Source organism: Triturus cristatus, chromosome 5_2, assembly GCF_964204655.1.
Source record: "Triturus cristatus chromosome 5_2, aTriCri1.1, whole genome shotgun sequence".
Lineage (NCBI taxonomy): Eukaryota > Metazoa > Chordata > Amphibia > Caudata > Salamandridae > Triturus > Triturus cristatus.
Window position 1 is genome coordinate 1,014,655,902 of NC_140588.1, and position 144,179 is coordinate 1,014,800,080.

Here is a 144,179-nt window from a genome sequence, read left to right on the forward strand (position 1 = left end):
TTGCTCTTGCTCTGTTAGCCTTGCACTCGCAGGAAAGGGGCAGCTTGTTTTCTTGAACTGTGATGGTTAGCATTCAGCAGAAATCACTTTCTCACAAATGAGAGGCAAATGCTAACACATTTGAAATTAACATGGTACATTTTCCTTCCACTTTTAAAGTTGTCTTTTACATTTTATGTTAAGGAAGATATTTAAGTGCCTTGAACTTGTAAGATATTATGGAGTATGTCTTCTCCATAAGTTAAGGTGTACTGGTATCACCCAGGAATACTGTTTTCTGCCTAGAATCACACCATGAGTCTGTGTGCACAAAGGAATTTTTGTCAGAGATTTAATTTGTGTTGTTCTGGTTCTGTAAGAATGGCATTCGTAGGAAAGGGGCAGCTTGTTTTTTAGAACTGTGATGGTTTGTATTCAGCATAAAACAGTATCTCACAAATGGGAGGCAAATGCTAACACATTTGAAATTGATATGGTAGATTTTACTTTTAATCATGCAATGGGTAAGGTTGTTCCTACATGTATAAAACTCCAATTAACCCTTACCACACATGTACTTTTATATACATCACTCCAATGTTTATGCTGTTGTGGAAGCGTCCATGCACATGTCTATTGTAACTGAAAATACACAGTCTGCAGAAGCAGACTCTTAGCACACACCCAGCTGCTTATCCTGTACTATCATGCTTAGTATTCACAACTGTGTGGTGTTTCAGATAGTAGTGAGTAACGCTAATACATTCAACATCACCAAGGCTCATTTCCTTTGCTGGAGTGTAGTCAGTCACCCAGGTTACACATGTTCATGGTCTCAAAAAGCTGTTTGGGCATGTGCTCTTTTCTGCTTTTGAAAACTATAATGAAAATGTGTTAGACTGTTAGAGTAATTATCACTTGCTCTACCACAGTAGTAAGTGTGCTTTCAAATTGCAAATCAAATTTCGTTTTCTGCCTAGAATCACACCATGAGTCTGTACGCACACAGGAATTGTTGTCAGAGATTCAATTCGTGTTACTCTGGTTCTTTTAGAATTGCATTCGTAGGAAAGGGGAAGCTTGTTTTCATGAACTGTGTTGGTTAGCATTCAGCCCAAATTAATATGTCACAAATGAGAGGGCAATGCTAACACATTTGAAATCAACATGGTAGATTTTCCTTCCACTCGTGCAATGGGTCATGTAGTTCCTACATGTTCAAAACTCCTATTAACCCTTACCACACATGTAGTCTTACATACATGTCTCCAGTGTTTATGCAGTTGTGCAAGCGTCCATGCAGATCTCTCTTGCACCTGACAGTAGACAGTCTCCAGAAGCACACTCTTAGCAGAGAGCAAGCTGTTTCTCCTGTACTGTCATGCTTACTATTCAGCAGTGTGTGGTGTTTCAGATAGCAGGGAGTAACCCTAATACATTCAACATCACCAAGGCTCATTTCCTTTGCTGTAGTGTAGTACGTCATCCAGGTTACACATGCTCATGGTCTCAAAAAGCTGTTTGGACATGTGCTCTTTTCTGTTTCTGAAAACTATAATGAAAATGTGTCAGACTGTTAGAGTAATTATCACTTGCTCTACCACAGTAGTAAGTGTGCTTTCAAATTGCAAATCAAATTTCGTTTTCTGCCTAGAATCACACCACGAGTCTGTGCGCACACAGGAATTGTTGTCAGAGATTTAATTCGTGTTACTCTGGTTCTTTTAGAATTGCATTCGTAGGAAAGGGGAAGCTTTAATTTGTGTTGGTTTTATTGTGTTTTTCACTCGTAGGAAAGGGGTAGATAGTATTATAAGATTTGAAAAGCTAAAAAAAAATATAGTAATATATTTAAATTATATAAAGGTATTTTTTTTTAGTTTCTTTCAGGTATTGCTGAACAACAGTGAAATAAATTAAATATGCCTATAAAATCAAGAAAGAGAAAAGAACAGAAAAAACATTTATATTTTAAGACAACTGGAGGACCCAAATTAGTTGAAGATCCTCATGTTGGAAAAAAAAAAAGTCTTCTGGTAAGCAGACTAAGGATTTTTTTCAAAATATCTTCAAAAAAAGAAAAAAATTGAAAAATGTCCCCACTGCAAATAGTGTTTCAAGTAGAAAACAACAGGACAAAAGTGAGAAATTACTAAATGCTAATGTACAATCAGAAGCAATAAAGATTGACTTAAAAAGAAAAACAGCATTTAAAGACATTCGTAGAAAAATGTTTCAGAGAAGAGTGATGTCCAATTTGCTAAAGGATGTGAAAAAATATAAGAAGAAAGCGAAATTTTATAAGAGAAAGAAAGATATTGAATCAATTGCAGCTAAGGCTTTAGATTTAAAAAGAAAACTATTCATTTTAATTTTGAACAGGATCCGTACATTAGATAAAATGGTCAATGTAATGAAGTCACAAAGCAAAACGAAAAGAGTAGTGAAAAGAAATAACTTTTGTAAAGTGTTTTTAGGAGAATGGATGCATAGTTCAAGTACTGAACCATTTTTTAATGAAGAGAGTTATCTTCAAAGTAATAGTTTGCTGCATGCAGTTGACACCAGAGGTCGTGCTTATGAAGTGAAAGATGGTTGTGTAATGGAAAAGGAGAAAATGGTTCCAAGAAATGAGGAAGAAGTGATAGCTGATGAGGTTATGGGGAGACGTCCTAAAGCCCCAGTGTACACTTGGAATTGTAGTAGTATTTGTACTGTACGACAAGAATCTATTGATAAATTACGTGAGTTTCTAAGAGAATATAGTAAAAAAAAGTGTTAAACAGAAGATTAAGGTGCTTCAAAGACTAGATCCACGTAGAGTGAGAGAGAATACTGGTTTGCAAGGACATTCTCTGGCTTGTCTTTCTAGGAAAGTTTGCCAAAGTGTTTTTCACCATTTTAGGATGCTGGCAGTTCATCATACTGAAATGAGAAAGTTTGTGAGAAGATTGTATTTTGCTAAAAGTCCAGCACAAAAGTTAAATGAGTTGAATAGGGCTCTGTTCCGTGGATCTGTATCAGATGTACAGAAGGTTACTGATGAAATTCAGTTTTGTTACTTTGGTCCGGAACAAGAAAGTGCAGGTGATGACACAGTTATTGAAGAAAATGTGGAAGAGAATGTAGAACCCACTGTTAGTAAAAAGTTTGAAGATCAAATTACAAAATGTACTATCATCTCTAATGAAAGACCAAATATTACTTGTATTTGTTGCCGGAGAAGCCATTACAAAATTCAAACAAGAAATGTTGATCTGTATAAAAAAAGTGAAAATGAAGATAATTATTAGTGGAAGGATTTTGCAACATATATATTTCTGGAAACTAGTTTTGATTTGGGTGAAGATCAGCGTATTTGTAAATACTGTTATAACAAGTTAGAAGAAAATAGAATGCCAGCCAGAGCTGTACATAATAATTTAGAATTGGTTGATATATATTCCTGCAGAACTTTCTGATTTAAATACGTATGAGTCTATACTCATTCAATGTGTCCATCCGTTTCAGACCATAGTGCGTATGGAGCCAAAAACAGGTAAATTACCTCCTTCGGATTTACAAAGAGGTTTAAAAGGAAGAGTTGTCTATTTGCCATTGGATTTGAAAAAAATATGGAAACAATTGATGCAGATAGATTGGAAACTGAACCATTAGTTATTCTGGTTAATGGAGTACCAACAAAGAATAAGAAAATTTGGCAGGAGCTGGTAGATGTACGAAAAGTAAAAAGAGCAAATTTATATTTGAAAAAAATAATAAATGGTATGAAACAATTTATATGGATGAAGATGAAGAAGTTTTACTACCAGACTCAGGAATACCAGCTGGGCAAATTGAAAAAGTGGATAAATCAAAAGAAGAAGAAATTTATGAACATTTCAGCATACATCCTCTTCATTCAAAAGAAGTTATGGCAAACACTATTGATCTGTTTCAGATGAAAAAAGCACAAGGAACTCCTGTGAGTGTATGGGAGGAGAGCTTGGAAGCTCGTTGTTTTCCCCAGCTGTTTCCTACAGGAAAAGGTGGACGATATGATGAACGTCCAGTACAGATTCCTGCTTCTGAGTATCGGACTACAAGATTATATGAAGAAGATCCAAGATTTCATCAAAGTATTCCTTATTTGTTCCATCTTTTATTTGAAAGTGACTTGTCTGCACTATCTTATGCAGTAAATCACATTTTAAAAAGTGGAGTACATCTACATAATGTGTCTGCAAAGGATTTTATGAACAAAGTGCAACAGCGAGATGATCATTTGGAATCACAATTGATGAATCTGATGGCTTGTCAGCGTGGAACTAATGAATATTGGTACCGACGCCAAGGAGAATTGAAATGTATGTTACGGAATTTAGGAACTCCTACATGGTTTCTCACCCTAAGCTGTGCTGAGTACGCTTGGGATTATCTTCTCGATTTTCTTCGAGAGGCAAATTCAAATATTGAAAACATCCAATACAAAACAGCAGGAGAATTGTGCTCATTGGATCCGGTTAATGTTTGCAGATATTTCAATCATAGATTTGAGGCTATGATGTCCTTCATCTGCAATAAAAAAAATCCACCTCTTGGAGAAATTGTGGATTTCTTTTGGAGAAAAGAGTACCAAGCAAGAGGTGCTCCTCATATTCATATGCTGTTGTGGATCAAGGATGCCCCAAAATTTGGAACAGATTCTGATGATGCAGTTTTATCTTTCATCGAAGGATATGCAACATGTGCTATACCTAAAAGCACAGAAGGGAAAAACTTAAAAAAGCAAGTTTTACGTTTCCAAAGTCATCGGTGTGGAAAATACTGTCGACGAAAGTACAAGAGTAAAGAAAAATTCTACACAAAATGTCGATTTGGATTTCCATGACCTGTTCTTTCAACAGGAAGAGTCAACAGTTTTATGTCAGCTGTGCGACATACTATTACAAGAAAATCTCCCAAAAATACGTACAACCTAAGAAGAAAAGAAGAGTCAAAATATATAAATGACTACAACCCAGTCATTTTATCCATGTGGAATGCTAACATGGATATACAGTATGTTGCTGACAATTCTATTGCTGTTGCTCGGTATGTCACATCTTACATCACTAAATCTGAGAAAACGGAATTGAAGGAAATGTGGGAAGAGATTTCTCACGAGAAGACTGTCAGTAAGAAGCTATACAGTTTCAGTCTAAAGATGTTATCGCATCGAGAAATTAGATCCTACGAATGCTCAGATAGGTTATCATCTGCAAGTCTGTACTCCAAATCCCGAAGAATAATTTGGGTAAGTTTAGGCCTTGTAGGAATGCGAAATCGGGTACTGAAATCTGTTGGAGAAATTGAATATTTGGCAGAGAACGACCCGGAAAGTACAGATATTTTGAAATCAAACATGTTGGACACATATTACCCAAAAAGAAGTCGTCATCTTAAGAACATGTGTCTCTATGAAGTGCTGCAGAACTACATTTTTACACGGAAAGCCACAGAAGACATCAACAATGGAAAATATAAAGTCATTGGTGAGGAAGGATGTTTGGTGAAGCAAACAAAAGGAAGTTTGATTAATCACAGGAAGCTGAGTTGCGACACTCCTGACAAAAAGGAATTTTACTACTTAGCACTTTTACAGCTGTTTAAACCATGGCGTTCAGAGGATGAATTACTTGGAGATTTTCACAGCTATGAAGATTCCTTTAATGCATGTAAAGATACGATTGAATGCAGTACTTTCACAAATTATGTACAAATGTTAAATGAAGAAATTGAACAGGAAGCTACAATTGCAGCTGAAGTAGCTAGAGACAGTTCTCAAGACATCCAAAGTTCTGGAATGCTCAGTCAAGATCCCCTAGGACAACCAATCGTAGAAAATGAAGCTGCAATAGCAATGACTGAAGTGGAAACAGCTATGAATCAAGCTCAGGAAGATTTAATAGACTTACCAAATTTGGAACAGCAACTGAATGAAGAACAACAACAAATTTATGAAGAAGTCACAAAAAAAATTGATCATGGATTACTACATGAAAAGAAAGAGTGTTCATGCACATCATTTGAACCAATCAGGATGTATGTGAGTGGACAAGCTGGAACTGGAAAAAGTTTCTTAATTAAAGTCATCAGAAGCTACCTACAGCAAAAAACAGATTCAACTTTGTCTTGTGTTGTTACTGCTCCAACTGGGTTAGCAGCATATAACATAAAAGGAATTACCTTACATCGCTTGCTAATGTTACCAGTGGAGCATGAGAACAAAATAGAATAATACAAGCTAACAGGAGAAGCATGCTTCGAAGTTTCAAGAGGGTTGAAGAAGATGCAAGTTCTCATTATTGATGAGGTATGCATGGTATCAAACTTAATGCTTGCCTTTGTGCATTTAAGAATGCAGCAAATTCTAAAGAGACACTATGACGTGTTATTTGGTGGAAAACATGTTATAGTTTTTGGGGATCTTCTGCAGCTCACTCCAGTTAAAGGACAACCAGTGTTTAATACTGTGACACATGAAGACACGAAGAAGTCATTAGGAAGTATTGGTAATGCGAATATTTGGTCATTCTTTGAGTACAAAGAACTCACTACCAATATAAGGCAAGCAAATGATGAAGATTATGCAAGTATTCTGAAAGATATCAGAATTGGACTACTCACAGAAGTTGGCAGAAAAGCATTACAGAGTCGGTTGCTACATAATTTATTTGCAAGTGAAGAAATAGTTGCAGAGAAAATATACCAGAACATTGCAGAAAAAAATACTGTAATCTGCTTAATGCCAACACTACGTGAATGCTCGATATTCAATGAGGAACTTTTGAAATTGGAAAACGAAGAGATTAAGAAAATGGAAGCAGTGGACAAAATTCAGCATGAAGGAATTACTATTACATTAACAGTCAAATTGAAAAATAAATTGGATTCTCTAGAGAAGAACATTTCGAAAACAGCTGGATTAGAAAAAAATCTTTATGTTTGTATGAACTGTCGAGTATTTTTAAGAAGAAATTTGGATGTAGAAAAAGGTTTAGTGATTGGAGCTATGGGTAAAGTTGTGGGTTTTGTGAAATACCAGAAAAAAGATGGGATTGAATTTTTAAAAATAAAATTTGATCTGATTGAAGAGGTTAAAGACATTAGTCGTTGTTCAGTCCGTTTTTTGCTTGTAAAAGACTTATATGTACGTATGAAGCAGTTTCCGTTTTCTCTAGCATATGCTGTAACTATTCACAAATCTCAAGGATTAACTGTAGATAGTGCTTTTGTAAACATTGGTTCTACTGTGTTCAAAGAAGGTATGGCATATGTTGCTTTGTCATGAGTGAAAACATTATCTGGTTTATTCATGATAGACTTTGATGACTCAAAAGTTAGTGCTGATGCAAATTGTGTAAAGGAGTATAATAGATTAAGAAGAACCTATGCTCCTCGTTTAGGTCAGTATCCTGTGTTTGAAAAACGTGCTGTTTCTCAGAAAAGGAGAATTGAGAATATCTGTAATGAGGATGTACAGAAGAGAAAACAAAAGGAGAGTGATGTGATTGCAAGCAAAAAGAAAAAGGACAATGTTCAAGAGGTTGTTGGTTGTCATTTTGAAAATAGGTCTGGTGTCAACTGCTACGCTAATGTAGTGCTGAATGTTGTATTTTATCTTGAAAGTTTGCAAGAGCAGATAATAGTAAATCATGAAAAAAGATTTTGTTCTCTGATGAGTCGGTTGCTACATAATTTATTTGCAAGTGAAGAAATAGTTGCAGAGAAAATATACCAGAACATTGCAGAAAAAAATACTGTAATCTGCTTAATGCCAACACTACGTGAATGCTCGATATTCAATGAGGAACTTTTGAAATTGGAAAACGAAGAGATTAAGAAAATGGAAGCAGTGGACAAAATTCAAAATAAGGTACAAACAATATACGATGACCTATTAAAGTCAGTGAACAGCAGGCTAGATGATAATCTTTCAGACATAAAGGCCTGGCCAATTAACAGCAGATTGGGCTGTTTTACGACACTCAATAATGAGGAAGTTAACGATCTCCCAACATCCATTAAATCTGGCTCTCCAAATGATCCGTGCCCCCCAGCAGTTTTCCATCTGGCCGCTAAGGCTATTAGTAAAGATCTTACTCCTCTCCTGAATCAAGTGATAACAACAGGAAAGTATCCTGAGGTTTGGAAAAAAGCTTGTATAAGACCGATCTTAAAAAAACCGACCGCAGATCCACTTGAACCAAAAAACTATAGACCTATCTCCCGATTGCCACTACCAGCTAAGATCCTGGAAAAGGCCATAAATAAGGAGCTAATCCAGTACTTAGAAGACAACTCTTTACTGGATTGTACTCAGCATGGATTTAGGCCTTGTCACTCAACAGAGACAGCGCTGGTGCTGGCAACCGAAGAGATCCGGAAGACAGTAGATGGGGGCAGCAGAGCAATCTTGGTTCTGCTAGATCTCTCGGCGGCGTTTGACACCGTGAACCATCTGGTATTGGTGCAACGCCTGAATCAAATTGGGGTAGAGGATATTGCATTAAATTTACTTGCCTCCTTTTTAGAGGATAGACAGCAGAACATACACTGGGAGAATATGCAATCAGGAGCATTTCTCCTCCCATGTGGGGTTCCACAGGGGTCTGCTCTGTCTCCAACTCTTTTTAATATATATGTTGCTCCCTTAGCCAACCTGGTTAAGAAACATGGATTTTCTATAATCATGTATGCTGACGACTCACAGCTCATTGTCTCAGTTACTGAACCGTCTGAAATAGCAGCCAGTGGCTTTCATGCGTGCTTGACGAACATTATGGAGTGGATGAGCGTAAATTTCTTAAAAATAAACACTGAAAAAACCGAGGTCCTTGAATTCGGTAAAGGGCCATCGGTCTGGAGTACTAGCTGGTGGCCAAAGGAAGCAGGGGTGTGTCCCACCCCCGTGGCTAAGGCCAAAAGTCTAGGGATAACACTAGACAATCAATTAAAACTATCCGCCCATATTAACCAATTAACGTCCTCTTGCTTTTTCCTCTTAAAAACTTTGAGGAAAATATTCCCATTTCTAGCAACTGAACTCCAAAAAACTATAGTAGTTGCACTATTTTTATCAAAATTAGATTATTGCAACGCTCTTTTTGTAGGAATCGATAAAGCACAGGAAAGGAAGCTTCAATCACTGCAGAATATGGCAGCTAGACTGCTTATGAATATTCCTAAAGGTCATTCTGCCTCAGAGGCTGTCAAAACCCTTCACTGGATTTCAGTCCGTCAAAGGGCCAATTTCAAGGCTTTATGCTTGGTACATAAAGCCCTCTATGGTGGTATATCCAGGGATTTTAGAAAACTTTTCACAAGATATCTCCCTGCGAGACTGCTTAGATCGTCCTCAGAAGGATTTGTCAGTGTTCCAAAAACACGGAAGGCCAGATGGGGAGGACGCACTCTATCCTTCTGTGCAGCAAAACTATGGAACCAGATGCCAAACCCTCTGCGCGTTCAACCAAACCTGATGCAATTTAGGAAGGATCTAAAAACATGGCTTTTTGGGCAAAACTAAGACACATTCCATATGGTATTACCCAGATTTCACAATCCCAGCGCCAAGACGCCACGGCATTCGCGCGCTTTATAAATAACAATTCAAATCAAATCAAATCAAATGAGTTTTCTTTTTGAGAAGCTGAGTATTGATAAAACTAAAACAGAAAGTGCTTCTGATGTTAGAAAACTTTTAGATGTATGTTCAGGATGTACACAGTTTACTCAAAATGTCCAGCAAGATGCACAGGAATTCTTGATGTATATCCTTATGGTACTGGAAGAAGAAGGGGTAGAAATAGAAAATATGTTTGGTCTCTCTTATAAATGGGAACATAGTTGTGAAAACTGTTTCAACACATGCAGCTCTAATGTTGATTCAGAAAGGTGTATATATTTAACATTACCAGAGACTAAATCAGTGACTTTTAGTAAATTATTTAAAGATGCCAATCACAACATGGAATGTTGTAAATGTAAATCAGACATGTTTTCAACGTTATTTTTAAAGAAATATGGACAGTATGTAATTTTAATGATGCAACGTTATAGAGCTGATGGTTCAAAATTGGACACTTTAATAAAGAAGTTTACAGGACATCAATTATCAATATCTGGAAAAACTTTTGTTGCAGTTGCAATAATTTTCCATGATGGACCTTCTATAACTTCTGGTCATTACACAGTTTATCTTAAATGTGAAAAAGACTGGACACTGTGTAATGATTCTCAATTGATTTTCAAGCAACGTTTGCCTGCATAATTACCAAATTCCTATTTAATTTTTCTGAAACCAAAATTTTAGATACAAATTGCAACATCTGAACAAATCATTTTTGCGATTTTATTGGATTACCATTGGATATTTCATTAAAAAAAAATGTAAAAATTACCATTTGGCCTCATGGAAGGGTAAAAATTTCTCTTGTGGACTTCTTTGACAGATATTATTTTGGTGTATGTGCTTAAGCAACAAGATTTACAGACGATATTTATTGTAAATAGTTATTGTTTTTAGATGATGTTTTTATTAAATATGTTACATTTCTATAAAGGTATGTTTTACTGAGAAGAGATTCAGGGCTTTTTTTAAACAATCTTTCAGATTGTTAATTTTTTTGCCTGCTGTTAAGTGATGAATGCAATTGGTTTCACGATTTACAGTGAAATTCAATATATTCTGAAAACAGCAAAAAAAGGGCAAAATATTGTTTTTTTCAATATATGAATATACGTGTACTGTATTCTAAAATGTATTGTTAAATATTAATACTTTTTTTCTTTTTTTACAGATTGAGAAAGAAAATTTAGGAAAATGAATCCTTATTTCTAGCAATTAAAAAAAAACATTTATTCATAATTAAGTTATTTTGTTGGTCAGGTAAGTTTGAAATATCTGTATTTATCACACATTTACTTTCATACTCCCTTTTTTTCACTTCTCCTCACTCTGCTTTTCACATTTCCCTTGTGGTCCTTCAAGTACCTTGAAGGGTGAAATAAAGATTTTATTTAAAAACCAAAAAAAACAAAATGGGTGCGCGTACCGTGCGCGCAGGGTAGAATTTTTTTTTTAAAAAAAGTGATTAAAAAAAAAAAAAAAAATTGTGAGGTAAGGTGGCTCTTAAAAGAGCCGTTGTGTTAATACAGGGACAGAGGAAGGAAAGAATGGCAATATTATAAGGTACCGCACTTGTGCTGCTCTATCTTATTGTCTATTAGAGGAATACTAGACTCCCCAAAAGCAATAAGAGAGTAGCAAGTATTGCACCTTATATGTACTCTCTGAAACCGAGGGTAAATGTCCAGAGGAGCAGAAGAGGGTGACGCTCCCACCGCAGAGGAAGTGCTCGGCTGAGTTGCCGAAGATGTACTCGGCTGAGCAGCTGCGGATGTGCTTGGTTGAGCTGCTGAAGGGGTTGCTGCAGTAGCTCGAGCAAAAGTCTTGGGATGTACATCCCTAATGTGTCTGAACATAGTGAAGATTCCAAAAGAGTACTTCTTCTTTGGATCTCCTCTAGACAAGACACGCCCACAAAGTTTGCAGGTGACTAATGGAGCATTGACTTTCTTCTGCCCCTCTGGAAATGTAAAATATTGCCAGACAAAAGAATCCTTCTGTTTCCTCTTTCTCTGTCTGATAATGCTGTCCTGCTCACTCCCAGAAGAGGACTGCTGCTCTGCCATTGTATCCCAAAGACACTTCAGCTCCTTCTCCTAGGGAATCACAAGCAATAATGAGGGGAATGGGTGTGGTGTTGGAAGTTTCTGGAAATGAAAGAAGTTTAAACCAATGAAAAGTGATGTTTCTGGATCACATGACCTACCGTGCGCGCTCCGTACGCTTACCGTACGCGCGCGGTAAAAGTACGCATGCGCATACGTAAGACACGCGCACGCGCGCATGCGCATTAGAGGCACGCGCGCATGCGCGTACGGCGGTTACGCGTAAGGTGCACGCGCGCATGCGCAAAAAATAAAACGTGCCCATGCGCGTAGGAAGCAAGCGCATATGCGTAGCAGACGAAGTACGGATGCGGACCGTAAATCGCGTACGCATGCGCACATTGAGCATAGATATTACGTACGCGCACCGTACTTATAGCGTACCGTAAGCTTACCGTACGCGCACGGTAAAAACTCCTAAAAAAAAAAGTATAAAGGTTTGTAGAAGATATTAACTATGTTGTTCAACTATATCTAAACATTTATTTAAAAAAGGTGAACCATTCCATATTGCAGGATACAGTAAATCTATGATTATATACATAGGTAGCATATCGTTTAAAAAAAAAATCTCAAAATAAATAATAAAAAATAAAAATTGGATTTAAAAAACCTTGCAAATTCATTAAAAAAAACATAGGTTTCACACACGTTATAGTTAGGAACTAGCATTTAAAAAACCTTGCAAATTCACTGAAAAAACCATAGGTTTCACACACGTTATAGTTAGGAATTAGCATTTAAAAAACCTTGCAATTTCACTGAAAAAACCATAGGTTTCACATACGTTATAGTTAGGAATTAGCATTTAAAAAACCTTGCAAATTCACTGAAAAAACCATAGGTTTCACACATGTTATAGTTAGCTGGACATTTCGCTCGTAAAAAACCCTGGAAATTCCCCCGTTATAGTTAGTTCAGCTAACTATAACTCGCGCGCCCGCAATCCACTGCTGATGACGTCACATATTACATCACTCATGGCATGGTCAGTGACATTACTCATGACATCACTGATGACATCTCAAATGACATCATTGATGACGTCATTCAGTGAATATGTGTCTTTCTGAAAAATAAATATATTTTATATATGTATATCTAAAGGTTAATGGAAGAATAAATGGGTAAATAAGTGTCTAAATGGATGGGTTTTTTTGTAAAATTAATTGTATAACTGACTTATTAACAGTTTGTTAGTGAATACTGATGACATCATCGATTGAGTATGTGTTTCTGAACAATTTTAATATGTTTAATATATATAGGGAAAGGCCAGTTGAAGAATAAGTGGGTGTACAAGTTTGTAAATGGATGATTTTCTGTGGTGCGTAACTGACTCTATGTGAATCATTAAATGTATCTTACTGCAGACTAGTGACTAAACTGTGTAGATGTTTCTATGTGTCTGTATGTTGGTGTATAAGTGGCTGTATGGTTTTGTGAATAGCTATATGAGTGTCTATTTGAGTTATTGATTGTTTGTCTCAGTATCTGTATGGGTTCCTGAGTGTTTGTGTGGGTAGGGTGTGTGTTACTCTGTGACTAGATGTGTGAGTGGGTGATTCTATGGGTGCATGGTTTTAAGAGTGCATCTGTGATGGACTGTATGGTTGAGTGAGTGTATGTATGGGTATGTTAGTGATTGAATGTATACCTCAGTGGTACATTTGTGACTAACTACATATTTGAAAGGCAGTATATATGCGTGTAAGAGTATATAAGTGGGTAGATGTGAGAGTGTGTGATTGTGAGAGTGACTGTATGGATGAGTGTGTGCTTGTATCAGTGATTCTATAAGAGCGTAAGAATGTGGTACTATTTTTGAGTAAGTGAACTTGAGTGTGTATAACCGCATAGATGAGTAAATGGGAGTGTGATTATTTGTATGACTGACTAGGTGTGAGAGTAGCTCTATGGATGATTGGTGGTTTGTGAGTGTCTATATAGGTGTATAAATGCATATGATAGTCTTGTATGGAGTGACTGTAAGTATGAGTGATGGTACAAGTGAATGAGTGGAGGTGTATGTAGACCTATGAGTTAATAAGTGGGTATGTAGTTATTGGTATTGCAGTATGTATGGTTTTGAGAATGGAACTCTGAAATTTTTAGTCGGTGTATCAAAGGTTATATTAGAGTGTGAAAAGATGTGGTAATTTATCACATGGATGATGTCATCAGTGATGTCATTTGAGATGTCATCAGTGATGTCATGAGTGATGTCACTGACCATGTCATGAGTGATGTAATATGTGACGTCATCAGCAGTGGATTGCGGGCGCGCGAGTTATAGTTAGCTGAACTAACTATAACGGGGGAATTTCCAGGGTTTTTTACGAGCGAAATGTCCAGCTAACTATAACATGTGTGAAACCTATGGTTTTTTCAGTGAATTTGCAAGGTTTTTTAAATGCTAATTCCCAACTATAAAGTGTGTGAAACCTATGGTTTTTTCAGTGAATATACATATATATATATATATATATATATATATATATATATATTCAATGAAAAAAACAAAGGTTACAGGGACATTATAGTTAGGCCAGGTTTTGCATGTACAGAACCAGTGAAATTCAGTAGTTATAGTTAGTTTAGCTAACTATAGCTCACACCCCTCAATGAACTGCTTATGACCTCTCATATTGCATCACTCATGACATGGTCAGTGACATCACTGATGACATCTCAAATGACATCACAGATTACATCATCCAGTGACTGTGATTTTAAAAAGTTTACGAGTGTTAAATTAATATACCAAAGTATATTGGTGAATCAGTGGGTGTATGAGTGCCTGTATGGAGGATTTCATAGGAGCATGGCTAACTGTATAAGTGAGTGATTAGGTGTCACAGTGAATGTATGGGTGAGTGACTGGTAGTGTGAATGTTTGTATCAGTCTGTTAGTTGGTGTCTAAGTAGCTGTATGGGTGTGTGAGTGGGTACGTGAGTGGCAGGATGGGTGACTGATTGGTTTTCTGAGAATCTATATGAGTGTCTGAGTGGGTGGGTGAGGGGGTATGTGACTGCCTGTATGGATGAGTGAGTGGGTGAGTCAGTGGCTGTATGGGGCAGTGAGTATGTGTGTGAGGGGCTGTATGGGTGAGTGAGTATGTGTATGGCTGTGTGGGTGAGTGAGTGGATGCATCAGTGGTATATGGGTGAGTAACTGGGTATGTGAAAAGCAGTATAGGTGAGTGACAGTATGGGCGACTGAGTGAATGAGAGACTCACTGTATGTGTGAGTGTTTGCTTGTGTCAGTGACTGCATAGGGGAGTGAGTATGTGTTAGTATATGTATGAGTAAGTAAATGCATGTGTGTAACTGTATGAGTGAATAAGTGGCTGTGTAATTGATGGGTGATTGAGTAGGTAGGTGAGTACCTCTATGGGTGTCTGACTCAGTGTATGAGTGGCTGTATGGGTGTAGGAGTGGATATGTCATTAGCTGTATTAGTGTGTGAGTGGCTGTATGGGTGAGTGAGTGGATTTGTGTGTAGATCTATGAATCGGTGAGTGGGTGTGTACTTGCTGGTATGGGTCTATGAATGGGTTTGTGAATGGTTATGTGGGAGTGGGAGTCAGTTTATGAAAGATTCTATGGAGGTGTGAGTAGGTTTGTCAGTGAGTTTGTGGATGATGTCATCAGTGATGTCATTTGAGATGTCATGAGTGATGTAATATCTGAAGTCATAAGCAGTGTGTGAGTTATAGTTAGCTCAGCTAACTATAACTGCTAAATCTCACTGGTTTTGTATGAGTGAAACCTGAGCCTCAATATAACGTACCTGTAACCTTTGGTTTTTTCAGTGAATTTCTACATCTTGTTTTATTCCATTTCCTAACTATAACGTCCCATGAAACTTTGCTTTTTTCAGTGAATTTCTAAGGTTTTTTAAATGTTAATTCCTAACTATAATATCCCTGTAACCTTTGGTTTTTTCAGTGAACTTTTGTGTTTGTTTTTAGGTAGTAATGGCGTTTGCAGTGCGGTGGTGAAAGGGTGCGGGCCTCTGACCAGCTCTCAGAAATCCCGCTGTGTAGGATTTACAGAAAGTACTAAGAGGGCTTTTTGGTCCCCAAGTCCCTCATCATCCAAGAGCACTTAATTCCTCAACCAGACGTGCCTCAGGAGGTGCATTTGCAGAGTGGTGGAAAAAGTGAGCGTGGCCTCCAAAGACCTCTCAGCAATCACACTGTGTGGGACTTACTCGAGGTAACAGAAGGGCTTGTTGGCCCCCTAGGACCCTCTGGAGGCAAGGGAACTGCATCCCTCAACTGGTAGTGCACCAGGAGGCATGTTTGCAGAATAGGGGGAAAGGAGGAGTGGCCTCCAGCAACTTAGCAAGGTTTTTTTCTTTTTTTAAGGGAGGGGGCCCCATCCCCTTGGGCCACGCCTTACAGTGGTGGAGGGAGGCCATGAGGCCCTCCTCTGATTTCAGCCCCAGTGACCCCATCCCCCGGGGCCTGGCCTTTTCTTTTTTTTTATTTAAAGGGAGAGAGGCCGAGTGGCATTCCTCCGGGTCCATTTTAGGCCCCGGGGACCCATCCCCTGGGGCCTGCCCTTCATTTATTTATTCATTTTTTTAAAGGGAGGGTGCTCTGTCCCCACCCAGGGCACCCACTTTTTAAAGGTTGGTTACCATGGGGGGAGAGCCTAATGGACCCCGCAGTCCCTGCCGGCTCCCCACCTCCTGCAGGAGACGGCATTGCTTTTACATAGGGAGCTGCTAACATGCAGCTCCCTGTGTGTAAAAGCAATTGTGGTCCGCTTCTAGAACAAATATGTTTTTGAAAAAAGCAACAGATTTGCATGATGTCTTACTCCTTCACGAATGTGCATGTAAGCCAGTCTGTTTTTTGAAAAATGAATTTGATAGGCATACATTTTTTAAAACAACAGACTGGAATGTGAACACATTGGTGACAGAGTAACATATACCCAAAAACATTATCTTTATGTCCTTTGTCATTTCCAGATAATAAACAATAATGAACAAAATGTATTACTTAAAGGGAATGTTCCGTCACATGTATGTTGGAGTATCCCATCTGAAAAACTAAAAATCAGGCACAAAATATTACTCATTAGGATATTTCGGAAATACATCTAGGTTTAACCTTTTCATATTGTAATTTGCATTTGTTTTTAATATATTTGAATGACTATATTTTAAATTTACTGTAATGTTGTACCATTTTTTGACTAAACTGAAAGCCAGAATTTGTTTTACATTTTTTCACAATGGTAAGACAAACTGAAAATAACTTAAGATATTTTGGAGTCAAATTTTAAGATTCTTTTTAGCTCTGTTGTGAAGTTGATTAGAAATGTATCAAGCCCTATGTATTACTAATGCTGTAGAAGTAATTTAAAACTACCCAAAAATGTATTTCTGCATTTTATTCGACACCATAAGTAAAGACATAGGGCGTGATACGTTAATAGCCACCTTCAATATTGAATCCATAAAATTAATTTTAACATTTGAAAAATACTTAAGTTACTTCAAGTAAGTTTTATCATTGTGAAATGCCCATACAAAAGCAACAGCCTCACTGTTTATACAAATATTGGAACGACATTGCAGTAAATATTAACACACATTGCGTCTTTTTTATATTTTTAAAAATAAGTCTAAATCAGATTTTATTTGCCTTGTAGACAATGTACAAAGTGATTTTTGCTTTATATTCTTTTTTGTGACATGAGTTCACCATTCAAAACAAGAAATCAGAACTATTCAGAGGTGTTAAACAGTTCCTGGAGAGATTTAAAAATCGTTAAGAGAAATTATCAAAAATAATATGTGAGCAATAACGGGAAATTATAAAACTGTGACCAAATGGTTTCTGAAGATGTTCCCTACATGCAGGAGATAATGATAAAAAATAAACTAAAGTTTAAAAGCCTTGACGCAGGTGAAATCTGAAAATGTGGAAAATATGTTGAGAAAAGCTTCATGATCAGTTATATTTACACAGATACAATAAAACAATTGTCTATGTCCTTACACCATCTTCAAGAGCAGGAGCAGGGGACATTGGCCAAGAAAACAGGGAAGCAGTTGGGGTTTCAGGTGGTGAAACATCTGACACTGATGGACACAGTAGAATGGAGGGTGAGGGGACTGGATCGGAGGCCACCACCTAATCATCATCTTTGGAGTCCCTAGTGGTCATGAACCCTAAAGGAACTGTACCAACCTAATCCTTGTCCACCACCCAGAGACACATATCCAGTCTCCCTCTTGCTCTCCCCAGTTGTCCAAACCAGGCCCCCTAAAAAGGCTGTGGTCTCCTTTGCCACAGGCACCTCACCTCCTGTGTGAGTGAGGAGGATATTGACTTCCTATGCAGCATCTCTGTAGGTCAGACTGCGATAAAGAATGGCATCCAGGGACTTGCCTGCCAAATGCATAAATGGCTGCATTTCAGGATGCCATTCACAGTTCAGTGTCCTGCAAGCCGAGATTGCTTGACAAAATGGCCTCCTCACTCACCACAGCCTCCCAAGTAGCCCAACCTTCTGCCCCAACTCAGGTCCCTTCCTCAACCCAAATCCCAATTCACACTCCAAACCCAAGCACACTCACTTCTTTGCAGGCACCCACTCCAAGAGACACATGCAGCACATTTACACACACACACAAACAAACACAAACGACATATACACACTATTGACATTACACCCACAGGTACCACAAGCACAACATCCACAACCATCGTAACCTCTGCCGCACCCACACCCACCACCACACCCACAAGCACCACAACCACCCCAACCCACAACCACCACCACATTTACATGCACCACAACAACACACTCATCAAAACTGACACTCACGCAAAACTACACCTACACACAAAACAACACCAACCAAATTCTAATGCACACACTCACCAGAATACCAAGCTTGACCCAAAAAACACATATTCAAAAATACACAACATACACCAGACCCACATGCAACTGCCAAACATATAGACACGTGCACATCTCCCACTCCAGCTCCCTCTACCTCCAAAAACTCCATCCTTTACCTCCCATCCTATCCATACTCCTCCTCTAGAATTCACCTCTTACCTGTCCTTAATCCCTGTCAAACGCAAACCTACCCCTCCCAAGAAAGATACTTGAGGAGCCTGCTCTGTCCCCAATCCATGCCACTTCCTGAGGAGGTTACCCTTTGGCAGTATGCTTAGGAAACAAGTTATGGGCAACAAAGTTACAGGCTGTTGTATATACTGTTTGTTTTCCATTTGTCTTTATATTTTAATAACATCTTTATGAGTGAAGTAGCTCATTTATAAATGAAAAAATAATAATGTTATAAAGTTTGTCCTAATATTATTATTCACTTAGAAGTCATTGATTATTGAAGAATTAATGATGAAAATGTGAAATACATATTTATACTTAGATTTATGACATAAAATACAAATATTTTTTAAATGACATATGTATATAGATTTTTTTTTAAAGTGTTAACCCCTTCACTGCTAGGCCTTTTCCCCCCTGTACTAAGCCTTTTTTTTTTAGCTATTTGGGGTAGTTCGCGCTTAGGCCCCTGTAACTTTTTGACCACATAAGGTTTCTATGCCAAATTTGCGTCCTTTTCTTCCAACATCATGGGAATTCAAAATTTACCCAGGGTTTGTGGATTCCCCTGGAGGGGACCCACAAATTAGCCAAAATACAGCTACATTTTGTTTTTTGGGGGAAAAATGGGAAAAAAGGGCTACAGATGAAAGTGTCTGGTATTTTCCCTGCAAATGATATCAACAAAGAGGTTGTGGTGTTGAAATCACCATCTTCCCAGCTTTCAGGGACAAGCAGACTTTTGTCAGAAAACCAAAGTCTTTTTACACAGTTTTAGCATTTTTCTGGGACACAGCCTATTTTTGCTATTTTTTGTGCTTTCAACCTCCTTCCAGTTAATGGTAGAAATGGGTATGAAAGCAATAATGAATCCTGGAAAGCTATACATTTTAGAAACGTAGACAAAATTCCAAATTTATCAAGGGGTTATTTGTGTAGATCCTTCAAGGTTTCTTTAGAGAAACTAACAGTTGAATATAGGAAAAATTGAAAATGAGTTGAAAAAAACAGCCATTTGTGTCAAGGTTTTCACCTGTAACTTCTTCTAATTATGACAGCTGTTTGAAAGCAATATACTGTTACATCCGCTGGACCTTTCTGGTTGTCGGGATGTATAGGACTTGTAGGTTCACCAAGAACCCGATGAACCAAGAGCCAATAACTGAGCAGCGTCTTGCAATTATTTTCTATTATGTACCGAGTATATAGCAATTAATTTGGGAAAATATATACATCGAAAAATACGTATGAAAGACACCTATGTATTTCTGAAATTGGAACAAAATAAAGAGTTTAGAAACAGTAGATATTTGCACATTTCTGAAATTGTGAGTACCCATACTAGCATGAGAATAATAGGTCATTTTTCTAAATGACTTCTTTTTTACACGTTGTCTTTCATTTGGAAAGCAGAAATGCATCAAAAGTCAATAGGTAAAAACAGTTACTCTACAGTTCTGTGTTACCCTAAGTCTCCTGATAAAAATGGTACCTCACTTGTGTGGGTAGGCCTAGTGTCCGCAAAAGGAAACGGCTCAAAACGCAACGTGGACACACTTTATTTTTACAGTGAAAACTGACCCTTTTTTGCAAAGTGCCTAGATGTAGATTTTGAAACAGGATGGGGTGACTTGACTGGCTTTCACCAGGTTCTATTACCCAGAACCCTTTGCAAACCTAAAAATCTGTAAATAAAAACCAAATGTTCCTCACATTTCTGTGGTGGAAAGTTCTGGAATCTACATGGATCCACGAAATTCCACCCACCCTGTGTTGCCTGAAGTCTTCCTCACTTGTGTGGGTAGGCCTAGTGCCCGCGACAGGAAACGGCCCAAAACTCAACGTGGACGCATCACATTTTCACAGTGAAAACTGACCTTTTTTCTGCAAAGTGCCTAGCTGTAGATTTTGAACCCTAGCTCTGCCGGCACCTATGAAAACCTAGCAAACCTATACATTTTTAAAACTAGACACCCAGGGGAATTCAGGATGGGGTGACTTGACTGGCTTGCGTGGATCACCCAACGTTTTCCTACCCAGAATGCCCTGCAAACCTCATGTTTAGCAGATATTGTTTGTGTGGAATCACCATGCCGGCACAAATGTCCTACCCCACAGCATTCCCCTCAGTCTCCTGAGTAAAATGATACCTCACTTGTGTGGGTGAAGCAAGGGCCTGTGACTGGGAAGAGCCCAAAACATATGGATTAAGGGTATATCACAGAGAATTCTAAGCGCTACATTGTTTTAAAAAATACGTTTTTAGCCAAATCTACATTGGACACCCACACAAGTGAGCTATCATTTTACTCGGGACACTAAGGAGAACGCTGTGGGGTAGGACATTTGTGCCGGCACGGAGATTCCGCACAAAAATATGTGGAAAATATGTTTTTTTCAGCTAAATTTGAGGTTTGCAGGGCATTCTGGGTAGGAAAACGTTGGGGGATCCATGCAAGCCATACCTAATTGGACTCCTCCCGGGTGTCTAGTTTTCAGAAATGTTTGGGCTTGGTAGCTTCCCTAGATGGTCGCCGAGCCCAGGGCCAAAACCCCAGGTGCCCCCCCCAAAACCAGGTAGTTTTATTATATGTAATTTTGAAGTCTCCACAGTACCATTTGGTCCATTTCCTGTTGCAGCCACTATGCCTACCCACACAAGTGAGGTACCATTTTTATCGAGAAACCTGAGGGAACGCTGGGTGGGAGGAAATTTGGGGATCCACACAGATTCCAGAACTTTCCAAAACAGAAATGTGAGAAAAAAGTGATTTTTTCAGCTAAATTTGAGGTTTGCAGGGGATTCTGGATAGGAAAACGTTGGGGTACCCACGCAAGCCATACCTCACTGAACTTCCCCGGGTGTCTAGTTTTCAGAAATGTGTGGGTTTGGTAGGTTTCCCTAGATGGCTGCCGAGCCCGGGGCCAAAAACTCATGGGACCCCCCTTGCAAAACCATGTTGGTTTGTTATAGGTCATTTTAATTTCGCCTCAATAGGTTTTCGGCCCTTCCCTGCCGTGGGTCCTTGACCCACCAATGCGAGTGAGGTACCATTTTTATCGGGAGACCTGGGGAAACACTGGGTGGAAGGAAATTTGTGGATCCACGCAGATTCCAGAACTTTCCCACACAAATTTAGGACAATTTATTTTTTTCAGCTAAATTTGAGGTTTGCAGGGGATTCTGGGTAGGAGAATGTTGGGGGATGCATGCAAGCCATACCTTGCTGAACTCCCCCAGGTGTCTAGTTTTCAGAAATGTGTGGGTTTGGTAGGTTTCCCTAGATGGCCACAGAGCCCGGGGGCAATAACTCATGTGACCCCCCTTGCAAAACCAAGTCCTTTCAAAATAGGTAATTTTGATGTCTCCACAATACGTTTTGGGTCCTTCCCTGCCGCGGGTACTTGGCCCACCCACACAAGTGAGGTACTATTGGGATACTTGGATAAATGCTGGGGGGTAGGAAATTTGCTCTTTCTGAAGTGTGAAAACTTTGGCACATTAATGCAAGGAAAATGTGACAGTCACATTTTTAGGTTTGCAGGACATTGTGGGTAAGATATCTTGTTGGGATCCACAAGAGAGACATCACCATGTACTCCCATGGGTGTTTAGATTATGACAATATCTAGAGTTGGTAGGTTTTTCTTAGATGGAATGTACACCTTGGCAGAGAGACAAAAAAGACAAATATTACTACACAGCCATCCATTCCTCAACCACACACACATACTGGTTGGATTTGGCATGAGGGCGAGTGATGGTTCTGTATATAAAATTTTATTAACGAGAGATTTCACAAAAATTAAATGCACTGTCAATAATTGAATGGACAAAAAACTGAACCAGTGACTTGCAGCTCGTGAGCGGTAAAGCCACGTAAAGGTCCCACCCATTTTACAGGCCATTCACACACCTTTCATACGGGATTCACACAAGACCATTCACACCACTAGGCACGAAACCAACACATTACAACATTCACAAAAATGGACAAGCGAAACCAACACATTACAACATTCACAAAAATGGACAAGGTACACCCTGCTTGAGTAAGATAGAAAAAAACAAATATTTCCACGCAACCATCTATTACTCTAGCACACATACATACCGGTTGGGTTTGGCATGAGGGTGAGTGATGGTTCAGTATATACAGTTGTATTAACAAGAGATTTCACAAAAATGATATGCACTGTTAATAATTGAAAGGACGGGAAACTGAACCATTGATTCACAGCTGGTGAGCTGTAAAGTCACGACAAGGCACCAACCTCTTTACAGGCCATTCATACACCTTTCATATGTGTGACACATACAAAACCATTCACACCGCCAGCCCAGCACATTACAACACTCACACCAGCAGACAGCGCCATTCAAGGGCCCATGTTTTTCACACGCCCACATTCCTGACACAGCAACCACACCAGCTCACGGATTGCGTGGAGTGGCATTTGGCTAGCAGTGTGTGTAGTGACCAGCAGCAAGTTACTACTCACACACTGCCAGCCAAGCGCCAGTCCACGCACACCGCCAGCCGAGCGCCAGTCCACGCACACTGCCAGCCAAGCACCAGTTCACGCACACCGCCAGCCAAGCGCCAGTCCACGCACACCCCCAGCCAAGCACCAGTCCCCGAACACCACCAGCCAAGTGCCAGTCTACACACCCCCATCACATTTAGGATTTTTTAATACAAAAAAGAAGACACAAACAAATTGCAAATAGATACAAATCTACTAACACAAAATCTGAAACTAAATACATTGCACAAATGCCAACCTTGAACAAAAAATATAAAACAATAGAGACCAGGCAGTTCACTTTACCACTGATGGATGATTCCAAAAATTATTTTGTGTGGTACATTCTAAAACCAGCAGGCACACACAGCGCAGGGTTAGAAGGACACTCGGGGCAGTACATAAGAGTCTCCTTCTGCGTACCTCTTCGCCAACAGACGCTACATCTCCTACCGGGAAAGTCTATTGAAGCTATGGGTGGAATGTGATCAGGAAAGTGGCGATCTTTCATTCTAGCCACATCCTCCACCACTCCAACTCCAGGAACACGTGCCTGTTCCACTACAACAAGGTTGCCTATTACAGACTCTGAAACTTAATAAATGTCATCTTTGAATCTGGAGAACAATTCTTAAAAACAAGAAAAGCATTAAAGGTTGTCAAGTGGAAAAGATGGATAGCCAACTTCTATATCAAATGTAAGTCTTACGAAGAGCAGTGTAAGGTTCCAACCTCTGATCTACTCTATCAACACCACCCATGTGCCTATTATAGACTAAAATGCTCACAGAATTGAACGCTTTAGCAACCTGACCCCAAACAGTCACAGGTGAAGTGCTTTCATCATGGATGGTAGCCAGCATGTAGACATCTCTTTTGTATGAAAACTTCACAGCTAGAAGTTCCTCGCAATGCAACGCACTGCTCTGTCCCCGCACAAGCTTTTGACAAACAAGTTCTTTTGGGTAACCTTTACGGTTAGAGCGGATTGTGCCACTAGCAACAGTGTCCACTTTGGCCAATTCCCTGAACAACTGCACACCAGCCTAGAAGTTATCTACATATAAATTGTGACCTTTGTTTAAAATGCCTCTACCAAGTTCCCACACAAATTTCTCAGTCACTCCAAAAGTGGACGGACAACCAGGGGGGTTAATCTTGTAATCCTTACCGGTGTACACCCTGAAATTAGAGACATATCCAGTCCTACTGTCACACAGCATATACATCTTAATTCCATAGCGTGCCCTCTTACTAGGAATGTATTGCCTAAAAACCAAGCGGCCCTTGAACAAGACCAAAGACTCATCCACTTCTATTTTTTTCCCTGGAGCATAGATCCCAGCAAATCGATCTACAAAGTGATCAATGACAGGCCGAATCTTAAAAAGACGGTCACAATCAGGGTGATCTTGTGGCAATGCTAAACCATTATCGACAAAATGAAGCATCCGAAGCAGAAGCAGATACCTATCACGACTCATGACTGCCGCAAATATAGCCGTTGCCATCAAGGGACTAGTAGACCAATATGAAGACATTGATGGCTTCCTTAGCAAGCCCATCAAAAAAGTTAAACCTAAAAACGTATTCATCTCTTCCAGATTTGGGGGAGTCCACCGGGTAGCTCTTGAGTGGGGCCTAAGGCTAGCACTGTTGTCCCTCAAAAACTGTTTGGCATACAAATTAGTCTGCTCAACAATCTCTGCCAAAAATACATCGTCCATAAATAACTGAAAAGAATTTACCCGCAAAAAGCTTTCAGTATTCCCTCTACACCTTGGAACACCAGTAAAGTCTGGCAATGCCAGCTGCACCATGCCTGGGGCAACCCAGAGGTGAGCACTTCCAACGGGAAGCCTTGCAGCCCCAGGCTGCAGCCCAGATGCCTCTTGCTGTACTATTGGCACATCAATGACCTCCTCTAAAACAGGCACTTCATCCGCACTAAGAGTAGCTTCATCCGTACTAAGAGTATCTTCATCATCCGATGATTCCTCGTGGACAGAAAACTCACTGCCTGAATCTTCCACTCCCTCCTCTGCCTCAGATGCAGAGTCAATCTCCAAACCATGGTCAGAGGAAGACTCAAAAAGCATACCAACAACCTGCTGAGCAGTAATCCTGTGGCTAGCCATTATCCTTACTAAGAAAGGAGACTGCACAAACAAGTCAACAACAACCAACACTATGCAAAATAAGTAAGTAAAAAAAATGTGCGCCTCTATCACAGAGATCTATATACTCAAAAACGATACGATTCACTTGCAAGAGACAGCTACACTCACCAGCACCTACTCTGCAGATACACAGCAAAAACGATATCCCACTAGAAAGAAAAAAACAAAACCAATTACTCACAAGACAACAAAATACACATCGAGCAAAAATGCAAAAAGATTTTGACACTCAAATAACAGAAGCCAAACATACTGCTATTATTACACCATTTGCAAAAAACACATTCATGCAGGGAAATGAAACTCGTATAGAGTAAATAGCACCAAAAAAAAGTCTCTTACCAAACAAATATAACTACGCAAACTGCAGCACCACCAGTAACGAAACCGCAACGTGGAACATCAGTCTAAAGAGCAAAAGCCTTGAACTAGAATAAAAAAAATAAAAAAAATGTTACAATTGCAATTCAGAAGAAATAAAACAATTAACAATATAACACGCTATGTCACTTCTTTAATGGTCAATCTGCCAGATGGGCCTTCAAATAGGGCCGAGAAAAATGGGGATGATCTTGCCCAAGGGATCTGGTGGGGTTTTCTGCTAGGCTGATCTGTCCCCAGGTGGGGCAGAAAACAGCAGGCAGAAATGTAATACCCCATGCAAAAGAAATAAATCCCTGGTGCCTAGTAGTGTTTTCAGCCTCTCTCTCGCCTGGGGGCAGAAAGGCCAACAAAACGGGCAGATCTGTCCCCATGGTGGGGCAGAAAATACATAAACTTAAGCCCCTAGGAAGCAATCCTTGGCCAAGGGGTCGCTTCCATCTGCAATAAAAAAAAATCCCTGGTGCCTAATGGGGTTTTCAGCCTCCCCTGGGAGCAGAAAGGCCTTCCAGTAAATTTTATGCCCTTAGAAGCAACCAGGGATTTAGTTTTTTGTTGTATGAAAGCCTTGGGTCGCTTTCATACAACAAAAAACAAAATCCCTGATGCCTAGTGGGGTTTTCTGCCCCCCCCTCCCCTGGGGGCAGAAAGGCCAGAAAAAGGGCTAAACACACCCAAAATTAAAATGCCCCCTTGGAAGTGACCCTTGGCCAAGGGGTCACTTCCATGCATTAAATACATACTCCCTGGTGCCCCCGGGAGCAGAAAGGTAAAAAAAAAGGGCTGATCTGAACATCCAAAACCATATTGACCCCTTGGAAGCAACCCGTGCCCAAGGAGTCATTTCCATGCATTGCAAAAAATATCCCTGGTGCCTAGTGGGGATTTTTGAAAGGCCACAAAAAGGGCCAATCTGCCCCTTTGGAAGCGACCCTTGCCCAAGGGGTCGCTTCCTTGCAGTCAAGCAGTCAATAAAAAAATCCCTGGTGGCTAGTGGGGATTTCACCCAAGGGGTCGCTTCCATGCAGTCAAAAAAAACATCCCTGGTGCCTAGTGGGGATTTCTGCCCCCAGGGGGCAGAAAGGCCAAAAGAAGAGGCTGATCTGCCCCATGGGGGGGAGGGGGGGGGGGCAGAAAAACATCCAAGATATTCATGCTCCCCTAGGAAGCAACCCTTGCCCAAGGGGTCGCTTCCATGCATTTCTAACAATATCCCTGGTGCCTAGTGGGGATACAAACAAATGGGCTGATCTGGGGGGGCAGAAAAAGGTCTAAAATTATTGCGTCCCTTAGCAAGCGACCCTTGCCCAAGGGGTCTCTTCCATGCACTGAAAAAACATCCTTGGTGCTTAGTGGGGGTATTTATGCTGCAAGATCGCGACACTGTGCATGATCGTGCAGCACAAATGCCCTTCAAAGAGACATTAGGGGAGTGGAAAAACTCTTTCCTCTCCCCTGATGCCTTGATGGGTACAGAACCCCCCCCCCAGAGCAGGAACACCTATCTGACTCCGTGGACGTCTGAAAGCAAATGGCTTCCAGCGCATCCAGGGCTTCCTGATGACGTCAGTGTGCGTGCTGACGTCATGGGATTGCCCGTGGGGGTCGTGGGTGGTAGCGGAAACTCTTCCACTGCCATCCCCTTTGTGGGGGCTAGATGGGCTGCCCATGGGTGGCTGCCATGACGGAACGGTTCCGTCATGAGCACACGCCCACCGTTGCTCATAACTGAACCGCTCTGTCATGAGCATAGAAAGGGTTAATACATGTGTGTTTATTTAAACATAATAAGTGAAAATAATAAACACATATGCATTGCACCTTAAAAATAGAAAAATATTATTGGATTTAATTAAGTACAGAAAATACACTAGACAAGGAGAAATATTACATAAATAAATATATAAAATAACTTAAGTTTAAAACTAACATTGATTTTACATGTATTTGTAAAAAAACATTTGACAGTGTCTAATTATATTACATGTAACTTATTCAAAAAATTGTGTAATTCATATGTTTATAATGTGATAGTTTATGAAAAATAATTAAACACACCTGTATGAATACATTATGATTTTTGATTAATGTCAATTTTTGTGTTAGTGTCCATTATCATGAAGGCAGCTTGCACCAAATTTGAGAAATAAACAAATAAGAATTTAATACAGATGTGTTTCTTTAAATTTCTTAAACGACAACATTACACAATGATGTATTGGACAATAGAAACATATTCCTTGTAAGAGAGATTTAAAAATGTGGGAGACCAGAGCTAATGTAAACAGACTATTCAAAAGGAAACAAGTAAAAAAATATGTTTACCTTTAATTTAATTCTTGTGACAACATGGTTGAGTTGCTTTGTGATCAAGTAGCAGCAGCAAGGGAGGGACTTGGATGATCGGATTCATGATGGAAATGGAAGAGGAAAAAGAAAAGAGTTTCTACATTATATTCTTTAAAACCTCCAACTCAGGTGTGGAGGTTTACCTGCCACAGTAACGTCGGCGGGAAGGCACATTGTTATTGTCCCGGAGGTAATATAGACTAGAGTCCCTCCGACAGCCGCTTTTGCCTATGGCGTCGACAACGCAGGTGTAAAATTCTGGCGTAGACAGCGGGACTCGGACAGACTATTGTCCACAGACCCACCAGCATCTAAATTGAGCAGGTAGATCGCCTAGTAGGTGGGCGGAGAAACCAACAGAAAAGTGATCCGGGACCAGATCCGCCAAAATCTAAATCAGGATCTAAGTGGTTTGCCCAGAACCACAAGACGTTAAGCAGATGCCGAGACTCAAACAGGTTCAAAGCTGAAGGTGACCCCAAGCACTACTTCTCTCCTTAGATCTCAAGCATTGCATTCCCTACATACCTCAGTAGGTCACCTAGCTCAAGGATCAGTGAGGGAGTGCAGTCCTACACATAGCAGCCTCCCAAGCGCACTGGTCCGTACCGACTCTACCCCAGACCTACTGCATTTGTCAATATATTTTTAAGACATGTTGCACAGCGGCGCTAGTTGCTGTACAACATGGCTTAAAGTTAATTAAAAAAAGAGCTATGAAGTGGCCAGCATTGACCACATCATAGTGTTTTTTTTACTTTAAAACATGCTGCACATGTAACATCTAAAAACCATTGCCAATGCTTTGTTTTATTAGTAAATATTTGTTGGCCTTAACTTTTGCGCTCATAAAGTTATGTGGAAGCTCAGTACATTGTTTGCATCCGTGCTCCTGTAATGAACATTGTGCTGCCTACAGCCATCTCGCCTACACTGAGGTCACTGGACTTGCCTTTCCCATGGCCGTGAGCACAGAACTTTTCGTTTTTTTTATAGAGCTAAACCTTCTTTAAAGACTTGCTCACTTTTCCCTGTTAAATGCTTCAAATTTCAGTTCATATATGGGCCTCATTATTTTTTTATTTGATTTTGTAGACTGTTCCCATTACCGCACACTTTGGCCCAATATCTCCTACCGACCCAGCACAATCAAGGTCACCCGGATATATTTACCATGGTGATCACATGACTCTTCCTGGACGTCTTGTCTCCTTGTTTGTGTCACCAAGATGATCAAATTATTCTATGCTGTCATGTTCCTTTTATGAACAGTGCATGCCTGAAAAATGAAGTGAATTTCTTTTTCACAGGTATTTATTGGGAAATCTATTCATGATTGTTAGACCTGGCATCCTGTGTGTGGTTTCCCCAGAATTTTTGCTTTCTGACCTCCTATTTTGCTAACTTAATTTTTTGCTGGCTTTAGGATTCTGGGCCCTTTACAACTGCTAACCTGTGCTAAAGTGCATATGCATTGTACTCTAAAAATGGAAAAATTAGATTATCCATATTTAATTTACTTATAAGCCCCTAGTAAAGTTCACTACATGTGCCCAGGGCCTGCACATTAAATGCTACTAGTGGGTCTGCAGCACTGATTGTGCCACAAACTGAAGTAGCACTTTAAACATGGCTCAGGCCTGCCAGTGCAGAGCCTGTGTGTGCAGTTTAAATTGCCATTTCGACCTGGCAAGTTAACACTCTTGCCAGGACCAAACCCTCCTTTTCAATACATATACGTTACCCCTAAAGTAGGCCCCAGGCAGCCCCAAGGGCAGGGTGTAATGTAGTGAAAGAGTTGGACATGTACTTTTAAGTTTTATATATACTGGTATGAAACACCCTTAAATTAATTTTTCATGATTGCAAGGCCTATCTCTCCCATAGGTTAACATTGTGTCTGCCTTATAGGATTTTATAAGTGTAGTTTACCATTGGGACAAGATAGGAAAATCAAATTTAGTGTCACCGGAATCACAATTTAAAAACACACCTTATGGTGAAGTTCGTTTTTAAACTACAGTTCTGAAAATGCCACTTTTAAGAAAGTTATATATTAACAATTACCCAAACTGAAATTATTCAATTTACTCTTTTGATCAAGATTAAGTAATTGAATTACCTTGGCCCGAATTATTATTTTGATTTTCTTTTTTATTATGATGCAAAAACTTCATATGTACTTTAACATATCTTTCAGACTAGATTGAACTGTAAGGCACGTTATTATATCATCCAAACATAATTCAACACAACCTATACAGAAACATATGGTACATACCTCAAAAGTGATCTCACTTAGAACCAGTCTGATATTTAACATTACAATGAGGTTACATTTAATAGAGTTTTTGGGAAAATGAACCTCTTGTTTATATTGTCCCTTGGGGGTTATAGAAAGCACTGTTTAGATAGGTCTCCAAAGTTTTTTGTACGATTGTGTACTGTAGATAATTAATTCAACTGTGAAACACCCCAAGTGTAGCCATTGACACGTTTCAAACCTCTCATTGCTTTTGGGTTCTCCTCAGGACCATGACTGGTTGATTCTGTGAAACAATGAAAAAAATCTCTTTTAGTGAACATTTTCTTATACTTCTTTATTGGTTTTCCCTTTAAGCTTCAAATCTTTGTTTTATCACTTTGGTTCTATTGTCACATCAGTCTTCCTTTAGTTAAAGTTGTTGTATAATATTAGTGGAGCAACGTCTGTCGCATATAGTTGCCTTTTTTTCTTTTAGGGTGATTATGCTGTTGTGATTGTTTTTTTAACTCCCATTGTGTAAGAGAAAAAAGTAAGAGCTAATTTTGTATGTGTAAACTTGAATTAGCAGAGCTCGCGCTGTTTCAATCCTCTCATTGCTTTTGGGTTCTCTTCAGGACCATGACTGGTTGATTCTGTGAAACAATGAAAAAAATCTCTTTTAGTGAACATTTTCTTATACTTCTTTATTGGTTTTCCCTTTAAGCTTCAAATCTTTGTTTTATCACTTTGGTTCTATTGTCACATCAGTCTTCCTTTAGTTAAAGTTGTTGTATAATATTAGTGGAGCAACGTCTGTCGCATATAGTTGCCTTTTTTTCTTTTAGGGTGATTATGCTGTTGTGATTGTTTTTTTAACTCCCATTGTGTAAGAGAAAAAAGTAAGAGCTAATTTTGTATGTGTAAACTTGAATTAGCAGAGCTCGCGCTGTTTCAATCCTCTCATTGCTTTTGGGTTCTTCTCAGGACCATGACTGGTTGATTCTGTGAAACAATGAAAAAAATCTCTTTTAGTGAACATTTTCTTATACTTCTTTATTGGTTTTCCCTTTAAGCTTCAAATATTTTTTTTATCACTTTGGTTCTCTTGTCACATCAGTCTTCCTTTAGTTAAAGTTGTTGTATAATATAAGTGGAGCAACGTCTGTCACATATGGTTGCCTTTTTTTCTTTTAGGGTGATTATGCTGTAGTGATTGGTTTTTTAACTCTCATTTTGTAAGAGAAAAGAGTAAGAGCTAATTTTGTATGTGTAAACTTGAATTAGCAGAGCTCGCGCTTTTTCAATTTTTTATAGTATTGAATCTGCTTTGCCCTTGTGTGGTGCATGCAATGAAGAGTGTACGGTGAGATCAGATTTCGTGATAGCGGTTTCTCACTCTATTTCCTTATATATATTTTAGGCTATGCGCCTTTGTGCTCTCTTTCTTGGCTTAAACATAAGGTTGACCACACTTTTGAGCTCTTGCATATGTATGCTGTTAGATTTCGCATTTCGCGTTAGATTTCCCGATCGATGTTGCTGGCGTGTAACACTTCACCTCGTCTTTCCTGTCGCTCTTCAGTTCTACATCAAAAAGACTTAGGGGCATATCATCAAGGCGGTTCTATGAAATGATCGCTGCTTTTGCGTCCGTTTTCGGGCGAAAAGCGGCGATAATTTCATCGCCTTATCAGCAAAGACACGCTATTGCGTGTTTTGCTGACTTAGTGCCCGTCACAACAACGCCCAGCTTTGCATCTCTAATGAGATACAAAGTGGGTGTTCCTTCCCAAAAAAACTGGAGAAATGTTGCTAACCGACATTTCTCCAATTATCAATGGGCACGCTAACAAGCATGGCGATAAGAAAAGTAGCGCTAACCGCGGTTATCGCTACTTTCCTTACGCCTGCTTTTAGTTTGACTTAGCCATGATATCCAATGGAAGGTGGATATCATGGCTGAGTCTGCCCTGCCTTATCAGTAAGCTATCGTCAAACATTGTGCGATGATCGCTGGATTTCCAGCGATAAACACACATTTGCCAACTTGCACCTGGAATTTTAGTGCTTTTGAGATAAGCGTTGCTGATAGTACACTATCTCAACGATAAAATTCAGCGTTAGCCGGAGATAATTATCCTCGCGCTAAGCGCGCTGAGCGATAATTATCGCCGGCCCTTGCTGATATGCCTCCAAATTACTGGATTGTGCTTGTGTATGCTTCTATGTTTCACAGTGTTTACCTTAGCTAATAAATTTCTTTGCTGGCTTCCCTTTCAAAACTGCCGGCGTGCGACATTGTATCTTTTTCATGCTCCGGTTCCTCATTGACGAGCTATATTTAGTTACGAGTTAGCTAGTTGTGGATCGATTTAGCCATTCTTTACTGAAGGCTTCTGTCTACTGCAGAAATTTAGTAAAAGTGTCACACGCTTCATATTTGGCCAGCGTGTTATGGTGGGTCCCGGTTTGTAAAACACACTATCAACAAAGTCTTGTAACTGTGGTATAGTTATTTTTAAGTACTCACTTGCCTTCCTCTCATCTCCTGTTATTTGAAACATACTTTTAAGAGTTGCCGTCAGGGCTTTCGTCTCTCAGTCTGTGTAATGCTGACATTTCATTGAGGCCATTAACTACCACATTATATCTCAAAATCAAGTATGATTGTTTTCTCATAAGGCTTTGTTCTAAGTCTCCTCCTCTCGGAATTAATAAAATCACACTTAGTACTGTTGAATGGAAATCTTTTTCCGGGTGGCCCTTGGTAAGGAAATGATTTACCAGGGAGGCTGTAACAGTTTTTTTAATAATCCGGGACTTGTAATGTCCTATTCTCTTTCTTATTTTTTGTATGGTTTTGCCAATAGATATTTTTCCACATGGGCAGAGGACTGCGTACACAACATTTTTGGTTCTGCAGTTCGAAAGTTAGTATGTTTCCATAGTATGTTGTCTTTTTAGAACACGCTACCTTCAATTGTTTGGCTGTAAGCTACACAATGGCTACATTTGTGGTGGCCTTCAAGGAGTTTCCTATTCCACTGAGTTCTTAAATTGTTTTTTCTTACTTTCTGGTTGCTGCAGGCTCCTACTAGGTGTTTGCCTAGACTTGCATTATTTTTCATTGCCAATAGTAGACACTCAAACACACATTCAGATTTTTTTAGCAGATGTCAATTATTTCAAATAATGTTTATTAAATTGTTCATCTGCGGACAATATGTGGAAACACATTCTAGATTTTCTAGGGGTTTCTTTTTTTTCATGACAAGAAGGCACTTCCTTGGTGTATACCAAGCTCTTTTTAATGAATGTTTCAAGAGCTTGTGTGGATAACCCTTTTCTTTAAGTTTACCCTCTAGTATAGATGCTTTGATGAAATATTCTTCTGTAGTCTTTTGTAGTGCAGTTACTTCTGAACCTCAAATATTGCCCATAAGGCAGATTATCCCTTACCTTCCAGGGGTGGAAACCTTTATAGTGCAGGGAATTGTTCTTGTCAGTTGGCTTTCGGCGTAGGGTAGTGGCTAACTTTTCATCCACTACCTTGACTTCCACTTCCGGAAATGACAAACTTTTTAGATTTTTTGCCATGCTGAATTTAATGTCTAGGTTTCTGTTATTGAGGCATGTGTAGAAAGAAGACTTAGGGCCTGAATATGATGTCAGTGGGACCACCACTGACAGGCCATCTGTGGTGGTCCCACCGACATCCAGCATATCGATCCAACCGCTGTATTAGGATGCAGTTGGTTGGACCGCACCGGTTTTCCTGGGCAGCTTCTCAATCCGCAATGGTAAACAGAATTTTACAACCGCCTCCATGGTGGTCATATCGTAATTGCGCTGTCGGGACCACCGACTCCTTGTCAGATGGTCCCGAGCCCATAATGATGGCAGTCAAACACTCGTCTGACCGCCATCGTAATAAGGCCCATAGTTTCTTTATATTCACTTAGAGATACCAAATGTCATCTATGTACCTAAGCCATTTTGTTATGTAGATAGATCAAGGGTTGTTGTTGTAGATGAATTTATCTTCAAATAATGCCATATAAAGTACTGCCATTATCGACGCGAAAGAACTGCCAATGTCAGTTTCCTTGGTCTGAATGAAATACTAATCCTCAAATTTCGAATAGTTTTTCTTGAGGGCTATAGCTGCCAAATTTAGAACATAATTATGTCAGGACCCTGTGGGGTCACAGCCTTGACTCCAGTCAGAAATCCATAGCTTCTAATCCTTTGTCTCGGGGAATTTGTGTACACAATGAGACAACATTAAATGTGGCCATCAATTGTGTACTTGGATTGAATTGTTGTCCATCTACTTTATTGATATAATCCACTGTATCCCTCAAATAGGATGGTACATCATTAATAAAAGGTTTTAAGAATGTGTCTACGTATTGAGCAACGGGTTCCAGGATTAAATCACATACAGAAATGATCAGTCGTCCTGGAGGATTTTTTTCATCTTTGTGAATTTTAGGTACGAAATAAATAACAGGAATTCTTGGATTAAATTTCTTCAAAAATTAATATTCTTTGGCGTCAATTAAGTTATTGTCAAAACCATCTTGTAGGATTGTTGAAATTTCATTTTGAATTTCCTTCGTTGGATCAGTTGGTATTAAGCGATAGAAGTCTTGATTATAGACTTGACTTTTACCTTCCTTCAGGTACCGATCTTTTGCCCATTAAACTATTGCTCCAACCATGTTGGCTTGTTTTATGACTATTGTACTGTCATTTTTTAAATCTTGCATAGTCTTTGCTTGATTTTTTGTTATGTTGTTTTTAAAGAAGTCTTTCTTTCTTTCTAATTGTTTCAAATCTGAACAGACTACTTGCTGAAACACAATGGCCTCCTTCGGTACAGTATTTTGGGGTGGGCAGAAAGTTGCCTTTTTTTCTCAGGCCTGATGGCTCCTCAATGTGATGGTCTTCTTTATTTGCAAAGTATGACTTTAGACTGATCTTTCAAAACAAACCCAATGCTTTTGTTTTCAGTCGTACATAGTCTGTGTGATTCAGAGACACAAATGGCAGTCCTAGTTCAAGTATTGATTTCTCAGCTTTAGTTAAAACTTTTGATGACAAATTGACAATTGATGTCTGATTCATTTCTTGTAAAATTGACGTCTCGTATGCCTTTTCCATGGTTGAGTTTTTTTTCACCCCCTGTTTTTTTGTTGACCTATGGCTAAAAAAGAGTTCTGTCTTTGTATGTTTTTGCTTGAGGATCCTTCTCCTGGATCAGATTCTCCAGTGAATTCACATGATGAGGTTTCTGAAAAAGTGAGAAATCTGTTTTTAGATCTTCCTTGATATTCTGGCAACACTCTCCGTGATTCAGGTCTTGTGTAAAAATCTTCTTTTAGGTACGGATAAACTGTCTCTAGGCTGAATGCTTTTTTATCTCTTTCAAATGTATTATTTTTTAGATTTATGGTATCGTCTTTAAATGTATTTATCACTTTTTCAATTTTTTTCTAGCAATGATTTTGTTTCTCTTACTGTTTGGCTATCCTTAATGGCTTGTTCCAAAGCCAAGATTTCATACAATTGATTTTTACTTTAGGCTACTTCGATTGAATGCACCATCCAGTCTCTGCTGCACTTAGTTCCAGTGTAGCTGAAACCCTTTTTATACTCTGGATCTTCAATGAATATCACCGGTGTGTTCTTAACTTGAAGACCCCAAGAGATTGTTCCTGCTTTGAAATGTTCCAATAAAAAACATCTGTGGAGCTTGGTTCGTATAAGCTTTTTTCTCAAGCTTGTTAATTTATGTTTTATTCTATTGTTTTGCAGCTGTACTCAAAGTGATTGAAGAAAAGGGAGAAGGGTAGTGATTCATTTTTTAATGCGATCTTCGAAATATGAAAGCGTCTCCTTCTCTGACTTTCTATGTGGCTTGCCTGCTCTGGCAGACCACTTTGTTTAAATCTTCAAAACTTTATTTTTCACCATTTTCTTGCATGCTCTGTAGTGTATGCACAAAGGGGTTGGGCCTTTATAAACAGCTGGGTTAGGCCACTGTAATAATTTTGTATTAGCAACTACCCAAACTGAAATTATTCAATTTGCTCTTTTGATCAAGGTCCAGTAATTGAATTACCTTGGCACGTATTTTTATTTTCAATTATTTTTTAATATTATGCAAGTACTTCATATGAACTTTAACATATCTTTCAGACTACTTTCAAATGTAAGACACATTATTACATCATACAAACATAATAAAAAACCTCCAAAGTTTTTTGCACTGATTGCCTACTATAGAGAACTAATTCAGCTCCTTGCATGCACCACACCAGGTCAAAGCAGAATGCATCCTATACAAATTTAGAAAAGCACGAGCTCTACTAATTCAATTTTACACATACATAATTAGCTCTTACTTTTTTCTCTTACAGAATAAGAGGACAACCCAAAGGACTGGACTCATCAATGGCTAGAGCTACTGATGAATCTGAGTTTTATTTAAAACCTTTTAAATAAAGAGTGGCCAACTGGGCATGCTTAGCTACAGACAGACTAATAGTAGTAGTACAGAGAGTCATAGCAGAGGCAGTTAGAGGCAGGGATAACAAGAATCTAGAAACAGATAGTCTAGATCGAAGGGTAATTGTTGGTAAAAAATAGCATTAGGAAACGGAAACAATAGTTCGGGAAAAAAAATATGGTGCAGTAAAAGTTAGTGAATAAGAATTAATATTAAAAACAGGAAGACTTACTGGGGCCAGCAGAAGAGCCCTTGTTCTGGTCCTCCTGTCCAACTGGAACTGCTCCCGCAGACTCTGCCCCCGTCTTCTTACCCCTGGGTGCTGATCATGATAGATATAAGAAAGGAAGAGACAAACATTAATGATTGGTGTGAAACAAATAAAATATTTTAATAAGACTGTCAAAAAAACATTTGTGTAAACAACAATTGCAATAAAATTTACCTATCTAATCTGGTTGACAAGTAGTATCTGGGGATTCGCAGACCCACTAGTTATTATTTATCTACACTAATCCAGTGTTCCATTCTGATTCCAGAATACTAACTAAACCTAAGTAGTACGTACTACCTGACCGAGCCCACCTATTCCAGGCGTGCCAATTGTACATTAAGTAAGCATTTCCACTTCTTTTAGTCCTCAAAAATGCATAAATGGAGGACATATGCCTGTATTTTTGCATACACAAAATTGTTGGTTCGTTGATGCAGATGTCCTGCTAGTGCTAAGCCTATTAGCACTCACTGAACAAACTACAAAAGGTTCTACTAAGAACTGGGGTAAGCGCTAGCAGCTATCCTTAATGGCTTGTTCCAGGGCCAAGATTTCATACAATTGATTTTTACTATAGGCTACTTCGATTGAATGCACCATCCAGTCTCTGCTGCACTTAGTTCCAGTGTAGCTGAAACCCTTTATATACTCTGGATCTTCAATGAATATCACCGGTGTGTTCTTAACTTGAAGACCCCAAGAGATTGTTCCTGCTTTGAAATGTTCCAATAAAAAACATCTGTGGAGCTTGGTTCGTATAAGCTTTTTTCTCAAGCTTGTTAATTTATGTTTTATTCTATTGTTTTGCAGCTGTACTCAAAGTGATGGAAGAAAAGGGAGAAGGGTAGTGATTAATTTTTTTATGCGATCTTCGAAATATGAAAGCGTCTCCTTCTCTGACTTTCTATGTGGCTTGCCTGTTCTGGCAGACCACTTTGTTTAAATCTTCAAAACTTTCTTTTTCACCATTTTCTTGCACGCTCTGTAGTGTATGCACAAAGGGGTTGGGCCTTTATAAACAGCTGTGTTAGGCCACTGTAATAATTTTGTATTAGCAACTACCCAAACTGAAATTATTCAATTTGCTCTTTTGATCAAGGTCAAGTAATTGATTTACCTTGGCCCGTATTTTTATTTTCAATTATTTTTTAATATTATGCAAGTACTTCATATGAACTTTAACATATCTTTCAGACTACTTTCAAATGTAAGACACATTATTACATCATACAAACATAATTCAAAACCTCCAAAGTTTTTTGCACTGATTGCCTACTATAAAGAATTAATTCAGCTCCTTGCATGCACCACACCGGGTCAAAGCAGAATGCATCCTATACTAATTTAGAAAAGCACGAGCTCTACTAATGCAATTTTACACATACATAATTAGCTCTTACTTTTTTCTCTTACAGAATAAGAGTTAGCAAACCAATCAGTACAGCATAATCAGCTTAAAAGAAAAAAAGGCAACTATATGCAACAGAAGTTGCTCCACAAATGTTATAAAACAACTTGAACTAAAGGAAGAATGAGATAACAAGAAAAGCAAAGTGGTAAAAAAAGCCTTGATGCTGATAGCAAGATGGAGGGCCAAGCAGCTTGAGCGGAGACGGAGATGCCACGCTGGTGCAGGAGCCACAGGAGTGACCGGTGAGCTCACCAGCGAACGTAGCTGATGCTGTGCAGGGTTTAGCCTGTTTGATATGCCACCCGCGCGAGGCTGGTGGTGGTCAGAACCCGTGCCAGTCCCTCCAGTGCCGCATTGCGGTTGCGGCCCGTGACGCCTCCCGTGGAGCACAGAAGTGGAGGAGGGTCGCTGAGCAGATCGCATGAGCACGGAGTGCCCCTCTGCAGGACTGGGGGCGAAGGTGAGAGGGGGTGCGTTCGGGGTGCTTTAAATTCAGCAGGTAAACCGCCCAGTGGGAGAGGGAACAGCGATGTGACGTCACCACTGGGTGCCCGGGGTGCATTGAGGACACTGTGGTGAAGCAGCCTGTGCCTGGACAGCGCCCATCTGGGGCCAGGGCCTCACTGACAGTGCTGCATGAAAGGGCCCACCCACCGGCCTGTGTGAAGGTGGGCCTGCAGACACATGCTTAAGAGCCTGGGAGAGACATCTACAGGCAGTGGGGGGTACCTGTGGTTGCACACCCCCCTCCTCTCTCCCCTTTCCTTCTTTCTCTCCCCACACACCGGCAACCTTACCTGCACCATTGGGAGGACCCCAGGCAACCAGTGGGCACCTGGTTGGATACACTGCGCAGTAACACCCCTGAAATTGATGCTGCTGGCCATCTGCAACAACGGACCGTGGATTGTGTCCCCCCATGGTGGGTGGCGATGCATTGACTCGGGAGCAGTGCATTGGGCGGTGGGTGTGTGGGCCCCACCTCCTTGCCTGGAGCACTTGAACTCACTCCGCACTCTGGGGGTGGCTAGTGGTGTGACGACTAGGGACCAGAAGACGCGCAAAGCGTAGCCACTGCCATGTCTTGGTGGAGGAGACTGGGAAGGCTGTGGCATTAGTACGCCGTGCCTGGACACTACAGAGGGAAGGGGACGGTAGCCCGGGCAGGGTGCTGGGCCCAAGTGACAACATCTGGGACCACCAACTTGTTAGATCACACGCCCCTGTGTGGGACTCACAGAGTGGAGCCTGGGCAAACCTGATGCGCAGCAGCCTAAAATCGCTTTTGAACAGCTCAAACCCCATAGGGGCACCTACCTGCCGGCCGGAAAGCACATTGCGACCAGCATGGACTCATTGTCTAGCGATGAGCCCAATATTTGTGAAATGTTCTCAGACTTGAAACAATCCCTGTCTGCGATTGACCTCAAAATAGACTCCATGTCCTACCGATTGGATCGGCTCAGAGACAAGGTGACAAATCATGACAAGCGCATTGAAGAGGATGAACAGCGCACCTCCTCGTTGGAGAATGAGAGCAATACCACCCGGGAGAAACTGCTGCAAATGGAGAAGGTGCTGGAGGTCATCCGTAACAAGAATAAAGACCTTGAAGCCAGATCAGAGCGTAACAATTTACCGGTTCTTGGAATTCCTAGAAGCCACAGCAATGACCAGGGTTGAGGATTACGTCGAAGAAATGCTCCATTCCCTCTTTGGCGTCGCTTTATCAAAAGTGTGTATAGTTGAACGCAACCACAGATCACTTTGCCGGAGATCCCCCAGGGGCCCCGGACAGGCCAAAAATCGCGAGACTACTCAATTATGGGACCGCGACACAGAGCTCCGGAAAGCCAGAGACTTGCAGGAAACCAGATGTCAGGGCAACGCGATCTCCGGACTTTACTCTGTCCAGACCACCAGACGGGAGTTTGTGCCAGTGAAGCGCCTGCTGCAACAACAGGACATTAAGTACTCTCTTCTTTATTCTCCGAAGCTCCGTTTCTTCCACTGTGGCAAAACTTCGTTTTTCACTGACCCCAAGCTGGCTGCCATGTTTGTGCGCGGTCCCCGGCCTGCCAAATCCAATGCGCCTAAGGACAAGCACTGGTCGACTGAAGATCCCCTCAGCAAAAATGACTGAACCCTGAATTAGTACAATTAAATGGGCTACCAGGAATCCCCTGTGGCTTGGCGGAACCTGAGGGGAAAACACTTCGCCCCTTTACCAGCTGCATCATCCTTTTCTAATTGATAATGCCAAGAACTGCCTGAGATGGCCTGATGGCAGGACAAGCAGCCCCTCACTGTATCACCTATCCAGCCACCCAGCACTGCAACTGCTGAGTTATGCTAACCCCTTGGCACTACCCTCTGAGATGAGTCCCATTTCTTGCTGTACTGTTGGCCACTGTTGGCCTTTTTGGGGCAGGGAAAATCTCTTTCAGCCTTGTTGGGTGGCTGTAGTGGGTTGGGGGTGGGAATGTTGGGTAACGGGTGATGTATTTCTGTTCTTCTTTGGTCCTCTTTGTTCTATCCTCTTTCCCCTTCTCCTCTCCCCTTTCTGGCCTCCTATCAGCACACGGGGAGGGTTGCTCAAATGCCTACACATTTGAATTCTGTGAACACCTGCATGGTTGAGAATGTCACACCGGGGGCTACTTTGAAAGCGGTAACCTGGAATGTGTGGGCATTGAATAACTGCAGAAAGATGCGCCTAGTAGCTTCATACCTTAATCGCCATGGGGTGGATATTGGTCTCTTGCAAGAGCTGCATTTAATGAACACAAGCCACACACGCCTATGTGCGGAATGGATGGGTGAAAAATTCATAGCATGGTATTCCAATTAGGCTAGAGGTACTGTTATTATTCTGAGAAGGGGTCTTCCATGTCACACGCGAGCTGTGATTTGCGATCCCATGGGTCGCTATGTTGTGGTGGCGGGGGTACTCGGAGGACGAAGGGTCCGGCTCATATCAGTGTAGGGACCCAATACCGACGACCCTTTCTTTTTCGCTGAAGTTTGGCATTTGGCAAAATCCCTGGGCCCGGGTGTGACACTATGAGGGGGGGGAGATTTTAATGTAGCTCTCGACCCTGAGAAGGACAGATCGGGCGGACCCCGCAGACCGCATCTGCGAGCAGCTGAGCAGCTACAGGTCCTCATGGATGACTATGATCTGGTGGATGTCTGGTGTAGCCGACCCCCGCACCGCAGAGAGGGAACCTGTGTTTCGACAGCTGGATCCTCGTCATCTAGAATCGACTATTGGTTGATGTCATGTGACGTGAACACCTGGGTGTGCAACAGTGCCCATCTTGCTAGATCCCTCTCTGACCACATGCCGGTCCCACTGGAATACATGCTGCCTGATGCTCCTAGCAGAGCGTTCTCTTGGAGGCTTCCTGCCGGGGCTCTCCGGGCCCAGGTTTGTATGGAAGGAGATTAGATCGGCAATCACTGAGTACTTTGAAATTCACTCAGGATCAGTGGAATCCCCGTACACGCTATGGGGGGCCTTCAAGACCGTCATCAGAGGCCAGTGTATCGCCAAACAGGCCGGGGTCCTGCGGGTGCTGATGGGTGACCACCGGCGTCTGGAGGGGGAGATGCGGGAGCTGGAATCTGAGTATTTCGCTTTTAACCACCAAACAATCTTAGGACAACTCAAGGGCAAGATGGCTGAATTCGAAGAAGCAGTGCATAGAGAGACACTTTTTCTGGGTAAGGAGGCCCGTGCCCATCAGTACTGTGAGGGAGACCGTGCCGGGAAAACCCTCGCGGGACTTCCAAAAAAACATGGGGGAACAACTACATTATTGAGTTACAGATTGTCGAGGATGCTTCTGTCGTAGGTCAAGAGACGGTGCAAGCCGAAATAATGGCCCTTTATTCCTCATTATACGGCGCATGCCAGACTGAGGCACACCCGGACCTGCTCACTTTCCTCGACACACTTGAACTGGTATGGCTAAGCGACACTCAGCGTAAGTACCTAGATGAACCATTCTCTGAAGAGGTGATGGGGTGATCTGGGAGATGTTCTGGTCTGAATGGGCTAACGTCCCCATTCTATAAGGAGTTCACACCACTTCTTGTGTCCCACCTCCTCAACATGTACGAGGAGGCACTGTAGCAGGGATTTTTCCCCCCCTCCTTCCAAGAGGCACTGATCGTGACTGTTCTTAAGCGGGACAAGGATCCCTTGCGGTGTGATTCATACAGACTGCTATCTATGAACAACCATGATAATAAAATACTCGCCAAGCTACTTGCCTCCCGGCTACTTCCCCTGCTCCCTACAGTGCTTAGACCTGATCAGTGCGGCTTTGTCCCTGGCAGGAGCACTATTATATTCTATATAGGTATCATAATATAGTCCCCGGTAACTTCATTGCCCTTCACCTACATTCTTCACTACATTACACTACAGGGACTGACCTTTTACCTAGATACGACACTGTATTCAGAACACGGGTTTTCCCTAGTTCAAGATCTCATACATTATACATGAGGATTCTTGGAAGCACAGCAGGACGACCATCTCCTGTATAATATCTATGTATAAAGTTCATGTCCGACGTCATCCTTAGGCCGTCACAGTAATACAGCGAGGTAGGACCCCTGGGGAGACCTATGGGTCTATATACATCACATCTTGCTAAGATAGTGTAGAGAAGACTGAGACTTCCCGGCCGACACACTGACCAGAGACGCTGAGGTTCCTGCATGCAGAAACTCCAACTCGCAGTGGTCTAATACATCCCTTGCGGGGTGTCCAGCTCGGGACCAGGACAGGGTCCCACAGTCTCTTACTTTAGGTAATGGGGTTGACTAAATCCTAGAGGGATTCTTGACTTAACACCTATACACATGCAAGGTACATTTATGCACGTCTAGTTAGGGAGGCATCGTAGGAGTACGCATCTCTTTAGCATGTGTTTCATATACCCGTATGTTTTCATGATTATTGTAAGATAGTAGAGCTATTCCATCCATTTACCTTTATAGTACTGTTAATCATTTATATCTTTTACTGTATAGTGGTTGTTGAAGCTCATCTATTCTTCACCAGAATAACAACTGTTCAATAAATACTTATTTTAAAACGCCCAGCCTGTTTATTCTGTGAATATCTCTGAGACAGACTAAGTAAGCACGAGTGACTGAGCGAAAAGTAGTATATTGTTTCCACGGTCCTGAGGGATCAGGGTTGCCAGGAACTATTCTCTCCTTGGTAAAAGGTGATTCTAGTGGCACTGTGAGCTAGTTGGTACAAAGGCCAACATACCTGGCAGTGGTGTTCAGAATCGTTCTGACATCAATCCTACAGTGTATGCTGTCCAAACGTGCAGATCCTGTATAATTATTATAGGAACTACACGACAGCACGTCGCATAACCTCCGCACCCTTTTCGCCATCATGCATGAGATCAACCCATTTGTCCCGGCAGCTGCCATTTTTCTGGATGCCACCAAGGTATTCGACACCTTGGAATGGCCTTACCTTTTTAAACTCCTCGCCCCTATTGGTATGAGCCCATTTTTTATTAAAAAGATTGCTCTCTTGTATTCCTCTCTGACTGCGAGACTGCGGATAAATGGCGTAATCTCACCACCTATTAAGGTGGCACGTGGCACCAGGCATGGCTACCCGCTGTCACCTCTGCTATTCGCTGTAGCTATGGAGCCACTTGCAGCCAGGCTACGGCAACACTACGAGCAACGAGGCCTTAATTTCACGCCCCGAGTGATCCTGGTATCACTGTATGCGGATGATGTGACCCTATATGTCAACCACCCGGCAACAAACTTGGACCCACTCATCCGCGAGATTACTCAGATTGGTGGTCTCTCAGGAGTTTTGATTAACTTGGGGGAAGCCCAAGATCTTCCCGCTGATCGCAGCTACAGAGGAGTGCCGGTTTGAGTTCCCATTCAGCTGGGCAGACTCCCCGGTATGGTACCTGGGCATTTGGATCTATCGAGACCCAGAAGAGCTCTGGTGCTACAATTACGGCAAACGAATGGAGTAGCTTGATTGCCGGCTACATCGGTGGAAGCCACTCCCGTTATCATTGACGGGCCGGATCGCCATTGCCAAGTTGGTGGTGCTTCACAAGTTTTTATATGTTTTTATCAATCTTCCACTGCCCCTCACTGTGGAATTCAAGAAAAGACTCCGGTTGAATCTAATCTCTCTTGTCTGGGCAGGCGGACAGCAGCGTATCACACGGGAGATCCTCAAGCTTACGTTTGAGCAAAGGGGACTGGGTGCCCTGGAGATGGAGCTGTACTATAACTGCGCGCAGGGCCAGTTCAGGTTTCACTGGGTTTACCCAACTCAATTTATGGCACACACCGCCCCAGAGAGCAATCAGGTGGACCCGGTCCCATTGCATATGGCACTCTTCCAGAGGCAAGGCTGGCCTCGGGCTGGAATCAACCCGGTCGGCCGTACTGTTTGGGCTTGGAGTGAACTCCAATGCATGGCATGGTCGGGCACTCTGCACCTTCTGTGCCACTCACTAGACACCCCGCATTCCCTTTTATGGCGGAGGCAGGCGTCTGTCGTCGATTGAGAAGGCAGCAGCTTCACACACTAGGGAGTGCATTCCTTGATGGCGCTTTCATAAGCATGGAGAGAGTGCTGCGAGATGACCACACAGGACTGATGGAGAGACTAACATATTTTCAGCTCAGAGCTGCGTTGCGTCCCGCCTATGAATATTTCCCGATAGCGCCACCAACATTACGAGTCCTGGAGGAATTTCTGACTAACCCGTTCCCTCGTAAACTCATTACCCGCTTATTCTCGAGTACGAAGCAGCGAGTCCCCGATATGTACCCCACCGGCACGGCGCAAATGGGAGTATAGCCTGGGAGCCCCCTTCGGGGAGGTAGTATGTGAATACTGCAGCACGCAGGCCAGGGAACTGTCGCCTAATTACAGATTGCAATTGATTTATTTTAAATTCCTCCACAGGATATACAGGACCCCTGTGTGGTTGCATGAAGTGGGTATGAGTGATGATGCCTGCTGTGTATGTTGCTGAGCTCCAGATGCTTCCTTTTTGCACCTGGCGTGAGAATGCTCAGCCGTCATGGAATACTGGGGGATTATCTTCAATGTACTGGAAGCGATAACAGGGTATGCATGCGAGCGAACCCCGCTGGTTGCCCTGCTTGGCTATGTGCCTAATGTACCACCTGGTGGCCATGCTTCTTCTGCTTGCTAAAAGGGGGGGGTCGTGATCTGCTGGGGCCGCAACCGGAAACCACAGGTGGCTGACTGGCTTAAAGACGCAGTTTTCTGTCATAACCAGCTGGTGGAATTCTGGGCGCTTATGCCAGCGCAGTCGCGCCCAACGAACATCTGGAAACTGCTGTAGAGCTATCCTGCTGCCCTGTCCCCTGACCAGGCAGCGGCCCCCAGTAATATGGACTAGGGGGCGCAAGAAGTACAGCCTCATAAGTTTTGAACGCGCTGTCAAATTTCTAGTGCATTTTCTAACTGAGGGCCAGCGAGAGACCCCCCCCCCCCACACACACACACAACCCTTCTTTTTTTATTTCTTCTTCTTTTTTCTTTCTCGGCTCTTTCTCTGCTTTCTCTTAATGTAGAACACACCATGCTTAGCGTGAAAATTCACACAGCCTTGCTCACCACAAATGTTACTAGCTGATAACACCTTCAGATTGATGCATACGATGCATGCTGACAATGCGCAGTTCTAATGATATTGTGTGCCCTTTCTGTGCCTCTGGTATGAGAAGGCTGCTTTTGTAGCTTGTAACTGTTGACAAACTATAAATAAAAGATTTTTTAAAAGTATTTGCATAATAATCAAAAATTAATTCAAAATAAAAATATAGGCACAGGTAATTTCATTACTTTACCTTGATCAAAAGAGCAAATTGAATAATTTCAGTTTGGGTAATTGTTAACACATAGTATTACAGTGACTTAACCCAGCTTTTCATAAGGGCGAACCCCTTTGTTTGTACTTTTAGAAAGTAGGCATTTTCTTTCTTAGACCATTTGGTGCCTTCTGCCTGTCCCTGGAATACACGTCTAGGGTAAGTGACAACTGGCTTCCTGCATTCCCTCCAGACAGCCACACACAAAGGCAGAGTAGGTGTGACTGAGCAGCCATCTGCATGTTGATGGGTCATCCTAAGGCAGGATGAGAGGGAGGAGCTGACACTTGCACCTGAATAGGGCAGTTCCTGTCCCCACACAAAGGGTTGCACACACCCCTGTAGTGAGTCTGGGGCCTGGATAGCAAAGGCAGGGCCTTGTGCACTTCAAAGCATCTCATTGAAGTCTCCCTACTTCAAAGGCCAAATTGGGTATAAGTACTGGACCTCTGACACCATGAAATGGGAACACTAATGGAACTAAGGACATTCACCCAGGAAAAGAAGAGCTGCTGTGCTGTAGGAGGAACTTCCACTTTTCTAACTGCTTTGCTGTGTTGGCCTGCTGCTTGCTGTGCTATAGGAGGGACTACCACTTTGCTATCAGCTTTGCTGTGTATGCAGGCTGTCTGCTGCTTCTTGCCTGGGAGTGAGAAGGACTGGACCTGCTCTCCAAATCCTTGAACCCAGGTTCTTCAAGGACTTGCCCCCTGTATTTGAAGTCCCAGGGCCATCAAAGACTTCCTTCAACTCTGCTTCAGCTGCTGGACTCTGCCAACTGTGAGTTCTGCCTTGCCAAAACGTGCCAATCTAGTCCTGTGCCTTGAAAAGGGTTCTGCAGCAGTTTTTCTACAGCAATTGGTGCAGTGATGACTTTGTGCCAATCAGAACCGACGCAGTGCTCTTCAACGCCAATGCAGTGCCAATACGAGGACATGCCTGCTTGGTTCGACTTAGGCACTTCACCCAACTGCAAGGTTGACGATGACGCAGTGTCTGCATCGAAACCAGTTTGACCCCGACGAGGGACCCAACAACGAGGTTTGACAATGATGCATCGCCTGCATCGAAAGGGGTTTGGTGCCGATTGGGGACCCGACTGCGAGGCTTGACACCAATGCATCTACGTGACTGCGTGGATCCGAACCGACACATCGATTCTTCAACTTTGATGCTTGCTCCATTCAAGTTACTTTTTCAGCAGGTCCTGCATGGGTTCTGTAGCTTGCATGTCGTCCATCACAGTCGGCCTGTACTGGATTTATCCAGGTCCACTCCAACCTCAAGTAACCCCTGAGCACTATTTGCTTTTAAGCACTATATTGCAGTATATTCTTTAAATTTTCATATCTCAAGTTCTACTCTTTGGATTTTTGTTCTTTCAGTCTTGTTTTACTCAGATTAATAGTCTCTATTTTCCTAAACCGATGTGGAGTCTTTTTGTGGTGCTTCCACTGTGTTACTGTAATTTAAGTGTTGCACATATGCTCTTTACATTGCCTCTTAATGTAAGCCTGACTGCTCAGTGCCAAGCCAAGGGTGAGCACAGATTAATTTAGGTTTTGTTTCTGACTTACAATGACTAGGATTGCGGTCCCTACTTCACAGGGTGCATACCTCTGCCAATTAGAGGCCCAATTTTTAACAATGATGAAGTGGGAAACAGAGTTCCAAGTCAGCAAGGTGACTTTTTAGGCTTTGTCTGATCAAATAGAGCGAGACCCGTGCATTTAAAAAAAGATGCTGAAAGGAACACTTTATCATTGCTTGAATAGTTCCTCTTGGTGCACAATGATACTTTCCATCCATAGCATGAAAAGGAGCTGAGTCTTGGATGCCCCTGTTGTCTACTCACCAGGAGACTGATGTTTATTAACCATTCAGAGGCCAATGTCCCAAAATGAACTCTCATGCTTTCCTGAAAGCACAGACACATTGCAAACGACCTGGTGCGCTCTCACTCCCGTCACAGACTAGCAGTGACAAACTACCGAAAACACACTCACACACCCCCACGTTAGCAGTCTCACACTACCAGCAGCTCTTACACCCCTCACAGGGTAGAAACCTCGAACTGCCAACAAAGCTTCCACACCCCTCAGTCTGAAACTGACAGCAGTTTCACACCCTTCAAACACAAGATATCAGACGCTACTGGCAACACTAAAGCAGTCTTACCGTTCCAGCAACACTCACACACTAGCAGTCTTGCAGTCTATCGCTCTCACACCACTCACAAACTAACAGTCTCACATGACGAGAAGCGTTCTTACAACCCTTACAGATTACAGCAAAGGTAATAGAACAGGAAGTGCTTCTTCTTTTTATGGGTGAGATTCTGCGTGAAGTGTTGCGGATGGGCGAGTGGACAGATGGGTGAATAGTTGTTTGCATGTATGGATAACTGCCTGCATGAGTGGTTCCATTGGTCAGTTGTTGCTTCATTCACATTTTCTTCTGCCCCTATGACATGCAGCATGGGGCAGTGAGAATTACAGTATTTTGCTTTTGTAATAAGGAGCACTTCCGCACAGGGGCGTAGGAGACACTAAATTTCTGGGGGGGACAGGGACAATCTTGTGGACTTTCCAGTGATCCTATACAAATCGCCCATTGTGTGAGACCGTACGCCCGTTAAACGTATACAGTTATAAGAGAAATATTGAGAAAGGCTGGCATGTAGTCACAGATTGCAAGTATGCTTTATTTTTATTTACATTCACAAAGTAATTAGACCAAATGGGAAAAAAGTATGTATATGAATCTTGTATCTTCATGCACCAAGCAAAAAAAGGGGATGTCGGGGGGGTCGATAGGACCCGCTTTCTCCCCTCCAGAGGGCTGCTCTCGGGAGGCGCACTGACAGTGCACCACATTTTAGGTGCGCCTCCTGGGAGCTTCTTTGCCTCTGCACCCACGTCTGTAATACAGCGCGGGCACAGAGGCAAAGGAATCCCCTCATTTGAATGGGACAGTACCCCCACGCAAATGAGGGAACGCTCTCTTGAGGTAGCGCTGGTGCTTTACCTGCTCCAGCGCTATTGGTATTACAGAAGGGGCCGCACAAGTGTCTGTGGCCCCTTCTGTAGTACCAGAGTGCCATGTGGACACGCACAGTGGGTACAAACGCCTGTTGCGCCCCCGGATCACTTTCTGTAATAAGGCCATTGGGCTTCTAAGGTGTAGCATGTGAATGTGCTCCCTCATGAGAGTGAACTGGTCATAAAAGCTGAGCCTGGTTCCCCAGTTCCAAATTCGAGAGCTCTAGCCAGAGTGCCACATCCTCTCTCCACTGAACACCATACTGCCCCACTGAGAAAAACTCGCAGTGACTTCAGCTACAACCCAATTGTGCCCCGCTATAAACACCTGGATGTGACTCAATTCAACTTATGCGCTAGACAAGATCAATATGCTGCCTGAAAAAACAAAGTAACAACATCCTGGAAAAAGCAAACACTCATAGGCAATGCAAGTTTAAGTAAAGCATGTGAATGTAAGCAGGAACATGGTAACCTTAACGCTTTTACTCTCATTATTTAGAAATCAGTGAGTGATTTTTCCTGAAAAGTTAGGGACATGACTACAGGGCCCGGAAGGGACCTGTTTCAATGCGCGTTACTTATATTCTTACAAAACCTAAGCAGTTTGGTTTAAAAAGACCACATTTTTTAACACAGAGCTGCGGTACAAATTTTATAAGCTAAAATAAGGAAAAAACACTTAAAGGGATCACCTCAAACGTTCTCCACTCCACCCATCAACCAGGTATTGCAGTCCATCCAGGAATGGTGCACTTCCCCACCCTGGGAAAACAATGTTGTGCAAAGAAAGAAGATAAAAATAGAGTAGCGCTTCACTGGTAAACTTTGTAAAGTGGCGCTAATGTGTGAGGGTGTGAATAAAACCAATCTAGCCTGTCTGCGACCCCTCTGTAAATAAAGGGCTTTCTCCTACCAGCTGTGCCAGGCAGGACACGAGCAGCGCTGGTGCTCAGCTGATGGCTGCCTTTCCTTTCCTGGCTGTAACCGCGCTGCAATCACAGTGATGGTGCTATTTCCCTGGACTTTTATTTATTGAATGCGCCACAATGACTTTCTGCTCCACCGTGTCCATGTTAATTATCCCCGTCCTTCTGCACTTATGCACAGCCCTTCATTTGCATTAAGTCACGGTGGCGTTGCAGTGATTTTGGGCTCAATGGTTTCATTCAGTGTTACTTAGCCCTGCCCTTCCCTCCTTCACGTAGGGCAAAGTTCTGTTGTTGCACACCCCTGCCTTCTGCCTGTACATGCCATCTTGTTTATTTATCATCCTATAGGGCCAACATTACATTACCCCCAGGTCCCTACGTCCTCGACACCGTCATGGACAAGTGGACACTGACAGAAAAAAGAACGAAGGAATGCTGGACCTACCCTTCCCCCTCCCACAGGGGGTACATAAGGAGTACCAGTCCCAGCATTCCTCCTGTTCTTTTTTCTGTCATCCTGACAGTGTGTGGACGTGGCAGGAGCGGGGGCGCTCCTGCCTTTTGATGGATTTTGTTACTTTCACGGAGGTGCTGATTCTTCTTATGTCGGCGATCCTTCGTTGGAGGCCTCTCCCTCCCTGCCGGGCTTGGGGGGAGTGGCGCGGGCTTCACATGGTTTCTTCGGCCGCGCGGCGGTGTAATACCGCATTGGCTTTGCTCCGGCCCGATGTCCGCCCCTCCTGGCCTGCCGGGCTTGCTAGGGGGCGCGGCCGGTGTGCTGCTCCGGGATAGGATGCGGCCTCCTTCCCCTTCCGGTTTCGACATGCCTGACTTCTGGTTTTGGATAGCGGGACGGAAGTCAGGCGCCTCGAGGATTCCGGCTGTGGGCTGCTCGTTCCAAACGGGCCGGTGGGGTGAGTACCGCGTAGCGGTTTTCTGCTGTAGCGTTTTTGGTGTTTATTGTGTGGAACTACCATGGGTAAACGTTCTAGGATGAGACATCATCGTGAGAGGTCTTCCTTTTCTTCTTCTTCCACGGCTGCTTCCAGGTCTCCTTCCCCTGCCAGGTCAAGACGCCGTGATGTTGGTGGTGATGCGCATCTTCGGCACTTGTTCCGTGAGCCTTTGACTGTGATGGGTGATGTTGGGTCCCGTCGCAGGTGCCCTGCTCCAGTTTCTTCGGCCCCTTCTGGCGATGAGTCTGCTTGGTTGGGGGACGGTGGATTGAAGGGCATATAGGTGGACAAGAACGCATTGCCATGTCTTCTGTAGCTTGTTGAGGTGGACATGGGGTTCCCTGACGAGGACGCTCCGAGTACCTTTAGGGGGCCATTGTTGTGACAGTTTCGGAGTGCTGCCACGTTTGATGTTCCTGTTCATCCCTTCATTTGGGATGTTCTGGAGCGGGAGTGTGCTGATCCTGTACGCATTTTGATTCCGCGCTTTATGGCGCGCCTTTATCTTCTGCTTGATATGGCTTCGGCCCTTCCGGATTCTATCCCTATTGACTTCTTTTGGGCTAGTTTGGTGGGGCGTGCTCCCTGGCTGTGGACGCTGTGCTGTAGGATCCTGTAGACCAGTAGGCGGGTGTTGTGCTCCGGGAGGTTTATTCTGGTTCCCACCTGGCCTTGCAGGCTGGCATCTATGGCACATCTGTTTCACAGTCTCTGCTGTCTGACCTACCGTCGCTCTATCAATCTGTGGACAATGCCGCTGATTGTTCCGGGTTGCTTGTGCAGATCGAGCGTCTGGTGGAGCTTCTGTCCGTTGTCTCCTTTGACGTTGTGCGTGCTTCTGCACTGTCCGGTGGGGCTTGTGTGGCGGCTCGTCGCAGTCTTGTCCTTCAGGGCTGGTAGACTGGCTCTGCGCAGAAGGCGTGCACTTTGCGGTTGCCTTTTCAGGGTACTATGTTGTTTGGGGGGGAATTGGAGGCCTAGTTGCACAACCTGTTTAGGGAGAAGATGCATTCTTCTTCGTTTAAGGTGTCCTCTTCTGCTCCTGTCCCTTCTAGTCCAGGTCTTTCTTTCATCCTGCCTCTCGTATACAGTTTGTGAGAGGCCAGGGAGGGTTTGCGTCAGGTCGGGATCGTGAGGCTGAGTCCCCTCCGCTTGCCGAGCCGCGTTCCTGACTCTTTGGCGGTGGTTCCCGGGTTTTTGTTCGGAGGCCTCTTCGCTTCTTCCTGGCTGCCTGGGTTCAGTCTTGTTCCGGCGTCTGGGTGTTGGAGATCATTCGCCTGGGTTATACTCTGGAGTTTTCGATTCCGCCTCCAGATTCCGGGGTTCGGCCAACTCCCGGGCCGTCGGGCCATTTCATGCGGGTTCATCTTTCTCAGGGGATTGTGGATCTTCTTCAGAAGGGTGCCATTCAGGAGGTTCCTCCTTTGGAGATAGGGGAGAGCTTTTCTTCCCTAATCTTTCTGGTTCCCAATCATACGGGGGGTTTCCGCTTGGTTTTGGACCTGCGGGTGATGGACGTATGGGTGACCTGGGTTCCTTTTCGCATGGAGACTTTGCAATGGTTGTTTCCTTGGTGCTGCCGGGTCGCTTCATGTGTACCCTGGATCTTCAGGATGCGTGTTGCCATGTTCCGATCCATCCTCGGTCCCGCAGGGTTCTGCGGTTTTGTGTTCTGGGGCGTCATTGTCGATTCATGGTGTTGCCATTCGGTCTCCGGTCGGCGCCGAGGGTGTTTACGTGGGTGGTGGCGCCTTTGGTCGCGTGGCTTCATCTCCAAGGGGTGTTGGTGTACCCGTACTTGGATGACTGATTGCACCATGCGCCGTCTCGGGTCCTGTTGCTGGAGGCCGGGGAGGTGGTGTGCTCGGCTTTGCGGGCCCATGGTTTCCTGCTCCACTTGCCCAAGTGTCAATGTAACGCCGTCTCAAGACATGGTTTTCATTGGGGCCCGCTTCCGTTCGGATCTGACCCGAGTGTTCCTCCCCGAGCCTCGGGTTGTGACGTTGGTGTCCCTTGCTCGTCGTTTCCGGGTGGGGGGTGCCTTTCCGGTATGCCTTTGATTGCGTCTTATGGGTCTGATGGCGGCGACTGTTTTCCGGTGGCCTGGGCGCGTTTTCATCTGCGCCCCCTTTGGGTGTATCTCCTGTCTCTCTGGGATCCCCTGTCCCGCGATTTGGATGTTCTGATTCCTGTGTCTCTGGTGGTCCTCCCGGTTCTTCTGTGGTGGTCTGTGTGGAGTCATCTGTCGCTGGGTCTGCCCCTGCAGTCTTCTCCTTCTCTGGTCTTGACGACGGATGCCAGCGCCTTGGGTTGGGGTGAGACCTTGGGGTCTCGCTCCCTTCAGGGTCGTTGGTCCCTCCTGGAGAGCCGCTGGTCTTCCGCCCGGAGAGGGCTCGCGGCAGTGTCCCGGCCTGTGATGGGTTTTCGGGGTCTGTTGATCGATTGGAACATGTTGGTGTGGTCCGACATTTTGGTGACAGTGGCTTCTCTCATTCATCACGGGGGGATTCGTTCGGCCTCTTTGAATGTGGTGGTAGTCCCCCTGTTTGATTGGGCGGAGGGCCATCTGCTGTCTCTGATGGCGGTTCATCTTCGGGGAGTGGAAAACTGTGTGGCGGATGTCCTGAGTCGTTGCTTTCCGGATTCTCTGGAGCTGTCTCTCACCCCGGTTGCGTTTCGGCTTGTGTGCGGGTGGTTTGGGCGTCCCTTTCTGGTCCTCTTTGCCTCCCGGCACGATGCTCGGCTCCCTCGCTTCTGCTCCTGGTTTCTGCAGGAGGGGTGCTGGGGGGTGGACGCTACCTTGGCCGTCGCGTCTCCTCTATGCCTTTCCTCCTCTGGCTCTGGTTCCCCGTTTTCTGGCCCGTCTGTGTCGGTTAGTTCGGGAGGTGGTGGCGGTCCTGCCGTTTTGGCCTCGGAGGTCCTGGTTTCCGACGGTTCATCTTTTGGCGGTGCAGGGTCCCTGGTTTCTTCCCCTGTCTCCGTCTCCTCTATGGTCTTCCCCGTCCCTGTCTCTTCTCCGGTTGAGGTTGTCGGTGTGGAGGTTGAGAGGCAGGGTTGGCGGCGGCGCGGTTTCCCGGAATATTTAGCTGTGGCTCTTCAGCGTTCCCGGCGGCCTTCTACCCTCAAAGCTTATGATCGGCATTGGGGTGACATTGGTCGTTGGTGTTCGGCGTTGGGCCTCTCCCCTTTGTTCTGCTCCTTGCAGGTGGTGCTTCAATTTTTGTGGGGGGGTTTCGAGAAGGGTTTGGCTGTGTCTACTCTGCGTGCCCAGTGGGCCGCGGTTCGGGCGTTTCGTTCCCCGTGGGGGAATGTTTCGGTTGTTGAGGGCTTGGTCTCTCGTTTTTCTGGTGGCTGTCACCTCTGCTCGTCGTCTTGGGGAGTTGGGGGCCTTGATGGCGCGTGCTTCTTTCTGTCCTTCACGGAGGGTGGGGTGGTGATGCGCCTTGATTCTTCTTTTGTGCCGGTGGTTTCTTCGCAATTTCACCGGTGCCGGGAGTTGGTGTTGCCTGGCTTGGGCTCTGCTTTGGTTCTCCTGGTGGTCCCCAGTGGTCCTTGTTGGATGTGTGCAGGGCTTTGCGCGTTTATCTTGCCCGCTCGGCTGTGTTTCGCAAGTCGGACTCCCTTTTTGTCTCCTTTGGGGGGGCTTCGCTTGGGGGTTGGGATTCTTCTGTGTCGATCGGACGTTGGCTGATGCAAATCATTTCCTTGGCCTACTCTCTGTCTGGGTCTCCTCCTCCTTTGGGGGTTCGGGGTCGTTCTACGAGAGGGGTGGCTCCCTCTTGGGCGGAGGTTCGGGGTGTTCCTCTATCTGAAAAGTTGTGGGGCTGCTACGTGGGCCTCTTCTAATACTTTCATCAGGCGTTATCTGCTCCTCAATCTGTTAGGGGTTGATGGAGGTTTTTGCATTGGGGGTGTTGAGCTCTGTTCGCTTCTGATGTTTTTTTCTTATTTGTTTCCAATGAATCTCTGGGTTTGTTTGCTGTCCTGGTGGTTTGTTGTGTTTCTGATATGAATGCCGGTGTTTGCTTTGGTATTTCTCACTTGTCCATGACGGTGTCGAGGACGTAGGGACCTGTGGGTAATGTCCTATTACTTTCCGGTAATCTTCATTACTACGGGTCCCGTAGTCCTCGACACCGTCATGACTTCCCTCCCTCCCTCGCTGTCTGCCGGCCTTCATTGGGGCTTGGTATTTCAGGAGGAATGCTGGGACCGGTACTCCTTATGTACCCCCAGTGGGAGGGGGAAGGGTAGGTCCAGCATTCCTTCGTTCTTTTTTCTGTCAGTGAGATAGTTACATCTCACTTGTCCATGACGGTGTCGAGGACTACGGGACCCGGAGTAATGAAGATTACCGGTAAGTAATAGGACATTTTACATCACCCTCAATAAAGGAAGAAATAGGGTGCTCTGAGGTCACGGTTTACTCTAAAGCACCGAATTGGGTAGAAGGCAGAGTGCAGGTTGTGGCAGTTATTGCTGGCCATAGCTTTCTCCCCTTCTAAGCTGCACATGAAGCACATTTAAAATTAAAAAAAATTGTTGTTACAATTTTTTTTTGACAGAACATTGCTGTAAGTTATATAAGCGAACTCTCAAACAGCCAAGACCATTCTGCATTGTTGCTGGTACAATTCTTTAAACAGCACCTCAAAATCAAATATATATGAAACCCCCGCTCCAGACAGGCCAACCATTCACGTATAAACCTCTCGTACCAAGAGCAGATATCAAGAAAAATAAGGTTAATGTGTTCCTTTTTACTTCCACTATTCCTTGGGTGGGCTTACAGTGCTTAATTTGTAAAAGATTAAGTGCCGGAGCTCAAAAACGGCATTTGAGGTGCCCTGGAATTTTGCATTTTATGTGTACTGGGTGCGAGGAATCATGACTTTTCACAGTGCAGTGGAGCAGGGGGAATAAGGTGTCTCACATCTCCTCAGGCAGGGTGAACTGGGCCCTGTGCAAACTGCCCAGTGCAGGAAGTAGTGTCACGAACCAGACGGGCAGCCGGCCAGCGTGGGGTCTGGTGCTAGGCTGGAGGGGCTGGAAGGGAAAGGGGCACATCTGGGAACCATGAGGGGGCTAGGCGCTGGAGATTACATACATTCAGGCCTTTTTCGGTGCCAGCAGGCAGCTGAGGCGCAGGTACCAGTACAGGTCTGACAGGAATTTCCCACCTGCTCCTGGTAACTGCCGGCCGACAGAGAGCCAGTAATGGGACACATGTAGCAGCTGGCACCGGGGAGAATGAAGAACCCGCTGGAGTGCCAATACTGGAGCACAGGCAGCCTCTGGCACCGGGGTGATGCTGAGTTTGCCGGAGTGAGGAGAAAAATGTATACCTCGGCCCTGTGAATTAAGTCTTGGTGCTGAGCACTGTAAACCACCGGCACAAATTAAGCACTGGGTGAGCAGTATTTTTATGGCCACTGTGTAGCCCACTTCCAGGTTTGGCAAGGACAAAAAAGGGCGATACGAGAGTAGCTTCGACTAACAAATCAATGACACCTCGCCTCTTCTGAAGTCACCCAGGTAACCAACCCCACTGAGAGCCTGCACTTTCTAGCAAAGGCGGAAAATGGGAAAAGGAGGGAGGAGAGAGGAGACATTAGGGGCTCTCTACATGGACATTGGGGAGGAGAAAACATGAGAAGTAACGAGACTAAAGCACCAAGTGAGAGAAGTGAAAGATACCCTTAGAGTGCTGGGGAACATCTTTTTTAAAAACGGAAAATTGTGTACTTTATACTTTATAGCACAATATTTTAAAGATTTTTCCCAAAGCGTAATGCTTTTTCATTTTTTCCCCACCTGCGTTGCCCTTAGGGTTCTGTCTTCAAGCCGGCAGCAGACACGGGCGAGGTCAGATAGCAATCAGTGAAGTGCAGACTGCAGGCAGCTGTGGTGGAGGTGAGATAGAATTTCCAGAGCCTCAGGGGTGCAACAGTTGAGAAGGGCAGAGGGCTGGTGGCATCTGTGACGTCACCTTTATGCTGTGACTATCGATTGGTCACAGGTAACTGGAGAGGCAGGTCACAGCCAGGTCAAGTGCAGGGCCATTAGTTCTATCTTTTGCGCGCTAATGGCCTGCCTAATGGCAATTTCAGAAGGAAGAGGGGAAATTCTTTTGTCTCCTCGTCCTCCCCACCCTTGTCCCCTGTGTCCCCAACTCCAAAATCTGGGGAGGATATGTCCCCCACGTCCCCCACAGTTCCTACGCCCATGCTTCCGCACACAAAGTAGTCCCCGTACTGCCAAGAATTACAATAACATGTGTTTTTTGGAAAACTAAAATACACATGTTTTGCTTTAAGCCATTTTTAAAAAATATATTGATGAGTGCCCAGCAGCTCTCCTAAACTTGGGGGCATATTATCAAGCCAGGCGATACAATTATCGTCGTTTTAGCGGCAGAAAACTGACGCTAAAACGGCGATAATGGGCTTGATAATATGCTCTATGGAATTCCAATTGAAGCTCAACTTAGATGTCCTTCACATCTAACCTGGGCTTCAATTGGAATTCCATAGAGCATATTATCAAGCCCATTATCGCCGTTTTAGCGTCAGTTTTCTGCCGCTAAAACGGCGATAATTGTATCGCCTGGCTTGATAATATGCCCCATAGTGTTTAACAAAAACATGTCAAAACAAGCGTGGATAATTCCAAAAGGGTGGGGCTAACCCCAGAACTAATGGCTTTACCAGTGCTTAATTTATAATAGAAAGATGGCCAGCGCCCAAAGCTCTGCTCAGAAAGTCTCCGTGAACACCAAGATTGGTAGTCTTAAAACATCATCCTGCCTCTTTAAGTAATTGCCAGACTCTCCCTGCCCCTTGTCTCATTCTTCCACCCTGACAGTTTTGGCGTCTTTCGCTTCCTCCAGCTTTCCCAATGAGTGTGTCCCCCCACCCCCCACTTCCGCTCGGCAAATACCTGATGGGGTGAAATAAATGCTGCAGCCCCCACCGGCAACCACCAACTCAAATTAAGCACTGGTTTTCCAATGCTTTGTTCTTGCTCCTACTACAATACCTAACTTTCATATAACTTTTCGAACAGTACGTCTGCCATTCTGCGCAGTGAGCAGCAGGTGGCAGTAGCGTGCCATAAAATGTTAACCTACTTACTAACTTTTGAACAATGGAAGCCGAGCTGATTTTTAGGTCTCGCTTGAGCCAGTGCTTTAGCGCTGCTCTGGCGAGAGCTTTAGTTAACGTGGGATTTGGAAGTGCAAACTAGTGCTTTTCAGGCCTCCAAATACAGTGCATGTGCGGCCACTGAGAACATCAAAGCGACCGCAAAAGTGCTCACCATTTGCCACCCCCTCCCTCGGTGGCTTAGTAACAAACCAAACAAACTCCTGGCCAACTTCCTCAGAGCGTGACAGGCAAAAAGCTTCATACTAGTTTCAATTGTCTCCTGTTGCAGTGGTTTGTAAATGGTTGCTTCTGATTCATTTACAGGCTTTGTTAGTCCCTGCTTAGTAACGCCATTGTTTAACTCAGTTTATCGAAAGAGAACTGGTGGGACGCCAGCTTTAGTAATAGCGGGCACTTTTAATTTATTTAGAGCGCTATGCACGCTTTTACTTTTACAATGGGGCCACACAATGCACCCTTTAAGATTAATAGCATGGGAACACATGATTGCACACAAACATAATTTTTTTTAACTTAAATTACGTACAGACCTATGAAAATGCACCCTTTTAGAATAATAGCACTGACCCACATTCAGCAATCGCACTTGCCCCCTCCCTCGCCTGTCACGCTGTAAACACTCAAACTATCAGCGCCTGTTCCACAAGTGCCATGCCTTCTTTTACTGCTCGCCAACCACAATTTCCATAGCTTTCATATTTGTACTCTGAGTTTCCTGTGTTGAAGGATATGAAAACCATCAATTGATTGTGTCCGACGTTCGTTCTGTGATTGAGTTGGTTTATTGGAGAGCAGCTGATTTTCTGAGATTAACATGTGCAATAGTTAATCGGTGAGCTGTATAAATTAGTGTCAAACTACGTTGCGTCCAAGAGCTTTATAGAGTCATGAAGCTTAGCGTCGGCATGCGCCCAGGCGGTGGGTAACTAGTCCTTAATAACTTAGAAATAAGATAATAAACAGTAAAATATTCTCTTTACTTTCATCATACTCGTCACTCTGGATCAATATTCATGCAATGAGGAGGGTAGTCCAAGTCTTTCCCTTGAGCCAATTACCTGATTCACTCCATATTCAAATTATCTTTCGCAAACGTCATGATCGTTCTTCAAGTACAGAATTAACAAGCATTTGCAATGCAATAGGTCTCGCATTTATGCGAGTTTATGCTACTGACATTGTAAATGACAATGCCTTTTATTTGTTTTAAAAACCAAAACATAAATAAAAGGCATTGTAATTTTACAATGCCAATAGCTCAAACTCTTATAAATGCGAGACCTATTGCATTGCAAATGCTTGTTCCTTTATTCAAACGCAAATTGTGACCGATGGCACCAAACATCGGCAACATAAGTGGGGAAAAAGTGCCAGATCAGGCAGTCGCAGAAGTATTATCTCTGTTAATTGTATTGTATGGATATTTATATATTTACACAGCTTCTATATCCCTGCAGTGCCCTGAAAAACATGCTCGCAAAGTTAATGGTGCGCCCTGGGTCACATGGACTAGTTTTTATTTCTAAAAATGTGAAAGGATTGCAGGTGGTGAGGTATGTAATGACTTTAGCACCGCCCGCTGTGCCAATGTGACCCGGAAAACGCACCTTGTACATTCTCTAGCCAGGCGTGGTCAGGGGCTATATAATAAAGGGGCTACGACCGCACGTAGCCTATCTATGTGTCTGTGGCTCAGTTATTGGTGTGCACTGCGACACGGCCCCTCATACACCCACACCCAGGGTCCATCACAGGGCCCTTCGACTCACAGTCATTCTCAGCTTTGTTTAGAAACTTCTGTCTTTGCTCACCCCTGTAATGTCTACCAGAGGAGTAACTGGTAGACATGTTAACATTATGAGCTGATCTGGAATCGGGGTACCGGTGGTGGCACCCAATGGACAGCGTTGGATTTGTAACGTTGGCACTTGGGCAATGCCCGAGGGGCCAGTATCCGAATTCCAGCTGTGAGCTGCTTTTTTGAGCAGCCTGGGGGCCGATTTGGGCGGTTTCTGTGTTGTTCAATGCAGCTAGCAGCCTAGTGGGTGCCTGAGTGGCCTTTCTGGAGGCAGATGGGTGCCCATTACCTCCCTTTTATCAACAGGGCAGATGTGTCACTCCCTTTCTCTTCTGGGCCAGCCCATTAATAATATACATATTGAGCGGGGGCAGGGGCCTGAGCAAAAGTGGACTCACTTGTTTTCAGGTGTGTTTCACCAGTGTAAACTATTCCGTACATTTTTTTAAGCCTCAACCTCCCCCCCCCCCTTTTTGTATAATATTTTGCTGAAGCAGTGTTTTGAGGAAAGGCAATATGCAACAATATGTAAATGTGGACCACTTTTTTCAGCGTACCCTGGCCGATTTTTAATCCCAATCCAACCCTGCCAAAGGATATCCACCACCTGGATCTTTGGGCGGATGGCGAGTTCTAGTCCTGCTGACCCATTGGTCAGTTCAGGCTCGGATGGGATGTTAGTGACAGTTAAGGTTCCTGGTCACTTTAGGAGAGTCCCCAGTCAGTACATGTGGTCCTGGAAGTAGGAGGTTTTAGTTTAGTTCCCACCCACCCCAGAAGACCACCGGCAGCAGAGCCGATCACACCACACACCCTTGTGTCCTATACATGGTTTCAGCGTCGCCTGAAGAGGCCGAGTGTTTCCCCCTCGCATTTTGCTGCCAGCACTCCTCACCTACTATAGCTCCCATCATTACAACTCCCACTTCTGCTCACACCCTGGTCTCTCTGATCACACTCTGGCCTCTCTGCTCTACTTATGGCCTTTCTGTTTATACTCTGGAGCCTCTGCTCACCTACTGGTGTAAGGCTTCATTCACCTCTTTTCTTTCACTCGCTGCCGGCAGCATTCAGGGAGTAGTGAGTGGTGTCTGGCATCGTTGCGGGCCTAACTTGTGGCAGCTGAACAAACAGGGCACACACAATGCATCTCTGTTCAGCAAGTGGTCACTTGCGACCCCTGCTCCTTTATATATCGCCTCCGGCCGATCCCGGCAACGAGGGGTGCAAATGGATACATTTTTTAGACAGGGAGGCCGGGTGGCTCTCTACATCCCCTCATCTTTTAATCAAGAAAAACATATGGCAATCAAAAATCTTTGAACACATTAACACAAAGTCTCTTAGCTTCTGGCTGGGCACCGGGCACAGTTGATATCGCTGATTTCTTGGCACCGCACCCGGCTCATGTTCACCTTTGGGACCTCCACCCGATGCACCTCTGGAACGTGTCGACGGAGACTCTTGTGGCTGGTTGCCCGGCACCTCACTTTCAGGTGTCTCCCCTGTTTCTAGCTGAGGGGTGGGCGGCACACCAGTTCCATTCATCTTGTTGAGCAGGTATTCCACGTCTTCCGGACCATTTGCTGCATACCTCTGGGTGTTTCCGGGGACGGTGTTTATCGGGCATTTCTTTGGGCCAGGCCATATTCCTCACCACTGAGAGCCAGCCACGTCTGGCTGTTATCATGGTTCCGGCAGCCTGCACAACTGTCCATAGCTCTGGCTCGTAGGGGGTGCGGAACTTCCACCCCGGGTGGCAGTCCCTGATCACTAATCGTCACCCTATTTGCAGGTATGGGACCCTCGCATGTCGATCTTGGAAAGCCTTCTCGTTAGTTGCCTGCCGCTTCTGCTGTGCATTTTTCACATCCAGGCTTGGTGGCACCCACTCGGAGTCCTCCGGAATAACATCCCCTGGCAGATGTCTGAACAGTAAGGTTGCAGGTGCACACTCCGTGGTGGAATGTGGGGTCTGCTGGTGTGCTAGGAGGAATTGCTGAAGACATACTTCTGCATCTTGGTGCTGGTCCACCCCGATCCTGAGGGCTCAATTCAGTATCTTCATGAATCTCTCCACCTCTGTGTTGCCCTGCGGCTATTGGGGTGTGATTCTTCAGTGTTTGACTGCTTTTTGTGACAAAAAGTCCTGAAACTCTTGCCCTTGAAAGGGGGGCCCATTGTCGAACCTCATCTCTTCAGGCAGACCAAACATCGCAAAGATTTTCTCCATTGTGGGACGTACATGGACGAACACAGTGGTGGGTACCAGCTTGACCAGTGGAAACATGGAGAATGAATCCATGATCACCAGAGTGTTCTGCCTGTCAGTAAAACTCCCAAAGTCGATGCTGACCCTTGCCCAAGGAATGAGGCACAGCGCTTCTGTCAGCACGGGCACTGGAGCAGGGTCCTTGCCGGTGATGGTTTTGGGGTCACGGCATTGGAGTTCTTCATCCACAAGCTCAACCATGCCTGGAAACCAGACTTTCGCCCTGAGCCTCACTTTGGTCTTGGCTGCCGTTTGGTGACCTTGGTGGGCGAGCATGACCATCCGACCCTGGAGGCTCTTGGGGATGACAATTCTCTGCCCTTGGAATACCAGGCTGGAGGCGCTCATGCTCAGCTCATGTTGTGCTTTCCAGAGCTGCTGATGCATGTTCTGCTCGTCTGCTACCATCAGTTTGGATCCTTCAAGGAACCGGTGCCATTGTCCCTTTGCCATGGTTCCCTTCACCTTCAAGAGGGTGTCTTTGGCATCCGTGGTATCCCTTATGTCTTCTCGGGTGAAGGGCACCAGACAACCATGGGTCTCCACCATGTTCACGAAACATTTGGTGCGTTCTTCATTCAAGGCTTCCTCTATGGGGGTGTTTGGTGAGGGGTGACGCTACAGAAAATCAGCAGGGTTGTTAACACCGGGCCTGTAGACCACCTGGAATGAATATGCTTGGAGCTGTATGGCCCATCTTTCTATCCGCTGGGGACCAGGTGGGATGATCCATTGAACAGCGGCAGGACTGGCTTGTGATCCGTCACCACCCTGAAATGGTGACCACATACGTAACGATGGAAGTGCTGGCCCGCTCATCTGATGGCCAAACCCTCATGTTCTATTTGTGTGTAGAGGGTTTCCGTTGGTGACAACATCTTCCTGTAGGAGGCGGCTCCGAGCCCCGTAGGGCTGGCATCCATGACCAGCTTGGTCTTTCTTCGTGGATGGAAGTAGGCCATAGTGGTCTGGTCCAGCAGTGCTTTATTTATGTTCTTAAAGGGGATCTCCTCCTTGGGGCCCCAGGACCATGGTACACAGGTGTTCGTGAGTTTGTGCACGGGATCCGATAACGTGGCTAGGCTGGGTATGAACCTTCCGCCTTAAGTCACAATGCTGAGGACACTGCGCACATCCATTGGGTTTTGCGGTACTGGGGCATTTTGGATTACCTCTGCCTACCTGGGGTCGACTTGGAGACCATCACGGGATAACACGTATCTGAAAAAGTCAATAGAGTTCTGATAGAAAAAGCATTTTTTTCGGTGGAGGATGAGGCCACATTCTGCCTGGCACTATACGGTGGCACACAGTCACTCATGGTGTTCTTCCAGTCTCTGAGAATATATGAGGATATCATCACTCAAGTTTATTACGCCCACCAGCCCTGAGAGGGTTTCTTTGATGGCATTCTGAAACACCACCGCTGCCGAAGAGAAGGCGAAACTAAGTCTGGTGTACCGCCAGAGGCCCACGTAGGTGGAGAATGTCGTGATATAGCGACTTTCACGTGCCAACTCTAGCTGGTGGTATCCTGAGTTTAGGTCCAATTTCAAAAACCACCGTGCCCTGTTTAGGTCCACTATGATGTCGTCCATGGTGGGGGTCACATGTCTTTCCCTCCAGATGGCTTGGTTAGGGAGCCTCATGTCCACACAGAGGCTGCTTGGGTTTTGGCACGATGACTAGTGGAGAAACCCACGGGGTGGGATCCGATACCTTCTCAATTACCCCTTGGCTTTAAAGGTCTTGTAGCTCCTGCTCTACCAGTGGGTAGAGATGAAATGGGACATATTGATGCCTGAGTGCTGTGGGCTTGATGACCTTCTCAATGAGTAGAGTGACCTGGTGAACCTTAAGTTTCCCCAGCCCCTGGAATAGTTGAGGGAAGTCCTTCAGCATGTCTTCCGCGTGCGTGGTGCGGATTTGTTTCACAAAAAAACCCAGCTCCAGATCTTCTGCAGTGTGGCATCTGAGCAGCGTGCCTTTTTGGCCTTCCGTGACATGGGATTTGGTCCTGAAAGTGTGGTCAGTGCTGGTGACATCAACTTCAATAATGTTCATGAGTGGCAGGGGCTCCATACCCCTGTGCATGTAGATCTTTGCAAAGCTGGGTTTGAGTGGCTAACGGGGAGTTAGCTTTTTGTAGTGGCTCGAGTCCATCAAGTTTACTGATGCCCCAGTGGTGATTAGGTCCTGAATCCAGATGTCGTTGACGTGCACGGTGCACATGGGTGGGAGACGTTCTTGCGACCAGAGTGTCGGGCAAAGGAGATTACAAAGATGTTGTCATCATCGTCTTCTAAATGGCGTGGGCTGATTCCCTGAGTTGGGACTTTCCAGTGTCAGTTGTGTAGGAGAGTAGGATCTGCACTTATGTTGCCCCCACTTTTTTTCTGATGTTAACACTGGTTTCTGGCTATAGTCTGGCTGGGTCCCTGCTAATCAGGTCCCCAGTCTCTCTGTTCTCTCTAAACAACTTGGAGTGCATATTAGATGCATTAGTGATTGGATAATGTGGTACCTTATGAGCCCCTAGTATATGGTACCTTAGGTACCAAGTGCATAGGTACTTCATAGGCCTTCCAGGGGCTGAAGCATGTATTATGCCACCCCTGGGAAGCAGAGGAAGCAGACTAAATCTGACACCTCAGGCCTGCTACTGCAGCCTGGGTGAGGTAGTGTTAGCACTCCTCACTGAGATATAGGTACACTATATCTCCACCTGCACACACATATAAACCTATCAGTCACCCCTAAGGCAGGCCCTATCAATCCTGAGGGCAGGGTGCTTGGTTTCCATGTGAGGGGGTGCCTCTGCCTGAGCAGGACCCCTCTGCAGCTCTCAGAGTCTATTCTCTGTGGCTGTTTGTGGATGCGGTTAAACCATATACTCTTAAGTGCATTATAACCTCCCGGTTAATGCCAACTTTGGAATGGCTGCATCAAAACATGTCGTGTTTGGTGTCAAATGCTTTGGAATCATACCCCCACACCAGTAACTGGTGTAGGAGTCTGATCCCACCCCTCTAGAGGGATAGACATGTACCTACTGTGGAAACTTTCCTGCTCCCGCCGGAGTCTGAAGTCCCTGCAGCCCCGGAAGTGGATTTCCGGACTTTTCCAAGGCCATCGTGAGTCGCCAGTGAAGCTGATGAGGAACAGCAATACCCGGGTACCGTGCACTATTGTCGAGTGCAACCCCTTCACGTCGTTCCACGAACTTGTACATTGAACCACGTGTGGTCCAAGCCTCCAGCAGGAATTCTTCCAAAGATCAGAGGCCTGCCTCGTCCCGAGTGACCGTGGGCTCCTGGTGAGTGAATCCTCCTGAGGCGTCTTCGCGATCCCTTGCCGGCTGGCTTGTGGGTCCCCTGAAGACCTTTCTACAATTTCAAAGGGCTCCCCTGAATGCTCCATGCCTGCCCTGACTTACCCTTGCTGGGTGAGTCCCTCAGACCTTGCTGGTCTGCACCGCTGACTTTTTACACTTTCCACAAGACTTGCTGTTACCAAGGCTTTTTGGTTCCAATCTGGTCACTGACACCGCAGTAAGCTGCAGACTTCGGTGGACATGCCGAATCCAGCTCCTGCTTGTCGTCGACACCTCCTGGACCTCGTGGCTGAAGAGTCAAGACACCCGTGATCACTTAAAATCACCTGACGACTGTGGGCATCCAGCTTCCTTGCCCCGGGTCACTGCCAAGTGACTTTGAACACGGTCTCCTCTGCTGTCAGGTCTTCTTTCTTCTGAATCCAGCCTTGGATTCCACCGGACACTTCTCCTGTCTTCACAAGCAGCAAGTCTTCTTTGGCTCCCATTGAAAACAACGCCGCGACCCGACACCAAAAGACACCTATGCACCCGGCTTCCCTGGGTGAGGTAACTCCTGCACTACGGTGCTCCTGTGTGTGTTGGCACTAGAACTACTTCCCCTGTAAGTGACTTGCTTGTAGACTCTCCCGAAGTATCCTAAAACTTTAAAATTCCAACCGAGACTTGCTCCATTGAAGTCTATTGGGATCCGCGGCTGTGTTCTCACACTGCATGCGTCTCCCGTGGGTCCTTTACTTACCTGCCTTGGGTGGATTAGTGAGGCCCCAGTGCTTCTGAAGGCCCTAGGCCTTGTCCCTTCTCAAGTCGTTCTTCTTAAGTATCTTTTTTAGTATATGGCCTGGTACGCCCCTAGGGCCCCAGCCATATTTGTCCTTAACTTTTTGTGAAATGTTGATTTGTGCATATGTCCTTGACTTCTAATCTCATAAAGAGATTAGTAGAGTGTGTCTAGTAATAAATAAATATATATTTTATATATATACCTGTGTGGTGTCCTTTCATTTAGTAATTCAAGAGATTATAAGGTAAAACAAGCTGCTTTACATTCCTGTAAAGACTTAGCCAGAAGGCTGCTCGCCACAGGTACCACTAGGATAGCTTTCTTTAAAAGGTTGTCTTAAACCTATCTACCATAAGAGTCGAATTGTACTGGTGCAAGGTGGCCACTTTAATTAGTGACCAGCATATACCAGGCCAACTTCTCACATTGGTGGGCAGCGGGTGGGATTCCAGCTTGCCATTGTTTTACCAGAAAATCTCTATTTGAATTACTAACTGAAATCCACTATAGGTACTCAAGGTACATATAAAGTCAAGCTTAGTATCAATACGTTCTACTGAACTTAGAGCTGTGTGTCAAGGGATAGCGCACCCTTCCTACAGCTCAAGCTAGGAACAGTAGTCCACAAACTAGTGTAGGTAGTACAACACTGCCCAACACTAGAATGTCCTTAAGGGGTGGAGCCAGTGGGTCCACTCAGCCTCAGTATAAGGACATGACTTTCTTTGACTTGAAAGCCATGTGTGCTGCAAGGAACCTGAAGCTAGGACAGAGTCCCTCCACACTACACCTGATATATCTGCTGACAGCAGATGATGTTAGATTAGCTCTAGGAGCTAATAGGTCTGAATCATGGGGTGGGTCACTTACAGTGTCTGGGTCAGATGATGAAAATCAAGATGACCTGGACTCTGTGGTTGAAGGGCCAGATCCACAGGGATCTGAAAAGGACAGAGGAATGCTCCCTAAGAGAACTGACAGAGTGGAGGAGAGGCCTAGGTTCCCCTTCTAGGGAGTCTGACCACTCCTATCACTCTGACAGAGAATCTGTCCAGCAGAGGAACTCATACTTTAGTAGAAGAGACACCTCATCTGAGAGAATGTACAAACTGCTGCAGCATTAGGAAGCAAGATTTGCCCTCAAAACCAAGCAGTTGGCATTAGACAAAGAAACCTTTGAGCTCCACAGAGCTTCTAGAAGAGAGGATTTAGAAACCCCTGGTGGCAGCAACAGTGTCCCTAGAGTCAGAGAATACATCCCAGACCATAGGAACCTGTCCAAGGTTGTTCCTCACTACCAGAGTGGGGATGATATCCATAAATGGATAACGGCTATGGAAAGGGCCTGTAGAGTACAACAGGTCTCCCAAAAGCAGTGGACAGCAATCTTGTGGCTCTCCTTTTCAGGTTAAGTCTTTAGAGGAATGTAAAGCAGCTTGTTTTACCTTATAATCTCTTGAATTTCTAAATGAAAGGACACCACACAGGTATATATATAAAATATATATGTATTTATTACTAGACACACTCTACTAATCTCTTTATGAGATTAGAAGTCAAGGACATATGCACAAATTAACATTTCACAACAAGTTAAGCACAAATATGGCTGGGGCCCTAGGGGCATACCAGACCATATACTAAAAAGAGACTTAAGAAGAACGACTTGACTCCGTGCGATTGTACAGTGGTGGTTTGTCAGGCTCAACGTTTCTTACTGTGTTTTTAAAAATCCAATAAAACTTGTTTATCAAAAGAAGACCGACTTGAGAAGGGACAAGGCCTAGGGCCTTCAGAAGCGCTGGGGCTTCACTAATCCACCCAAGGCAGGTAAGTAAAGGACCCACGGGAGACGCATGCAGTGTGAGAACACAGCCGCGGATCCCAATAGACTTTAATGGAGCAAGTCGCGGTTGGAATTTTAATGTTTTAGGATACTTCGGGAGGGTCTACAAGCAAGTCACTTACAGGGTAAGTAGTTCTAGAGCCAAAACACACAGGAGCACCATAGTGCAGGAGTTACCTCACCCAGGGAAGCCGGGTGCATAGGTGTCTTTTGGTGTCAGGTCGCGGCGTTGTTTTCAATGGGAGCCAAAGAAGACTTGCTGCTTGTGAAGACAGGAGAAGTGTCCTTTGGAATCCAAGGCTGGATTCAGAAGAAAGAAGACCTGCCAGCAGAGGAGACAGTGTTCAATGTCACTTGGCAGTGACCCGGGGCAAGGAAGCTGGATGCCCACAGTCGTCGGGTGATTTCAAGTGATCATGGGTGTCTTGACTCTTCAGCCACGAGGTGCAGGAGGTGTCGACGACAACCAGGAGCTGGTTTCCGCTTGTCCCACAAAGTCTGCAGCTTACTGCGGTGTCGGTGACCAGATTTGAACCAACAAGCCTTGGTAACAGCAAGTCTTGTGGAATGTGTAAAAAGTTAGCGGTGCAGACTAGCAAGGTCTGAGGGACTCACCCGGTGAGGGTAAGTCAGGGCAGGCCTAGAGCAACCAGGGGAGCCATTTGAAATTGTAGAAAGGTCTTCTGGGGACCCACAAGCCAACCGGAGGATTCACTCACCAGAAGCCCACGGTCACGCGGGACAAGGTAGGCCTCTGATCTTCGGAGGAAATCCTGCTGGATGCTTGGACCACATGTGGTCCAATGCACAAATTCGTAGAATGTCGTGAAGTGGTTGCACTCGGAAATAGTGCCCGGTACCCAGGTATTGCAGTTCCTCGTCACTCGTGGGGTCCATTTGCCTCAGCGTCGCTGGAGACTCACGATGGCCTTGGAGAAGTCAGGAAATCTACGTCCGGGGCTGCAGGGACTTCGGACTCCGGCAGGAGCGGGAAAGTTTGCGACCGTTGATTCAAAGTTTTGGTGCCTGCCAAACAGGGGAGTCACTCCTTAACTCCAAGGGAGATTCTTCAGTCTTCCAGAGGTAGTGGAACGTCAAAGGTCCAGGATTTTTCTTCAGAGCATCGTCCAGGGATATCTAGTTTGCAATGGCAAGGGTTCCCTAACTTATACTACAAGGAAGGGAGGGACTAGCTCTATGACCCCACCTATGGGAGGGTCAGGGGAGTGGGTGGCTACGCCCACTTCCCTTTATCCAGTTTTGCGCCAGAGCAGGGACAGGTAGCCCCTGAACCGGTTTGAGCTGGCATTTGCACAGAGGAGCCTACTGCTCCCCCAGTGCAGTACTTCAAAGCACTCTCGGAGTGCACCCACCCAGCCCCAATACACTAAATCCTGTCTGGCAGGTGGTTACACCTCCCTGTGACAGGATGCTTATTGTTGGGCCTCCTCCACTGCGAGTTTCGGTCAGCAGCAGGAGGGCAGCCCAGTGTCTTTGACTGGTGGCATCCATTTTGTGATGCCAGGGCTCTTTCAGGATTCTACCGTGTTTCCACAGTAGGTACATATCTATCCCTCTAGAAGGGTGGGATCATACTCTCACACCAGTTACTGGTGTGGGGGTATGTTTCCAAAGCGTTTGACACCAACCACAACATATTTTGATGCAGCCATTCCAAAGTTGGCATTAACCGGGAGGTTATAATGCACTTAAGAGTATATGGTTTAACCGCATCCACAAACAGCCACCGAGAATGGACTCTGAGAGCTGCAGAGGGGCCCTGCTCAGGCAGAGGCACCCCCTCACATGGAAACCAAGCACCCTGCCCTTAGGATTGATAGGGCCTGCCTTAGGGGTGACTGAAAGCTTTATATGTGTGTGCAGGTAGAGATATAGTATACCTATATCTCAGTGAGAAGTGCGAACACTACCTCACCCAGGCTGCAGTAGCAGGTCTCAGGTTTCAGATTTAGTCTGCTTCCCAGGGGTGGCATAATACATGCTTCAGCCCCTGGTAGGCCTGTGAAGTACCTATGCCCTTGGTACCTAAGGTACCATATACTAGAGGCTGATAAGGTACCACAGTATCCAATCACTAGTGCACCTAATATGCACTCTAAGTTGTTTAGAGAGAACAGAGAGACTGGGGCCCTGATTAGCAGGGTCCCAGCAAGACTATAGCCAGAATCCAGTGTTAACATCAGAAAAAAAGTGGGGGCAACATAAGTGCAGATCCAACTCTCCTACAGTCCCCCATTGGCGCTGTGATTCAGGCTGCAGGTGCGCCCAGAGCAGTAAATAGTGAGGGTGCGCACTGGTCATTGATGCAAAGCCTGGCTGCTGAGGGAACTCACCCTAGTCACAATGCCTGGACACTGTAGGGGTGGGTCATACCTGCTAGGACAGTAGCCTTTTCTTGTTAATTGAGGATGTGGACACCAGAGAGCTTCTTTCCAGGTACCTTAGTAGCCTGATGGCCACCTATGTTCCCCCTGGACAATGTTCTTGACTCCTCTGAGCAGTGTCAAAACTCCTGGGGTGGTAGACTAAGGGAGTCTCGCTATGCATGCAGCATAATCTCAGGAGGTGGGTGCTGTCCCGTGGAGGACTGTGGCATCGCTGGCATCGCTGGGGGTGCCGGTTGGCAGCAGGAGGTGCGGAGGCGTTGGGCAGAGAGAATGAGACCTCCGGTGCCTGATAGCTCTGCGGCAATGCAGCGAGACGGCAGATAGAGGAAGTGAGGGGTCGTCACTACTTCGTCGCCAGTGTGGTGAGTGGTGCCAGGCGTGGTTGCAGGCCTAGCTTGCAGCGTCTGAACAAACAGGGCACACACAGCAGATCTCTGTTCAGCAAGTGGTCACGTGCAACCACTGCTCCTTTATTTATGAGGGAGAGAGGCCGGGTGGCTCTCTACACAGGATTCCATGTGCCAGGTGCTGCCCTACTCTGCAGGGTTGTGCTGGATTTAGGCGGTGCTCCTGCATGCATCTCTGGAAACTAGCACAGCAGTGTTGTCTTAAGAATTTTTGGGGCCCCCATTCAGAACAACCTTGAATTTTATTCCCAATTTTCTGCTCATTCAAGCTTGCAGGAAGAAAGCAATATTAGAAAAATTGACAAAGTTGAAATTGAGTGATAGAAAGATCACATTATTAGGGGCGCCTTCAAAGGTGCTGGCCCTGGACAATTGCCCACTTTGTCCTTGCTATAAAACTTCTCTGTTGCACAGGATATGTGCTAGGCCTTATGGGGCTTAGCTTGTGGCGTCTCTGTAACCTGCACACAGGGAAATTTGATCCCAGCCTTCAGCGTCTCTGCAGCACTGCAGACCACCTTGTGGCCTAACTTTTATACCTGCAGTTCCGTTCCAGGTTTCTGCAGTTAGGTAAATCGTGATTTCCTTCATTTTAACATGCTATTTCCCTAAGCAATATGGCAGAATACGACTTCCTGTTTCTTTGCCACTGCATTTCCTGAATGTTCCTATTTTCCGAGAAATTACTACTCATTGAACCTTTGGACTTCCTGTTGCAATGTGGAGCCTGAGTCTGTTGCTGGAGGTAGCAGGCCCTTTCTGCACACTAAGAAAACTCTTTATCGCCAAAACGACAGCCCTGGACCACAGGCCCACTCAGCTCAAAGTCTGTCCTCTGCACACAGTCTGCTCCCTCTGTTCACATCCTGACATTGTCCCTCTGTTCACTCCCACCTCTGCTCACTCCACCTCTGCTCACTCCCACCTCTGTTAATACAGTCTTTTTTTCTCACTCCAATCTCTGGGGCATATTCTCAAGGAGATATCGCAGAGTTATCGGCACTTTATCGCAGCCAAAGTTGTGATAAATATATCACCTCATTCACAAGTTGGTGCTAACAGCTCATATCACCAGTTTACCTGTGATAGCAGCCGCAAAAAACATTGCCACAGATGACCCCCGCAACTATCGCTAATGAGATGCAGAGTCGGCGTTCCCGTGCAAAAAGCCACGACAACACCACTCCTCAACATTCTCAACGACAAGCCATATCGGCAATAAGATCACAAAACATGCGATAAGGGGCGTTAGCAGCAGAAAACTAACACCTGCTCCGACCTGGTGCAAAGTCGGACGACAGTCTGCATCACAAAAGAGAGTCCAGCCCAGAGCCATACCTGAAGAACAGCAGATGCCATTAAGCCACTGAACATGCGTGCCGGACACCCAAGAGGGCCACAACACCCACCGCCACCACCCCCAGGGCCACACCCCACTCCCCCACCTCCCCCGGACCAAGACACTGCACATCGATGACACGAAAACATGAACAAAAGCACCCGCCGGATGTCATACAATTGCAACAATCAACATGTGAGCACTGAAATCCTGATTCATACATTCACCATTGAAAGACCAAACAAAATGTCACATTCTAATTTGTCACCAAACAACTATTTTGAAGAGTCATGGCGGGGCATTCCTGGACAATCTGTGACTCACAGCCTGCAAGACAAAATCCAGGATAAGAAGGTGTGTCAGGCACTCATCAAAGAACAGGGAGAAAGAGAAAGGGAGAGAGAGAGAGAAAGAGAGAGACTGAACAAGGAGCACAAAGCCAATCGGGCCCTTGAGTCATGCAAACATGCCAACAGCTGCGTGTGTCTCAAAATCTGTGCACCCCAAATCACAGGCCTGGCATCAAAGTCAGTGCAAAGTCCACATCACATTTAAGAAATGCAAGCAGTAGTCAGACGAAAATCAGGAATGAAAGCTCCTTTGTCTCAACACACAAGGCTGAAGGCCAACCGAACCCCCGACCTTGGTCCTGAATGCTGATGGCACACCCTGCGTGAGATACCATACCAGCCTCCGACAACTCCCACACCATGAACTGCGCTAATGAAACACCAACGTGCCCACATCCCACACACACTTGTCCCTGCACAACCTACACCTGCAAGGGATGCCCTTGACACATTGGTTAAAAACTGCCCATACGTCCAAAGGTTGCACACACACACAGCTCATAGCCCAGAGCTGTGGCATATCGTCCACCGAACTTCGGCCGTTCTGAGGAGTGCCGGTGCCACGATAGGGGTGGGCGGAATTTGCATAGTCGCGCTACGCAAAGGTCCGCGAAATGGTAAAAAATCTCCGCGAGCACGCAGAAATTCCGCAAACATGCGGAATTGCTTGTTCGCGATGCTTTTTTCCTATTCGTGAATGCTGTTTGCATGCTCGGGGGGAAATATCTCGCAAACACGCATTTTAAGAACGCGATCACGCAAAAACTTCCGGAAAGTGGCGGAATGCAGAATTTTGGGCGATTCCGCGTTCTCTGTGGAAAGCAAAATTACCCAAATTCCGCAAGCGGAACGGAATTTACCACCCAGGCCTAGCCACAAGACCAACAAACGCAATGGCAGGCAATCCCGGGCACTTGCACAACCCCTTTTACGTGGAACTGTCCCGTGCACGAATGCTGCATCTGTTGGGATCCCTGCCAATGGCAGTGTTGCAAATCAGTTTGCGTCTGAGTTTCCATCTTGCCTACGTCACCTGTGTCCAGCCCTGGTTTCACTGTCAATCATGCACATTCGAGTGGCCCATGGAGCTCTGCCTATCCAACGGAACGGTAGCTAAATTGGATTATGACCTGACAGTGCACCCCCTGTTGGCCCACAAACAGGAGTGTCACTGGGATAGCCGTGCATGGGATGCACTGATCTTTGGCATATGTGCTGGCAGTTGCGCATGGGATCTTACACAACTCCTCGTGTCCAGTGACCACATCGAGGCGCTCCCCTATTGGGCTGTGTTGTGGATTGGGGAAACGGCGTGGACTGAGCACATCTGCCCGGACCAGTTAATGAATTGGCTCACCCTGGTGTTCCTTGAACCCGACAACAACGTACTATTGGAACACATTTCACATGAAGCTGCGCTGGCATTCATGGACGAGTAACTAAGTTCCTGCAGCCACATCGGATTGTCACCCACAGCACAGGTCCAAACACCTTGTTGCATCGTGAGGAATGCTGACATATCCCACCACAACAGAGGACATGTCTGCCTTCGTCTGGACCCTGAATGCATGTGCGTGGAACTACGCGTGTGTACACACACCTGTGCAAGGTGATGCAGTTCCATGGTCGGAGCAGCACAGCGTCGTTTGGCACCGTTACCAATTCTGACACACTGCTGGGGGGAGAGTACACACATGGCAATGTAGCACGACATGTGAACTTGTCGGACCCTTTCACCTGATCACTGTCAGCAGAGCAGACAATCGGCGCAGTCCGGTGGCAGAGCACTATGCAGACCCCATGGGCTGTGAGTCCTGCGCCCTCACACGGGGCAATGGGCAGACGCCAAACAACACATGACTTGTCCAGCAAGGCAAGGTGGGCTGAGACCCTTGCCACCCGTGATGATTGGTGTTCATTTTTACCTCCCCATTTCCTGCACCTCGACATGTTCCCATGCTGCATGGAAGTGTCTTAAGCATGTCCCTGCATGTTGTGGCCATTGCCTTGTCTGTACTAACACGCACATATCAATAAAGTCTACGCAACTTCACTGGTGTCTAACTGTGATGAGTGTTGATTAGATTGACCACTCGTGTGCCACAATAAGCATCGTCCCTACACAGGGAGGGACTGACTGACACATGTACAATGGGGGTGGGTCCCTTTTGACAACTCCACCTCTGTGAGCCAGACATTGTTTTGGGATAGTTGCTGGCCGACCTGTGCATTTACGTGTCTTCAGCAATGTGAGTATGGTGTCCAACCTCTGACCATTTGGAGCAATGTCATAAATCATAACAGAATGTGTCCACACAGATGTGTGTGAGCAGGTATGCGACGTGAAGTTCTGTTGTCACATGTGATGTAGGAAACCACTTCTGGCCTGCTACAGATTTGGTCATTCCTACACACAGCCCTATTCAATACATGGACGTGTGCCTACGTTGGGGGGTTGTGAGATTGTTGTTGATGTGCAATGGGAACACAGCTAGTACTCACCTTCACAGTCATCCAATTGGCCATGTGTCTCAGGGATAAACATGCACATTGATGTCATTTACCAGGGTGTACCTTCTTATGCAACCCTTGTCCCTACATCCAGCCATACTTTCATACATGAGTGAACATAGTCATGACACATCTGTGTGATTTTGAAAGTTTTATTCACATTCTGGTGAATGACGGAGCTGGAGCTGTACATGGCCATCCAAGCTCACATAATATGGAAGCCCAGTGGTGGGCCAACCAGAGTCTTTTGGGGATTGAAAAGTGATTTGGAAGAGGGAGAGTTCAGTCTGCAGCAGAATTGCTGTGTAATTGTCAAGCAGTGAAGATATGGCAGTCCGTGTCGGGGTCCGGGTGAATGTCGCAGAGTGTTTCGGGGGTCAGTGAAAGGTTTTGTCCCAGGGAATGATGCATAGGGCAGAACCAGGCAGGGACAGGCCATATGGTGGTGATGGATGCTACTGCCTCCTTCCTCACACAGTAATTACCATCCACATCGTACTCCTCTGATACTTCTTCTGTGTGTGTGGCGGTATAATGGCTGCATCACTCTGTGCCACTGACACATCAGGGTGCGAAGGTGATGGGTTTGCATCACTGTGTGCCACTGACACATCTGGGGTCGGAGATGTGTGTGTCGAAGTTCTCACTGCAGTTATCTGGGACTGGCTCAGTGGCAGCAATGGCAAGCTGATGAACTGCAGGGCATGGAAGATCCCAGCTACATCTCGCTGGTGTTCAGCCGTGGCAGCCATACTTCCAGCCTGAATCTGTTCCATGGTCTCCTATGTCCTCCGATACTGTGCCAACTCTGTGCTGTCATCGCTGGTGCCTGTCTGACTAGACAGTTCTTGTATCCAGGTAATGGTCTCAGCGAGGTCAGCCAAGGATTGTCGTGGAGCATGGTGTGGACAGGGGGTGACCGCTAAAGACTGTACGTGGTCCCTGATGGGTCTCAGACACCCACGTATGGCATCGAGTTTGGCTGCCACGAGCTCGAAACCCATCCGCAGCTGATCAGCCAACTCCACCTGGCAACCTAACACATGGCGTTGAAATTCCATGTATTGTTCGTGGGGGTCTTGGGAGACAGCCGTGGTGGTGTGTGTTTCCTGCTGTGAGGTTGTTGCATGTGGTGGGGGTTACCTCGAGGTAGCTGGCCTGCCCTGCTCCTGGGGTGGGGTGCGGAGGCTGTCCATTATCCGTTGGAGGGTGTCTTGACATATGTGCAGGTTGTCCTCTTCATCATCACTGATGAGATGTGTGGTCTGCTCTGTAGGAGGTGTTGATTGTCCCTCTGCAATGTAAAGGGGAGCTGCAGGTTAACAGAATTTCCCATGTATGTTGACGCTTTGCAGATTTTTACATTCAGACTGCATGCCAATGTACATTGCGTCTGTTTTGGTGGAGCTGGCTATTTGATGGCAGACAGTGGGATTTTCGACTACATGACAGATGTGTGGTAGTACCCGTACATTATCATCACACAGTGTCAGGCAATGCCAGATGTGAGTGGACAGTTACTACGCACAAGCGGAACCTGTTGTGTCCTCTGTCCTGTGGTGTAGGTGTTGCACTTTGTACCACATTGCCGTCATTGCTGATGTTCTGTGATTGCTGTGTGTGTGCTGCATTGTAGGGGAGTTGCCCCTGCAGGTCTGATCTCATGTAACCTTATCCCTTTGAGGCGGTATGCCTTTGAATTGTGTGCTTTTCGGGGGCTGAAATGTTTGCGACTTGGGTCATATGTGCTCTTGGACAGATTTTGTGGCCTTGTGCATTGTTCGTCTGATGCGTGTATTGGATGGCATGGGTTGTGAGTGCACATGGATATGTCAGAGTGTGACCTCCTCCTTTATGGATGTGATCCGCACTGTGCCATCTCCATGTTGATTCGTGCACCATGTCATGTATGCTGCTGCTATGCTATCGGGCATGCAGTGTCACTTGCATAGTCGTGTGGCTCACACAGCCGCTGCTTTTCTGGATTCATCACATAAGCATGACTAGGTTGTGTCGTTGGTGATTTGGAGGGGGCCCATTTGTGCACATTGTGGACGGGGGCCTACTTGGTGTTTCTATGTGTGCTGCAGTGTGCCAAGGGTATCAGGGACATGTTCCACACTCATTGTGGGTGTGCAGTGAGCTGCACCTGATTGTGCATGTGTGCCATTGTGCCCATCTCCCTCCGTCCCCCCAGTCCCTGGTCACTACTCACCTTGTTGCTGTTGGGTCAGGTCATATTGAGCTGTGTCCAGACCCCCAACTCCTTGCACCGTCTCGACACTGATGACTGTGGACACCATTTCCTCCAGCTCATCCAGCTCCTCCTGTGGCGCAGGACTCCCACCTCCAGTCACCTTTGCTGCCTTCCTGTTGACAACAAGTTTCTCCTTGGTTTGGCTGTGCACTTCATGCCAGCACCTGTTGACCTCCTCAACACTCCGACTGCATTGACGTTGGTGACAATGGTCTGCTATTTTTCTGTTTGGGTTGCCAGTGCCACAGTGGAGTTGACGAACAGTTGTTGATGGTGTTCTATCAACTCCGTGGCGGTGATCCGGTCTTGCTGAGGACTGAATACCGTCTTCCTCTTCCTCTTCTCCTTGCCGTTCCCCGAACATGGGGTTCCATTCTGGTCCTCCGTGAGGCTTGTGGAGTTCGGCTTGTCCTCTGCACTCGGTCCAGGTGCATCCATGGTGCTACGCAGTTTGAATTGGTTTGGGTGGTTTTTTTTGGTTATCACACGTTCTTGAGAATATCCCCCTCTGTGTCACCTCTGTTTACTTCCACCTCTGCTCCCACATTGACTTTGACCCTTCTCACTCCCACCTGTTTCACATTGCCTTCTTTTTGTCACTCCTGCCTCTCTGCTCATGCAGTCCTCTCCTCGCACATTCCTACCTAAGCTCACATACTAGCCCTCTGCTCACATATTGCCCCCTCTGCTCACTCCCTGCTCTGTTCACACATTGCTACCTTTGCTCACTTGCCCTTCTGCTCACACTCTGGTTCTTCTACTCCTACTCTGGCCCGGTGCTTAATTTGTAAAAGAATGTCAGTGCCTAAAGCTCTGCTTAGAAGCCTGAGGTTGGGGCTAGTAAATGTCAGCGTGCCGAATGCATAGTCTTGAGTCTACCCCATGCCTCTTTAATCCACTACCAGACACTTGTGGTCCCTTTTTTTCTCTCTTGCAGGCTCCTGCTTTCTTTCTTTGTGATGTTTTACATACTTCTCTTCCTCTTCCTTTCCACTGTGTTTTTCTCTCTCTTGCTCTCGGTCAATGTCTGATGAGGAAATAGTCCAGGTGCGCTTCACTGGCAACCACCAGCTCAAGTTAAGCACTGCTCTGGCCCATCTACTCACATACTGGCCCCTACAGCTCACAGTGTGCCTCTGCACACACTGCCCCCTCTACGCACACACTGACACAGTCTCTTAGCTCAAGCCCACCTCTGTCTTGGCGTCTTTCGCTTCCTCCATCTTTCCAATCTGTATGTTTAACCCCTTTACCGCCTGGGAAATATCTGATGTAGTGAAATAAATATCTGTCCCCAACGGCAACCACCAACTCAAATTAATCCCTGGTTTTTAACAGTGCTTGTTCTTGGTCCTGCAATACCTTGGTTTCATACAGCTCTTCGTACAGCACATTTGCCGTTCTGCATAGTGAGCAGCAGGTGGCACTAGCGTTCCATAAAATGTTAACCTACTTACTGATTTTGAACAATGGGAGCTGATTTTGCCTTTATTCAAACGCAAGTTGTGGCCGATGGCACCAAACATCGGCAACATAAGTGGGGGAAAAGTGCCAGATCAGGCAGTCGCAGAAGTATTATCTCTGTTAATTGTATTGTATGGTTATTTATATATTTACACAGCTTCTAAATCTCTGCGTTGCCCTGGGAAACATGCTCACAAAGTTAAAGGGTCACATGGACCAGTTTTTATTTCTAAAAATGTGAATGGATTGCAGGTGGTGAGGTATGTAATGACTTTAGCACCGCCCCGCTGTGCCAAGGTGACCCGGAAAACGCACCTTGCTCTGGCCAGGCGTGGTCAGGGGCTATATAATAAAGGGGCTACGACCGCACGTAGCCTATCTATGTGTCTGTGGCTCAGTTATTGGTGTGCACTGCGACACGGCCCCTCATACACCCACACCCAGGGTCCATCACAGGGCCCTTCGACTCACAGTCATTCTCAGCTTTGTTTACAAACCTCTGCCTTTGCTCACTCCTGTAATGTCCACCAGTGAAGTGACTGGTAGACGTTAACATTATGAGCCGATCTGGAATGGGGGGTCCTGGTGGTGGTCTACCCCCTGGGATCTGCGGGCGGATAGCGAGTTCCAGTCCTGCTGACCCATTGGTCAGTTCAGGCTCGGGTGGGATGTTAGTGACAGTTAGGGTCCCTTGTCACTTTAGGAGTGTCCTCGGTCAGTCCATGCAGTCGCGGCTAGCATGACTCGCGAGTGAGAAGGCGGGTGAGGGGGGGTCGCGTGGGTTTGCAGGGGGAGGCAGGGGGCTTTAATTCAAATTTTAAAAGCTTCCCTTACCGGGTCCCGCGCCGCCTCAGCTCTTGGCCGGAGCCCGCGTTTTCCTGCTGCTCTCCTGAACAGGAAGCAGCCACAGGCCTCCCTCCCCTCCCCAAAGCCAATCACAACGCTGCAATGGCAGCGTTGTGATTGGTGGGGACGGCGCCCAGTTGGGCGCTGATGGGGAGGCCATTTTCTCTATGTAGGCTGCATGCAGCCTACATAGAGAAAAGGCAGAGTGCGCATAACTGGTTTGGTCAGCCCCAGAGAGCCCAGAGCATTGGGAGAGCCACTCCTCCCCGATCTGCCCACCCGCTCCCAACCAGGCATACCCTTCTGCTTTCTCGCAGTGCCAGAAGTAGAAACATTAAATAGTATTTAAAATACCATTTTATGTTTCTGCTTCTCGTACTGCAAGAAAGCAGTGGAGCGACGCTCCTCTGCCCTAATGGAGGAGCCGCCCCTGAGTACATGTGGTCCTAGAGGTAGGAGGTTTTAGTTTAGTCCCCACCCACCCGTCCCAGAAGACCACCTGTACCAGAGCCGATCACATCACACACCCTTGTGTTCCATGCATGGTTTCAGCGCCGCGTGAATAGGCCCAGTGTTTCCCCTTTGCATTTTGCTGCAGGTGCTCCTCACCTACCATGGCTACCAGCATTACAAATTCCACTTCTGCTCACACCCTGGTGTCTCTGCTCACACTCTTTCCCCTCTGCTCACACTCTGGCCCCTCTGTGTATACTCTGGAGCCTCTGCTCACACCCTGGTGTCTCTGCTCACACTCTGGCCCCTCTGCTCACACCCTGGTCTCTCTGTTCACACTCTGGCCCCTCTGCTCTACGCTTGGCCCCTCTGTGTATACTTTGGAGCCTCTGCTCACACCCTCGCCTCTCTGCTCACACTCTGGTCCCTCTGCTCACACCCTGGTCTCTCTGCTCACACTCTGGCCCCTCTGCTCACACTCTTGCCCCTCTGCTCTACTTCTGGCCACTCTGTTTATACTCTGGCCCCTCTGCTCAAACACTGGTCTCTGCTCACACCCTGGTCTCTCTGCTCACACTCTGACCCCTCTGCTCATACCCTGGTCTCTCTGCTCCCACTCTCGCCTCTCTGCTCTACTTCTGGCCCCTCTGTTTATTCTCTGGCCCATCTGTTGACACCCTGGTCTCTCTATTCACACCCTGGCCCATCTGCTCACACCCTGCTCTCTCTGTTTATACTCTGAAGCCTCTGCTCACCTACTGGTATAAGGCTTCTCTCTCCTCTTCTCTTGCACTCGCTGCCGGCAGCATTCAGGGGTCCCTGTGTCGGGCACGCCTACTCTGCAGAGTTCTGCTGGATTTGGCGGGGGAAAAGTTATGCGGGCTGTGACTTTTGGCGGGTGGATCACTACTGCCATACGGGCGGTGGCGATCCACCCGCTATAATATTAGACCCCAAAATGTTTTCCTACTTGCTGCACGCGTTAGTTAAGTACCACTAGGAGTTTTTAGAACCCCTATAATTATCAATCAATCAATCAATCAGGGAATTGTAAGCGCACTACTCACCCGTGAGGGTCTTAAGGCGCTGAGGGAGGGGGGTCCGCAGATCTTTTTAGCCGGAGAGCCAGGTCTTGAGGGTCTCCCTGAAGGTGTTCAGGGAGGGGGCGCGCCTGATGTCTGCCGGTAGCTCGTTCCAGGTCTTGGCTGCAATGTGAGAAAAGGATCTTCTGCCTGCTCTGGTTCTGTGGATGCGCGGGGTTTCAGCCCGTGTAAGGCTGGAAGATCGGAGGTTTCTTTTGGGTGCATGGAAGTTGATTCTGTCGTTGAGGTATTTGGGTCCGTTGTTGTGTAGGCAATTGTAGGTGTGAGTGAGGATTTTGAAAGTGACGCTTTTCTCCACGGGAAGCCAGTGGAGACTTCCTAGGTGTTGACTGATGTGTTTGTGTCTGGGGATGATGAGGATGAGTCTGGCGACGGTGTTCTGTATTGTCTGGAGTTTGCGGAGTAGGGACTTGTTGATGCCGGCGTAGAGTGCGTTTCCATAGTCCAGTCTGCTGGTGATGAGTGCATGGGTGACTGTCTTCCTTGACTCAGGAGGATCCACTTGAAGGTCTTGCGGAGGATGTGTTGAAGCAGCTGAAGGTGACGGCGTTGACATGTCGGTTCATGGTGAGTGATGAGTCGAGAACGATGCCGAGGTTCTTGGCGTGGTCTGAGGGGGTAGGTGGGCTTCCGAGAGCGGTCGGCCACCAGGTGCTGTCCCATGCAGAAGGGGTGGTACCGAGGACGAGGACTTCTGTCTTCTCGGCGTTGAGCTTCAGGCAGCTGTTGGTCATCCAGACTGTGACGTCTTGCATTCCTTTCTGGAAGTTGAGTTTGGCAGTGGTGGGGTCTTTGGTGAGGGAGAGGATGAGCTGGGTGTCGTCGACGTAGGATACGATGTTGAGGACGTGTTGTCGGACGATGGCTGTGAGGGGGGCCATGTAGATATTGAAGAGGGTAGGGCATAGGGATAAACCCTGTGGGACTCCGCAGGTGATTTTTGTGGGGTTGGAGAGGAAGGGTGGAAGTCTGATCCTTTGGCTTCTTCCGGTGAGGAATGATCGGATCCAGTCCAGGGCTGTTCCTTGTATGCCTACGTCGTGTAGTCTGGCGACTAGTGTGCGGTGGGAGACGGTGTCAAGGGCTGCTGATAGGTCAAGTAGGATGAGGGCTGTGGAGTGGCCTTGGTCCAGGAGGGTGCGGATGTCATCTGTGGCGGCTAGTAGGGCGGTCTCTGTGCTGTGGTTGCTCTGGAATCCAGATTGGGACGGGTCGAGGACGGCGTTCTCTTCAATGAATTGAGTCAGTTTCCTGTTGACTGTTTTCTCTGCAACTTTGGCTGCGAATGGGAGGAGCGAGATGGGCCGATAGTTCTTGAGGTCGGTGGGGTCAGCTGTGGGCTTCTTGAGCAGAGGTCTGACTTCTGCGTGCTTCCAGTCGTCTGGGAAGGTGCCTGTTTTTGAAGGTGGTGTTGATGGTGCGTTGTAGTTTGGGTGCGATGCCAGCTGCAGCTCTGTGGTAGATGTGAGGGGGCAGGGGTCGGTGGGGGCCCCGAGTGGATGCTTTTCATGGTCGAGGCGGTGTCTTCGACCATGATCGGTGTCCAGTTGGAGATGGTGGGCTGGCTGGTGTTTCTGGGGGGCGGAGAGCCATCTGTGGCGCCTGGTGGATGGTCAATGAAGTTGTTGTATAGGTTTTTGATCTTGAGGTGGAAATAGGTTCCAACCTTGTCACAGAGGTCTTGGGATGGGGTGATGTCTGTGGCTTTGCTGAGTGGGTTGATGAATTCTTGAATGACACTAAAAAGTTCCATGTAGCTGGTAGAGTTGGCCAGGATTTTGTTGTGGATCAAGTTCCTCTTGGTGGCTCTAATCTGGTTGTGGTAGTCTGTCATGGCGTCCGTGTAGGTGGTGTGGTTTTCAGTTGTCTTGGTTTTTCTCCAGTTCTTTTCCAGTCGTCTGCATGTGTGTCTGGCTTCTTGGAGAGTGGTTGTGAACCAGGCAGCTTTCCTGGGGCATTGTCTGTTCGGGTTGCGTAGCGGGCGACCTCGTCTGTGCAGTCGGAGAGCCAGGTGTGGAGTTCTCTGGCTGCGTCGTTTGCGTCAGGTACCCAGATGTGGTTGTCTCAGGTTTCGCTGGAGGTGGTGAGGCGGAGGATGCTCTTGTGGGCGATGGCGAGGCCCCCTCGTGGGTCGTTGGGGCGGTCTTTCCTCTGGATCTTGTATCCGTCTGGGATGGCGGTGCTGATGTCGGGGGAGGAGGATGCGTTGGTCCAGGTCTCTGTGAAGAAGGCGACGTCAGGCGAGAGAGAGTTGAATAGGTTCCAGATTTCCATGGCGTGTTTGTGTATGGAGCGTACATTGATGAGGATGCATTTTAGGGTGTTGCCGGTGCTGACGACGGTGGTGTTGGAGGCCGGGGTGAGGGTGAGGGTCTGGCGGCAGTGGAGGCAGGAGAACTGGCCGTAGGTTGTGTTCGGCTAGGCCTGTTGGCATTCTCTAAGTCTTCCAGCGTTGAGTGCGAGGAGGGTAGTGGTGTCGTAGCGATGGATAGTGGGAGGTCCAGGGTTACTGGCTCTGGCCGCGGTCGGGTCGCGGATGGGCGAAGACTGGCTGTGATGCCCTTAGGCTGCAGCACAGTGAGAACATTGTTCCCGTACCATTTAATACAGAAAGCTATGGTAAAAAGTTGACTTCACTAAATCTGCAGTCCTCACTTGGCTATGCCAACTTCAAAACAAGGCTACGCTTTGTTTAATTTCACGCTAACTGTGCAATATACAGTACAGAAATACAAAAAGGCAACTAAATTAAAATGCATGTCAATCTGCAATAATGGTAAGGCTTTAGTGGTACCTTACGCGGATAGAAAAGCAAATTCATGTGTGTTATGTAATGTAATGTAATGTAATGTGAAGTGGTTCTTGTAAAGCGCGGGCTGTCACTCCGTAAGGAGCATCCTGGCGCTGTGGAGATTGGAGGTAAGAGGAGGGGAGAGGCCCTAGCGATTCTAAATAAGGGAGAGACACAGCTCTTCTGGGGCTGCAAATACCCAATTATTTAGCGCCTTCCTTAAAAGTGTCTCTGTATCAAGTGATCTCAGGTGGGGTGGTAGAAGGTTCCAGGCTTTGGATCCCAGAACAGCCACTGTTCTACCGCCCTTAGTTTTATATTTGAAGGTGGGTGGCTTGAGAAGGTTGGCAGTGGAGGACCCGAGATTTCTAGTTGTGGTATAGGGGGTGAATCTTGCAGAGAGATACTTGGGTCCAAGTTTGTGTTTGGCTCTGAAGGTAATGAGAAGGATTTTAAAAATAATTATTTTGTGTGCAGAGAGCCAATGAAGGGCTTGTAGGGCTGCGGATGCTGAGGATCTTCTTGGAAGTTTGAGAACAAGTCGAGCCGCAGCATGCTGTACAACTTGCAGCTTCTTTAAGGTGGATTTGTTGGATCCTGCCAATAAACTATTCAGTAATCAAGACGAGAGAGTATCAGGGCAACTGCCACTGATTTCCTAGCTGTGAGAGGGATAAGGTCAAATAATTTTTTTAAAGATTTAATGAGGCTGAAGCAGGTCCCTGCTACTGCCGTGGAGTGCGGGAGGAAGGTGAGCGCGGTGTCAAATTTTACTCCCAAGTTTTTAGCTACCTTGACTGTGTTATTACAAGAAGCTGTGTATATATACAAAGAATAATGTCCTAATTTAAGTAGAGTAGAAGGGCAGTAATAAGTAGTTTTTAGGGCTAAGGGCTGGGTAGTCTATAGGGATAGTAAGGAGTTTTATTTTTAAAGTTTCAGGGATGATAGGGCTTAGTGGAAATGAAGAAATTAGAATGTATAGGATTTCGCTTTTAAAAGATAATATAAATTAAATAAAGGAAGCACCTTTCATTATTTAAAAATAAGAAAATTAATTTAATTATAGTTTTAAAAATTAAATTAAATGTAATCTAATAAAATGATTTTAAATAATGAAAATGATTTATATATAAATATAGAGTGTACATATATAATTATGAATTTAATTATATATATATTTAAAATTGAACCTTGTCGGTATTTTACAGCTGTGTGATGTGTGGGCGGGGGCACACATGCAATCCTTTCAGGAACTCCAAGACGCCTACACCCGTACCAACAAAGAATTTTACAAATACCTTCAGTTGCGGCATGCCCTCCAATCCCATGTCCGTCAGATTGACCCTCTCCCTGAGTTCAACCCGCTAGAAGCCAAGCTCCTCATGGATGCATTGGGAAAGGGTGGGATCTCCAAAATTTACTGAACGTTGATCATAAAGCCTCAGGCATTTTGGACCACTTCAGAACCCGGTGGGAGAACTGGCTGGGTCCCCTTGAAGACGACGACTGGCAAGATGCACTGTTGGCACTTAGGATTCCTAATTCTTCCATGCTGCGCCTAATTCAAACATACTACCTATATGGTGCTTACCTTTCCCTGACTAGACTACACCGAGCAGGTCTCCTACCTGAACCCACTTGCCCCTGATCTGGTGATACTCTCGCCGCTTTTTATCATATGGTATTGTTATGCCCGAAGATTCAAGAGGTCTGGTCAGCAGTGGTGGGAGAGTTGACAGAAGTACTGGGGTGGGAGTTCCCCCTTAATGCTCCTGTTGGGAGTCCTTGAGGCTCCGGGGGAACTAGGACTGATCAAGCGTTTTTGGGAATGGCCCTTATGGTCGCCAAACGAAATATTGCCACTTGCTGGAAAAACCCTGCCCCTCCTACATTCTTGCAGTGGCAATGGCGGGTGGACTGGTGTGCACAGGAGGAGAAACCGTACTATGAAGTAAGCCTGGGCAAAGCACTACGCTACGCTCGCGTAGTTTGCGAAGTTTGCGCTACTTTGCACTACGCGATTTGCATGTAGCACAGTGCAAACACGCGTAGCATAGCGTTGCGTAGTGCAGCGGTCATTTTTTGCTTGCTTGTGGTCCTCAATGTCAAGTTGGCGACCGCGAGCAAGCAAAATGACATCCCGGCGAGACTTTTTCCTCGTTCGCAATCAGCAACATCAAGTTGGCAAATAACCTCCGGGCGAGATTCTCAATGCGGGGAGGTCAGGTTTCTCATTGCGAGTGGTCGCGTATGCTCGCGACCGCTCGCGATGAGAAACTACCAGTCCGCGTTGAGAAAGCTGCCGCTCGAGTAAAAATCTACTCGAGCGGCAGAAAACTACAGCTCGCACTGTGCAAGATGCCGTTTTCAGTGATTGCACAGTGCCGGATGCTTGTCCGCACTGTGCAATCATTGAAAAGGACATCTTGCACAGTGCGAACAGGGTACTACGCAGTGCGCGAAGTGCTAAGCGTAGCTCGCGTAGTGCGAAGTGCACTTTGCGTAGCTACGCGTAGCGCTACTTCGCGAACTACGCCCAGGGTTACTATGAAGCTCAGGGTTGTCCCCTGAAGCATGGTCGAGTATAGGGGAAATGGCTTGGTCAATTAACCTAGGGTCACGCTTAGGGATGTATGAGCTGTTGTTGATTTGTGCTATAATACCATGTTACTTGACAGCCCATACCGTGCTGTATCGTCTTTCCGATATGTTAAATGTGTGTCTTGTTATAGTCTCTCGGTAAAAATTAAATGAAATCTTTTTATCCCAAAAAAAATTGAAATTGCATTTTTATAGAGCTTACTACACCTCACGAGGAGCTGTATATGAATATTAAATAAATATGTGTTAAATGTAACACCTTCTTAACTGCAAAGCATGGGACTGCAGATGTAAAGTCATGCCCTGATGCAATGTGAAGGTACTGCCAGGGCTTTAAGTTGGCTGGGTCCTGCCAGTGCTCAGCACCGGCAGTTCTAAAAAGCAGGTGCGGAGACGAGTCCCGAACGGGCTCTTCATTTCTGCCCTCTATTTAAAAATAAATCTTAACTCTGCAGCGCTACCACCCTTCACTGCCTTTGAGGTAACTTCAAAAAGACTCGTTATAGTTCTTTCACAGTCTCGTTGTTTCAGAACTGAAGCATTTTCAATGATATATACAACAAAGACATGGTTGTTGCCTTGTAGCTTATGCAACTAACAACCATTGGCAAAGCCAATAGTCCTGGCTTGCAGGCGTAATTTTACTTGTTGTATTATATATCTGGATGCAAGGACAAAAGCAGCAAATTACCAGTGGGGGGGTGGGGGGGGGCTCTCTATGCTCATTCCATACTACCTAAATCTCTGGGTACTCCCATTGTAGGTACGTGATGTAAAGGCAAACGGCAGTCCTAGGTCCTAGGGGACCTCAACTTCCACCTGGAAAACAACAAGGATAACAACACCATCACCCTGCTAGACAACCTCGCCAACCTCGGACTCAAGCAACTGGTCAACACCCCCACCCACTACACCGGCCACACACTCGTCCCCATCTTCTCCTCCAGCAACCACATCTCCTTCAGCCACTCCACCGGACTTCACTGGACCGATCACAGCTGCGTCCATTTCAACTTCAGGAAAACCACGACTCTCCACCGCCCGCAAAAAGCCCCCCGTAGATACTGGAGCAAGATCACCACCGACCAGCTCACCACCTCCCTGAGCCAAAACCAACCCGACAACACTACGGACCCCAACGAAGCAGCCCGCCACCTCACACAATGGATCATCAACTGCGCTGACACCCTTGCACCCCTGAAGAACCCTCCAAGCAATCCCGACAGCAAGAAAGCCTCATGGTTCACCGACGATCTCAAAGACTTCAAGAAATCCTGCCGAACCCTCGAAAAAGCCTGGCGCCACGACCAGTGAACAGAAAACATGACAGCCCTCAAGAACGCCATCCGCAATCACCACCAGCTGATACGCACCACCAAAAGGACATCTTTCAGAGACCGACTGGACAACAACACCCACAACAGCAAGGAACTCTTCAGCATCGTCAAAGAGCTCTCCAACCCCAGTGTGGAAATTTAGCGTGCAAACTGAACATTATCTGCGCCATCTTGCCTCTCCCCAGCGCCACGCATAGCAAATGCACGGCCGCCATTTTAGGCACCCCACTCTCTCTCCCCGCTCACTCTCGATCGCCAGCGCTTTCCCCCGGCGCTGCGAGCATCCCCCGCGCGCCGGCCACCCCCGCTCTCTCATACAGGCCATAAACCCTCTCCTTCTGCGCGACCCTGCTACGGAACCACTTCCGACCGACAACCCATACATGGTCATGCCTCTCCTTTGATAACCCCCTTCCTCTGCGCCCCATTGTCTGAACTGGTCCCAGGCCATCACCTAGCCCTGCGGATGCAGTTTATTGCCCCTACTGTAAGGGAAACACCCCACATCAAAGGGATTACAGTAGAATCAAAGCCCCTACCCCCTGAGACCCGGCCGGTTGCACACACCCCCGGGAATTAGCGGAATTCCCTGCTGCGCGATAGCCATCTCCCACTGCGGGTAGGGTGGGAACCTCTACTGTAACCATGTGTGGGATCGGATCTGAGCCGGGGCTTCAGGGGATATTTCCCCGCACATCAAGGGAATCTCAAGAATGTACTATGTATAATAAAGCAATAAACCAGTGTATAAGAGACCAGGTCTCAGAGATGCAGTTAGAGCACCTCGTGACGATACCTTGCTGTCTGATCTGATGTGTTCTGCTCCGACGGAATAAAACCTTGTTTCCTGCCTTCCAGTCTCCAGCGCCTGCCTCTTTTATTGGTAAATTATCGAGTGGTATGAGAGGCGATTACCGCCGGGCAAATACTTGAAAGGATACCGACTGAAACTGCCGCTACCATTTAACAATTGGCGTCCCAAACGTGGGGCCCATCAGCGACACGTGGATCCAGTGGGAGAGGTCCCGACGACAGAGTGAACGACTGCAACGATCGGGAGAGCTCCTGCCCAATAGACCCTTGTCTGGCAGCCGATCATCCGAACTTCACTGGTTCCGAGCAGACCTCTCTCGAGTGATCTACGGTCCTGACTGGGAACCATCAGGAGTGCCGCGGCAAATACGGAGAGTAGAGGACGATCGGGCGCTGGAGGCGGAAGACGAGAAACTGTCCACGCGGTCCGGGTAAGGTCGTGATACACGACAAATTGAGAAATAATTGATTGATTGTTTAATGCTCTGGAAATACTAGTATTGCTCATTGATTGTGCTCATTGATTGTTCTCTTTGAGATATTCGCTGTCTACAAACGGGGAGGAGTAGAAATACTCTCTCTCTCTCCCTTTGCAGATAGTGAAGGGTAGGTAACGCAGACTTTTGTCCCCGTTGAAACCCGTCGTGCCTATCTTTATCTCCCCATTGATTGATTGTCCGAACATTGATTGTTTTGAAGAATAGTGCTTTTTGAGATATTCTCTGTTTGCAAATAACGTAGAATAGGAATATTCTGTCTAGTCTTTGCAAATAGTGAAGGGTAGGTAACGCAGACTTTTGTCCCCGTTGAAACCCGTCGTGCCTATCTTTATCTCCCCATTGATTGATTGATTGATTGTCCGAACACTAGTTGTTCGATATTGGTTCTTTGGAGGTATTCTCTGCTTACAAATAACGAAGAATAGAGATATTCTGTCTAGTCTTTGCAAGCAGTGAAAAGATAGGTAGTGCTGACTTTTGTCCCCGTTGAAACCCGTCATGCCTATCTTCTCCCCACTGATTGGTAGTTGGTTCTGCCCGGACCGCTTATTAGAGGTGAACCATCCGGCTCCACTGGAAGGCACCCCTAATAAGGACATGTTCACTAAATATGGACTAGTCGCCGTAGCCTATAGCAAGCTGTGGCATAAATATACCAAGAAGGACCCCGAAAGTCAGTGGCCACTGATGGGATCCTTCGACGACCATAAGATAGAAGCGCTAGAAATAGCTCTGCGTAGCAATAAGACGACGCCTACTATGCTTGACAGTATCGGCATGTGGCGCAAAGAAGCAACGCAACGGAAAAAGAGGGAAGAAGTAAAAGCAGAAAAGGAATTACGAAAGGCAGCTCACCTTGCCGCTAGAAAGTTAGAAGAAGACATAAAAGAGAGAAGGGAAACTAAACTAAGACAGGAACCCGAAACCTCAGGCCAGTACGCTGTTAGGACCCCTTCTTTGCTCTACCCTGAGTTGTCCTCCAAGCAGCGAACGAATGACGAATTACTGTTAGGTCCTCCGATCATTTACATGCCCCCTCCGTATGCACCCTCCCAATCAATAGTACAACACCCACAACCCCCGAACACGAGCGAAAGCAGTACAAGGGCCTCGGCCCTCACGGCCTCCGCGCCGGCTGAGCCTCTTGTGCCGAACCCAACGTCGACTACAACGCTAGACGACCATGAGATAGGAAAGAAAGAGTCCACCAGAATGAATTGATTAACTAAGGATGAACGAACAGGAATCGACAAGATAGTAAAGGCACTGGTAGGATCCTTTTTGACCTTACAAAAACTAAAATAACGCTAGGAGTTAGCCCTTTGTGGGACATATGAAACCAAGGGAAGGAGTCAAGCTCACGGTCGAGACGACCGCGAGGTAACCCGACTCCATTACTCTCGCTACCTAAACATGTCTGCCCTACTGCCCACCCCGCCCAATAAGCATGACAAAATCCCGCACAAACGGAAGCCTGCTGACACCCACCATCGACGTCACCAAACTAGGGCTAGATCGCGCACAATTGGGCTATGTTATTTTTCCGATTGCACAGTAACCTCCTTGTGCTCGTCATCAGACTACAATTATGTACAAACACTCCAACGAAGTAATGTAGTTATAACATTTTAATAACCTATAGGATATAACAAACACACCAACAGGGTAAACAGGTTAAAACACGTTTTTAAACAACTATTTGCATGACAGTCTGCTGCGACCTGCATCCCAAAGCATTCACGTCCACGTGGCACCGTCCTCGCCTCTCCTTCCTCGAAATTGCAACATTGGCCTGTTTTGGGCGGTTCTTTTAGTTGACTTTGGGCTATAAAAGCCATGCAAAAATCCCTCGACACCAGTGGCGGGCGATTGTGCGAATAGGCCGGAGGCTATACGAAGCGCCGAAGTTCTGGCAACACCAAGGCGAAGCCCGCCATGCTGTGCGGGCCTACCCGTTTTTCTTTCTTTCTTCAATCATGGCTGACGCCCTGGCGGGGGAGGCGACGCGGACGGACCTCCCCCACCTCCCCAGGTGGAGGCTTGCCAGGCACCCCAACCGCCTTTGACTCGCCGGCCAGCTAAGCTGCACCCTACCGTCTTTGACTCGCCGGCCAGCTAAGCTGCACCCAACCGTCTTTAATTCGCCGGCCAGCTAAGCTGCACCCAGCCGTCTTTTTCATCGGCCTGCAGAATTTCACCCTGGCACGCTGTGCGGATCTTCCCAGTCACTTCTTCCTTCAATAACGGAGGGTGCCCTGGTGGGGGGAGGCGACGCGGACGGGCCTCCCCCACCTCCCCAGGTGGAGGCTCGCCAGCAGATGAGGGCACCCCAAACCGCATCTTTCACACGTCAGCCAGCTGAGTTGCGCCCTGCCACTTCATTCGCCGTTCGGCTGAGCCGGCACCCCTGCACGCGGCCGCCAGGCAACCACCCAAGCACCGGGTTCACCAGGACTGCCGCTAGCACCCGACGTGAGGAGTGGGCCCCCGCAGCAAGGTAATCGGGGACCCACCCCGGTGGTGATACCATCCAAACTGCTGTCGTCACTGCTACTGGAATCACCCCGGTGGCAGTACCATCCGGACTGCCGCTGTTACTGCTGCTGGCTCCTCTCCGGTGACTGTACCGAAGAGCTGCTGCTACTGCTGCCCTTGAACTCCGGCGGTTGACCCCTCCGGTTCCAGGCCTGTCCCACCGTGAGACTATTCTGGACTCGAAAGCTTGTTTGCTAGGGCATGGGCCCCACCCTTGACAGAACGCTCCCCTCAGCCTTGCAGAATTGGTTGGAGTCATTTGACATTCGACTCCTGCGGACTTCCGATAAGGACAAAACCACCACCATTACTCTTTTTGCCCCCCGGGCGGCAGCCACCTTGCCTCCGCTTGGTGCAGTGAGACAGTAAAGCGTCGGCGGAAGAACCCGCCTGCTGCCCCGCCCTAAGAACAAACCATGGCATTGCTACAAGGTTGCAGTGACGCCATGCTGACGCAAAGTTGACGCTAACGAAAGTTCTCGAACTACCGAAAGGAATTCTGGTTCAACAGCTAATTCATGGAAAGACTTAGACTGTGCACTGACCCGACCCCGCCCCAAGATGGCGCTGATGTAGGAGTGGCCTACAACTCCTTGTGGCGTTCCAGTCACGTGACATTTGTGTTAAAAAAAAGAGATATATATATATGTATGCGATGCTTTCACACATGATGGTGGGAAAAAGGGGGGAACCGATTTTTATGTTAATCCAGTGTTGCTCATGTTGCTCGACGCCTCTCACACCGTGGCCGGTCTATGGCGGCTGTAGGCCCGTACTTCCATACTGACATTGTTTGAAATAAAGGGCTTCTTAAAAAGGAATTACGAAATCAGTGTCATGACTAATCATCTAGGTTGTTGAAGGTTTTTCTTTTAAATAAATGATTGTTACTCCTAAGCGGAAGCATACAGATAATACAGACACAATTTGCCTAAAAATCTTTTTGTTTAACGGAATTTGTACCCATCACGCCTGCCCTTTTTCCAAGAATTGTCAAATCAATAATGAACTATAACTTAAGGTATATGTCGCACGCAAGGTATGGTATCCTGCACCATAATACACGACCAATTGAGAAATACATGCACGACCAGGGAACCCGAATTTAGGAGATGAATGAACTGGAGCATCTTTGCCTCGAACTAAAGAATAATAGGTCCGTGGTATTACCCACCCCTGCGGCTAGCCTGGTACATGGTAGGTAGAACTTTTCGTGTCTGCGCGCGCTGGGGTATTTTGAATACTGCACCTCCCCTCCCCTCCCCTCTTATTTTCCCCTCTATAGGTCACGACGAAGTTCCGACTGAAGAGTGGAGTGGACATGAACCGAACCAAGTTCAATATCAGGGCAAACATAGACAAACGTTGTGAGATAGTGCGTAAAATTACAGACCACCATTGGGAACATGAAAAACTGTATGATATGATTGTGCGTGTGTACTACGATTATACGATATGAATGTGTATGCATTTCATGTTCGGGTCACTTGAAGAGAGCGTCATCGTATGATTGAGGTGCTCGTCCACCGATCAAAGGGAGGAGAATAAAGGGTCAGACAACCCATAAGATAAACTACAAAATGCTAAAGGTACGCAGCATGCATAGGAATAGAGGACAGGAAAAGAGAGGTCCCCGTGCTCGACGCAGCCCTGAGTCTCCGTCTTGATGCATGTACTGTCACACCCTATCCGGCATTTGTGTGTACGTGGTCACCGAATTTATGTCTTTTCCCCGCTTGTGTTTTCTTACATGGAACAGACCCATGCTACTCCATGTTGTGTGTGCACCAAGTGGCCTATTATCTTACCCATCTCTTTCTCTCTCTCTCTCTCTCTCTCTCTCTCTCTCTCTCTCTCTCTCTCTCTCTCTCTCTCTCTCTCTCTCGCTCTCCCCCTCCCTCGCAAAAGGCTCTTTCTTGCCCTCTTTTCTTCTTGAATAAATTAACGACATACACCTCTTTGGTAAGTGTATAATTGGCCTGAACACAGTGGTGTTCGAACAAATTGACAGAAACAAAAAAACGACCATACTTTACCACGTTACTACCTCTCCTTTTTACAAACGTTAAGCCTAATCGGCTGAGAAGGAAAGGACAGGTAAGACGACTGATGTCTCCCAATCTGACCCTCAACACGGGGACTATATGTCAGTGGTTTTTGTTCTTAAAGGACACCATCTCCACCACCCAGAATTACCCCTGACCAATTAGTCCGAAATAGAATGTCTAAAGCACCCTGTTCTCCCAGAGATAACTCCAGCCCTATACTAGCCGTCTCAGAGTATCCCGAACGAAACAGCTGATGGCCCTGTTTTAAACTAATAAAGGGTCACCTACTGTATGAAAAGGATACTCATGAACGCATGACAGTAGCACCTCGCACTTACGGGTATTACCAAACCTTGTATTATAAGGCGCAGAAACCGACACCTAGAAGGCCAGACGATGGACAGGGACACCCACAGAACCCTGCACCACAGCAGTAATTAATAGATTAGTAACACGCACATTAACATCAGAGTTAATAGGCACCAATCATGTAGTAACAGATAAGAGCATTTCCGCAACTACTCAGTGGTTGGGAGAGAGAATGAAGTATGTAAATGTCTTCCCTGCCAAGATCTCTAAGACTTTCGTTTCTTATAACCTATTCAAGGATAACCTGCAGCCATCGGAAGAGAGGGGTCGGACGTGACGCACAGTCTGGCTGCGGATCATAAAGCATCTATGACATCGACCAAGGGGGAAGCGACGAAGCAACAAGGGTGTGAGACGAGACACCATTATCAGGACAATGAGCGCGGAGGGCTACATCGAGGCCCCTGCTCACTGACCAGCGTGCCTGAAGTCTCAACCCGTCGGGCCCGATTGATGGGCTCAGTGCTGAAAAGAGTCTGCTCTCCTTGGTCCGCATTTTTGATCCGATCCCATGCCACCCCATTCTCTCTCTTCCTCTTTCATTTGGACTATGACTTTGACCTACTACCGAGGAACAAAAGGCCGGCACCCTGTCTCAAAGTGCCTGTGGTGAACTGTGTTAAGGAACAGGACTGTGATCAAAGAACAGTGAGTGGTCACACCCTGCCACGTGAGAAATCGGATTTGAGCTGGACCTTAGCTCCACCGCCGGTGCTCAACAGTGCCAACGAAAGAAGGACAACAATGAGAGCTTACCAGTGATAGCTCTTTATAAAACAAGGACACTGGAAAGAAGGACCCATGTCAAAGTTGAAAATCCTCTCCCAACCACCTTATTATATTAACTATCTTCTTATCAAGTTTTCATGATGTTGCATCAATCACTTCCGACTGTACACTGAGAAGTTAAGAAAATGTAACTTTGTATAGTAACATTCATACAACACCAGCCATGTACACGACTATACTGCAACTTTGAATGCACTTCCTCCTCGCCTACTTTATCAAACTGTATGAGACAATGTACAAATGTGTCAGATTACTCCCGCCTACCCTAACGACTCTGTATCTTTAAAATGTGTGACGAACATTGACGATACTGTAACTGAAAGGCTAACAAAGGTGAATATTGGCCGGACAAGCTGGCGAGATATGTTAAAAGGGAGGACTGTGGAAATTTAGCGTGCAAACTGAACATTATCTGCGCCATCTTGCCTCTCCCCAGCGCCACGCATAGCAAATGCACGGCCGCCATTTTAGGCACCCCACTCTCTCTCCCCGCTCACTCTCGATCGCCAGCGCTTTCCCCCGGCGCTGCGAGCATCCCCCGCGCGCCGGCCACCCCCGCTCTCTCATACAGGCCATAAACCCTCTCCTTCTGCGCGACCCTGCTACGGAACCACTTCCGACCGACAACCCATACATGGTCATGCCTCTCCTTTGATAACCCCCTTCCTCTGCGCCCCATTGTCTGAACTGGTCCCAGGCCATCACCTAGCCCTGCGGATGCAGTTTATTGCCCCTACTGTAAGGGAAACACCCCACATCAAAGGGATTACAGTAGAATCAAAGCCCCTACCCCTGAGACCCGGCCGGTTGCACACACCCCCGGGAATTAGCGGAATTCCCTGCTGCGCGATAGCCATCTCCCACTGCGGGTAGGGTGGGAACCTCTACTGTAACCATGTGTGGGATCGGATCTGAGCCGGGGCTTCAGGGGATATTTCCCCGCACATCAAGGGAATCTCAAGAATGTACTATGTATAATAAAGCAATAAACCAGTGTATAAGAGACCAGGTCTCAGAGATGCAGTTAGAGCACCTCGTGACGATACCTTGCTGTCTGATCTGATGTGTTCTGCTCCGACGGAATAAAACCTTGTTTCCTGCCTTCCAGTCTCCAGCGCCTGCCTCTTTTATTGGTAAATTATCGAGTGGTATGAGAGGCGATTACCGCCGGGCAAATACTTGAAAGGATACCGACTGAAACTGCCGCTACCATTTAACACCAGCGCCAGCAACAACGACATCACGCCATCGCAAGACCTCTGCGACTCACTCGCCACGTTCTTCCACCGCAAGATCGCCGATATACACAACAGCTTCGGTGCTCAGACTACGTACCCATCCACCGAACCAACGCCCCCCACCACCACCCTATGCACCTGGACCTCCGTCAGCACGGAAGACACCACCCACACGATGAACACCATCCACTCCGGCTCCCCAGCCGACCCCTGCCCACACCACATCTTTAACAAAGCCGACTCCATCATCGCACCCCAACTCCGGGACATCATTAACAACTCCTTCGCATCCGCCACATTCCCGGAGAGCTGGAAGCATGCGGAGATCAGCGCCCTCCTGAAGAAACCCACTGCGGACCCCTCAGACCTCAAGAACTTCCGTCCCATCTCGCTCCTCCCCTTCCCCGCAAAAGTCATCGAGAAAACTGTCAATAAACAGCTGACCATCTTCCTCGAGACGAACAGCTCCCTCGACCCATCGCAGTCCGGATTCCGAGCAAACGACAGCACCGAAACCGCCCTCATCGCAGCCACCGACGACATCAGGACCCTGCTTGACAACGGTGAAACTGCCGCCCTCACCGTCCTCGACCTGTCGGCCGCATTCAACACTGCCACCGCACCCTGACAACCCGCCTCCACCACGCCGGGATCCAAGGAAAGGCCCTGGAATGGATCACCTCCTTCCTCTCCGACAGAACTCAGAGAGTCCGTCTCCCGCCCTTCCGCGCAGCGGCCACCAAGATCATCTGCGGCGTACCCCAAGGATCCTCGCTCAGCCCTACCCTCTTCAATGTCTACATGAGCCCCCTCGCAGCCATTGCATGCAAACACAACCTCAACATCATCTCCTACGCCGACGACACCCAACTGATCCTCTCTCTCACCAACGACCCCACCACCGCCAGAGCCAACTTCCAGGAAGGAATGAAAGACGTCGCGGAATGGATGAAGCTCAGCCGTCTGAAGCTGAACTCAGACAAAACGGAAGTCCTCATCCTCAGTCCCCCTCAGCCTGGGACGACTCCTGGTGGCCCCCGGCTCTGGGCACCGCCCCCAAGCCCACGGACCACGCACGCAACCCGAGCTTCATCCTGGACTCCTCTCTCACGATGACCAAGCAAGTCAACGCCGTTACATCCTCCTGCTTCAACACCCTCCACATGCTCCGGAAGATCTTCCGTTGGATCCCCACTGGAACCAGGAAGACGGTCACCCAGGCTCTCGTCACCAGCCGACTGGACTACGGGAACGCCCTCTACGCGGGGAGCACAGCCAAACTACAGAAAAGACTCCAGCGCATACAGAACGCATCTGCACGCCTCATCCTGGACATCCCCCGACACAGCCACATATCTGCACACCTGAGAGACCTGCACTGGCTCCCCGTCAGCAAGAGGATCACGTTCAGACTCCTCACCCACGCACACAAGGCCCTCCACGGTATGGGCCCCGAATACCTCAACATCCGCCTCACGTTCTACACACCTACCCGCCAGATCCGCTCCACCAGCCTCACCCTCGCCACCGTCCCACGGATTCGCAGAACCACCACCGGAGGAAGACCTTTCTCCTACCTGGCGGCCAAGACGTGGAACTCCCTCCCCACCCACCTACGAGAGACCCAGGACCATCTCTCCTTCAGGAAGCCCCTCAAGACCTGGCTCTTCGAGCAGTAGCGGCACCCCCCCCCCCCCCCACCCCAGCGCCTTGAGACCCTCACGGGTGAGTAGCGCGCACTATAAATGTCTTGATTGATTGATTGATTGAATGCCTCCCGGTGCTAGCTAATGATTGCACTATGACATTTGCAATTAGGATAGCCAAGGGTAGTAGTAGCTGTTCTTTGTTTGGAACCCCGGGCATGGCACAGTGTCAGAGGTCACGAAGGCAGGAGCGGGAAGCAGGGGCGGCTCTAGGCTTATGGTGGCCCTGTGCAGGGAGCGCAGGTAGGGGGCCCCGGAAGAGGGGGTCCGGGCGGGGCGGAGCTCAGGAAGGTGTTTTAATAAAACGTCCAGAAAAGGCGTTAGATGACCAGTAACATGGTAACAGAAAAACGACATTTACTTTTTGAGTGCTCATCACTTGGATACTTTGTTTTAGAATCTGGGTCTCTGGAGGGACCCCTTTCAACAAGAAAAACACGTTGCGTGTCCGTAAGAGAGTTCGGCCACAAAGCAGAATCCCTCCAATCACATAAATCATATTCAGAACATGGGTCTGTAACATGGTCTTGCTCTTTGGCTTCCTTTTCAATACCAGCATCATCCGTCTGTAAACTCTGAACCTCCTTCAGAATGCCAGATGTTGATGGACCAATGAATGATGTTTCAGTTTCTCTGTCTGAGGGTCTTTTGTAATAATCCTCACCCTGAGTTGGTAATTGCTGCATGTTTGTATCAATTTCAGAGTCACCTTGTTCATTTTCATTGGTCTGCTCATGAGTATCATTCTACTCATGGATATCATCATTTTTTTGTTCTTCTTTATGGTCGTCAGCGCCTGTTTTACCTAGTGCATCAGCAGTACTCTGGCCAGAGGATTCTCCATCTTTAGGTTTCCCTTGGGTGATAAGGTTCAGGATTGCTCCTTCCTGTGACACTACGAAAGCCTGCTGAGCCACCTTTCTCTTTCGTTTCGAATAACCAGATTTGTGTACTCGAATTCTCTTCATTTTGCTTGCAATGCAGCGGGCGAGGCTAGCAGTGGGTAGGGAAAAAAAGAAGACAATCAGCAGTGGCGGCTGCTGAAAGATTTTGATGTGTCATTTTTATTTTCTTGCAAAAACAACAGTTGATGGACAGAATGCAGAACAATGTCATACCTTCACCCCAGTACAGACATCTGGGCCTAAATCCATCGTTTGTTTGCTCACCACACCACCCCAGTTCAGACATGGCCATATGCAAATCAGCCTTGATCCTGTGCCTCATGGGAACAGTCCAGCCCGAACTGCCAAGCCATGTCTTCCCTGGACTACACAATGAAGGACCAGCATACCTTAATGAACGAGTGAATTTCCACCAACCTACCAGGAAAATATGTTCCAGAACCATCTCCCTAGCAGCCACCCAATGCAGCCGCTGATAAAACAGTGGAGGCCGCTACTTCTCCCACCTGGCAGTGAAGACCTGAAAACCCTCCCCCTGCACCTCAGAGCCTCACCATCGCTCCAGCAGTTCAGGAAGGACCACAAGACCTTGCTGTTCAACCAACAAGCAGCATGATCCAGCAGCATGAATCCCACACCGCCTCGAGACCCTTATGTGTGAAGCAGCTGAGCTTTACCAACCCTGACTGATTGATAGTAATTACCCTTCCCACTACATGTATGACACATTATGAGGACTAGCCACATATGGAAGGTTTATTTGAAGAGTGTTATAAAACTATAGGGTAGATCATGTGATTTGGCATACAAGGTCTGTTTTCTCAGTCCACTGAGAACAGTAGAGCCTGGAGAATAGTTCATGATCTATTTGGGAAGTGACCTTAGCAGGAAGAGAGTAAGCTACCTTGAAATCATGGCACACAGAGACCTGTCTCAGTACGTCACTAACTGATCCTGAAGACAGCCTACAGGTAACCAAAGACTCGGCCACTTTACCACATTGTCAAAAGACAAAATACAATATATTTAATTAAGGTTTCTTGTATAGTGCCATATTCCAGCAACCAGTTCTGTTCGCTTTCAGAGCACCTATTAAACAAGGATTAATTACAGTGAGTCCTAAGGCTATGAAAAGGCACTAGAGGTTCACTGAAGCAAAATGAATGTGTAAGGAACATCCAGTCAGGAGACAACTTTCAAGCAGACGTACGAATCACTACCACAGCGTACCAATGACCCCATGGGCCGTGGCATAAACAAGGAAAATGGCCCCTTTGGCTGCTGCTCAGGAAGTAAAATATAGCAATTATCAGGGTTCAATGGGCCCCTGAGGGTTTGGGGTCTCAGTACCACTGTACTTGCTGAACCAATGGTAACTATGCCCCTAGTATGGAGAGAGAAGGCTGCTTCACCAATTGCAAACTGAGGACTAGTTAAACTAGTTTTCTCTGCTAGTCACATGACAAGCACTGGAATGTAATCAAATAAATGATCAAGAAGCCAGTCTCCTACCAAGGTCTCTGCAAAAGGGCATTAAATTGAGTTAACATGGGTAGGCACTGCCATCCTATTCCAGGCGTCCATCCATAGGTGCTTGCATTTCATGTCTGCCTCAACACCATATAAACAGACATAACCAAAGGCCAAGTACATTCGAACACTCGATGTTTTAAAAGATTGGTGCAGGCAGATCCACTCATTAGATCACAAGTATCAGCTTCATACTCTGTTTTCATGATTGTTGATAAGTAATTGTAATCGTTTTAATGAATCCTTAACATTACGTCTAACACCTCGTACCCTGCTCTCCTCTTCCCCCCAATACGACCGTGCCTCCCAAGTTACACCTCCAAAAGTCACCATGCCTCCCCTCAGCCACAAGTAAACACCGCCCCTGCACTCCTGACTCACTCTTCCCTCCGACCCGCGCCGTCTGAGATGAATCGTGAGAGAGAGCCTCTCTCTCACGATTCATCATGCCCTCCCTTCCCATGACCACCAGAATACCTCCAGCTCGCCACCTCACATGGCTTACCTCCACCCAGACCCAATGCACACACCATCTACAATAACATCCTCACCCCACCTTCCCCACGCCCCCGGCTCCTCACCCCCACGGGCTGGGATACATTCCTACGCCTGATCTGCCCTCCTCCCCAGGGCTCCCCACACCCTCGTCCAATGGCTCACCTTCCCTCGGGTTCACTCTGCAGTAGCACACGCTGACCTCCTCACTCCCCCTCCCCATGCCCTGACCCTCGGGCTGCTCACCTCGTAGCTGGCACCAAAGGTTGCACACTGGCATGCTATCCTCTGCAAGGCGGCCTTTCTTGCCCAGGGTCTCTAGGCGCGCCGGTGCATGGCCTCGGCCGGTCTCGGTGCTGCTCGCTGCACGCCGGGCACGGGTGCTGCCACCCCTCCTGCCGCCAGTGATGCGTGGTGCTTCTGTAACCCCTTCGCTGCAGGACTCGCGGGCACTGCGCATGCGCGCGCATGCGAGCCTCCGGAGGTGCCAGATCTGGACTATTAAAACAAGCTCGATTCTCCTGGAAAAAAGTTCTAAACAAGCACAAGACCTACCAGAAGAGCCCGAAACAAGGCCGACCCCACACAAAGACTAGACTGGGTTGGAAAGGAAAAGAGTATAAGAACAACCATTCAGCGTGCATCACATTGGATTTAGCACGCCTCAGTCGTTCATGCGCCAAATCCCTGCCAGGGGCCGCCACGAATATGTATTGTATCCGATTCCTCGTGGTGGCCCCTGGGGTTTGGTGGCCCTGTGCAGGTGCACAGCTTGCACATGCCTAAGGCCGCCCCTGCGGGAAGGTGTGTGTCCTCCCATTCTGTCTGGTTTTGGGTCCTGGTGTTGGTTCCGTCTTGGTGCTCCGGCGTTCTGTGTCATTGTTGTCTGAGCGGCAGGTGACGTCTTTGCAGAGAGGGCTGTACATCCCTGCACCCGTACTTCTGATTGGCTGTATTAGGAATTTACTTAAGGACATAATAAATAACTTATCTAATGAAGGCAAGGGGAATTCTTTACACACGCTGCCGTGACATTTTCTTTGTTTATGGACTCCAGTCTTCGTTTGTTCCGCCTCAGATAAGTAATTGGGTAATTTGTAAAAAAAAAAACCTCGGGAGCTACACAAGGATTTCTACAAGAAGAGAAATTAAAGGAACACCTCGTGCATCCCAGCAGGCAGCTCACAAGGTTAAAAAAAATAGACGCATAAGCGAAACCAGTGACAGTGTGCCTGGGTGTAATGTGCTAACGCAAGGAAAAGGACGGGTTCCGGTGCATCATGCATCAGCACATTTTAGCCAGACGTATAGCTTTGACGCGCGCACAGAAGCGCACACCCACAGGGACCCACAGGCACACAGGTCCACGCACCCAGGCCTTTATCGTCACCCTGAACCAGATATTACACAACACCGGCCCTCACCAGACCGGTCCCGCAGAGGGGATCGGCAAAGTATGTCCTGTTATAGGCGCATTGCCTCGCATCACATCCCGCGGTCACGTTGGTGCAGACGAACAACCCCGTCATCGGCCTGAAGAGAAGACAGGGCACGAGCTGGCAGAGTAAACAGCAATACTTAACGTTCATGCTTACCCAGGCCAACGGGGCGCTCGTGTGGCGCTGTTACCGCCACCGTGGACACGTCAGCGGCACTGAAGGAGCTCCCCGTGGCCCCGGGAGGCGCGGGCACGGTCGGAACCCTGGCTCTGAGGTCACGTGCCTCCTGGCATCTCGGGAAAGTGAAGACAAGCTATACATTATTTTAAGGGGTAGTGTTCCTAGGTCTAACCGGCTGTGTTTTGTTAATAAACTCTGTAAGTGTTGTACTGTTTATTCGCTGCTATTTAAACATTACCCACAACGGATGGAATTTTTTTTCTCATTGTTCTGCTTCTGAGGTACAGAGCTTGAGGCTTTCTGTAAAATCCGACACACTTTACTTTTATAAGCAAACACAAAGGAGAAGGACGCGGGCAAACAGTCTCTCCTGACCATGGCTGCAGGTCCGGGGGAGCTGAGCCACGGGTACTAGCAAACATTTACACAGGGACCAAAAAGTTCGGTCTGGGATGTGATGACAGCTTTGTAGGTGTCAAGGGGAGGGAAGGTTGGGGTGGACTGGAGGGCAGTTTCGGGGGTTGGGCCGTTGTGGTAAAATGGGTGTAGGAGAGGCAAAGCATATGCATATAGTGGCTTACCTGCACAATGTGATACCAGAAAACCTAGGGCTAATCCCGGCTTCCTCACTTAACCAAATTGTGTGATCCTAGGCAATAGTTTTATTTGACTTTCCCTCCTTATTATGTTTTGCCTGCACAGTGCTTGCACTGTGCTTGTGAAATCTCTTGTATTTAATATAGCTTTATAGCCCGCCGTAGCGGGCTATATGGGACATTAAAGCAGGGGCGTAGGAGACACTAAAATTCTGGGGGGGACAGGGACAACCTTGTGCACTTTCCAGTGACCCTATACAAATCACCGCCCGTTAAACAAATACAATCGCATACTTTCGAAGTGAAATATTGAGAAAAGCAGGCATGTAGTCACAGTTTGCATGTATGCTTTATTGTTATTTACATTCATATAGTAATGAGACCAAATGTTTAAAAAAAACATATATATGAATCTTGCATCTTAATGCACAAAGCAAACAAAGGCCGCTGACTTAGGGTGGGGGCGTCGTGTTTGCAAGGGCATTAGGGTTTGAAAAGTACCTGCTGCTGCATTCCTGGTCTCCAGCAATTTTCAGGCAACAATAAAAATGTGAAGATAACTTTGGTGATTAATGTTCTTTTTTTGAGAGAGATCGAAGGCTTGTCTAGTGAAAGTTTTAATTCAATAGGTCAGTGAGTTACTGCTTTTGTCTGAGATATTCTTTTGGTATTTGAAGTTTATAAGTTAAAATCCTAACATTGAAAAGTGAGCTATTAACCGTCATCAAAGAGCTGCATAAAAACTTCAATGTATAGATTAGAACGTTATGATTTTTCCCCAGTCTTTCCCTATCCTAATGTTGGAAAATGGATTCATTAGGATAGAAATCAATTCTGATTTTGAAGAGAACCCCCCAACCATGGTGTTATGTTTTACATTCTGAGTTTGTGTTTCTCTAATGTTGCAAAGCCGCCCTGGGCACTCCCCAACTTTTTGCTGACTGGTACTGGTGGCACCTGACTGACTGACCTTGGCCTCTGCCTAAACCGCCAGTGCTATTCTGAAAGAGGCACTTAAAAATACAGTGAAAACACCTACATACACTAGGGTGCACTATGGGTTAGGGTACCCCTATGATTGGCATGACCTCTCCTATAAGGCCCTAGTACATAATAGGGCAAGGGGATTAGAACTACTTTTAAGTCCCTAGAATATAATAGGGCATGGCAGTTTAGAGGCCAGCAGCCCTTTCTGCGCTTGCATGTGTGCACTGCTGAAGCCTGAGGTCAGTTTAAAAGTAGCCCTGTGTTATAGGGCTCCTTTAAAAAGGAAAATTGTGCCCAAACTCGACTTTTGGGTTTGGGGAACTTACAAATTGATCAACTACAATGTTGGGGCAAAATTAAGTGGAAAAATGTTTTCCACTTAACTATGGCGTATCATATTTGCCACATAATACATCATCTGCTGCATAATCTAACGATTTCCTCCAAAACAATTTTGTAGCTCAAACGGATCCCAAATTACTAAAAGAAATGTGACTTGTGTTGCTGTGAAGTTTAGGGCCCTTTGCAAAGGTTAGTAAAGAAAACAATTCCTAAGAAAACAATTGTTCCCAGACACTCCTAATGACACTCAAATTAATACCTGTAGGAGAGTGTAGTATGCAATCAATTCATACAACCAAAAATGTATAATGTAAAGGCACATTCAACAGGGAAATCTCATAGATAAGAGGCCAACCAAAGTCAATTAAATTGCAAACATCAATTTATTTCCCGCTGAATCATATTCATAAAATGCAAACTTAGGGGCTGACTACGATGGCAGGCGGACTTCAGTACCACCGCCATCGAATCGGGGAATGGGACCGCTGGCCTTCAAGGTGGAGGCCCCACGATAGGCATTACAATGCGACTGCCACTACGGTGTTCGCAGTGCCTATCTTTTACATTGCAGCAGGTGCTGCTGGCTGCATCATCCGCCGCAAAGTAAAAAAAAAAGGAACATGTTAAATATATCGGTGCCTGCCACATGGTGCAATGATATGTTGTGGGGCATCATAGATGCCCCCCAGGACCCATGTCTGAGGGCCAGGGGTAAAGGGGCCTGCTACGGGCCCCCAATGTCCCTTTCGCCAGCATTTCCATGGCAGGTGAACCGCCATTGATAAGCTGGCTGGTAAGGGACATCGTAATCCCTGCTGCGGTGCATGGTAGGCACCACCAGCATTGTAGGAACCACGAGCCCCTCCACCACACCGGCGGGCTCAAGAAGCCCATCAGGTGCGTGGTGGTTGGTCTTTCCGACCGCCAGGTAACCACCCGCCATTGTAATATGGCGGGCTGTGATGCAGTCACCAATGGCGGTAGGACCGCCACCGACGGGGTGACGTGGTGGTCCCACTGCCATTATAATCACCCCCTAAGTTTGGTGTGCATGCAAATCCTACATTGCCAACCCCTGGCAAGTTGCACTGCTAGTGCTGGAAAAAGGCCAATGGAGGTACCAATGGGTGAGGTGGACTGGCCTCAAGGGTCTTGTGACCTCAGTGACAGATTCGCTGTCGATCTAGGATGTGCTTCTTCATATGCCTGCCCGTAAGACTGGAAGTGAACTGCAGTATGGATTGTGGTGGACAGGTCCACCTGCGGGTGCTGAGACACCTGGCCTTCTAAGGTCTATCGGGCCTTCTAAGGTGTAGCATCGGAATAAGCTCTGTCAGGAGTGTGGTATGGTGAACTGGTCATGAAGGTCTGAACATGGTTCTCCAGTTCCAAATTCAGCAGCTCTGGCCAGAGTGCCACATTCTCTCCCACACTGAACACCATACTGCCCCACTGAGAGAAACTCAGTAAAATGCTGCCTGAAAAAAATGAATAACACCCTGGAAAAAGCAAACACTCATAGGGAATGCAAGAATAAGCAAAGCATGTGAACTGTAATCAGAAAAAAACATGGTTACCTTAACGGTTTTAAACTCATTATTCAGAAATCAGTAAGTGATTTTGCCTGAAAAGTTCAAGACATGGCTACAGGACCAGGAAGGGACCCCTTTCAATGTCCATTGCTTATATCCTTTCAAAATGTATGCAGTTTGGTTTAAAAAAGACCACATCCCCAAACACAAAGCCGCATTTTATAAGCTAAAATAATTAAAAAGTTGAAAACGATCATATTAAACGTTTCCACACTACCCATCAACCAGGTATTGCAGTCCCTTTAGGAATGGCGCTCTTACCCACCCTGTGAAAACAATGTTGTTCAAAGAAAGAAGATAAAAAGAAAGTAGCGCTTTCACTGGCAAACTCTGTAAAGTGGCGCTAATGTGTGTGGGTGTAAATAACAGTCTGGCCTGTCTGCTGTCCACTCTGTATTGCTTTATTCAGGTATTTAACTATTTTTTCTCTCCATTCCGAGGTTTTTCTTTTCAATAGAAAACGGTCAGAAAATGAGGACATTTACAGCCAAAGTGTTCAGCCTTTTTTGGATCAATTTCACAGGGGATCAAATAAAGAAAAGGAGAGGCAAGAGAGAGTACCTTAAGAGCTGCCTCTTGAAATCAGCAGTAAGCAGGAGCGAGACAGAGACAGAAAGAGATGGAGGAATAAAGAGAGAGGGCAGCCGCCAGAGGCAGATCAGGAGTAGTGGACACGGTCCTTGCCATGAAGGAAAAGAGACAGCGTTTATTTTTTCTCGGTTCTCTGCCCTTCCCAGAACGGCTGAGCCTTCCTGCAGCATAACAAAAGGCAGAGGGCGGGTGGCCTCTGACTCCAGGCAGGTCAAGTGCAGGGCCATTAGGTAGCGCTTTCGCGTGCTAATGGCCCTGCGATAACAAAAGGGAGAGGGGAAATTCTTTTGTCCCCTCGTCCCCCCCACCCTTGTCCCCCGTGTCCCCCCCACTCCAAAATCTGGGGGGGATATATCCCCCGCGTCCCCCACACTTCCTACGCCCATGCATTAAAGGCACCCTCCAGCGTTAACAAGGGAGCAGAACTTTAATGGCCGGTAATAGCCCAGCTACGAAGGGCTATAAGGCTATTAGAACATTCTGCCACTAGAGGGCAGAATGTTTTAACAAAATAAACAAAGGGCTCTCGGAACTCGAGGGGGTTTAAATCCCCTCGGCTCGGAGAGGCCTTTGTTCACAGCAACAGCTGTGAACAAAACCAACATAGAATGTTGCTGTGCGGGCTTTTACCGGCCCGTAGAAGCTCGGAGCACTCTATTGTATTTAATGGAGTGCTCCGCATTCCAATGTTCTAATATGTCTTAAAAGGGGGCTCTTATCAGTTTCCAAAGCTAAATTACTGTGTTCATTTGCTTTTGAGAGAAGGTTCTTTTTTTAACATTCCCTGGTTGCACACATTTATGATACTTCTACTAGAGCTGTTCACACTTTTTAATCCCCATTCACTGTCATGATAGGATCTCTTTGGGATTCGCTTGAGAAATCTACTGTTTTTAATATAAACTTAAAAGGGACTTACATCCCGCTTCTTTTCTTTCCTGACTTGTCATTGGTTCCTGTGCATACCACTAACTCTTCCTGCATTTACCAAATGCTTTTTCTTTGTCTGATTCTCTTATCAGTTTCCTGCCACTAAAATACTGTTAACATCCGCTTCGGTGGAACTATATTTTCTTAAAGTTTTGCCTTTTACTCTTGCAGCATATTTAGACAAATATGTATCCGCCTGAAAGATTAAGTGATTTGCATAGAATCACAGGCCGTTACACACTGCTGCCGAGACTCCAACCTGGATCCCCAACTTTCGAGTCAGCAGCTCTGGCTGCTGCGCCACATCCCCTCTATTCCTGTGTCATCTGTCAGGGAGCTCTTTCATTCTGCCGGACGATGATTGATGAAAACAGCTCTTTATTCATTAAATAGGCAAAACCGACGCATTACCAAGGCTTGCATTACTTAGCTGTGTGAAGCAGATGCTTTAGCCTTAGAATGTTTGTGGCATTTCCTATTCATGCCTCAGTGCATTTCTTTGCACTTCATAGGCATTATCCAAATGATTTTTTCAACTTAATCTTTTTGGTCATTATGATTACATTCTAAGTGTTGTAATAAACATTGAGAGTTAATATACAAGAGTTATGCTATATTTTACTAATACACAGGCAGCCACAAGTGCAGGTACCTTTCAGACAACTGGGTCCTGATTTGAATGGTGCAGGAGATGCAGTAGCACCGGGCCTAAAAGTTATCAGAACTCCTCTAAGCCCATAATATTGCTATACTTGACTACTACGCAGTCAGCCACATTTGCAGTTACCTTGCAGTTAAAAGGGACTTGATTTGAATGATGCAGCAGGTGCAGTGGCACTGGGGCCAAAAGCTCTAGTGACCCCACTGAACCCAGATTAATGCTAAAATGTAAATTTAAACAGGCAGTCACAAGTGCAGTTACCTTGCAGACAACAGGGTCACGATTTTAATGGTGCAGCAGGTGTATTGACACCAGGACCAAAAGCTCTAGGAAACTCAATGAACACCTAGAGTTGCTATATTTTACTCCTAAACAGGCAGTCACAAGTGCAGTTATCTTGCAGACAACAGGGTCATAATTTGACTGGTGAGCCGATGCAGTGGCACTAGGCCCAAAAGTTGTCATAACTTCTCTAAACACCTACTTTTACCATATTTTACCACTAAACAGGCAGTCACAACTGCAGTTACCTTGCAGTTAAAAGGGGCTTGATTTAAATGGTGGAACAGGTGTCGAGGCACTGGGACCAAAAGCTCAAGGCACCCCACTAAACACCAATTACTGCTATATTCTACAACTAACCAGGCAGTCACAAGTGCAGTTATCTTTCAGGCACTAAAGTCATGATTTGCATGGTGCATCAGGTGTAGTGGCACCAGGCCAAAAAGTTGTCAGAACTCCTCTAAACACCTAATATTGCTTTATTTTACTACTAAACAGGCAGCCACAATTGTAGTTACCTTGCAATTTAAAGGGTCTGGATTTAAATGGTGCAACAGGTGCAGTGCCACTGGGGCAAAAGTTGTCATAATGTCACTAAACACTAAACATTGCTATATTTTGTTTCTAAACAGGCAGTCACAAGTGCAGTTATCTTGCAGGCAACAGGGTCATTATTTGAATGGCGCAGCAGGTGCAGTGGCATTGGGTACAAAAGTTGGCAGAATTCCTCTAAACATTTAATATTGCTATACTTTACAACTAAACAGGCAGTCATAAGTGCAGTTATCTAGCAAGCACTAGGGTCATCATTTTACTAGTGTAGTAGTTGCAGTGGCAACGGGGCCAAAAGCCCCAGGCACCCACTAAACATCTGATATTAATATATTTGATTCCATTTTTAAGTTCAAGAAAGTTTTTATTGCTAAACATAAAGGTGTCAATACAAGTTATACAATATCAAAGTTGGGTCATTACACTACACATTTACTACAATGAAATTATACAAATTTGGACTTATTAATAAAAAGAAAAAGAACAAAACTAAATGCGTAAAACATGAGAATCGGTGTAATATAGAAGGTCAAGGAACAGTCAGGGGAATCAGGGAGGCATAAGAACTTCTTGCTGAGACTGCTGGAACTGGAAACAGCGTTTGGCACTGGCGTCAATATACATTGTAAAAGGTGACCATAAGTCTAAGCGTTTCGTTGCCATTTGTATAGGATACACAAAGGAGGTGTCCAACCTATGATTGTGGCATATCGTGTACCACCTGGCCTTATAAGACATTTTTGTGGAATCTTTCCATTGTGTAGTAATTGGCTGAAAAGCAACCGCTAATAACAAGTCAATGATTTTGACATTGAATGTAACATTTTCCCAAATGGATGATATACTTCCCAAAAAAACATGAATAAAGGAAAAAGAAAACTTAGTTCCAAAAATTAAATTAATTTGGGACCATACTTGTTTCCAGAAAGCACATACATGAGGGCACGAAAATAACATATGAAATAAATCAGCATTTGAGGAACAGCATGTCCAACAAGCATCTGGGACAGTCGTGAACCTTTTGCTTAAAGCATTCGGTGTTAGTAAGAGTCTATTGTAGACAAAAAACAATGTTTGCGTTGTGTTGGCTGCCCTGGAAGGCTTACGTATTTTGGTCCATATATTCATCCATAATGACGTTGGCCAAGATATCATAAAATCACCTTCTCAAGCCTCCTCTATGTCAGACTTCTGCTTAACTGTGTGGGTGTCATGTAGATAACGGTATATGGTGGAAGCTTTGGGAGAGGTTTTTAACAGAGTGTGAAGTCGTGAAGAAGTGTCCGAACTACTAGGGGTGGTAAGTACAGTGGGCAGTTGAATATATGTATCCATCACTGCTTTCTTGAGTAGGGTATATCTATGTTTAAATGACTCAGGCAGGTGGAATGATTGACTAAGTGAAGCAAAGGGTAAAAAGTCTAATTGTGAGAACAATTGATGAATCCAAAGTAAACCTTTATGTCTCCAAGTTTTCCAATAGAAGGGTTTATTTTTAATAAGCAAGGGGTAGAGAGGGACTGTGGTTTACGTGAGAAGGAAAGATATTCTAGAAAAGAATATTTCCCTGTGTGTGGAACAGCCTTAAGATCGCTGGCTGTGAAAGCGCCTCTTTTAAAGTCTCTGTCAGCCCAGAGTTTACACTCTCTGGGATGGTGGTATATCGTCCGCCGGGCAGTGACGTGCTGTTCAGAAATGCTTTTTCGGATATTGTCGGCACTTTGATCACTGACTGCGCCAACTTTTCTATACTGGGCGATTTAAATCTGCATTTCGATACACTGTCCAGTCTGACAGCTCGTGCCATCTCTTTGGACTTAGAGGCTCTTCAATTGTCCCAGCTGGTTTCCCAGCCTACTCACATTGGGGGACATATTCTTGACCCTTTTTTCACCAATTTGACTGAGGCTAAAATCACTGCGATTACTCCAGTAGAATGGTCTGACCATTTCCTGGTGTCTATCCAGTGTCCCGTGTCAGTGACCACTCCCACTTCCTCAGCTAGACGGGTACTCAGGAGATCTTGGAACAAACTCAGGCTGGAAGATTTTCATCATCTTCTGTTAGTGGAGCCCTTGGGCCCATTGAACAATGTAGACGAGGGGTATGACCTCTTCTGCTCCTGGCTTACTAGGGCTCTGGACGCCTTGATACCTATTGTATCGACTAAGATCAATCCTCGTGAGTCGAGTCCCTGGTATGATGGGGCCTTACGCGCCTTGAAGGGAGCCAGTAGACGGGCGGAGAGGGCTTGGCGGAAGACATATGGGGCCGATTTAAAAGCTGCATATGCCGCGTCCGTCAAGCTCTATCATCGGGCCATATGTCGTGCTCGTGCGGCCTTCTATGCCGAAAAATTCCGGAACAGCACCAACCCGTCAAAGGCCATCTTCAAGGCGGTTAAAGATCTTATGGCTAAGCGGACTACCTCTTCAGCCGAGAGCTCTGTCTCCCACTGTGAATCCCTTGCTTCCTATTTTTTGGGAAAGGTCCAAGCTATTTATCGGACATTCCCTAGCATTGGGGTTTCGTTGGGAAGTTCCAATGAGACACCACGTCAGATCACCCTGCCCTCATTTCCCCCTCTCACCTCGGATGGGTTTGATAAACTCGCTTTGCAAGTTAAATCTGGATCTCCATCCGATCCAGTAAGGCCTGCTCTCTTTCGAGACCAGGCCTTTATGGGACGCCCCGTTGTGCGTTCCCTTGTCAACCTCTCCTTGGAGTCGGGGGTAGTTCCAACTAAATGGAAGCAGGCGGTGGTGTCCCCGATCATCAAAAAACCCTCCTTGGACCCGTCTAAGCCTGAAAGTTTTCGCCCCATCTCGCTACTACCTTGGCCGGCAAAGTTGACAGAGGCCCATGTTAATCTGGCCCTGTCAGAACATCTAGCCCGGACCAACGCCCTCGATCCCACACAGAATGGCTTCCGTGCTGGTCACAGCACGGAGACCGTTCTCCTTGCAATGGTGGAACATCTGCGTGCAAGGCTGGATGCGGGTCAGACGGCGGCGCTGATATTGTTAGATCTCAGTGCCGCCTTCGACACGGTATCTCATAGCATCCTCCTGCATCGGCTCGAGGAGATTGGTATCAGTGGTCTGGCGCTGCAATGGTTCCGCTCCTTCCTGGACAACCGCTCCTTCTGTGTGTCCATTCCTCCCTTTTCGTCCAGTTTCCAGCCTCTGGCCATGGGGGTTCCGCAAGGGTCCTCGCTAAGCCCCATGTTGTTCAACCTTTACGTGAGACCGCTAGCTGATGTCGCGAGGCAGTGGGGCCTAACTTTGGCCTCATATGCCGATGACACTCAGCTGGCGGTTACTCTCAGCGGGGATGTACAACAAGATGCCCCCAGGTTTCAGTCTGGACTGAAGGCGGTGGCTAGCTGGTTGACAGAAAACTGTCTCCAGCTTAATGCCACAAAAACGGAGGTAATGGTTGTTGGGAAGGGAGTAGAGCTTTGGGGCGATCAGTGGTGGCCTTCTGAGCTGGGCCCCACTCCGACCTCAGTGTCGGAGGTGAAAAATCTGGGGGTCTGGTTGGACGTTGGCCTTACCTTTATAGGGCATACCAAAAAAACTGCAGCCTGTTGTTTTGGTCTGTTAAGAGGACTTAGACCAGTTCTTAAATATTTCGATGCCCCACCCAGACAGCTTGTAGTCCAGGCAACTATCATCTCTCGTCTGGACTACGCTAGCTCTCTTCTGGCTGGGGCTAACCAGGCTGAGTTAACTCGCCTACAGCGGATTCAAAATGCTGCGGCTAGAGCCATTGTTGGCCTACCCAGATTTTGCCCGGTGGCGAATGTCCTCCGCTCCCTGCATTGGCTCCCTGTAAGGAAGCGTATTCTTTTCAAGGTCCTTTGTTTGGCCTTTAAAATTTTAAGAGGTATAGGCCCTGAAATCTTGTCCAATTGTATCTCTTTCTATGTCCCCACCCGTAGTCTTCGATCTCAGGGCCAGGCCCTTGCTGTGGTCCCCAGATTTAGACTCAGTCGGATGGGGGGCCGTTCCTTCAGCGTGAAAGCTGCACTAATTTGGAACACCCTCCCAGTTGAAGTCCGTCAGTTAGATGATCTGCTGTTAAAACTTTCTTGTTTTAGCTGTTCACTTTAGGTTTTTTCTTTTCCTGTTGTGTTATGTTTCTCCTTGTCTCTGCGCCGGGACGCTCCTTGGCTGGAGTAGCTGGAGTAGCTGTGCGCATAATAAATTAATATAACATAACATAACATAACATAACAGAAGGGAAACAAGAAAAGACGTTCAACTGAGGTCCACAGGGGGCAATTTTCTGTAGAGTCAAGCAACCAGTGAGAAGCTTATCGTAAAAGGAATGCCTTCTGATATGTATGAAAGTCAAGAAAGTTGACTCCGCCCTCTGTCTTAGGACGTGATAATTTTAGTAGAGGCATTCGGAATTTCTTGTTGTTCCACAGGAAGGAAGAGAGAATGAAGTTAACCCTCTTGAACCATTTGGTGGGAATGGGGACTGGGATGTTGGAGATAGTATACAGAATTATATTTATTTTATTTGTGTATTTTGTAAAGCGCACAGCTGCCCCAACGGGGCGTTCCGGCGCTGAGAACTCTGGAAACAGAGAGCATAGGATCAGAAAGCCTGTTTAAGAAGAGAAGAGATGGGTCTTCAGGGATTTACGGTGATAACATCATTTTTATGGTGTCTAAATGACCCCACCATGATAAATAAAGGGGATGGCATTTAGTGGTTAAGTCAGAAATTTTTTGGATGCATTTGTTCATGCATGATGTTACTGTGTCAGGAATTGAAGAGGTGATATGTAATCCTAAATGTTTAATATGTTTGGGACTCCATGTGAATTTAGAGGCATTGAGGTCCGATTTAAATGTATATTTGGTTAAAGGCAAAATCTCGCATTTATCGTTATTCAGTTTGTATCCAGAAATAAGGGAATATGAACTTACTTCTGCTAAGAAGTCAGGAATTGAGTCAGCTGGTCTTGACATGAAAAGTAAAACATCATCAGCATAAGCCGCGAGTTTAATGTGGGAATGTAAAGTTTGGAAACCATGTAAATTTGGATTTTGACGTAATTTGGAAAGGCAGGGCCAAGTTGAATAAGAAAGGAGAGAGGGGAAAACCTTGACGCACCCCTCTACCTAGATCAAAGAATGAGGAGATCAAACCATTAGCGCAAACTGCAGCACGGTGATTGGAATATAGAAGAGAAATCAAGGATATAAAATTAGGGCCAAAACCAAACCATCTAAGGGTGTAAAAGAGATAGGTCCACTCAACTCTATCAAATGCTTTTTCGGCATCTAAAGCAATTGCCGCAAGGGGTTGTTTTAGGTGAGAGGATTTAGCCAAAACATTAAACAGGAGCCGCGTATTTTCTGTTATGAATCGTCCCTTAACAAATCCCGATTGTTCTTTGCCCAACAAATTTGGTAAAAAGGAGTCTAAACGTATAGATAGTGCTTTGGAAAATATTTTATAGTCAATGTTAACTAAGGATATGGGTCTATAATTTTTACAATATTTAGAATCTTTTCCTTCTTTGGGAATGAGTCAAATATGTGCTTCTGAGAAAGAGCCAGAGGAGCTTTTTAAGGAGCGAAAAGAGTTTATCAAAGAGTATAGTTTGGGTATTAAGAGTTTGGAGAAATGGATATAAAATTCGACAGTGAAACCATCCTGGCCTGGTGCTTTATCCTTTTTAATGTGCTGAACAGCCTTCAAGAGTTCTTGCTGTGATAAATCTAACTCCAAGAGGGACAAATCCGGAAGAGTATGTTGGAGTTTTTGAATGTTAGAAAAGAAGAGTGACAGGGAATGTTTTGTAGACTGTGTTTCGGATGTATATAATGATTTGTAGAGAGAATTCATTTAAAATTTCAGCATCTTTAAATTTTAGGACAGAATGCTTATCATAGATAGATTCGATGTTCAATTTATTGTGTCATACTTTTAAATAGTTGGCCAATATTTTCCCTGCTTTATTTTTCCATCCATAGAATTTTGCACTTTATTTTAATAAGTAAAATGAGGCATCATCTGTTGACTTCTTGTTGAATTGCAATTTTGCATTTATAAGCGCTGTCAAACAATCTTTTGAGTGGGAGGTATAATAAGAGTGCTCCAGTTTCTGGATGTCATTTAGCAGTTCATTGGTATGCTTACGTGAATTTTTTCGTTTTTTGGCAACAAAGGCGATAATAAAATCTCCCTGAAGCTTTGAAAGCATCCCATATAGTTGAGAATGGCAGAGACTCTGTATGATTTATCTCAAAATATTCATCAAAAAGGTATTAAAGGAAGCAGTAAACTCTGGATTTAAAAGAAGAGCGTTATTAAAACGCCATCTTCTAGGACCAGTAGGTTTAGGCAAAATGTTGAGACAAATTGAGATGGGGTCATGATCTGATAGCAAAATGGGGCCAATTTCTACATTCGTGAGGGATTGCGAGATGTTGTGAGAGACAAATATATAATCAATTCTTTATTGAAGCTGATGGGTAGAAGAATAAAACGAGTATTCTCTAGTAGTTGGGTTACATTGTCGCCAAGCATCAAGGAATTTATGTTGAGTAATAGTATGAACAAAAGATTTATGAGGTTTATTAGTAACAAAAGAAAATTTAGAATTTCTGTCAATAAATGGGTCAAAAATCTGATTACAATCATCGGCTAGTATGAAGTTATCTTCAATGCAGTAGGTGATTTGCTTGGCCAATGTGTAGGCGAAAATGAGGTATCGCCAGATGTAGGGGCATAGACATTTAGGAGAGAAACTGGAACACCCTTTAGTGACAATTTAACATTTAACCATCTACCCTCTGTATCTGATTCTTGCAACAACAATATAGCTGGAAGTGATTTACGACTAAGTATCATTACTCCATTACGTTTACCATCACCCTGAGAAAAGAAGACATCCCCTACCCAACCTTTCTTTAGTTTTAATGACTCAGTACCTGTGAGGTGTGTTTCTTGCAGAAATACTTTGTCAGCGTCTAATTTTGCCAAATGAGTTAAAACTCTCTGTCTTTTGATGGGAGAGTTTAAACCCCGAACGTTCCATGAAATCAATTTTAATGACATGAGTTATCAAAACAATATTGATCTAGGAATATAACGCATAAGTCCAATTCGTTAAACCAATAGCAAAAACTGTCAAAGGAGGAAAGAAGGAAAACAGACAACTGGAGCCTAAAATGAAAATCAAGTATGTCAATGGAAAGAAAAATAGGTACAATATATGAACAGTAAGAAGATAAAGCGATAGAAGAGTTTAAGTTTGTAATGACAAAAGAAGATATAAATATAGGAAGATACTCCCTCCCCATCGAGATTAGGCACATCAATGAACTCCTGCCGTTCAAAAAAAAGGTTAAAACTTGGCTTTTCCCTGGTTAGCCTATTCCCCTCTGGTCCACTTCTCGCTCTTCCTCTGATTCTGTCAGCGCCAGGATGCCTGCAATGGTGACAGTTGCGCTTTATAAATTCTTAAAAATAAAAAATAAAAAATACAAAGAAATGTAGATGTAAGAGACACCAGAATAGAAAAAAGGGGGAAATTGTAAGGCAAAACAAAAAACAAAAGACAAAACGAATAACATACCTACAAAAAGGGAACATGAATGCGAGGGTGGGTGGAACCACATGGAACAGACGAAACATCTAGTGAGGACTGGGCCGAACCAGGGAAAGAACACACCATACCGTAATCATAAGTATAGAAGCAAAAGAAGGAAAAGAAAACATAAAATATTTAATATTAATGTATAGGGCAATCAGCGAACATGAAAATGTTAGAGCTAAGTAGCATTAACCAGAATATCAAAGGCAACGCTTAACTATAAATGTATAGAAGATAAATACCAACAAAAAAAACCTGTAAACAAGGAAAGAGTGGCATCTTATATATAAATTAAAGGAGAGTCAGGTAATGTGTGAGGAGGAAGGTCTTGAAGAGTACATTTGGTCCGGCTTTTGCGAATTAATTAAGCTTTGCAGTCGGACTGGATCTTCATATGATGTTATTCTGTTGTTATAGGTGACCTTAAAGATGCATGGGTGAAAAAGACCGTATCTAGCTCCCATGGCACGAAGATTTGGTCTCTTATCTAGGAAGGCTTTGCGTCTGGCTGCTGTTACTTTAGAATAATCTTGTGCAAAAAATAGTGTAGAACCAGACCAGGAAACCCGTTGGATAGTTTGGCGGCTGCCAGGACTTTCAGTAAGTCCGTATACTCTGGGAAGTAAAGGATAACTCCTCTTGGTCTCTGTGGAGAAGAAGAATTGATGGAAACACGCCCCAATCCATGAGCACGCTGAATATTTAGAGTGGTATCTTCTGGCAAATGGAGGATCTTGGGGAGGAAGGATTTGAAGAAAGCAATAGAGTCCGTACCTTCGGGCCCCTCTGTCAGACCATATATGCGTAAATTGTTTCTCCTATTACGATTCTCTAGATCTTCAACCTGCTTTTGAAGTGTTGAAACTTGTGAATGTATGAGAGAAACACTTTTAGTGGTATCGCTGAAGGCAGAGAAATTTTGTTCTCCTGTTGTGAGTCTGGTGTCAAGCTGTGACCAACTATCTGACAAAATTTGCAATTTGGAATTGGTTTCCTCCACAAAGGGTCTAAGTGCTCTTATTTCCTGTAGCAACAGCTCCATTGAGACTAGGGAGACCGGTTTAGGTAGCGAAGGCGGGTCTTGTTTTAGGCGTTTCACGCTAGACTTACCTGGTGCTGTTCATCCAGGATCCATTGTGATGTTGCTACTCTCTGTCACAAGAGACCCAGAATTTTCTAGTTTTGAAAGTTCTGTAAAAAGTTTTGAGTTTTTGATATAAATGTGTTTGGGCTTTGATGTAATGAAATAAGATCCCTTTGTTCTGCCCATCAATTTGTAAAGTAAGTAAATGGAAAGTCTTGAAAGTAATTCAAAGCTGTATGGTGAAGAAATCAACAAATGAAGGAGCATAAACAGCCCAGTAGTGGAACCAGTCAGATAAGGCAGAATAGTTGAGATGTGTATTAAGGTATACTGCAATCCAGACAAGACTTGGCAGGGTTGTACTCCAGGGGCCACTGTGACCGTTGTTATGAGAAAGACTATTCTGCACTTGGAATGCTCCCTTCCTCACAGCCCTTAATAGACATTTGAATCATGCCGCATAAGCAGGAAAATGTAGAAGAAGATCCTTATTTAAGTGGTGTATGAAGAAAAAGGCACAAATAAACAAAAAAGCTTTTCATACATCCTCAAAGGTTTGTCATAGTAAGAGCATAGATGGCTCCCAAAAAGGCGGCCACAACCACAATAGCTTAAAAATGGTGAAACAATGAGGAGAAGCAAGATTATTGCAACTTTACAGAATGCTGCTGTAGAGAGGCATTAAAACACAAGCTATGCAGGAAAGCCTGGGGCACCGCTAAAAAGAAACTATGTCCGCCGATTTTGAGGAGGAGTAAACACTCTCGGCGGAATTCGCATAGATCAAAATGGCGGCCGCGATATCGCGAACCCGCCTCCGAGCGTTTACCTCAAGATATTGCCGTCTACGGTTGCAGGAGCCCACTGAAATGCTCACATCTTCATCGGGGGTCCTTCATGCAGGGACTCCGCCGGGCGACTTCGCGCTGGGTGATCTTCAAGCGCGTCTCCGCCGCCTCGGATCAGGAGCCTCACAGGAGTGCCACCATGTCCAGTGGGCGCCAAGCCCCGCCCCCATATATTTGATTCCTAAATAGGCAACCAGAAGTGCAGTAACTTTGATCATGCAGGCAACAGGGTCATGATTTACTAAACAGGCAGTCTAAACACGTAATATTGTTTTATTTTACTACTAAACAGGCAGCCACAATTGTAGTTACCTTGCAGTTGAAAGGGTCTTGATTTAAATGGTGCAACAGGTGCAGTGCCACTGGGGCAAAAAAATTGTCATTACTCCACTGACCACCAAATATTGCAATCTTTTACTACAAAAGAAACAGTCACAAGTACAGTTACCTTACAGGCAATAGGGTCAGGATTTGAATGGTGCAGCAGGTGCAGTGGCAAAGGGTCCAACAGTTGTCAGAACTCCTCTAAACACCCAATGATGCCAAATTTAACAACCAAATAAGCAGTCACAAGTGCAGTTGCTTTGCAGGCACCAGTGTCATGATTTCAATGGTGCAGTAGGCAGTGACACCGGGGCCCAAATCTCTAGGATCCCCTCTTAAAACCAAATATTGCAAAATGTTACTATTAAACTGGCAGTCAAGAGTGCAATTACCTAATAACAGGCAACAGGGTCATGATTTGAATGGTGCAGCAGATGCAGTGGCACTGGGCCCAGAAGTTGTCAGAACTCATCTAAACACATAATAGTGCTATTACATCAATTTATTCTATTATTTCCCTCTTTCATTTATCAAAATGTTGCTATTACGTACCTGCACTATGCCACTAGTAACAGCACCATATATTGCCTTTTTGTACAAAAACAAGCTATAACATGTTAACAGACTTTCTGTAACTTCTATTGTACAAATACTCAGCAAGCTGCAACTTACAATAAAAATAGCTATTTATTCATCACAAAGGCAAAACCTAATGCATTTATCAATGCTTGTTCTTTATGCTCACATATAAGAGGAATTCGAAATACACGACTTCAGGACGTGGACTGTACACAACCTTCTCCTGTGTTTGATTGAATAAACTATAATGTTGTTCATGTATAATAGCAACCGTGCCCACCCAAAGGGTGCACGTAACAACTGACCTCTCTTAGTTCACTAATGGAATTGCTGTCACGGATGCGGAAGAATGAATGTTTCTAAATTCATGTTTGAAGATTATCACTTTTAATTTAAAAAAATCTCAGTGCTTTGATATAATCTGATGTACTAAGGAGAAACAGATCTGCATTTGAATGAAATATACTTTTTACATTTTGAAGAGACTTTATCATATTTTCACACTTTTGCTCCAAGATGTCTTTAAAAATTAATTTAAGAAATGTAGGACAACCTAGTTACTTCCTTTCTTTAACTTCAACTAACCTTTACATAAATGCTTATCTGTTTATTCAACATCTTTTTCATGTTAGTGCCTGGAGCTGCTGTTGACCAGGGGGCCACATGTGACCCCAGCCCGTGCTTTGAGTATCACAGATCTGAGCTCTCTCTGTGTTGGTGTTCAAGCCTTGAACTTTTCTGTTGTCATGTCTGAGCTTCGCAACCTGGAGATGATTAGAGAATTACGCTGAACGAGAAGAAAGACTACCATGCATCTTGAAAGGCTGTTTCAAGGTGGCCATCCTGGTGTTAAACAGATCAACTTAAACTAGTTTTAGAAAACACATTGATGCTGTGTTAATGACAACATGAATGAGAAAGGAAAAGGCTTACAAGACAATATAGAAAGTAATTAATGGGACTGGGGTGGGCTGAGAGGATGAAAATAGGTATGTATGCAGCACTAAGCCAGAGAAGCAATGGCTTCCAAAGTCTTTGTTGGACAATATTGGGCAATCTGAAATCTACAAGAGAAAGGAGCAAGCTGGCTAGAAGCTGACAAATAACAAAGAGTGACGGGTAGGAAGTAGCGGCAGGCAACAGCAAAGTGAAAAAGTGGGGAATAAGGAAGGGGCTGAGAAGCAATGAGGAGCTAAGAGAGGGAGCAGACACACAGCGCTAAAGCTGTAAGGTAGCCCTTGCAATTCAATGCAAGCACTTGGGTGAAGGCGAAAAGATGCAACTAAACAGCTAATGGGATTAGGTGAGAGGTCCATACTCCACTGGGCTGAGCCAAGACATGATTGAAAAAGCAGACCAGTGACTGAAAGAGACTGGTTGAAAAAAGCCAATGGCTGGAAGGGCAGGACTCACACCGTACTCTAGGTATATTGTTTTCAACAGGTCTGTTTGACTACTGTGTCGTCAAAACTCAGACCTAAAAAAGAGAAGATACTACATTTTTGTATAAGGTGGCAGCCTTGGAATATTCAAGTAAGTGGGTGCCAGAAGACAGTTTAAATAAATATATATATATATATATATATATATATATATATATATATATATATATATATATATATATATATATATATATACCAGCTGGATGATATTTGACAACGGATTCTGCCTGTTCTTTGCCGCCCATCACCAATCGCTTCATGCCTACCTCAGCCCTTCCTAGACTTTAATTCATTCATTGGTTTATCAGTCATGGCAAGAAGGATGCGTTACAAACCCAGGTGTGCAAAGCACACTGGTGTTTGTCCATCCTGGACACATTGACATATTGCTCCAGTCACTGGTGTGTGTCTGCTGCTGTCGAGCATCCTTTGCAGCACGCATGGTGACCTCTTCATGGGCACACTGTCCTGTCACAGGTTTATGTCCCCATTGGACCCCCTGAGGGAGCTTCTTTTAGTAAAAGATGGACTTTAGTAAAAAGTAAAAGCAGAGTTTAATGATGTTGCAGGGTGCTGGAAAAAAAATGAAAGTGTTGCCACCTCCTCCTCCACAAATCTACTTGTAGTCACCTTCCCTCGAGCTTCAGCATGGCTGCCGGAGGAGGAGCCAGTGAGCGATACATTAACTGTGAGCTGAACTTTGTGGTGCAGAAAGAGTTTTTCCTTTAAAGTATTTAGCCACAAGAGGGCAGCATATTCAGTACATCAGCTCTCTGTCAGCGTTTCATTTGGTGTGGCTTGGCAGTGCAGGTATCGACAGACGTTTTGTGATAAACCGAAGAAAGGGCTTTAAGAAGCACCACCAGGAGAAGGATGTTTAGCTCCGCCCACATGTTGGTAGCCAGGAGTACATGTTTTGCTTCCAAAAAAAGTGATTGTCTTCCACACAGCTGTGATCGTTTTATTTATCCAGCTGCCTAAGGCTATTACAGTGCTATTAAAGTGCCTTAGATAAATAGGCCACTTATGTTTTTCTCTGGCAGCAGTACAGATGAAAGAAGAGCAGCTACTAACTGAGCCCAGGGCTATACTAATCTACATGAATTTTTAGGTCAATCAATTAGTCGGGATTTGTAAACTGTCGCTAATCACCTGGCAGGGTAGCCAGGTACTTGCAGGTTCCTGAGGCTTACTCGAACATGCGCGTCTTGACGGCACTTCGGAATTCCGGAAGTAAGGTGATGGTCTGGTGCAACTGCTGCCATACCTTATGTGATCAACAACTAAGAGCTTTCAGAGTCCCACTGAGAGGGGCTTAGGCTCCACTCACATACTTGTTCCCCTGAGTTCAGGATTAGATTGGACCGAATTCGTATGCTTCCACTAAAAACACCGCTTGTATTCAATGTTTTTGGCTTAAGGCAAAGTTTATACTCCCTACTGGGCAACTGAGTTAGTTATGATGGCAAGCTCATGAACATGGCTAATGGGCTGATTTGTTTATTATGAAATGTAATGATATAGGCACTAGGCCTGACATATTTATTGTGAAAAGCATATGTTAAAGTCAATAAGCATGTATGTACCGATTGATATTGCTCTATATTAAGGGCACAGATAGGTATTTTGTTACATGGATTCCAAAGATTACTGTAGTAGGCAATGATTTTGGTATTGCTCACCCAGTGTGACAAACCATGGATATAAAAAGTTTGCTTCGTCAGAAACCTTGTTAGGTCATAGTAGTACAGATAATATTTTGCTTAACCAACTGTAATTTCTAATTTTATGGCTGTGTTTGTCTGATGGCTGCCTTTTGGGCAAGCTTACACTCAATACTGTAGACTTCAGTTGTTTATGGTAACAAGCTGGAGGTGATTGTTTGGTGTCCTAGAATTGACATGTCCGATGCTATACATCTGATCTACTTATTTATGAAACATTACCACCTTGTGAACAGCATCTGTTAAAGCTAGGAAGCCTTTAACAATTGGTTGTAATTACATTGTGTGACAGTTAGACAAGTATTTTATTACATGTAATCTCACAGATTACCGCAGTAGGCAAGGACTTTGACATTGAGAGGCTTTGTGTATTGTTTTGCAAGCTCTATTTTTCTACATATTTATAAATGTATAACTGCAGGCATGATGTGTGCCAGTTTATGTGTGGTTGAATAGCCTGGTATTGGCTAAAGTGTAAAGCTAATGTTTAAGGGTAAAGGCTTAATGAGTTAATTGGGAAAAGTCCTGCTCTGTTAATGATAAAATAGGGGTTTTGGTAGTGTTGCTGACACCGCCTGAACAAGCTGTGGGATAGAAGATATCCAATACAATATTTCTTATTAGGCTCTCTTAGGACAGAAAGTAGTTTGCACTGCTGACTGCAACTTTGTATTCCTTTGTACATGTATTACTGTGTGTTGGATGGTTGCCTTGTGGAAAGTGCATGCTCTTTACAATGGAATTTACTTGGTTGTGGTGACAAGCCAGGTAAAAAGGCCATATGTTACGCTACCGGCAGTAGACCTGAGATAATGATTGTGAAAATCATATTTTAAAGTCAATAGTCAGTCGAGGGTGGAATGTGATCACTCTATATTCAACACTACAGAGAGTTTGTTTGTTGCATGGAATCTCATAGATTACGTTAGTAGGCAAGGGCAACCTTCTTCTGCACACAATTCAGTCAATGTGCTTCTATAGGAGCTGCTAGGTTCCCCCTGTGGAAAGCCCTACTTTTTTTAATACTGCCCTCACACACTTGTCATGCTTCATCATGGGGCGCGCATCAACTCTGCCGCAGACCAACGTACAGAGTGGATCGAAAAACAGGGTTGTTTGTTTTGTTTTTTAAATGTTGTGAGGCCAACAGTATTTCTGCTGTCCCCGCTGGATTTAGGATCCTCACAATACAAACATTCCAAAACTACCTAGGGGAATGTCCACCCTGTCTTTATTCCGGACCTCTCCTGGCAAGATTAAAAAATATATTATCAGGGTATTCTTGGATCATTAGTATCCTTCACCCCTGTCTCTTGTGTGTTTGTATAGCTACATGTTTCGGCCTTCATTAGGACTGGGATCCCAGAAGTGTGTGCAAAAGTTGCACCTCCCCCACTACAGTGACCTTATACCTTCATGTCTGTGTGGAGGTATGTAATCACACCTTCACCTACTTACTAGTCATGTAGCACTCCTAAGGATCAACCTGCAGCAAGGGTAGCGAGTGGCAACAAGCCAACGGAACTCCCTTGAGGAAAGTGTGACAAGAGAGAGACGTTTCTAAGAATTTGGGAACGTATTTTCGCTCCCATGCCGGAAGCACTGCTGTTGCATCGTAAAAATTATGCCACAATTATTTCCATTAAATCGTTTTATTCAAGGTATTCCAAACTTTTCATTTGCCTTTTCAGTTCGTTTTGTCACATGAAATCCATTTTATGTATAAAAATCTGATGCAGTAGGTATGCCCATCCAGGCCTTTTCGCTAAAGCAGGACATATACATATTTCATCCTCAGTAGTGTATCATTCCCAATGCATTTCGGGCTGCTTCATCGCCCTTCGTCAGGGGTTCACTACAAATATAAACAGCGAATTTAGACAGTATATTTAAAGTTTAAAAACATAATGCATGTTAAACTAGTGAATGCGCTTTTTATATGCGTTTTAAATGCCTCGAACGGCGTTCTCCCTCTCATAACAACCTACCACAGACCAAGATACAATACCAACCCGTTATTCTCAGTCCCATGTTTGTACACCATGTAGGAATGTCACCCCTCTGCCTCAATGTTCAACATAACCCATACTCATTAAACCAAACCTCGTGGAAGCACTCCCGTACCTGTGATGCATGTCCATTCCTGATCTCATTACTCCTTTTCCAACAACCGCCTATCAACTCACTCTCACCTGTTGCCCTTTTTAAACTTGTCAGACCCCTCCCTCTCATCGACGAAATCAGAAACTACAGAACCCATAATCCTCCACTGTGTTGAACCCAAATTTCATACCATTAAGGCCATCGTTGTTCTCCAAACCCACATCCGATTGTTACTATATTGCTCCGCCCACCCTTACGATGTTTACTATTACGCCCGTCATCTGATGTACTGTGAAGCATTAAACATAAATTGCAATATTAAATGAAACTTCAGATGTTAAAGTCCATATTCAAAACAACTACATGTAATCACTTTGTTTGCGTCATGCTTGTGAAATTCAAATCAATACGTCCGTCACGTTGATGATCGCGGGAGCAGTTCAAGCAAGCTCCCCCTTGGTGAGGAGAGTTGGTTTTACATGTGACCATCCATTTTGTCCTTTAGACCATATACTCCGTGGGTGCTACTTCAGTTAGGGCTGGAGAAGTTAATTACAAAAACAGAGAGTTGAAGTGCACTCCTCTTCGACAGTGTTTCATCTATTTAATCATTTGATGCGTGCATCCCGGTAACGCGGTCCGCCCTACGGCCACGTGGGTAAAAGTAGCATCTAAGAATTTGGGAACGTATTTTCGCTCCCATGCCGGAAGCACTGCTGTTGCATCGTAAAGTAGATAGTCGCCAGTAGATAGTTATAGTTAGGACCGTGTTTCCATAGGAAATCTGAAAATTTTATTTTGAATAACTTTGGCGCCGGTTGACAAATCTTCGCGAAATTTTCAAAAGTAATGGGGCGCTCCGCTCAGCTCCTACCCTGAAAGTCTCGGGGGGATTCGTCAAGCGGGGGCCGAGGAAAAAGGGGGGTCCCAAAACGCATTTTCCCCATGCATTTTCCCATAGGACCTTTAGTCGAAGGTACAGCCCGAACGGCTGAACAGAATTACTTGAAATTTGCCAGAGAGGTAGTCCTCAGGTCAGGGATGTGCCTTTTGCATATATGGAGTCAATCTGTTCAGTACTTCCTGAGAAAATTGCAGTTAAAAGCACATACATATCTATAGCAGCGCACCGTGCGCGCACCGTGCGCGCACCCTAACGTGCGCGAGCGTAATTCTGATTGGTGGTTACATGTTAGTCAACGTTCGAATCGGTCGAAATCAGGAAGTGTCGGCCGCCATTTTGTTTGTTTTCAGTGCGAGAGTGAAAAAGGAAGGTGGCAAACGTGAAAAGGGGGTAGGGTAGAGAGTTCCTGACCCCCTAGCCTTTGTCAGCGGGTCCCCGAAGGACCCCGAAGGCAGAAACATTTAAAAAAAAAAAAAAAAATTAAAATCGCGCACGGTGAAAAACCAAAAATAAATAAATAATTTTAATACGTAGTTTATTGTAAAATAAATATATAAAAAAAATTATAATACATACATAACTTAGCATTTTAAAAAACGTACAAATTCACTGAAAAAACCATAGGTTTCACACACGTTATAGTTAGGAATTAGCATTTAAAAAACCTTGCAAATTCACTTAAAAAACCATAGGTTTCACACATGTTATAGTTAGGTGGATATTTCACTCGTAAAAAACCAATGAAATTCCCCCGTTATAGTTAGTTCAGATAACTATAACTCGCGCGACCACCACTCTTTCACAAGGATGATGTCATCAGTGATGTCATGAGTGATGCCACTGACCATGTCATGAGTGATGTAATATGTGACGTCATGAGCAGGATTGCGGGCGCGAGTTATAGTTATCTAAACTAACTATAACGGGGGAATTTCATTGGTTTTTTACGAGTGAAATATCCACCTAACTATAACATGTGTGAAACCTATGGTTTTTTAAGTGAATATATATATATATATATATATATATATGTGTGTGTATATATATATATACCCAATAACATAAAATATTTAAAAAAAAACAACCATTTTAATTATTAATATTAACTATCATTTTAAATAAACATAAGCATAAAAATATAAATTTAAACAATATAAACTAGACTATAAAAATGTACAATTAAATTAGGCTATCCCGACTACAATTTGTACAAAAGTAGGCAAAGTGATATATTGAGGAGGGGTAAGATGAATTATTCCCACTCCAGTCAATGCAATAGTAGGGAAAGTGTTGGATAGCAGAGGGGTGAAACTTACTATTCCCACTCCAGTCAGTGAGTGATAGATAGCGGAGGGGTAAAATTTACTATTCCCACTCCAGTCAGTACAACAGTAGAGAAAGTGTTGGATTGCGGAGGGGCAAAATGTACTATTCCCACTCCAACAAGTGCAACAGTAGGAAAAGTATTGGATAGGGAGGGGGTAACAGGTACTCTTCCCACTGCAATCACTGCAACAGTAGGGAAAAGGTTGTATTGCGGGGAGTGTGGGGTAGGGGGTAAAATGTACTCTCCCCACTCCAGTCAGTGCAGCAGTAGGGAAAGTGTTGGATTGTGGAGGCGTTAAATATTACTATTCCCACTCCAGCCATTGCAAACAGTAGGAAAAGAGTTGGATTGCGGAGCGGTAACATTTACTATTCACATTCCAGTCAGTGTAACAGTAGGGAAAGTGTTGGATTGCAGAGGGATAAAATGTACTTTTCCCACTCCAGTTAGTGCAGCAGTAGGGAAAGTGTGGGATTGTGGAAGGGGTAAAATGTACTATTCCCACTCCAGTCAGTGCAACAGTAGGGAACGTGTTGGATAGTAGAGGGGATAAAATGTACTAGTCCCCCTCCAGTTAGCGCAACTTTAGAACAGACTAATTAACATGAACAAAATAGGAAAAATTCAAAAACATACTAAATAACAAAAAATAGAAATATCTAAATATTAAAAAATATTTTTTCTCACTAAATTAAATAAACTAAATATTTATTACAATGTTTATTACAACAATAAATGACATATTTACAATAATTAGCTGTTGTTACATTTATTTTTAATTAAATAACTTTCCATCCCATATTTCCATAAATTACATAACACATATCTAAAATGAAATCTTTAAATGCTACTATTTACACGTTACATAATTAAATGTGGATTACATTATTACTAATAATTAACTATTACTAAAATAATTATATTTAAATATTTTCTTACCCTTTATCCATACAAAAAACACCCACACCTATATATATTTTCATAATAAATTTTTAATTAAACAATTAATTCTATGGATAATTAACTATAAAAAAAATTAATTATATTTAATTCACTTCACTTTATTTAATCCTACAAATGCCACAACTCACACCTAATATATAACATAAAGAATCTCTTAATTGAATATTTTACATAATTATTTATCATTTCAATAATTATTGTAAAATAACATTATTAATTAATTACTGTAATTAATATCCTGCACACCCTTTCCCCATACAAAAACAACAGACACCAACAAGATATGTATTGTATCACTCAATTTACACAATTTATTGTCAATTTTAAAATATTTTATGAATTAACAATGAATTAATCAATATTAATTTACTTCCCACCCTATACCCCTACAAAAGATACAGCTCACACCTCAAAGTTGATAAAAAAATCAAACTAATTATACAATTAACAAATTATCAATTACATAAAAAATATTATTTAAAAATTAATTGTTAATTCATTCTAATTAATTTACTTCCTGCCCTATACCCCTGTAAACTCCACAACCTGCTACGGTATTAAAATTGAAAAAAATATATTAAATTAAATTTCAAAACTACTAACAATTTAAAAACTATATTAAAAAACATTAACAACAATTAAACAAACATTTTATAACATATATAATTAGAATACATACTAAAAACTAAAATAAATAAAAATATTAAAAAATGATATTCTTAACAACTATATATTTGTAAACTATATTAATGATTTTGATATTGTTAAAATCAATATTACTTACCTTAAAATTCTCTTGATAATGTTATTTTTGCAAATATTTGTTTGTGATATTTCAGACTCGATATTTCTGTCTGACGATTTTGTTTCTGATATTTTGTCTGAACACCACATAAATTTACTCCTACTTACAGATGTGTATGTTTTTAACATACATATGTGTATATTCACACATATATAATGCACTTACCTGCCATAAAAAGGCCCACAATGTACTTACATGCAATGCAATGCACTTTATGGTACAGACTGGAAGGTAATAAAGGAATTGAAGGCTCATGCGCAGGTTGCCTCTCAGAGACCCTTTTTCCACTGGTTGCTTATATTCAGTCATATTCATCTTTTATCTCTTAAATGTGTATCGACATGTCTAAATCCAAGCTTGATCCCTACCTTCCTGAATAATAGAACAATGTGAAGGAACCTATCAAGCTGGGTATTGAACAAGGAATCGATTCTGAAGCAGAAAGCATGTGCACATAACTTCAAGGTGTATTCCTTGCCCCCTAGAGTTTGTCAAATGCCAAACATTTGCAAGCCCATGGTCCTCTAGAATGCCATGTCTACGGTCCTCTCCTATTCATGATAAAGTCAAAAGTCCAGTCACTGTCAATCACCACCCAAGTGAATCTAAATTCCATCAGTAATCTATAGATAGGGCTCCCTGTTTCATGTATTTTTTGTTGTTATAGATTTCCATATGTATTTGTCCATATATATTTTTTGGCCATCTTATTAATATGTATTCCTATTTATTTTGTGGGTTGTGAATAAGTGGAATCAGAATGTGCATATTTCCACATTTATTTAACTGATGAACATGCACTCATACTTTGATGCCTGTAGCATTTTCGCAAATTCAGCCGCAAATATAGTAAAACACTACACCCAGAGCTAAATATTAGCAATTTACTACAGATATATTTTAACATATGCCTATATTTAAAGATATCTTAACCTGTTTTTTAACTCCCCATGCTATCTCTCTGCCTATCTGTTCTCTTGGAATTCACAACAAACAGCATGGAAAGTTACCCATTAGAAACACAATTTTCAGTGTATTCCCACTTTTATAAATAATTACAGACAGGAAACGTTGTTTTCTGTCTGTATTTATGTAAAAATCAGTAAAAGCTGAAAAAAACAGTAAAAGGTGAAAACTGGGAGCTTCATCTATGGATTTAGGGCAAGGGTTTGTAATCTGAATCCGCAAAGAGTCTAGAACCCAGTGTGTCTATCTAAGCAAAGAATCTGCCCATCGGATACACCCCAAAGTCTACTGCTCCAAGGGGTGACAGTGCTGCACTATACAAATGCTGATTGATTGACTAATTGATTGACTGCCCGGGTGTAGCAACAGCCTGCTGTCACTAGCAACTCTGGCAAACCAGATGCAATGTTTGGGGATTTCATGGCCAGATCATTCAGCACTTTCTTCCTTTTACCTGGAGAGAGACAAACCATTCCCAGTCTAGGAGATTAGACTAAAGAGACCAGAAAGAGCATGTGGGGGAGACCGATACTTGACTTTGTGTGGCAATGGCAGCAGAAGAGGCGACCCAGCGCACCATGTAGTGTACACTGCAGGTCCCTCCAGGATATTGATTACAGCAGTAGAGCATGGAGTAGTGCATGCCGACATAATTCTATCAGTGGTGGCCAACGGCAGGCCTTTTAAGGTGGCCACCATGTTATGCTAGGTTCTTGGCTTCGCACACTCCAATAGTTTGTGACGATTGACAAAAGTGATGAGAAGAGGGGAAATGGATGGAAGGGAGGCACAAGAGTGTGTGTTGGTGAGTTCAAACTGAAAGCAAGATACCAGGAGATCACCGACGAGCCCAATTATTGTGCGCCTCTTTAACTTTAAAGACAGAGACGTTGCTCCCAAACTGGCGAGTTAGCAACACGGAGTGCAATATGAGGGCAATCATGTCTCCTTCTTTCTTAATTTCACTATAGCTGTGCAAAAAGCTCATAGAGACTTCCCCTCAGTAAAATGTATGCTCAGGGCTGGCTTAAGTGCTGGTGTTTGTTGGCAGCCCCCAACAGACAGGGGACTTAAGCGTCACTTGTCATCCATACTGGTAGGCAGTATAGTTTAGGAGTGCTGGTTTGGAGAAGCACAAACTCAGAATTCAAAACGTAACACCATGATCGGGGGTTCTCTTAATAAGAATCGATTTCTACCTTAATGAACCCTTTTGCAACATTAGCATAATAAAAGACTAGGGGGAAATCATAATGCTGTAATCTATACCTTGGCGTTTGCATGCAGCTCTTTGATGACTGTAAATAGATCACTGCACTATAGCTCATAAACTGCAAGTAACACAACGATCTCTCTGACAAAAGCTTTAACCCACTGACGTATTTACATTATGTGCACTTTGTGATCCGCATGGTACACGTTCTTTGCAGCGGCATATTAATCCTCTGTGCAACTTTATGTTGAGCCAAAACATACACTAGACAAACCTCCGATCTGTCTCCAGGAAGAACATTAATCACTGGAGTTATCTTGATATTTTTATTGTTGCCAGGGAATTGCTGGGGACACGGCAGCAGACAGCAGGTACTTTTAGAACCATAATAAACTTGCAAACGCCCTGCCCTCTCCCGTCCTCCCCGTAAGCCGGTGGGATGGCAAAGTTCGCATCGCCCTAGAGCCGGCCCTGCCCGGTATGCTACAGCAGGCTTGCATTAAATACAGCTGACTCTACCCAGGAAAGCTATGCATCCTGTAGGATGACAAGCCACACTTATTCCTGAATCCCAGTCAAGCCAATCAAGGACTCCATCAGACATTGAACAGTCACTCACCACCCAACGCTACTGATCTGATGAATGACTAGAAGTCAGGCTACGTACTGCTGGGCGCCAGAGAATGACGATTACAATGTAAATCCAGTGTTTTCAGATTGGGCTATACCCAGCACTAATGGGCGACATTTTTCCCACTTGTGCAGGAAATAACTCTCCTGGTGGGTTGCACAAATTTGGGATTTAATTGCTCATTTGTATGCAAAAAATGTGGATGAGGTCGGCGCCTCCAGGGAACGAGGGAACGAGGGAACACGTTCCTCAGGCCACTCTACTCAGCTTGGCAGGGCCGTCAATCACTGACAGCACAAAAGCACTACACATGACCGCCCTGCTTCATGCTACTGGCCTGCCCCCGAGTGTGTGGATCAATGTGGTCATGAGGGGCTTGCTGATTATTCATTTTGAGGTCAAGCCTGAGACAGCGCGCAAGCGCTTCTCTGGCGATTATCTGTTGTAGTACAGTATGGGAGAGAAGCCCCGCCCACTCCCTTGCCCATATTATTTATTGGCTTGTGTCTTTGTCCTTCAAAAATGCAGTCTTCTGATTCCTAAATTGGCTTGCTAGTCCCTCTTTAGTACGTCCATGTCTTCATTTGTAACCTCCCATGGCTACTGGCCCCCTTTCTTGGTTGTTACACGGTACATGTGTTATTTTCTTTATTGAGTTTCTCCTACATTCGGCACAATGACATGCTTTGCTTACATTCAGCGGACCATGCCCTCTTTCACTTTCGAAACAGCCGGGACAACGGCTACTGTTTGATTGCAATGCCATAGGTCTCGCATTTAAATGCGAGACCTATAGCATTGCAAATATTTTTCTCCTGGGAAGTAAAGAGGATAGAGGCTCTGCTGCATGGTGTGAGGTGAGGGGGCTGGGACTGGGAGGACTGGGGGAGTGGTGCGGCTTGGGAGGGATGAGGGCTGCGCAGGGTGGTTGGTGTTGTGGTATTGAACGGATGTGGGGCTATGCAGGGGGTTGTGATCTGATGCAGTGCCAGGGAGAGTCGGAGCACTGGGGTGGGGGCGGAAGGAAGGTGGTAAGACAGGATTGTTGGGGGGTTGATTTGGTTTGGCTGAGTCAGTTTGTGGAGGGCAGAGGGGGATGCTGGGGGTTGCTCCAGACTCTCACCCCTTCCTGAGAGCTGTGATACACTATGAGTGTGGCAGGCAAGTATCCTTCTAGCACCAGGCATGGGCAAGAGGCAGCAGCCTGCAGTGATGGCATGCCGGCCGCCATCCATCTAGGTGCCATCCTGACGGGTGTGGAGTGGAGATGTGGTGGCGCAGGCACACACGTGTGCAGGCACACGCAGGCACCACGCACACTAGCGCAGGCACAGACAAGGGAGCGGATGGGCCACATGAGGTCTGAGGTGCACAGAGAGGTGATGCGGATACAGTTCCATTAATTGCTGAGAAGCACATTGAGGGGGGCCTCCTTGATGGCAGGGCTGCAGCGCCACTACGCACAGAGGAGAATGCGGCTGTCAGCGGCCCCCACAGGGGGCCATCCCAACGGGTGGCCCTTTAGTGCCATTTGGGCACAGGCCACCTACTGGCCAAGGGTTGGACTCAGGAATGAGTCCTTTACCTTGGCGCGCTAGGCGCGTCACTTCCGGCGGACAGAGGTCGGGGGAGGGTACTTATACCTCCCCCCACCTCTCTGGCGTCCTCTTTGCACCAGACACGCCATCTTAGGAGTTTCGCTTGTTACTTAAAGTTAATACGTTAGATTCCTTCCAATATAGCTCATTGAGCTATGAACCAGCAATCACGGAGCTTCACACCAACTGCAAGGCATAGGATTAGAACCTTGCCTTTTTCAAGCTTTCATTCTTCCTAAGTTGCTAAAACAACATTTCTTTTGGGTAGTAAAAAGTTTATTAGCACAGGCCCCACTGCTTTATGTTTTAGATCCTGACTTTGTTTCTCCAGACCAGGTGCTTATCACAAATAATACCTACCAGTATGTGGCTCCTATACCCCCTACCCCTCATTGCCTTATGTAAATATCCCATATACATTGATTTACACACTTGTATGACTCATTATCCCTGTAGAATATGTTTGTGTAATATAAAGCTCTCTGACACCCTACAATATAGAAATAGCGCTATAGAAGAAATTAAACGAAAAAGTAAATTAGTAAGTGGTATTTACATCAATATCGTACTTACTCACACAGACATACAACCCTCCTTACCCTCTGCAGATTGCTGCCATGAAAGTAAAGCAGACAAATTACCCAGAGACAAATCCAACGTATTGCACTGATGCTGGCCCTGATCCAGCTCAACAATCTCCACCTGATCCTCAAATTTCCTGTACTGATCAAAGGTAATATGCACAGAAGTAGAGAGTGGACACCAGTGCGGAAGAGGAAATGGGTGAGGTGAGGTATGCAAATGGAGGATAAAAAAAAAATGTAGGGATGGAAGGGACCTACCTACAGCCCTGGCCTCATGTTGCCCAGAACGCATGCAAAACTGACCATGACCCAGCTTCCTGCTGCACACTTGCAGTTCTGCTTTTATTTATAATTGGCATACATGTGACAATCACAGTGTGCACTCTGCACAGAGGCCCAGGATTGCATGTGCATTTAGTCTGAACACCTTAAAAGCCCACTGGCAGGCACAGTGAAACACTTGCACTGCTTTGACCCTAAGGGCTCTCAATCATGCCCATCGTAAATGCCCACCCATAATCTGAGCTCACTGAATTCTGGGCACCAGGAAATAATCAATCCAATGGAAACCACAGCCTGGGAATTGCAAACATCGCTGAGCAGGACTTGGCAACCTTTTTTGCCGGTCACTTTCTGGCCGTAGTGCTGAAGGCATCACCAGTCACAATTTATCTCTGGGAACGGCAGGACACCTTGCAAGGTTTGCAGGAAAACTCAATGGAAGAAATCTCCATCTCTCCCACAAAGCTGGCCAAAATCCTATCCAAAGCCAGATCGGACGGAGCTCCAGGCCCAAATGGCCTGCCACAGGCCCTGTTCAAAAAGAACATACCCTTCTGGTCCAAGCAGCTAGCTAGCCTGTTTGACTTCTCCCTACAAAGTTTAACTATGCCCAATTCTTGGCGTGGTGCGATCATTCAACCTATCCACAAATCTGGCTCAGGATTATCCAAGTCACTACAGGCTGATAGCACTATTGGACAACGAGGCAAAGTTCTTTGCCAGCCTGTTGCTGGAAGACCTGAAGAGTTGGGCTGACTCAAAAATCAAACAGGGATTGTGGCACTCAGGCACACTGACCAACCTCCAGACTCATCTAGTCTCACTGACAAAGCGATCATATCTGCTACAACACTTTTCTGCTGCTTCGTGGATTTCAAAGCCGCATTTAATCACGTACCAAGGGAGTCTCTCTGGGCCAAGCTATCCAACTGGGGAATACCAGCAAAATTGCTGAAGCCAATCATCCAGCTCCATACCAACACCTGGATTCAAGTTAAGATCGGCATTGGATTGCAACTATCAAGAAAAATTCAGAGGACAAGGGGATCGAAACAGGGATGTGTGCTAGCCCCGCTGCTTTTTAACCTCTTTCTAGCCGACCTTTCAGCAGACCTGGACATAACAAACAGTCATCACCCCAGGACTGGCGGTGCACAGATCTATCACCTTTTATATGCTGATGACCTCGCTCTTATTAGCCGTACAAGAGTCGGATTGCAACGGCTGTTAAACACTCTACAGAGTTACGCCACCACAAACAAACTGGAAGTCCATCTGAAGAAATCTCAAGTGGCCATATTTGGCAGGAAGCAGTACAGCGGCGCGGCTCTTCAAGCTAGCCTCTCTAAGCTCTCTAAAAAGCTGACCGTTCCCAACTTAGCTGCAATGCACACAGACGGCACTTGCGGTAAATAGCTACCATGAGGACCCAGGCCGCATGTGACTCCTCCACCTATTTTGTTCCAACATCGCATTGGATTCTGGAGCTTGCAGTCCCCCCCCCCTGTTGAACGTAGCGCTTCTACAATTACAAGCATACAGAATATTTTGGCTAAAAGCAGGATGGAGTAGAGGTGTGACACACGGCACGGGCAGTGGCAGCTGTGCAATGGTGTGACAGCAACACGTCATGGACATTTACCAACACACATACATTGTTGGCCGCTTGCTTCTTTGAAAACGCCGGATTTGTGTTGTTTTTAACCGTGCAGGTGCATTGACAAGGGCGGAATTGAAACAGCGTTCACTACTTGGCTGCACCATCACAAAGCACTTTTGTTCGTCGAAGGATCCACGCTAACTCCCTTTCTTTTCTCCTCCCAGTGACAGAACAGCAAGATACTATTATTACTGGCACCCAGAGGCGCAAATAGAGCCAAATTTCGGGGGGGGGGGGGGGGGGGGAGGGATAAGAAAAAAATTCGGGGGGGACTGAATCTTTAAGCAATCGGCAGAGTGGAGCTGCAGGGGCTCTTAGAAGGGGTGAAACAACAGCGAGGCCTCATTAATGTGCAAATGGTCTTTTAAAGACCTGTGAAGTGCTCGGGTGCGGCTGTGTGTGTGCCCGGGAAGCTGTCTCAGCCCGGGCTGCCACACACAACGGGGGGGGGAGACTAAAGCCCTTTGAGTCCAATGGGTGTCGCGCGCCTGCTGGCACCTGAGGAAGCAAGTGCTGCAGTCCCGGTGCGTGCTCCGAGAAGAGGCCTACTTCCTGCTGGCCACCTTTGCGCTGCAGGCCGACCTGGCCAACTTCAAAAGGAACAAGCACTTTGGGAAACATTTTGAACCGCAGGCTTACTTCCCCTCTTGGGTAGGGTTCGCTGCACAGATTGTCTGATGATTTCTCCAGCAGGCTTCTTGTTGCCACGTGTCCTTAGCCGTCCCATCTCCTTCTAGTGAAAGCACAGTGTAATATCATAAACAAAATGAAATGTGCCAGGGCCCTGACCTGATGTTTGAGGAGATGGTTCTCAAGGCGTGAAATAATGTCCTCATATCTTTCACATTCCCCACAATGATATAGGCCACCAGGGGTTTTGAATTGTGATGGATCTCTTGTTATTATAACATTTCACAGTCTTAAATTCATGTAAATTGCATTGCGCCTGGTCCTTTCGGTCCAGCAGTGTCGTCAACGTGAGAAGCACCCTCTATCTTACACACGTCATTAAGGTGCCTCCAACTTCTTTTTCTAAAAGTGTTATCGCCCCCTTTTGTATCATTTTAGAACAAAACAGGAAATAGACAAGCATTGGCATAGCCAATAGGTCTCGCCTTTGGGACCTTATAAGTGTTGAGCCATGCAACAGTTGATGTTGTTGCACCAAGGATATTGTGCTGGATAACTAGACCCTTATAAGGTTCCGAAGGCGAGACCTATTGGCTATGCCAATGCTTGTTTTTTATTATCAGCTGCTTAGTGTGTGTCCGTGTTTTTCGAGTTTACATTATATTGTACTGTGTTGTTTTTTTCCGGCAAGCACGTGAATTAGAAACTGCTAAATCTTCCAGCTCCTGCCGATTGTGTGCTTCCCAGGCATACAGAAGCACATTTATTTTGGTTTTTACTAAGTTGATGCCTGCCTTGGCGTCCGTGTTGTTGGTGCCTTGCCAAGGCGTTCACAGGTTTTATTCCGATTAGATGCTTCCCGAGTACAAACAAACACATAATTAATTGCAAACTTGCTGCTTGGCTTGGTGTCAAAGCCGCACCCAAGTACGTCACAGGTTTTCTTTAGATCCTAAATTATTGTTTTAACAGCGAAAATAATCTCCGAACTGAGCTTGAAGGCGCCATTGAGAGTCACTTTTTGCTTTCACGGTGTGTAGTTGTGTGTGCACACTGAGCTGATAAATGTGGGTGGTAACGAGGTCAGACCAGGCGTAGCAGGATCTCTCGCTCATGCGCCCCGCCTTACCATTGTAGCTTGTCACAAAACAGTTTAAGATACAGCCGAGTTGCATTTTAATTGAAGCTTGCAGTGCACTGCAAGAAATGCAACAATTAACGTGTAGACTAAACGTTTTCAGTGCAGTGTTGAAAACCCTGGGTTCTGCTACATCAACAAAGTTATCAGTTGTGTGATATTTGAGGCAGAGGCGCAACTAGAGCCAAATTTCAGGGGGGGGCAGAGCAAAAATGTGGGGGGGGGGGGCTGAACTTTAAGCAATAGGCAGAGTGGAGCTGCAGGGGCTCTTAGAAGGGGTGAAACAACAGCGAGGCCTCATTAACATGCAAATGGTCTTTTAAAGACCTGTGAAGTGCTCGGGTGCGGCTGCTTTTTTGCCCGGGAAGGTGTGTCATCCCGGGCTGCCACACACGACGGGGGGGGGGGGGCGTGGCTGAAGCTCTGTGAGTCCAATGGGTGTTGCGCGCCTGATTTGAGGACCTCTTCAGTAATGCACGATATTGAGTCTCCCATTGTCTTAGGAACTCGAGGGGGTCTGTGCTCCCCCAGCTGTGTTTACTACACACGCATCTATTCCAGATCGTGCATAGATCTGCCAGATGGATGTTGGAGGAAATAAATTACGACCCCACAATAACGTGTCTTGGGTTTAGTTTAACATCTCGCCACTACGGAACCTTGTTGCTTCGCGCGCAGTCCATACACAAATAGGTTTTGAGCCAGACCGCTATAAATGTTTTGAAAAGCACACCTACCTCTGCTGTGACTAGTTCGTCAACGTAGGTTGTGCGAGGGACTCGATTACATGTTGGAAGAAATACAGCAGCGTAATAACATTTCAGTATTTAAACATGTACAAAGTTCCTGCCTCAGACATTGTTAGTCACTGTGCTTTTTATGGAGTATAGACCTGTGAAAAGGGGTAATTGCCTATTTTCACAATACCTCACGACTGGTGGCTGCCCTGCATGTGTTCCCTCCGCCCCTAAAAATGTCATTACATATGTTTCTTTAAGGAAGTGAGGGTTGTACATGATATAAAACTTTTGTTACGGACTTGCACGCACTGCACAACCTCTGATACCACGTGCACAACAAAGCTATGGGCAAACGCCAAAAATAAAATACAACTGAGGAAACAGCCCGGGTGGTTTGTATTTCTTTTCTAGTCTGGGGCATGCAACAATTTCCTCTGCTAATATAAAAGTGTCAGTGATCAATGCACTGTTGAACAGCAAGCTGAAAGTACTACAGCAGCCTCCTCTGCACCTTGCCTGCCTCTTTTTGAACATCTACAATATAAACTCTGTTTCCAGCCTCCTCACCACTGAAGGACACCCCGAAGATAGCTGTACCCCATGCTTTCCTCGCGGCCAAGACCTGGAACACCCTCCCCACCCACCTATGGCAGACCCAGGACCTGCTCACCTTTAGAAAGCTCCTCAAGACCTGGCTCTTCGAGCAGTAGCAGCAGCCTCCTCTCCCCCCCCTCCCGCAGCACCTTGAGACCCTCACGGCTAAGTAGTATGCTCTACAAGTTCTGCGATTGATTGATTATACCCCCTACTGCATCCCAGCCTGCCGCCTATCATGTTTTAGCCGCGTATACCGAGTTTATTGTGTCTTGCATTCCTCTGCCTCCATACTTCTGTGCTTCCTTCAGTGGAACAGCCTCTCCCCGCCAGAAGAGATGCTACCCAAGTAATCAGTCAAGCAGAAGCTGACCCTATGGTGGCTGCCAATTAGCTCATATCCCCAAACAGTAGGTTGCACACTTCAGTAGGCTACTGATTGCTGCAGCAAACACTGGCTATACTCTCCGACACATTGCTCGGCATCACTGACATTCGCAACACGTGTGAAGCATTCAAATCAACATAGGAAACTGACTAAAAATCCTCCAAGCAGTGCCACTTACTGTTCGTGACCCACGTGGTGATCAGACTGGAGCAGCGCCAGTTTTTTATTACACACTACTTTAGCATCGGATATTATCACATTACATAACATGTTCTATTCGAAACAAATACAATAAACTCATAAAAATGGCGAGACCGATTGGCATTGCAAATGCTTGTTAAACAATCTTCACACCGGATTAATGATTAGCTGGGCCACTCAACTTTTAATTCTACAAGGGACCCACTTCAGAGCCCTAGCACCTGGCCTCGCATCCAAGAGCAATTTTGAAGGGACTTTTTACCCGTCTACTTTAAAATATTCATGTATTGTGCAATTAAACACCGTTTTTCTTTTCTTCTCTGTCATGATCTTATTCTTAAACAACCTTCCTTCTTCGAACAGCATGCTGATGGGGATGTATGACGTTACAACGCATGCTGTTACAACGAAAGTTTTACAACGCGAGTGCATTGACAACGCAGGACATTACAACGCAAGTCTTTACATCGACTTGCACTAGATGGCGTGCTAACATTAAAAAAGTGTAATTTACTATTCCAACTCCAGTCCACGTAACAGTAGGGAAGGTGTTGGGATAGTAAACTACACTATTTTTAATGTTAGCACGCCATCTAGTTCAAGTCGATGTAAAGACTTGCGTTGTAATGGCCTGCATGCCCCAAGTGCGCAACTGGCCCGACCCCCAACACTACCACCAACGTGTGACACAGGCCTATGCAAACAATTAGACGCTATGCACATCACCTCCCTTGGGGACCTTTGCCGGGGTAACAATTTCATCCTACCCGACACATTTACCCATAGGGGTGATTATAGGCCCCTAGACACTCTTCTCTACTACAGACATAGAGCAGCCGGCTGCAAATTTGGATACATAATTCCCAGCCCCGCCGCCCACCTTTATCAAACTAGGTGCTGGCCTTGTTCTTGCAGTCTCTGTCTCTGGGCTTTACTATGTGAAGTGTTCTGGGTGATGGGGTTGAAGAATTCTCTGAGAGGACTCAAGCATCTTGGCACCATTGGGTTCACTCAGGGACTTACCATATTTTACTTGATCTAAGAGAAACTGGAACACTCTCTAATTTGCATGCAGTTTCTGACTCCTGCACTTCATTCGTGGAGAAAAGTGATGTGTGTGTGGAAAGGGGTCAGTGAGGTCATCTGGGGTGAAATGGTGCGTTATTATATTCTAGCACCCCCGGCTTGGCATCTGTCTTCAAGACCCAAGTGCTGCCCCACTTTCAGGTGAACTGGCTGCTACTAATGGCTGTGGTTATGCACACAATGTGTAGCAGGCCTGTGAAGAATCGAGAACCTATGTTGTTGTATGTTTTCTGACCTCAGCATTGAGGTTGCGGAAGACGCTTGGTACACGTTTAGGGCTGGCCTGATCCATTATGCAGTATACCCTTTATTATTGTTTGATATTTTATGAACATCTTATCCATGTTGGGCCAGTTGGCTCTGAATGTAATGCACTTTCTGTGATTTGTTGCTTTCATGTTAGTATTTTGGGCTGTACTAAGTATGTGCTGTGTTGGCCAGAATTGCCTGGATGACTCATAGTTTTGGCTAACATTTTTTCATCAGGTCCATTTTTTCTTTGATTGTGCAGTCCAGCATGGAGCTGGTTATCTTTCACCTGATGCATTAACCTATATTCAGTCTCTTTATTGATTTTATCTCAATCATGCTGATGCATTCTGTTTCCATTGACTGCTTGGTGCATGTAATGATCTTATTATGCATGTTTATGATGGAGAACGTGTTTCAATGTTTTGTTGCTCTCCGGGTTAGTCGCACTGTCGTTGCAGGGAGCTGATTATGAAACAAGATGCAAGCTTCCGAAAGGAGAACTTCTAGATGTGTGGCAATGACATTACAGCAGGCTTCTTTCCAGTTGCAGGGTTGTCCTGTCCAGAGAAGCAGTTACACTGTACTTCTTATGCAATGCTAGCTAGCTACATTGATGCTGTCCTCGTGTTTTTAAGAAGGTTTTACTGTCTGCACGTTGGGAAGAGGACGGATGACGAGGACCTAAAGAACCCTCAACGCTCCCCCAGTTGCATACTCATCTCATTTGTGGTGGCAGTGCTAAGCTGCCACTCATTTTAGCCTCACCTCATTCACCTTCACATTAAAGAGTAGGCTGGGGAGGCCGCACAATTACATATTGTGCAGCCAGACTTTGGAACAAGCTGCCCCAGCCCATGAGGCTCCAATCCAACCTTCAGATCTTTAGAAAACATCTAAAAACCAAGCTCTTTGCAGCTACATAGGCCGCTAAACTCCGCCTTTCCCCTGCCACAGTACCTATTTAGCGCCAAGACGCCTCGGCATTCGAGCGTTTTAGAAACATATAAACATATAAACATAAACATGAGGAACTAGCAAAAGGAGAAACTCCCTTACAAGGACAAAAGAGCAAGTCTGTCTAGTAGCAAGGCATCTCTTCCTCGGGATGTGCCCATCTGGAGCAGTTGTTTCTGTGCTGGCCAGTGTACTGATACCCAAAGGAGCCAAGCTAACACAAAAGTGGTGCTGGGAGTGAACTTGTGGCCTAAAGGACAACACTGCCATCCTTTGTCAATTCACCCACTTCCTTTGCTGATGCTATATGCGAAGTACACAGGCTTTTAAATGGCTGCCAGTGAAGACTGGAACGTCAATGTAAACTTAATTACAACCCAGAGGGCCTTTGGCCACTAACGTAGACCAAGGAAGTGCACGAGCAAAATTATCCCAGATCTCGAAGGAGCCGCCACGTTTTGAGGCTTTCCTATACGGTATATATGTGAAATGGCTCTAAGGTCATTCGGCAGGGCATCCGATCATGAAGGTGCTAATACTGAAAATGCGAGTTTCCCCTCTGGTCCCTCCCTCTGCACTTTGTTAATCCTTGTCAACCTTCTTAGGAGGAGCTTAATATTGTTTGGCAAACTGTATATTTGTGTGTACTTCTCTGGTTGTGTGCCTGAGGGTTACCTGGGAGGGAAATCAAATTCAGAATTTGGAAAGCCTGAATTGGTTATGGTTTACGCCAGTCATAAAGGCAATATTTCTGACTAATTCTTTGGGAAAATGAATGTCAGATGAAATAGTATGATATCTTAATTACGAAATCTAATGAGCAAGACAAGAGGCCTAATACGAGAAGTGTTTGTTAAAGCCAATAGGCATTGTCAGAACCCTTTTAGAGGAGCAACTGGGCAAGCAGCAGCTACTGGACCAAACTTTAGGGGTTGAGGCCTTTAACTCCTGATGTCCGGGACCCAACCTACTATGAGCTCTAAGTTACTGGGCTAAGTACTGGCCCTCCAGCACTTGAATCTCAGTGGCAGCATCGGTTGAGCATTTCAAGGCTTCCCGGAGGGGAGGTAGGGGCAAGGTTTGCATGGGCACAAGACTCAAAATACGCTCACCAACCCCTATAAATGAAAGTCCAGCCAGATACTTGCTTTTATGAAAAAAGTACTATTTGTATATTAACACAAAGTGAAAAATGGCACACTACAAATAATATACACAGGCTTCGTAAGTCTGGCACTCTAGCGTTGTCTGTGTATGGTCCTGAGCCCTGCTTCCCTTTTAAAGAAATGTGACTATTCACCATTTATGAGAGGCAACATTCAGGCTAGGCCTGTGAGTACGAGTCTTAAAAGTTTCAGAATGGCTTTTTAAAAGTCAAAGATCCTCAGCGCTGTAACACTACAGTTCGAGCAAGTTCTCCACTCAATGATGTTGTGTTAAAGGAAGGTCAGGCACGTGTCAGTGAGTCGGCGTTGAGCAGTAGCCTGGGTGCTGCAGGCATCCACTGCGATCCTACAATCATGCAGTAAGTCGACCTGATTCCTGCTGCAGCTCTTGGGTGACCTCTGGTAGTTTAAGTCAACAATCTGCTTACACAAGATGCAACCCACTATGTTTTACTTCTACATGCTACTCCAGGGCAATTGTCCTTTCTGTTCAACAAGGCCTCCACCTGGCACACAGGAGTTGTGAACAGTAGCACTCCGGGTGACGTCCCTTCGGGTCACGGAATTGTACAGGGTGAAGATCCTCTTTGGTCACAGTGATGCAACGGGCTGACAGCCCTTAATCATCACCTAGGCCCCCACTTG

The 144,179-nt window shown here is 45.3% G+C and overlaps 1 protein-coding gene across 3 annotated transcripts; it reads right to left on the reverse strand.

Moving 5' to 3' along the window:
- Positions 1-30,505: 30,505 nt before the first annotated feature.
- Positions 30,506-103,304, reverse strand: LOC146829596 (uncharacterized). 3 transcript variants are annotated; one of them, XR_014962019.1, is made up of 3 exons: positions 103,171-103,304; positions 37,273-37,362; positions 30,506-31,528 (listed from the first exon to the last, which is right to left on the reverse strand). XR_014962019.1 is itself a non-coding variant. In XM_085606701.1 (3 exons), exons 1-3 carry the CDS (start codon positions 102,033-102,035, stop codon positions 30,736-30,738), a joined length of 399 nt encoding a protein of 132 aa, XP_085462827.1. In that variant the 5' UTR covers positions 102,036-102,397; the 3' UTR covers positions 30,506-30,735. The 3 variants fall into 3 exon arrangements, 2 of the variants coding, with proteins under 2 accessions (XP_085462827.1, XP_085462828.1); XM_085606701.1 differs by lacking the exon at positions 103,171-103,304 and adding an exon at positions 101,822-102,397 and having other exon boundaries at positions 30,506-30,830; XM_085606702.1 differs by lacking the exon at positions 103,171-103,304 and adding an exon at positions 101,822-102,397.
- Between the last annotated feature and the right edge of the window lie 40,875 nt (positions 103,305-144,179).

Bases quoted from the DNA above. Each gene is read 5' to 3' on its own strand.
- LOC146829596 (XM_085606701.1), bottom strand. From the start codon at position 102,035: ATGCGCAGTGCCCGCGAGTCCTGCAGCGAAGGGGTTACAGAAGCACCA. The intron at 37,363-101,821 runs GTGAGCAGCCCG...TATCATGATCAG, and splicing joins CCTTTGGTGCCAGCTACGAG to CACCCAGGGGTAAGAAGACG. The intron at 30,831-37,272 runs GTAAGTCTTCCT...ATTGTTTCACAG, and splicing joins GGGCTCTTCTGCTGGCCCCA to AATCAACCAGTCATGGTCCT.